Here is a 144,179-nt window from a genome sequence, read left to right as displayed (position 1 = left end):
AGGGGGCTCAGAGAAGAGACTGCTGCCCGCTGACAATGAGAAAGGGTAACTACACTACCACTATACAATACTACTACTATAACAACACTAGACTATAGTACAACCCCAGGCCTGTATACTGGCAGTAGGGGGCTCAGAGAAGAGACTGCTGCCCGCTGACAATGAGAAAGGGTAACTACACTACCACTATACAATACTACTACTATAACAACACTAGACTATAGTACAACCCCAGGCCTGTATACTGGCAGTAGGGGGCTCAGAGAAGAGACTGCTGCCCGCTGACAATGAGAAAGGGTAACTACACTACCACTATACAATACTACTACTATAACAACACTAGACTATAGTACAACCCCAGGCCTGTATACTGGCAGTAGGGGCTCAGAGAAGAGACTGCTGCCCGCTGACAATGAGAAAGGGTAACTACACTACCACTATACAATACTACTACTATAACAACACTAGACTATAGTACAACCCCAGGCCTGTATACTGGCAGTAGGGGGCTCAGAGAAGAGACTGCTGCCCGCTGACAATGAGAAAGGGTAACTACACTACCACTATACAATACTACTACTATAACAACACTAGACTATAGTACAACCCCAGGCCTGTATACTGGCAGTAGGGGGCTCAGAGAAGAGACTGCTGCCCGCTGACAATGAGAAAGGGTAACTACACTACCACTATACAATACTACTACTATAACAACACTAGACTATAGTACAACCCCAGGCCTGTATACTGGCAGTAGGGGGCTCAGAGAAGAGACTGCTGCCCGCTGACAATGAGAAAGGGTAACTACACTACCACTATACAATACTACTACTATAACAACACTAGACTATAGTACAACCCCAGGCCTGTATTCTGGCAGTAGGGGGCTCAGAGAAGAGACTGCTGCCCGCTGACAATGAGAAAGGGTAACTACACTACCACTATACAATACTACTACTATAACAACACTAGACTATAGTACAACCCCAGGCCTGTATACTGGCAGTAGGGGGCTCAGAGAAGAGACTGCTGCCCGCTGACAATGAGAAAGGGTAACTACACTACCACTATACAATACTACTACTATAACAACACTAGACTATAGTACAACCCCAGGCCTGTATACTGGCAGTAGGGGGCTCAGAGAAGAGACTGCTGCCCGCTGACAATGAGAAAGGGTAACTACACTACCGCTATACAATACTACTACTATAACAACACTAGACTATAGTACAACCCCAGGCCTGTATACTGGCAGTAGGGGGCTCAGAGAAGAGACTGCTGCCCGCTGACAATGAGAAAGGGTAACTACACTACCGCTATACAATACTACTACTATAACAACACTAGACTATAGTACAACCCCAGGCCTGTATTCTGGCAGTAGGGGGCTCAGAGAAGAGACTGCTGCCCGCTGACAATGAGAAAGGGTAACTACACTACTACTATAACAACACTAGACTATAGTACAACCCCAGGCCTGTATACTGGCAGTAGGGGGCTCAGAGAAGAGACTGCTGCCCGCTGACAATGAGAAAGGGTAACTACACTACCACTATACAATACTACTACTATAACAACACTAGACTATAGTACAACCCCAGGCCTGTATACTGGCAGTAGGGGGCTCAGAGAAGAGACTGCTGCCCGCTGACAATGAGAAAGGGTAACTACACTACCACTATACAATACTACTACTATAACAACACTAGACTATAGTACAACCCCAGGCCTGTATACTGGCAGTAGGGGGCTCAGAGAAGAGACTGCTGCCCGCTGACAATGAGAAAGGGTAACTACACTACCACTATACAATACTACTACTATAACAACACTAGACTATAGTACAACCCCAGGCCTGTATTCTGGCAGTAGGGGGCTCAGAGAAGAGACTGCTGCCCGCTGACAATGAGAAAGGGTAACTACACTACCACTATACAATACTACTACTATAACAACACTAGACTATAGTACAACCCCAGGCCTGTATACTGGCAGTAGGGGGCTCAGAGAAGAGACTGCTGCCCGCTGACAATGAGAAAGGGTAACTACACTACCACTATACAATACTACTACTATAACAACACTAGACTATAGTACAACCCCAGGCCTGTATACTGGCAGTAGGGGGCTCAGAGAAGAGACTGCTGCCCGCTGACAATGAGAAAGGGTAACTACACTACCACTATACAATACTACTACTATAACAACACTAGACTATAGTACAACCCCAGGCCTGTATACTGGCAGTAGGGGGCTCAGAGAAGAGACTGCTGCCCGCTGACAATGAGAAAGGGTAACTACACTACCACTATACAATACTACCACTATAACAACACTAGACTATAGTACAACCCCAGGCCTGTATACTGGCAGTAGGGGGCTCAGAGAAGAGACTGCTGCCCGCTGACAATGAGAAAGGGTAACTACACTACCGCTATACAATACTACTACTATAACAACACTAGACTATAGTACAACCCCAGGCCTGTATACTGGCAGTAGGGGGCTCAGAGAAGAGACTGCTGCCCGCTGACAATGAGAAAGGGTAACTACACTACCACTATACAATACTACTACAATAACAACACTAGACTATAGTACAACCCCAGGCCTGTATACTGGCAGTAGGGGGCTCAGAGAAGAGACTGCTGCCCGCTGACAATGAGAAAGGGTAACTACACTACCGCTATACAATACTACTACTATAACAACACTAGACTATAGTACAACCCCAGGCCTGTATACTGGCAGTAGGGGGCTCAGAGAAGAGACTGCTGCCCGCTGACAATGAGAAAGGGTAACTACACTACTACTATAACAACACTAGACTATAGTACAACCCCAGGCCTGTATACTGGCAGTAGGGGGCTCAGAGAAGAGACTGCTGCCCGCTGACAATGAGAAAGGGTAACTACACTACCACTATACAATACTACTACTATAACAACACTAGACTATAGTACAACCCCAGGCCTGTATTCTGGCAGTAGGGGGCTCAGAGAAGAGACTGCTGCCCGCTGACAATGAGAAAGGGTAACTACACTACCGCTATACAATACTACTACTATAACAACACTAGACTATAGTACAACCCCAGGCCTGTATACTGGCAGTAGGGGCTCAGAGAAGAGACTGCTGCCCGCTGACAATGAGAAAGGGTAACTACACTACCACTATACAATACTACTACTATAACAACACTAGACTATAGTACAACCCCAGGCCTGTATACTGGCAGTAGGGGGCTCAGAGAAGAGACTGCTGCCCGCTGACAATGAGAAAGGGTAACTACACTACCACTATACAATACTACTACTATAACAACACTAGCCTATAGTACAACCCCAGGCCTGTATACTGGCAGTAGGGGGCTCAGAGAAGAGACTGCTGCCCGCTGACAATGAGAAAGGGTAACTACACTACCACTATACAATACTACTACTATAACAACACTAGACTATAGTACAACCCCAGGCCTGTATACTGGCAGTAGGGGGCTCAGAGAAGAGACTGCTGCCCGCTGACAATGAGAAAGGGTAACTACACTACCACTATACAATACTACTACTATAACAACACTAGACTATAGTACAACCCCAGGCCTGTATACTGGCAGTAGGGGGCTCAGAGAAGAGACTGCTGCCCGCTGACAATGAGAAAGGGTAACTACACTACCACTATACAATACTACCACTATAACAACACTAGACTATAGTACAACCCCAGGCCTGTATACTGGCAGTAGGGGCTCAGAGAAGAGACTGCTGCCCGCTGACAATGAGAAAGGGTAACTACACTACCACTATACAATACTACTACTATAACAACACTAGACTATAGTGGAACCCCAGGCCTGTATTCTGGCAGTAGGGGGCTCAGAGAAGAGACTGCTGCCCGCTGACAATGAGAAAGGGTAACTACACTACCGCTATACAATACTACTACTATAACAACACTAGACTATAGTACAACCCCAGGCCTGTATTCTGGCAGTAGGGGGCTCAGAGAAGAGACTGCTGCCCGCTGACAATGAGAAAGGGTAACTACACTACTACTATAACAACACTAGACTATAGTACAACCCCAGGCCTGTATACTGGCAGTAGGGGGCTCAGAGAAGAGACTGCTGCCCGCTGACAATGAGAAAGGGTAACTACACTACCACTATACAATACTACTACTATAACAACACTAGACTATAGTACAACCCCAGGCCTGTATACTGGCAGTAGGGGGCTCAGAGAAGAGACTGCTGCCCGCTGACAATGAGAAAGGGTAACTACACTACCACTATACAATACTACTACTATAACAACACTAGACTATAGTACAACCCCAGGCCTGTATACTGGCAGTAGGGGGCTCAGAGAAGAGACTGCTGCCCGCTGACAATGAGAAAGGGTAACTACACTACCACTATACAATACTACTACTATAACAACACTAGACTATAGTACAACCCCAGGCCTGTATACTGGCAGTAGGGGCTCAGAGAAGAGACTGCTGCCCGCTGACAATGAGAAAGGGTAACTACACTACCGCTATACAATACTACTACTATAACAACACTAGACTATAGTACAACCCCAGGCCTGTATACTGGCAGTAGGGGGCTCAGAGAAGAGACTGCTGCCCGCTGACAATGAGAAAGGGTAACTACACTACCACTATACAATACTACTACTATAACAACACTAGACTATAGTACAACCCCAGGCCTGTATTCTGGCAGTAGGGGGCTCAGAGAAGATACTGCTGCCCGCTGACAATGAGAAAGGGTAACTACACTACCACTATACAATACTACTACTATAACAACACTAGACTATAGTACAACCCCAGGCCTGTATACTGGCAGTAGGGGGCTCAGAGAAGAGACTGCTGCCCGCTGACAATGAGAAAGGGTAACTACACTACCACTATACAATACTACTACTATAACAACACTAGACTATAGTACAACCCCAGGCCTGTATACTGGCAGTAGGGGGCTCAGAGAAGAGACTGCTGCCCGCTGACAATGAGAAAGGGTAACTACACTACTACTATAACAACACTAGACTATAGTACAACCCCAGGCCTGTATACTGGCAGTAGGGGGCTCAGAGAAGAGACTGCTGCCCGCTGACAATGAGAAAGGGTAACTACACTACTACTATAACAACACTAGACTATAGTACAACCCCAGGCCTGTATACTGGCAGTAGGGGGCTCAGAGAAGAGACTGCTGCCCGCTGACAATGAGAAAGGGTAACTACACTACCACTATACAATACTACTACTATAACAACACTAGACTATAGTACAACCCCAGGCCTGTATACTGGCAGTAGGGGGCTCAGAGAAGAGACTGCTGCCCGCTGACAATGAGAAAGGGTAACTACACTACCAGTATAAAATACTACTACTATAACAACACTAGACTATAGTACAACCCCAGGCCTACTCCATCGACACTATACTACCTCTACATATACAGTGCATTCGGAAAGTATTCAGACCCCTTGACTTCTTCCACATTTTGTTACGTTACAACCTTAGTTTAAATAAATACTAATCCATTTTAGAATATCTACACACAATACCCCAAGTTTATCATTTTAAAAGGTTAATTGATTATTGCGTCTTCCGAAACATGACCCGCCAAACCGCACTTAACACCCAGCCGACATCACAATACCCCATAATGACAAAGCGTAAAAAATATATATATATTTTTTACAAATGTATTAAAATGATACAGAAATACCTTATTTACATAAGTATTCAGACCCTTTGCTATGAGACTCTAAATTGAGCTCAGGAGCATCCTGTTTCCATTGATCGTCCTTGAGATCAAATCAAAAATCGAATTAAATTGTATTTGTCACATGCGCCTAATACAACAGGTGTAGACTTTACAGTGAAATACTTAAGTCCTTAACCAACACGATTTAACAAGGGGGGCAATTACTTTGTCACATAGGGCCATGAAGGTTCGGATAGCTTTTTTCCCTTAATAAATCAAATGATCACTTAACTGCATTTTGTGTTTACTTGGGTTATCTTTGTGTAATATTACAAATAGTTTGATCTGAAACATTTTAAGTGTGACAAATGTGCAAAAAATAAGAAATCACGAAGGGGCAAATAGTTTTTCACAGCACTGTACTTTACTCTGCTAGACTACACTACTATCATACTACAATGGTAAATATAAGGGCTCTCAAACTAACGAGTGGATATTTTCAGCACCACCAGAGATCAAATCAAATGTATTCATAAAGCTCTTCGTACATCAGCTGATATCTCAAAGGGCTGTACAGAAACCCAGCCTAAAACCCCAAACAGCAAGCAATGCAGATGAAGAAGCACGGTGGCTAGGAAAAACTAGAAAGGCCAGAACCTAGGAAGAAACCTAGAGAGGAACCAGGCTATGAGGGGTGGCCAGTCCTCATGCAGTGGGCCTGGTTAGATTGACAGGTGGAAGCGATGGTGATGTCATTGACATGATTTCATGTGATTTCATAATGTGACGTCATCATGATATTGACGGGTTACGGACAGGGCTTTTAAAACTGATGGTGATCATACTGTGCTCTGTCGTGTGTGTAGGTTTGATGTGGCCAGCATGATGTCGGTGACGTTGAGTTGTGACCATCGCGTGGTGGACGGAGCGATCGGAGCTCAGTGGCTCGCAGAGTTCAGGAAGTTCCTGGAGAAGCCTGTCACCATGCTGCTCTGATTGGACAACTCTCTCACCAGGCCAAGCTGTGGTTGGCTGCAGCCGTCGGCAAGCTGATCTGATTGGTGGAAACCTTTTCATCATGCTTCTGTGATTAGCTGGCCCACCACAATGACACTCCCCCTTAAAGGGGTGAGGCAGGACTCACTCCCTTCCCAGAGTATAACACCCCTCCCCATCTCTCTCTTTATTTATTGCGACCAGGTAGTTATTTTAGACCAGAAGCCATAATGTCACTCATGTTCATAAAGGGAACTGTTACAGACCCGCCCCTGTGTGTGTGTACAAAGAGTATTGGAGATTGTGTTTAAAAGCCAAAGTAAGATGTAGAATGCCCCCTAGACTCACTCACATGCCCACTGCAGACCACCGCAGCTCCTCTGAAGAACCATATGCTGTGAACACATTGACAGTTCTGCTGGTTGTATGTTCTCCCTTGTAGTTTGTTCATTGATTGATTGGCCAGAGTTCACTCACCTATATTAAGTCTTCAGAGGGGAAGATCGCCAACCGGCCATGCTGCTTATCTCCAGGTGTGGAGCTGATCTATTGGTACCTTCTATAATGCTGTAGGATTGGTGGAATCTTCATTTACAGAGTAGGAGAGGCTTTATTCATGACATCACTCCTGACTAAGCTCTCTGCCAATCCCCTTCTTCTCCAGGACATGTTCTTGTTTTCTAACCCTTGATAAAGAACATTCTATTTACATGACATCATCTGTAAACAAGTGAAACTGGATATATGGTTTCCATGGAAATTACTGCTGAATAAATTGAAATGAGTCAAAATGAGCTACTATGGTGCTGTTGTGGAGAGTAATTCTGTATACAGATTAACTGGGTGTATCTCCCATAGACAACAATGCATTTGATTTATTTAACCAGGCAAGTCAGTTAAGAACAACTTCTTATTTACAATGACGGCCTACTAAAATGTCTCCTGCGGGGACGGGGGCCAATTAAATATAGGACAAAACACACATCACTACATAAAGAGACCTAAGGTAGCAACACAAAAACATGGTACAAACATTATTGGGCCCAGACAACAGCGCAAAGATCAAGAAGGTAGAGACAACAATACATCACACAAAGCAGCCACAACTGTCAGTAAGAGTGTCCATGATTGAGTCTTTGAATGAAAAGATGGAGGGAAAAGTTTGAGTGTTTGTTGCAGCTCGTTCCAGTCGCTACCTGCAGTGAACTGAAAAGACAAGCAACCCAGGGATGTGTTTGCTTTGGGGACCTTTAACAGAATGTGACTGGCAGAACGGGTGTTGTATGTGGAGAATGAGGGCTGCAGGAGATATCAAATTTTACATACACATGGTTAGCAGATAATGCAAGTGTAGGGGAGTGGGGCCTAAAAGGGTTTTATAAATAAGCATCAACCAGTGGGTCTTGCGACGGGTATACAGAGATGACCAGTTTACAGAGGAGGTTAGAGTGCTGTGATGTGTCCTATAAGGAGCATTGGTGGCAAATCTGATGGCAGAATGGTAAAGAACATCTAGCCACTCGAGAGCAGCCTTACCTGCCGATCTATAAATTATGTCCCCGTAATCTAGCAGGATGGTCATCTGAATCAGGATTAGTTTGGCAGCTGGGGTGAAAGAGGAGCGATTTACGATAGAGGAAACCAAGTCTAGAATTAACTTTAGCCTGCAGCGTTGATATGTGCTGAGAGAAGGACAGTGTACTGTCTAGCCATACTCCCAAGTACTTGTATGCGGTGACTACCTCAAGCTCTAAACCCTCAGAGGTCGTAATCACACCTGTGGGGAGAGGGGCATTCTTCCTACCAAACCACATGACCTTTGTTTTGGAGGTGTTCAGAACAAGGTGAAGGGAAGAGAAAGCTTGTTGGACACTAAGAAAGCTTTCATTAGGGGTGTAGTATATCCTATAGGACACCATATTTGGTCAGAGAGCGACGCATGGCACGCCGATGACGCAGGCGGCCATCATTTGAATGACTATCTTTGTCAAATCAGCACCAAAGGTAAACAAAGCTAGCCAGATAGCCAATGAGCTGGGCTTTACAGGAGTATCCGGAAACAATGTATATTTTGTAAAAATGTAGCTTCTAACCATGTACGACATCATGCCTTTTCATTTTGGAGTTTTATGAAGATATGAAAACTGGTTGTTTTGCAAATACTGAACTTATAATATGACTACTACTTGGAAAGCTAAATCAAAGTCCAAGTATACAGATTTGATGATATTCTTGCAGAAAAATGGAATATGAATGTCTCCATGATTTGCCCAAATCTGTCTGGGGACTTTTTCATTCACTTTTCAAGTTATCCATCTGAAACTTTGCACATACACCGCTGCCATCGTGTGGACACTATCAGAATTACAACCAGAGTGATGGCCAGAACGACGACTGTTCTCTTGCATTTCAAAGATGGTGGTATAAAAAGACCGGTTGGTTTTTTTTCTTTGTATTTTCTTCTACCAGATCTATTGTGTTATATTCTCCTACATTCAATTCACATTTCTACAAACTTCAAAGCGTTTCCTTTCAAATGGTACCAAGGAAATATCCTTGCTACGGGCAGTTAGATTTGGGTCATTTAGGGGAACATTTTTAAAAAGCAGCCTATCCCTAAGAAGTTTAAGCATGTCCCAGTTTAGTGTAAGGGGCCAGGAGAGAGGTTAGGGCAGGTAGGGTACAGGCTGGTGCTGATGGAGGACGATAGCACCCAGCAACAGTCAACAAAACCAGCAAATCAAATTGTTTGGGGACAGACTCAGTTGGGACAACCGAGCAATGAAGGTGATCCTTGGTAAGGATTGACACTCCACCACCTTTGGAAAATCTGTCTTGCTGAAAAAGGTTATAACCAGAAAGGTTAACATCAGTATTCAAAACACTCTTCCTTAACCAAGTCTCAGTAATGACCAACACATCTGTATTGGAGCTGTGAACCCACACTTTAAATTTATCCATTTTAGGTAATAATCTTCTAGTGTTAACGTGCAGAAAACCAGGCTTTTACGAGTGCAGAAATCAGTGAAGCAGATCTCAGAATTGGGGCTAGCAACAGTAGATGGGCCAGAGTGTACATGCACATTTCCAGATATCATCAACAGTAATACAATCAAGGCACGGCAGAGGACAGGGAGCACTCTGCAGTGCTGGTTTATGACATCTGAATACAGAGAGGGAGAAGCGAGAGGGTTTACTCCGCCCAAAATCTGGCCATGTTAAGTATATCATTAGTTATTCTGTTTTTGTACGTGGGGCAATTGAGTACCACAGTATGAGTTATAATACCCATAAAACCAAGCGGTAAAACCCGGAAATGGTTCCAATCGTTTTTCCACCATTCATTTTTCCGTAGAGGATTTTAGTACTACTTCATATAAAGGCTGAGTTTTGTGAAGGCTTACCGTGGCTTGACGTTTTGGTAACCGCGCAAATCTCTCTCAGACAAGGTCACTTTTATCAATATATCCACCTGTAATTACGCCCCAAAGATTACATCCTAATTAGCCTCTAATGTGGACATCATACAGAACCACACATCCTGTCGCACGCTGTGATGTAATCACTCAAGGCCGGGAAAACCTTTCTCCATGCAAACGCTCATTGACAAGTAGCAAGTAACCTAGCGAGTAGATATTATAGACTTTTTACTTAGTTGTGTAAATAATTTATAAAATGAATTAGTTAGCTTAGCATTTTTTAATTGCTATAATGTTTTGAATGACCCTGGCCTTTGTAGAGTTATCCTTTAGCCTTTAGCCTTTAGCTCTCTCCGTCGATCAGAAGCAAGGATGTTTCTGTGCTATGTACCGGATTGGATCCACTACTCCGATAAGCACACATGCATTTAATAGTTTTCCGACGTCTGTAAGCGAGAGGCATCGCTGGAGCTGTGTGATGAGGTAAACCCTGTTTGCTAGCTGCTAACAAGCTATTGTGGTGAAGTCATAGTGTTTAACATGATGACATGCTAGCTAATGTTAGCCCACAAGGGCAGAGATATAGCCAGCTAAATATTGCCTGGTGTGCTAGCAAGTTAGGTACCTTAGTTGGCTACATTAGCTTACGTTAACTAGATAACATTGCGGAGTATCTCACTTTGGTGTAGTCAGACTTTCCCGACAGGCTGTGATATGCCTAACGTTAGCCATATTAGCTTAGGTTCCATCCCTGCATGTCAGTCCCTATCACTGTTGGTCCTCCTCAGTGACCTCACAGCTGAGGGTTTTAATTTTCCTCTTGAGAATTAAAATCAGAAGTACAGTCGTATAGCTCATCGCAATACTTCACCTTTTCAGACAAATAGTACCCTTGACACAATGCTGCTTAACCCAGAAACCAGCCACACCAATATGTCAGAGGAAACACTGTACACCTGGTGACCGTGTCAGGGCGCGATGGGACACCTGGTGACCGCTAGGGCGCGATGGGACAAGGACATCCCTGCCGGCCAAACCCTCCTCTAACCCGGATGACGCTGGGCCAATTGTGCGCTGCCCCATGGGTCTCACAGGAGCAGCCAGCTGCGACAGAGCCTGGACTCGAATCAGGATCTCTAGTGGCACGGCTAGCAACTGCGATGCAGTCAGTGCCTTAGACCACTGCGCCACTCGGGAGTCCTGAATCTAGTTGATGATCCCTATCCTAGACTGTCCTGATCATCTAGTTGATTATCCCTATCTTAGACTGTCCTGATCCAATGGATGAACCCTGTCCTAGACTGTCCTGGTCCAATGGATGAACCCTGTCCTAGACTGTCCTGATCTAATGGATGAAGACTGTCCTAATGGAGACTGTCCTGATCATCTGAACCCTGTTGACTGTCCCTAATGGATGATCCCTGTCCTAGACTGTCCTGATCTAATGGATGATCCCTGTCCTAGACTGTCCTGATCTAATGGATGAACCCTGTCCTAGTTGATGCTCCCTGTCTAGACTGATCTAATGGATGATCCCTGTCCTAGACTGTCCTGTCCTGATCTAATGGATGAACCCTGTCCTAGACTGTCCTGATCATCTAGTTGATGATGTCCTAGACCCTGTCTAATGGATGACTGTCCTGACTGTCATCTAGTTGATTATCCCTGTCCTAGACTGTTCTGATCTAATGGATGATCCCTGTCCTAGACTGTCCTGATCCAATGGATGAACCCTGTCCTAGACTGTCCTGATCCAATGGATGAACCCTGTCCTAGACTGTCCTGATCTAATGGATGAACCCTGTCCTAGACTGTCCTGATCTAATGGATGAACCCTGTCCTAGACTGTCCTGATCTAATGGATGATCCCTGTCCTAGACTGTCCTGATCTAATGGATGATCCCTGTCCTAGACTGTCCTGATCCAATGGATGAACCCTGTCCTAGACTGTCCTGATCATCTAGTTGATGATCCCTGTCCTAGACTGTCCTGATCAATGGATGAACCCTGTCCTAGACTGTCCTGATCATCTAGTTGATTATCCCTGTCCTAGACTGTCCTGATCATCTAGTTGATGCTCCCTGTCCTAGACTGTCCTGATCCAATGGATGAACCCTGTCCTAGACTGTCCTGATCTAATGGATGAACCCTGTCCTAGACTGTCCTGATCTAATGGATGATCCCTGTCCTAGACTGTCCTGATCTAATGGATGATCCCTGTCCTAGACTGTCCTGATCATCTAGTTGATGATCCCTGTCCTAGACTGTCCTGATCCAATGGATGATCCCTGTCCTAGACTGTCCTGATCTAATGGATGAACCCTGTCCTAGACTGTCCTGATCTAATGGATGATCCCTGTCCTAGACTGTCCTGATCTAACGGATGATCCCTGTCCTAGACTGTCCTGATCTAATGGATGATCCCTGTCCTAGACTGTCCTGATCTAATGGATTATCCCTGTCCTAGACTGTTCTGATCTAGTTAAGCATTACAGATAATTCCTCCATTCCAGCAGAAATGTCTCATCCACATAATAGGATTTTAGATGTACAGATAGTAACGTTAACATAGCCTGGACTTTGGTCTTTGGTCTATGGACTTTGGTCTATAGTCAAGTCTATAGTCAAGTCTGTGGGTTATGATGACTCCTTGCTGTCCCCAGTCCACCTGACGGTGCTGCTGCTCCAGTTTCAACTGTTCTGCCTTTATTATTATTCGACCATGCTGGTCATTTATGAACATTTGAACATCTTGGCCATGTTCTGTTATAATCTCCACCCGGCACAGCCAGAAGAGGACTGGCCACCCCTCATAGCCTGGTTCCTCTCTAGGTTTCTTCCTAGGTTTTGGCCTTTCTAGGGAGTTTTAGCCACCGTGCTTCTACACCTGCATTGCTTGCTGTTTGGTGTATTAGGCTGGGTTTCTGTACAGCACTTTGAGATATCAGCTGATGTACGAAGGGCTATATAAATAAATGTGATTTTGATTTGATGTTTTAGTAATCAGCTAGCTAGTAAAAGTTTTAAAAAACAGTCTTTCAGATGGACCGGAAACCCAGTGACAACACTCGGGTCTGCAGCTGCTATTTTCCAGTGGAAAAGAGAAATGCTCCTGTATTTACCAGAAAGGGTAGCTCATCCACCGTGACAGAAGAGGATCCAGACTCATCCACCGTGACAGAAGAGGATCCAGACTCATCCACCGTGACAGAAGAGGATCCAGACTCATCCATCGTGACAGAAGAGGATCCAGACTCATCCATCGTGACAGAAGAGGATCCAGACTCATCCATCGTGACAGAAGAGGATCCAGACTCATCCATCGTGACAGAAGAGGATCCAGACTCATCCATCGTGACAGAAGAGGATCCAGACTCATCCATCGTGACAGAAGAGGATCCAGACTCATCCACCGTGACAGAAGAGGAGGATCCAGACTCATCTACCGTGACAGAAGAAGATCCAGACTCATCCACCGTGACAGAAGAGGATCCAGACTCATCCACCGTGACAGAAGAGGATCCAGACTCATCCACCGTGACAGAAGAGGATCCAGACTCATCCACCGTGACAGAAGAGGAGAACCCAGACTCATCTACCGTGACAGAAGAAGATCCAGACTCATCCACCGTGACAGAAGAGGATCCAGACTCATCCACCGTGACAGAAGAGGATCCAGACTCATCCACCGTGACAGAAGAGGAGAACCCAGACTCCTCCACCATAACAGAAGAGGATCCAGACTCATCCACCGTGACAGAAGAGGATCCAGACTCCTCCACCGTGACAGAAGAGGATCCAGACTCCTCCACTGTGACAGAAGAGGATCCAGACTCCTCCACCGTGACAGAAGAGGATCCAGACTCCTCCACCATAACAGAAGAGGAGGACCCAGACTCCTCCACCGTGACAGAAGAGGAGGACCCAGACTCCTCCACCGTGACAGAAGAGGAGGACCCAGACTCCTCCACCATAACAGAAGAGGAGGACCCAGACTCCTCCACCATAACAGAAGAGGAGGACCCAGACTCCTCCACCATAACAGAAGAGGAGGACCCAGACTCCTCCACCATAACAGAAGAGGATCAAGACTCCTCCACCGTGACAGAAGAGGAGGATCCAGACTCCTCCACCGTGACAGAAGAGGAGGATCCAGACTCCTCCACCATAACAGAAGAGGAGGACCACAGACTCCTCCACCGTAACAGAAGAGGAGGACCCAGACTCCTCCACCATAACAGAAGAGGATCCAGACTCCTCCACCATAACAGAAGAGGAGGATCCAGACTCCTCCACCATAACAGAAGAGGATCCAGACTCCTCCACCATAACAGAAGAGGATCCAGACTCCTCCACCATAACAGAAGAGGAGGATCCAGACTCCTCCACCATAACAGAAGAGGATCCAGACTCCTCCACCATAACAGAAGAGGATCCAGACTCCTCCACCATAACAGAAGAGGAGGATCCAGACTCCTCCACCATAACAGAAGAGGAGGATCCAGACTCCTCCACCATGACAGAAGAGGATCCAGACTCCTCCACCATAACAGAAGAAGAGGATCCAGACTCCTCCACCATAACAGAAGAGGAGGATCCAGACTCCTCCACCATAACAGAAGAAGAGGATCCAGACTCCTCCACCATAACAGAAGAGGATCCAGACTCCTCCACCATAACAGAAGAGGAGGATCCAGACTCCTCCACCATAACAGAAGAGGATCCAGACTCCTCCACCATAACAGAAGAGGATCCAGACTCCTCCACCATGACAGAAGAGGATCCAGACTCCTCCACCATAACAGAAGAGGATCCAGACTCCTCCACCATAACAGAAGAGGATCCAGACTCCTCCACCATAACAGAAGAGGATCCAGACTCCTCCACCGTGACAGAAGAGGATCCAGACTCCTCCACCGTGACAGAAGAGGATCCAGACTCCTCCACCGTAACAGAAGAGGAAGAGGAGGATCAGACTCCTCCACCATAACAGAAGAGGACCCAGACTCCTCCACCATAACAGAAAGAGGATCCAGACTCCTCCACCGTGACAGAAGAGGAGGATCCAGACTCCTCCACCATAACAGAAGAGGATCAGACCATAACAGAAGAGGAGGATCCAGACTCCTCCACCGACAGAAGGAGGATCCAGACTCCTCCAACCATAACAGAACGTGACAGGAGGATCCAGACTCCTCCACCGTGACAGAAGAGGAGGATCCAGACTCCTCCACCATAACAGAAGAGGATCCAGAAGAAGAGGATCCAGACTCCTCCACCATGACAGAAGAGGAGGATCCAGACTCCTCCACCATAACAGAAGAGGATCCAGACTCCTCCACCATGACAGAAGAGGATCCAGACTCCTCCACCGTGACAGAAGAGGATCCAGACTCCTCCACCGTGACAGAAGAGGATCCAGACTCCTCCACCGTGACAGAAGAGGATCCAGACTCCTCCACCATGACAGAAGAGGATCCAGACTCCTCCACCGTGACAGAAGAGGATCCAGACTCCTCCACCGTGACAGAAGAGGATCCAGACTCCTCCACCATGACAGAAGAGGAGGATCCAGACTCCTCCACCATAACAGAAGAGGATCCAGACTCCTCCACCATAACAGAAGAGGATCCAGACTCCTCCACTGTGACAGAAGAGGAGAATACAGACTCCTCCACCATAACAGAAGAGGAGGATCCAGACTCCTCCACCATAACAGAAGAGGATCCAGACTCCTCCACCGTGACAGAAGAGGAGGATCCAGACTCCTCCACCATGACAGAAGAGGATCCAGACTCCTCCACCGTGACAGAAGAGGAGGATCCAGACTCCTCCACCATAACAGAAGAGGAGGATCCAGACTCCTCCACCATAACAGAAGAGGATCCAGACTCCTCCACCATAACAGAAGAGGAGGACCCAGACTCCTCCACCATAACAGAAGAGGAGGATCCAGACTCCTCCACCATAACAGAAGAGGAGGATCCAGACTCCTCCACCATAACAGAAGAGGAGGATCCAGACTCCTCCACCATAACAGAAGAGGATCCAGACTCCTCCACCATAACAGAAGAGAGGATCCAGACTCCTCCACCATAACAGAAGAGGATCCAGACTCCTCCACCATGACAGAAGAGGATCCAGACTCCTCCACCGTGACAGAAGAGGATCCAGACTCCTCCACCGTGACAGAAGAGAGGATCCAGACTCCTCCACCATAACAGAAGAGGATCCAGACTCCTCCACCATAACAGAAGAGGATCCAGACTCCTCCACCATAACAGAAGAGGAGGATCCAGACTCCTCCACCATAACAGAAGAGGATCCAGACTCCTCCACCATAACAGAAGAGAGGATCCAGACTCCTCCACCGTGACAGAAGAGGATCCAGACTCCTCCACCGTGACAGAAGAGGATCCAGACTCCTCCACCGTGACAGAAGAGGATCCAGACTCCTCCACCGTGACAGAAGAGGATCCAGACTCCTCCACCATGACAGAAGAGGAGGATCCAGACTCCTCCACCATAACAGAAGAGGAGGATCCAGACTCCTCCACCATAACAGAAGAGAGGATCCAGACTCCTCCACCATAACAGAAGAGGAGGATCCAGACTCCTCCACCATAACAGAAGAGGAGGATCCAGACTCCTCCACCATAACAGAAGAGGATCCAGACTCCTCCACCGTGACAGAAGAGGAGGATCCAGACTCCTCCACCGTGACAGAAGAGGAGGATCCAGACTCCTCCACCATAACAGAAGAGGAGGATCCAGACTCCTCCACCATAACAGAAGAGGAGGATCCAGACTCCTCCACCGTGACAGAAGAGGATCCAGACTCCTCCACCATAACAGAAGAGGATCCAGACTCCTCCACCATAACAGAAGAGGAGGATCCAGACTCCTCCACCATAACAGAAGAGGATCCAGACTCCTCCACCATAACAGAAGAGGATCCAGACTCCTCCACCATAACAGAAGAGGATCCAGACTCCTCCACCATAACAGAAGAGGATCCAGACTCCTCCACCATAACAGAAGAGGATCCAGACTCCTCCACCATAACAGAAGAGGAGGATCCAGACTCCTCCACCATAACAGAAGAGGATCCAGACTCCTCCACCGTGACAGAAGAGGAGGATCCAGACTCCTCCACCATAACAGAAGAGGAGGATCCAGACTCCTCCACCATAACAGAAGAAGAGGATCCAGACTCCTCCACCATAACAGAAGAGGAGGATCCAGACTCCTCCACCATAACAGAAGAGGATCCAGACTCCTCCACCATAACAGAAGAGGAGGATCCAGACTCCTCCACCATAACAGAAGAGGAGGATCCAGACTCCTCCACCATAACAGAAGAGGATCCAGACTCCTCCACCGTGACAGAAGAGGATCCAGACTCCTCCACCGTGACAGAAGAGGATCCAGACTCCTCCACTGTGACTCCTCCAGACTCATGACTGTGACAGAAGAGGATCCAGACTCCTCCACCGTGACAGAAGAGGATCCAGACTCCTCCACCGTGACAGAAGAGGATCCAGACTCCTCCACCGTGACAGAAGAGGATCCAGACTCCTCCACCATGACAGAAGAGGAGGATCCAGACTCATCCACCGTGACAGAAGAGGATCCAGACTCATCCACCGTGACAGAAGAGGATCCAGACTCCTCCACCGTGACAGAAGAGGAGGATCCAGACTCCTCCACCATAACAGAAGAGGATCCAGACTCCTCCACCATAACAGAAGAGGATCCAGACTCCTCCACCGTAACAGAAGAGGAGGATCCAGACTCCTCCACCGTGACAGAAGAGGATCCAGACTCCTCCACCGTGACAGAAGAGGATCCAGACTCCTCCACTGTGACAGAAGAGGATCCAGACTCCTCCACCGTGACAGAAGAGGATCCAGACTCCTCCACCGTGACAGAAGAGGATCCAGACTCATCCACCGTGACAGAAGAGGATCCAGACTCCTCCACCGTGACAGAAGAGGATCCAGACTCCTCCACCGTGACAGAAGAGGATCCAGACTCCTCCACCGTGACAGAAGAGGATCCAGACTCCTCCACCGTGACAGAAGAGGATCCAGACTCCTCCACCATAACAGCAGAAGAGGATCCAGACTCCTCCACCGTGACAGAAGAGGATCCAGACTCCTCCACCATGACAGAAGAGGAGGATCCAGACTCATCCACCGTGACAGAAGAGGATCCAGACTCATCCACCGTGACAGAAGAGGATCCAGACTCCTCCACCGTGACAGAAGAGGAGGATCCAGACTCCTCCACCATAACAGAAGATGAGGATCCAGACTCCTCCACCATAACAGAAGATGAGGATCCAGACTCCTCCACCATAACAGAAGAGGAGGATCCAGACTCCTCCACCGTGACAGAAAGGAGGACCCAGACTCCTCCACCATAACAGAAGAGGAGGATCCAGAAGAGGAGGACCCAGACCTCCACCATAACAGAAGAGGAGGACCCAGACTCCTCCACCATAACAGAAGAGGAGGACCCAGACTCCTCCACCATGACAGAAGAGGAGGACCCAGACTCCCCTCCAGACTCCTCCACCATAACAGAAGAGGAGGACCCAGACTCCTCCACCATAACAGAAGAGGATCCAGACTCCTCCACCGTGACAGAAGAGGAGGATCAAGACTCCTCCATCATAACAGAAGAGGAGGATCCAGACTCCTCCACCATAACAGAAGAGGAGGATCCAGACTCCTCCACCATAACAGAAGAGGAGGATCCAGACTCCTCCACCATAACAGAAGAGGATCCAGACTCCTCCACCATAACAGAAGAGGAGGATCCAGACTCCTCCACCATAACAGAAGAGGATCCAGACTCCTCCACCATAACAGAAGAGGATCCAGACTCCTCCACCGTGACAGAAGAGGATCCAGACTCCTCCACCGTGACAGAAGAGGATCCAGACTCCTCCACCGTGACAGAAGAGGATCCAGACTCCTCCACCGTGACAGAAGAGGGATCAGAAAGATCCAGACTCCTCCACTGACAGAAGAGGATCCAGACTCCTCCACCATAACAGAAGAGGAGGATCAAGACTCCTCCACCATAACAGAAGATGAGGATCCAGACTCCTCCACCATAACAGAAGAGGATCCAGACTCCTCCACCATAACAGAAGAGGATCCAGACTCCTCCACCGTGACAGAAGAGGATCCAGACTCCTCCACCGTGACAGAAGAGGATCCAGACTCCTCCACCGTGACAGAAGAGGATCCAGACTCCTCCACCGTGACAGAAGAGGATCCAGACTCCTCCACCGTGACAGAAGAGGATCCAGACTCCTCCACCGTGACAGAAGAGGATCCAGACTCCTCCACCGTGACAGAAGAGGATCCAGACTCCTCCACCGTGACAGAAGAGGATCCAGACTCCTCCACCGTGACAGAAGAGGATCCAGACTCATCCACCGTGACAGAAGAGGATCCAGACTCCTCCACCGTGACAGAAGAGGATCCAGACTCCTCCACCGTGACAGAAGAGGAGGATCCAGACTCCTCCACCATGACAGAAGAGGAGGACCCAGACTCCTCCACCATAACAGACTCCTCCACCATATCCAGAAGAGGAGGACCCAGACTCCTCCACCGTGACAGAAGAGGAGGACCCAGACTCCTCCACCGTGACAGAAGAGGAGGACCCAGACTCCTCCACCATAACAGAAGAGGAGGATCCAGACTCCTCCACCATAACAGAAGAGAGGATCCAGACTCCTCCACCATAACAGAAGAGGAGGACCCAGACTCCTCCACCATAACAGAAGAGGATCCAGACTCCTCCACCGTGACAGAAGAGGAGGATCCAGACTCCTCCACCATAACAGAAGAGGAGGATCCAGACTCCTCCACCATAACAGAAGAGGATCCAGACTCCTCCACCGTGACAGAAGAGGAGGATCAAGACTCCTCCATCATAACAGAAGAGGAGGATCCAGACTCCTCCACCATAACAGAAGAGGAGGATCCAGACTCCTCCATCATAACAGAAGAGGAGGATCCAGACTCCTCCACCATAACAGAAAGAGGATCCAGACTCCTCCACCATAACAGAAGAGGAGGATCCAGACTCCTCCACCATAACAGAAGAGGATCCAGACTCCTCCACCGTGACAGAAGAGGAGGATCAAGACTCCTCCATCATAACAGAAGAGGAGGATCCAGACTCCTCCACCATAACAGAAGAGGAGGATCCAGACTCCTCCACCATAACAGAAGAGGAGGATCCAGACTCCTCCACCATAACAGAAGAGGATCCAGACTCCTCCACCATAACAGAAGAGGAGGATCCAGACTCCTCCACCATAACAGAAGAGGAGGATCCAGACTCCTCCACCGTGACAGAAGAGGATCCAGACTCCTCCACCATAACAGAAGAGGATCCAGACTCCTCCACCGTGACAGAAGAGGATCCAGACTCCTCCACCGTGACAGAAGAGGATCCAGACTCCTCCACCATAACAGAAGAGGAGGATCAGAGACCTCCACCGTGACAGAAGAGGATCCAGATCAGACTCCTCCACGTGACAGAAGAGGAGGATCAGACTCCTCCACCATAACAGAAGAGGAGGACCCAGACTCCTCCACCATAACAGAAGAGGATCCAGACTCCTCCACCATAACAGAAGAGGAGGATCCAGACTCCTCCACCATAACAGAAGAGGATCCAGACTCCTCCACCGTGACAGAAGAGGATCCAGACTCCTCCACCGTGACAGAAGAGGATCCAGACTCCTCCACCGTGACAGAAGAGGATCCAGACTCCTCCACCGTGACAGAAGAGGATCCAGACTCCTCCACCGTGACAGAAGAGGATCCAGACTCCTCCACCATAACAGAAGAGGAGGACCCAGACTCCTCCACCATAACAGAAGAGGAGGATCCAGACTCCTCCACCATAACAGAAGAGGAGGATCCAGACTCCTCCACCATAACAGAAGAGGAGGATCCAGACTCCTCCACCATAACAGAAGAGGAGGATCCAGACTCCTCCACCGTGACAGAAGAGGAGGATCCAGACTCCTCCACCATAACAGAAGAGGAGGACCCAGACTCCTCCACCATAACAGAAGAGGAGGACCCAGACTCCTCCACCATAACAGAAGAGGAGGACCCAGACTCCTCCACCATAACAGAAGAGGAGGATCCAGACTCCTCCACCATAACAGAAGAGGAGGATCCAGACTCATCCACCGTGACAGAAGAGGAGGATCCAGACTCATCCACCGTGACAGAAGAGGAGGATCCAGACTCCTCCACCGTGACAGAAGAGGAGGATCCAGACTCCTCCACTGTGACAGAAGAGGAGGATCCAGACTCATCCACCGTGACAGAAGAGGAGGATCCAGACTCATCCACCGTGACAGAAGAGGAGAATACAGACTCATCCACTGTGACAGAAGAGGATCCAGACTCATCCACCGTGACAGAAGAGGATCCAGACTCCTCCACTGTGACAGAAGAGGAGGATCCAGACTCATCCACTGTGACAGAAGAGGAGAATACAGACTCATCCACCGTGACAGAAGAGGAGAATACAGACTCATCCACTGTGACAGAAGAGGATCCAGACTCATCCACCGTGACAGAAGAGGAGAATACAGACTCATCCACCGTGACAGAAGAGGATCAAGACTCATCCACCGTGACAGAAGAGGATCCAGACTCCTCCACTGTGACAGAAGAGGATCCAGACTCATCCACCGTGACAGAAGAGGGGATCCAGTGTTTTCTGTCCTGATAATGATGTTGATAAGGCATTGAAAAATAATTACCGCTGACCAAATGTGTCTGTTTTCCAGTCCAACAGGAGTGAACCCCTCAGGACATCCTGTGCCAGTGGGATCCTGTGCATGGACATCCTGTGCCAGTGGGATCCGAGCGTAAAAAGACCCTGTGGATGGACATCCTGTGGATGGACAGGTCAGTAACTCATGAAATACAATAGTGTAAAACATTGAATTTATAGATGTCCAGTTTCCCCCCATGTTTTAGGCATGATGTATTTATTAGGATGCCAAGGCAGCAGCTACTCTTCCTGGGGTCCAAACATATGAAAGCACTTTCATTACTTATAAAACAGTACATCATACTGTATATTATTACACCACTACAGATCCAAAACCACCATTACAACAATATGCACATGTCTGTACCTTTGTGTTACGTTACATTGAGTTACATTCACGAGAAGCAGTGGTGATCATCTGCTGGAAGGAGATCTGCTGGAAGCTATGTCCTCACTGGGGGTAAGACCTCATGTAGACATCACAGATAGAAATCCCCCCTCCCATCCCCCTGCAAGGAGATCTGTCCTCACTGGGGGTAAGACCTCATGTAGACATCACAGATAGAAATCCCCCCCAGCACAAGGTGCACCTGTGTAATGATCATGCCGTTTAATCATCTTCTTGATCTGCCACACCTGTCAGGTGGATGGATTATCTTGGCGAAGGAGAAATGCTCACTAACAGGGATGTAAACAATTTTGTGAGAAATCAGCTTTTTGTGCCTATGGAACATTTCTGGGATCTTTTATTTCAGCTCATGAAACATGGGACCAACACTTTACATGTTGCGGTTGTATTTTTGCTCAGTATAGTATAACCTATAGTTTACGTATGATCTTTATTCATTGTTCACTTGTTTTGTCAACAAGGACAAATACAGACAGGGATGACTTGGGCCTTCAACAAGTAATAATGAGAACATCACAGATATAAATTCCCACTGTGCCCATGATAACATTAACTACATTACTTTAGTTGGCTGCTTTGAACAACATTTGTATGTAATGTAACATGTTCTGGGAGCCTAGTGTTTGTGTGTGAACTATGTGGAATATTTTTGGACTATTGTCTTCCCTGAAAACAGGTACTGACAGGAGGAGCAATATGAGTCTGTCAGAGGTCGTCACGCTGGATGGAGATGGTGACGGAGGCTTTGGTTGTCCAGTGATGTGGACCTGACCTTGGACCTGGTACCAGTAAGGATGGTCTTTACGGAGGCAGTAAGACCCTCGCTCCTTGATATAGAAATCCTTCGACTTTACTGCCTCTTCAACGGTAAGGTCTGTTGCACCATAGGGACACTTGACCTCCACCAGACCATCCGGTGAAGCACCCAGGATCCCAGACTCAAAGCCCTGACTCCTGCTTGCCCCAGGTGCCCTTGTTTTTTAACATTACCCGGTACAGACAGGGATGACTGGGAGGGTAGGGGATTTTCTGACTCAGGTTCAAGGAGACGGGGCGGCAGGTAGCCTAGTAGTTAGAGCGTTGGACTAGTAACCGAAAGGTTACAAGATCGAATCCCCGAGCTGACAAGGTCAAATCTGTCGTTCTGCCCCTGAACAAGGCAGTTAACCCACTGTTCCTGTTCCACTGACTGCACCTGGTTGGGCACGACTGGCTTCCTCCACATTCCACATCCATATGTCGGATATTATGAACCACCAAAATAGGCTACATGGCACCGCTAATGAGCACCATGGAGGCATTCACATGTGGTAGAGAGAATCCCCTGCCAACAGGAAGTGGTCACCTATAGAGACCTGCCAACAGGAAGGAGGATGACCTACCCCAGTCAAACCCTAACCCGGACGACGCTGGGCCAATTGGGAGCTGCCCTATGGGACTCCCAATCACGGCCGGTTAGGATACATCCTGGAATCAAACCAGGGTCTGTAGTGACGCCTCTGAGATGCAGTGCCCTAGACCACTGCGCCACTCGGGAACTCAGCTGTAGAAGTTTTAAGCACATTTTCACATCAGGACAAGTGCAACTTTTCCATAACTTGTAATTTTATCAATTAAAAGTTTATCACTTAATCCTATAAATTCACTGTATGAATTAATGTACCACTCTGAATAAATAAACATTATGCTTTTGAAGATTTGTCTCTGCTCATGAAACTACAATACAGACTGGATGTCTAAACAAAGGTCATTCTGAATGTCAATAGACTTTTAGATTCATTCTCATTAATGACAACAATCTAGAACTGAGTTATCAGTCATCTAAATCTGGTATCTGGGGTAATCTGGTTCATCATTATATCATTGATTAAGTGACTCTTTCCTTGTAGAATGTTGACAGCTGAAATGAACACATGGTATTGCTGAGATGCTCACACTTGACTTAACAGCTACGCTCACCGACACAGGATAAAAGTTACCCCTCGTGCTGGCACAGACCAAACCCGCTCGATTGCCCCTCACTATAGCTGCACTTCTCCACATGGCCAGACTTCTGGTGGTCTTCTCCACATGGCCAGACTTCTGGTGTTCTTCTCCACATGGCCAGACTTCTGGTGGTCTTCTCCCCTTTTAATGCTCTTATGCTCATCCTTGTCATAAGGTCTGAAATAGACACAAGTCGACATACTGTACAAACATATCCAGACGAAGTCATACAAAAATATATTTTGCTCTCCTATTAGCAAGCTAAAGTGTAGTCAGTGGCTAAGAGAGAGAGAAAAGTGTAGTCCGTGGCTAAAGTGTAGTCAGCTAAGAGAGAGAAAGGGGAAGGAAGAAGTTCAACACTTTATTCAATTCATTTCAATACAGCACATGGATTCATCATGGATTGAGCACATCTCTCTGATTGCGCTGGTGAACAGTAGCTGACTGTCAGCTAGAGATGATGTGCAGCATCTCCCTGCAGGAATTTGTAGTCTTGCTGAGGTCTTCTCTGTTGCTAGTTTGCATTTCAATTGTTTTAGAGTAAATTGAGGCGAATATATATTGACAAAACTCATATTGTCCGAGAGAGAATTACACTGTTATCAAAACATCACGCCAAGGTAAGCCCACACCAGACTCACAACTTTATCTGAGTTGTCCCTGTTGATATTCAAGACTGGCTATGCATATCATGAGGCTAGCATCACATCTCACTCTCCATTGAATACAGGTGGGTGATGTCAGCACCCCTCAAGTATTCAAATAAGATTGAGACCAATCCAAAGAGAAGAATTGGTGGGAGCTTCTGAGTTAGAGGCTTTACAATCGTTTGTGTACAGTGTCTGTGAAAGTACGCAACCTTGAGGGGCTCCCGTATTCACCATTCTAGATGCAGAGTTAGACTTCACTTGTTGAGTACTGTTCACAAGGAAACTATTTATCCACTTGCTCAGTTGAGAGTTCACACCCAAATTCACAAGCTTATCCACAAGTAGGTGGGATGGTTTTAAACGCACTCCTGAAGTCAATGAATACAAGGCTATTTGCCTTTTCTAAATGTTGGTAGATATTGTTCAGCATGACCAGTAACTCATCATCAACACCTCTGGAGGCACGGTATGCGAAATGGTTTGACTCTAACTGGGATGAGAATTTAGAGAGAATTTGTTATTTAAATAATTTTTTCAAAACATTTCATAGGTACAGATGTCAGAGCTACAGGACGTAAATTGTCCTTTTCTTTCGGCCTGTTGTTTTTAGGTATTGGGACAATCAGTGACTTCTAACATAAGTTTGTAATTATCCCTGTGTTCATTGACTGCTGGAACAGCTTCTGGAACGGTAATGCTGAGCATGAAGTGCCTTGCTGCTGACGTCGTCTGGACCATATGGTTGTCCTGGGTTGACACGTTGAAAGTCTTGCTTGACGTCATTCACAGAGATCTGTATATCAACAGCTGTCTAAGGCCAGTTTCTGCTGCGATGTCAAAATACACGTCAAACCTGCAAGGTCATTTTCAATGGTCTCTGCCAGGCTTTCCTACTGTCTTTGTCCTTGAAAAGGTTTTCTGTCTTTGTATGCTGCCTTGCACTACTTCATTTTGCTTATGACATGCCTGTGAATGTGCCCTTTCCTCTTTACTACCACCTGATTTAAACACGCCTTTTCTCTGGTTGAGGAGCTCTTTTAATACCTGAGTTACCCACACTATATTACTGGGGATGATGTTGACTTTCTTTTTGGGAATAACAGAAACGGATGTACCCTTCCAGGTCATTGATGAACCCTTCCAGGTCATTGATGAACCCTTCCAGGTCATTGATGAACCCTTCCAGGTCATTGATGAACCCTTCCAGGTCATTGATGTACCCTTCCAGGTCATTGATGTACCCTTCCAGGTCATTGATGTACCCTTCCAGGTCATTGATGTACCCTTCCAGGTCATTGATGAACCCTTCCAGGTCATTGATGAACCCTTCCAGGTCATTGATGTACCCTTCCAGGTCATTGATGTACCCTTCCAGGTCATTGATGAACCCTTCCAGGTCATTGATGAACCCTTCCAGGTCATTGATGAACCCTTCCAGGTCATTGATGAACCCTTCCAGGTCATTGATGAACCCTTCCAGGTCATTGATGAACCCTTCCAGGTCATTGATGAACCCTTCCAGGTCATTGATGTACCCTTCCAGGTCATTGATGTACCCTTCCAGGTCATTGATGAACCCTTCCAGGTCATTGATGTACCCTTCCAGGTCATTGATGTACCCTTCCAGGTCATTGATGTACCCTTCCAGGTCATTGATGTACCCTTCCAGGTCATTGATGAACCCTTCCAGGTCATTGATGTACCCTTCCAGGTCATTGATGAACCCTTCCAGGTAATTGATGTACCCTTCCAGGTCATTGATGAACCCTTCCAGGTCATTGATGTACCCTTCCAGGTCATTGATGTACCCTTCCAGGTCATTGATGAACCCTTCCAGGTCATTGATGTACCCTTCCAGGTCATTGATGTACCCTTCCAGGTCATTGATGTACCCTTCCAGGTCATTGATGTACCCTTCCAGGTCATTGATGTACCCTTCCAGGTCATTGATGAACCCTTCCAGGTCATTGATGTACCCTTCCAGGTCATTGATGAACCCTTCCAGGTAATTGATGTACCCTTCCAGGTCATTGATGAACCCTTCCAGGTCATTGATGTACCCTTCCAGGTCATTGATGTACCCTTCCAGGTCATTGATGTACCCTTCCAGGTCATTGATGAACCCTTCCAGGTCATTGATGTACCCTTCCAGGTCATTGATGAACCCTTCCAGGTCATTGATGTACCCTTCCAGGTCATTGATGAACCCTTCCAGGTCATTGATGTACCCTTCCAGGTCATTGATGTACCCTTCCAGGTCATTGATGTACCCTTCCAGGTCATTGATGTACCCTTCCAGGTCATTGATGAACCCTTCCAGGTCATTGATGTACCCTTCCAGGTCATTGATGAACCCTTCCAGGTCATTGATGTACCCTTCCAGGTCATTGATGTACCCTTCCAGGTCATTGATGTACCCTTCCAGGTCATTGATGAACCCTTCCAGGTCATTGATGTACCCTTCCAGGTCATTGATGAACCCTTCCAGGTCATTGATGTACCCTTCCATGTCATTGATGAACCCTTCCAGGTCATTGATGTACCCTTCCAGGTCATTGATGTACCCTTCCAGGTCATTGATGAACCCTTCCAGGTAATTGATGAACCCTTCCAGGTCATTGATGTACCCTTCCAGGTCATTGATGTACCCTTCCAGGTCATTGATGTACCCTTCCAGGTCATTGATGAACCCTTCCAGGTCATTGATGTACCCTTCCAGGTCATTGATGAACCCTTCCAGGTCATTGATGTACCCTTCCAGGTCATTGATGAACCCTTCCAGGTCATTGATGTACCCTTCCAGGTCATTGATGAACCCTTCCAGGTCATTGATGAACCCTTCCAGGTCATTGATGTACCCTTCCATGTCATTGATGAACCCTTCCAGGTCATTAATGTACCCTTCCAGGTCATTGATGTACCCTTCCAGGTCATTGATGAACCCTTCCAGGTAATTGATGTACCCTTCCAGGTCATTGATGAACCCTTCCAGGTCATTGATGTACCCTTCCAGGTCATTGATGTACCCTTCCAGGTCATTGATGTACCCTTCCAGGTCATTGATGAACCCTTCCAGGTCATTGATGAACCCTTCCAGGTCATTGATGAACCCTTCCAGGTCATTGATGAACCCTTCCAGGTCATTGATGAACCCTTCCAGGTCATTGATGTACCCTTCCAGGTCATTGATGTACCCTTCCAGGTCATTGATGTACCCTTCCAGGTCATTGATGAACCCTTCCAGGTAATTGATGAACCCTTCCAGGTCATTGATGTACCCTTCCAGGTCATTGATGTACCCTTCCAGGTCATTAATGTACCCTTCCAGGTCATTGATGAACCCTTCCAGGTCATTGATGAACCCTTCCAGGTCATTGATGAACCCTTCCAGGTCATTGATGAACCCTTCCAGGTCATTGATGAACCCTTCCAGGTCATTGATGAACCCTTCCAGGTCATTGATGAACCCTTCCAGGTCATTGATGTACCCTTCCAGGTCATTGATGTACCCTTCCAGGTCATTGATGTACCCTTCCAGGTCATTGATGAACCCTTCCAGGTCATTGATGTACCCTTCCAGGTCATTGATGAACCCTTCCAGGTCATTGATGTACCCTTCCAGGTCATTGATGTACCCTTCCAGGTCATTGATGAACCCTTCCAGGTCATTGATGTACCCTTCCAGGTCATTGATGTACCCTTCCAGGTCATTGATGAACCCTTCCAGGTCATTGATGTACCCTTCCAGGTCATTGATGTACCCTTCCAGGTCATTGATGTACCCTTCCAGGTCATTGATGTACCCTTCCAGTACCCTTCCAGTCATTGATGTACCCTTCCAGGTCATTGATGAACCCTTCCAGGTCATTGATGTACCCTTCCAGGTCATTGATGAACCCTTCCAGGTAATTGATGTACCCTTCCAGGTCATTGATGAACCCTTCCAGGTCATTGATGTACCCTTCCAGGTCATTGATGTACTCTTCCAGGTCATTGATGTACCCTTCCAGGTCATTGATGAACCCTTCCAGGTCATTGATGTACCCTTCCAGGTCATTGATGAACCCTTCCAGGTCATTGATGTACCCTTCCAGGTCATTGATGAACCCTTCCAGGTCATTGATGTACCCTTCCAGGTCATTGATGTACCCTTCCAGGTCATTGATGTACCCTTCCAGGTCATTGATGAACCCTTCCAGGTCATTGATGTACCCTTCCAGGTCATTGATGAACCCTTCCAGGTCATTGATGTACCCTTCCAGGTCATTGATGTACCCTTCCAGGTCATTGATGTACCCTTCCAGGTCATTGATGAACCCTTCCAGGTCATTGATGTACCCTTCCAGGTCATTGATGAACCCTTCCAGGTCATTGATGTACCCTTCCATGTCATTGATGAACCCTTCCAGGTCATTGATGTACCCTTCCAGGTCATTGATGTACCCTTCCAGGTCATTGATGAACCCTTCCAGGTAATTGATGAACCCTTCCAGGTCATTGATGTACCCTTCCAGGTCATTGATGTACCCTTCCAGGTCATTGATGTACCCTTCCAGGTCATTGATGAACCCTTCCAGGTCATTGATGTACCCTTCCAGGTCATTGATGAACCCTTCCAGGTCATTGATGTACCCTTCCAGGTCATTGATGAACCCTTCCAGGTCATTGATGTACCCTTCCAGGTCATTGATGAACCCTTCCAGGTCATTGATGAACCCTTCCAGGTCATTGATGTACCCTTCCATGTCATTGATGAACCCTTCCAGGTCATTGATGTACCCTTCCAGGTCATTGATGTACCCTTCCAGGTCATTGATGAACCCTTCCAGGTAATTGATGTACCCTTCCAGGTCATTGATGAACCCTTCCAGGTCATTGATGTACCCTTCCAGGTCATTGATGTACCCTTCCAGGTCATTGATGTACCCTTCCAGGTCATTGATGAACCCTTCCAGGTCATTGATGTACCCTTCCAGGTCATTGATGAACCCTTCCAGGTCATTGATGTACCCTTCCAGGTCATTGATGAACCCTTCCAGGTCATTGATGTACCCTTCCAGGTCATTGATGTACCCTTCCAGGTCATTGATGTACCCTTCCAGGTCATTGATGTGCCCTTCCAGGTCATTGATGTACCCTTCCAGGTCATTGATGAACCCTTCCAGGTCATTGATGTACCCTTCCAGGTCATTGATGTACCCTTCCAGGTCATTGATGAACCCTTCCAGGTAATTGATGTACCCTTCCAGGTCATTGATGAACCCTTCCAGGTCATTGATGTACCCTTCCAGGTCATTGATGTACCCTTCCAGGTCATTGATGTACCCTTCCAGGTCATTGATGAACCCTTCCAGGTCATTGATGTACCCTTCCAGGTCATTGATGAACCCTTCCAGGTCATTGATGTACCCTTCCAGGTCATTGATGAACCCTTCCAGGTCATTGATGTACCCTTCCAGGTCATTGATGAACCCTTCCAGGTCATTGATGAACCCTTCCAGGTCATTGATGTACCCTTCCAGGTCATTGATGTACCCTTCCAGGTCATTGATGTACCCTTCCAGGTCATTGATGAACCCTTCCAGGTCATTGATGTACCCTTCCAGGTCATTGATGAACCCTTCCAGGTCATTGATGAACCCTTCCAGGTCATTGATGTACCCTTCCAGGTCATTGATGTACCCTTCCAGGTCATTACCTTCCAGGTCATTGATGTACCCTTCCAGGTCATTGATGTACCCTTCCAGGTCATTGATGTACCCTTCCAGGTCATTACCTTCCAGGTCATTGATGTACCCTTCCAGGTCATTGATGAACCCTTCCAGGTCATTGATGTACCCTTCCAAGTCATTGATGTACCCTTCCAGGTCATTGATGTACCCTTCCAGGTCATTACCTTCCAGGTCATTGATGTACCCTTCCAGGTCATTGATGAACCCTTCCAGGTCATTGATGAACCCTTCCAGGTCATTGATGAACCCTTCCAGGTCATTGATGAACCCTTCCAGGTCATTGATGTACCCTTCCAGGTCATTGATGTACCCTTCCAGGTCATTGATGTACCCTTCCAGGTCATTGATGAACCCTTCCAGGTCATTGATGTACCCTTCCAGGTCATTGATGTACCCTTCCAGGTCATTGATGAACCCTTCCAGGTCATTGATGTACCCTTCCAGGTCATTGATGTACCCTTCCAGGTCATTGATGTACCCTTCCAGGTCATTGATGTACCCTTCCAGGTCATTGATGTACCCTTCCAGGTCATTGATGAACCCTTCCAGGTCATTGATGTACCCTTCCAGGTCATTGATGTACCCTTCCAGGTCATTGATGTACCCTTCCAGGTCATTGATGAACCCTTCCAGGTCATTGATGAACCCTTCCAGGTCATTGATGTACCCTTCCAGGTCATTGATGTACCCTTCCAGGTCATTGATGAACCCTTCCAGGTAATTGATGAACCCTTCCAGGTCATTGATGAACCCTTCCAGGTCATTGATGTACCCTTCCAGGTCATTGATGTACCCTTCCAGGTCATTGATGTACCCTTCCAGGTCATTGATGTACCCTTCCAGGTCATTGATGTACCCTTCCAGGTCATTGATGTACCCTTCCAGGTCATTGATGAACCCTTCCAGGTCATTGATGTACCCTTCCAGGTCATTGATGAACCCTTCCAGGTCATTGATGTACCCTTCCAGGTCATTGATGAACCCTTCCAGGTCATTGATGTACCCTTCCAGGTCATTGATGAACCCTTCCAGGTCATTGATGTACCCTTCCAGGTCATTGATGAACCCTTCCAGGTCATTGATGTACCCTTCCAGGTCATTGATGTACCCTTCCAGGTCATTACCTTCCAGGTCATTGATGTACCCTTCCAGGTCATTGATGAACCCTTCCAGGTCATTGATGTACCCTTCCAGGTCATTGATGTACCCTTCCAGGTCATTGATGTACCCTTCCAGGTCATTGATGAACCCTTCCAGGTCATTGATGTACCCTTCCAGGTCATTGATGAACCCTTCCAGGTCATTGATGTACCCTTCCAGGTCATTGATGTACCCTTCCAGGTCATTGATGTACCCTTCCAGGTCATTGATGAACCCTTCCAGGTCATTGATGTACCCTTCCAGGTCATTGATGAACCCTTCCAGGTCATTGATGTACCCTTCCATGTCATTGATGAACCCTTCCAGGTCATTGATGTACCCTTCCAGGTCATTGATGTACCCTTCCAGGTCATTGATGAACCCTTCCAGGTAATTGATGAACCCTTCCAGGTCATTGATGTACCCTTCCAGGTCATTGATGTACCCTTCCAGGTCATTGATGTACCCTTCCAGGTCATTGATGAACCCTTCCAGGTCATTGATGTACCCTTCCAGGTCATTGATGAACCCTTCCAGGTCATTGATGTACCCTTCCAGGTCATTGATGAACCCTTCCAGGTCATTGATGTACCCTTCCAGGTCATTGATGAACCCTTCCAGGTCATTGATGAACCCTTCCAGGTCATTGATGTACCCTTCCATGTCATTGATGAACCCTTCCAGGTCATTGATGTACCCTTCCAGGTCATTGATGTACCCTTCCAGGTCATTGATGAACCCTTCCAGGTAATTGATGTACCCTTCCAGGTCATTGATGTACCCTTCCAGGTCATTGATGTACCCTTCCAGGTCATTGATGTACCCTTCCAGGTCATTGATGTACCCTTCCAGGTCATTGATGAACCCTTCCAGGTCATTGATGTACCCTTCCAGGTCATTGATGAACCCTTCCAGGTCATTGATGTACCCTTCCAGGTCATTGATGTACCCTTCCAGGTCATTGATGTACCCTTCCAGGTCATTGATGTGCCCTTCCAGGTCATTGATGTACCCTTCCAGGTCATTGATGAACCCTTCCAGGTCATTGATGTACCCTTCCAGGTCATTGATGTACCCTTCCAGGTCATTGATGAACCCTTCCAGGTAATTGATGTACCCTTCCAGGTCATTGATGAACCCTTCCAGGTCATTGATGTACCCTTCCAGGTCATTGATGTACCCTTCCAGGTCATTGATGTACCCTTCCAGGTCATTGATGAACCCTTCCAGGTCATTGATGTACCCTTCCAGGTCATTGATGAACCCTTCCAGGTCATTGATGTACCCTTCCAGGTCATTGATGAACCCTTCCAGGTCATTGATGTACCCTTCCAGGTCATTGATGAACCCTTCCAGGTCATTGATGTACCCTTCCAGGTCATTGATGAACCCTTCCAGGTCATTGATGAACCCTTCCAGGTCATTGATGTACCCTTCCAGGTCATTGATGTACCCTTCCAGGTCATTGATGTACCCTTCCAGGTCATTGATGAACCCTTCCAGGTCATTGATGTACCCTTCCAGGTCATTGATGGACCCTTCCAGGTCATTGATGAACCCTTCCAAGTCATTTATGTACCCTTCCAGGTCATTGATGTACCCTTCCAGGTCATTACCTTCCAGGTCATTGATGTACCCTTCCAGGTCATTGATGTACCCTTCCAGGTCATTGATGTACCCTTCCAGGTCATTACCTTCCAGGTCATTGATGTACCCTTCCAGGTCATTGATGAACCCTTCCAGGTCATTGATGTACCCTTCCAAGTCATTGATGTACCCTTCCAGGTCATTGATGTACCCTTCCAGGTCATTACCTTCCAGGTCATTGATGTACCCTTCCAGGTCATTGATGAACCCTTCCAGGTCATTGATGAACCCTTCCAGGTCATTGATGAACCCTTCCAGGTCATTGATGAACCCTTCCAGGTCATTGATGTACCCTTCCAGGTCATTGATGTACCCTTCCAGGTCATTGATGTACCCTTCCAGGTCATTGATGAACCCTTCAGGTCATTGATGTACCCTTCCAGGTCATTGATGTACCCTTCCAGGTCATTGATGAACCCTTCCAGGTCATTGATGTACCCTTCCAGGTCATTGATGTACCCTTCCAGGTCATTGATGTACCCTTCCAGGTCATTGATGTACCCTTCCAGGTCATTGATGTACCCTTCCAGGTCATTGATGAACCCTTCCAGGTCATTGATGTACCCTTCCAGGTCATTGATGTACCCTTCCAGGTCATTGATGTACCCTTCCAGGTCATTGATGAACCCTTCCAGGTCATTGATGAACCCTTCCAGGTCATTGATGTACCCTTCCAGGTCATTGATGTACCCTTCCAGGTCATTGATGAACCCTTCCAGGTAATTGATGAACCCTTCCAGGTCATTGATGAACCCTTCCAGGTCATTGATGTACCCTTCCAGGTCATTGATGTACCCTTCCAGGTCATTGATGTACCCTTCCAGGTCATTGATGAACCCTTCCAGGTCATTGATGTACCCTTCCAGGTCATTGATGTACCCTTCCAGGTCATTGATGTACCCTTCCAGGTCATTGATGTACCCTTCCAGGTCATTGATGAACCCTTCCAGGTCATTGATGTACCCTTCCAGGTCATTGATGAACCCTTCCAGGTCATTGATGTACCCTTCCAGGTCATTGATGAACCCTTCCAGGTCATTGATGTACCCTTCCAGGTCATTACCTTCCAGGTCATTGATGTACCCTTCCAGGTCATTGATGTACCCTTCCAGGTCATTGATGAACCCTTCCAGGTCATTGATGAACCCTTCCAGGTCATTGATGAACCCTTCCAGGTCATTGATGTACCCTTCCAGGTCATTGATGTACCCTTCCAGGTCATTGATGTACCCTTCCAGGTCATTACCCTTCCAGGTCATTGATGTACCCTTCCAGGTCATTGATGTACCCTTCCAGGTCATTGATGTACCCTTCCAGGTCATTGATGTACCCTTCCAGGTCATTGATGAACCCTTCCAGGTCATTGATGTACCCTTCCAGGTCATTACCCTTCCAGGTCATTGATGTACCCTTCCAGGTCATTGATGTACCCTTCCAGGTCATTGATGAACCCTTCCAGGTCATTACCCTTCCAGGTCATTGATGTACCCTTCCAGGTCATTGATGAACCCTTCCAGGTCATTGATGTACCCTTCCAGGTCATTGATGTACCCTTCCAGGTCATTGGTCCAGTCAGACGCTTCAGGAGTCCAGCTTTAAATCTAAACCTTTTTTACCTGGGCTGCACCGCATCCGCCCGATGTCGCACTGCCCATCTGCGGTGAAAGGTGACACAGCCAGAGCGGTTTGTCAGACCATGAGACATCCCATCTGCGGTGAAAGGTGACACAGCCAGAGCGGTTTGTCAGACTATGAGACAGCCCATCTGTGGTGAAAGGTGACACAGCCAGAGCGGTTTGTCAGACCATGAGACATCCCATCTGCGGTGAAAGGTGACACAGCCAGAGCGGTTTGTCAGACTATGAGACAGCCCATCTGTGGTGAAAGGTGACACAGCCAGAGCGGTTTGTCAGACCATGAGACATCCCATCTACGGTGAAAGGTGACACAGCCAGAGCGGTTTGTCAGAACATGAGACATGAGAAAAAAATTCTGTAGCTCCAGAACAGTTTGGCCTAAAAACTAAAGTGTTGATCCAATGTTCCATGAGCTGAAAGAAAATCACAGCAATGTGCCATACGCACAAAACGCTTATTTCTCTCACATGTGTTTACATCCCTGTTAGTGACTTCATTGAAATGGATTGAATAGAGCCTTATGAACACACTATTTCTTACACTTACGCTCCTTGACCTTGTTTTGTATCATTTGTGGAATATAGTTGACTATTTTGGGCATCTTAATGGCGTTTTTAATAACCTCATATTTTAACGGTTGGCCGTTTCATAGGCTACATCAATGTACTAGTGTGGTGACTGGACATGATATTACAGGGATTCAATATAATTAATGTAATGTAACTGTGTGGGAGCAGTCATTTATGGACTAGCATCTAAATGAGTGGCAGGACTTCCAGTATCAAACCCTCCTGTAGAGGGAAGTATGCAGGACAGAAAAAAACTAAACATGATATTTTTAGATAAAAATATTTTATTGACTCCACACTAAGAATAAGAAAGCAATAAAAACACATCATCTAGCTCAGTGGTTCCCAAACTTGTTTTAGTCCTCTACCCCTTCAAACATTCTTTCCTCCAGCTGTACCCCTTCAAACATTCAACCTCCAGCTGTACCCCCTCTAGCACCAGGGTCAGCGCACTCTCAAATGTTGTTTTTTGCCATCATTGTAAGCCTGCCACACACACACTATACAATACATTTATTAAACATAAGAATGAGTGAGAGTTTTTGTCACAACCCGGCTCGTGGGAAGTGACAAAGAGCTGTTATAGGACCAGGGCACAAATAATCATATAATAATAACCAATAATTTTGCTCTTTATTTAACTAACTTACAAATAAAACCTTATTTGTTCACAAAAATTGTGAATAACTCACCACAAGTTAATGAGAAGGGTGTGCTTGAAAGGATGCGCATACCTCTGCAATGTTGAGTTGTATTGGAGAGAGTCTGTCTTAAATCATTTTCCACACAGTCTGTGCCTGTATTTAGTTTTCATGCTAGTGAGGGCCGAGAATCCACTCTCCATAGGTATGTGGTTGCAAAGGGCATCAGAGTCTTAACAGCGCGATTTGCCAATGCAGGATACTCTGAGTGTAGCCCAATCCAGAAATCTGGAAGTGGCTTCTGATGAAATTCTGTTTTCATAGAACCGCTTGTTGCAATTTCGATGAGGCTCTCTTGTTCAGATATCGGTAAGTGGACTGGAGGCAGGGCAGGAAAGGGATAACGAATCCAGTTTGTGTCTTCCATTTTGGGGATGTACTGTACCTGCGTAACTGTGCACCCAACTCACTCAGCTGCTTCGATAAATCACATTGACATTGTCCGTAAGCTTCAGTTCATTTGCACAGAAGAAAATCATACAATAATGGAAATAGAAGAGCTCTAACTTCTTAATCATAGCCTCAATTGTATCCCGCACATTGAATATAGTCTGTATGTTATAAAAGTGTTACATGGTCGCTACCCATATCATTGCATAGTGCAGAAAATACACGAGAGTTCATGGGCCTTGCTTTAACAAAGTTAACCATTTTCACTGTCGTGTCCAAAATGTCTATCAAGCGGTCAGGCATTCCCTTGGCAGCAAGAGCCTCTCGGTGGATGCTGCAGTGTACCCAAGAGCCTCTCGGTGGATGCTGCAGTGTACCCAAGAGCCTCTTGGTGGATGCTGCAGTGTACCCAAGAGCCTCTCGGTGGATGCTGCTCTTGGTGGATGCTGCAGTGTACCCAAGAGCCTCTTGGTGGATGCTGCAGTGTACCCAAGAGCCTCTCGGTGGATGCTGCAGTGTACCCAAGAGCCTCTTGGTGGATGCTGCAGTGTACCCAAGAGCCTCTCGGTGGATGCTGCAGTGTACCCAAGAGCCTCTGGTGGATGCTGCAGTGTACCCAAGAGCCTCTCGGTGGATGCTGCAGTGTACCCAAGAGCCTCTCGGTGGATGCTGCAGTGTGGACCCAAGAGCCTCTCGGTGGATGCTGCAGTGTACCCAAGAGCCTCTCGGTGGATGCTGCAGTGTGGACCCAAGAGCCTCTCGGTGGATGCTGCAGTGTACCCAAGAGCCTCTTGGTGGATGCTGCAGTGTACCCAAGAGCCTCTCGGTGGATGCTGCAGTGTAGCCTCTTGGTGGAAGAGCCTCTCGGTGGATGCTGCAGTGTACCCAAGAGCCTCTCGGTGGATGCTGCAGTGTACCCAAGAGCCTCTCGGTGGATGCTGCAGTGTACCCAAGAGCCTCTCGGTGGATGCTGCAGTGTACCCAAGTGGTGTCAGGAGCAACTGCTTGCACGTGCGTTACCACTCCACTATGTCTCCCTGTCATGACTTTTGCACCATCAGTACAGATGCCAACATGAGCAGCAGAATTCCCACGAGAGAGTAACGGTTAATGTGATTCGATGTTAATTATTTGACTAGGCTACCTGTATTTGACATTGTGTTGTTATTTCGCTGAACACTAGATGGTTTAATTTGATTTTTGGCAGTGAAACGAGGCTACTTAGGCGAGGAGAAAAAAACTCACCCAAATGTATCGCCCCATTGGAAAATAGAAATGGACTGTTTGAAAATGTGGGGGAAAAAAGTGAATCACATTTTTATTTGGCGTACAATGAGTACCCCAGTTAGGGATTAGCTGATCTAAATGATAAGGGCCTGTCTCTTTGACTTGTAGGTGTCATGTCCCCTGGATTACAGCACAATACAACATCCACATTCTGAAAGCATCCTTGTGTTTTTGGCTTAAGTGCAGGACATGTTAAGTTCTTGTCAGTGGCATGTCTACTGCAGAAGTCCCTGTATGTGTTTGCTGGTTCCTTTTCAGTCGGTTCACTTGGTACAACACAGCTATGGGGAGTTTGCACACTAGATCCTTCTACTGAAAAACATGAGAATCACACCTGACAAGGTGAATGAACACCATGCCTCACCAGAAGCCCCGCCTCCACAGGTGAAGAACATTAGAATCACACCTGACAAGGTGAATGAACACCATGCCTCACCAGAAGCCCTGCCTCCACAGGTGAAGAACATTAGAATCACGCCTGACAAGGCCAATGAACACCATGCCTCACCAGAAGCCCCGCCTCCACAGGTGAAGAACATTAGAATCACGCCTGACAAGGCCAATGAACACCATGCCTCACCAGAAGCCCCGCCTCCACAGGTGAAGAACATTAGAATCACGCCTGACAAGGCCAATGAACACCATGCCTCACCAGAAGCCCCGCCTTCCACAGGTGAAGAACATTAGAATCACGCCTGACAAGGCCAATGAACACCATGCCTCACCAGAAGCCCCGCCTCCACAGGTGAAGAACATTAGAATCACGCCTGACCAGGCCAATGAACACCATGCCTCACCAGAAGCCCCGCCTTCCACAGGTGAAAAACATTAGAATCACGCCTGACAAGGCCAATGAACACCATGCCTCACCAGAAGCCCCGCCTTCCACAGGTGAAGAACATTAGAATCACGCCTGACAAGGCCAATGAACACCATGCCTCACCAGAAGCCCCGCCTTCCACAGGTGAAGAACATTAGAATCACGCCTGACAAGGCCAATGAACACCATGCCTCACCAGAAGCCCCGCCTTCCACAGGTGAAGAACATTAGAATCACGCCTGACCAGGCCAATGAACACCATGCCTCTTCCACAGGTGAAGAACATTAGAATCACGCCTGACAAGGCCAATGAACACCATGCCAGGTGAAGAACATTAGAATCACGCCTGACAAGGCCAATGAACACCATGCCTCACCAGAAGCCCCGCCTTCCACAGGTGAAGAACATTAGAATCACGCCTGACAAGGCCAATGAACACCATGCCTCACCAGAAGCCCCGCCTTCCACAGGTGAAGAACATTAGAATCACGCCTGACAAGGCCAATGAACACCATGCCTCACCAGAAGCCCCGCCTTCCACAGGTGAAGAACATTAGAATCACGCCTGACAAGGCCAATGAACACCATGCCTCACCAGAAGCCCCGCCTCCACAGGTGAAAAACCAGAGGAACGGTCTTCACCTCCAGCTGAACAGAAAAATTCACACATGTCTTTCGTGCCAGATGCCTACAATCTCTCTTTCTCTCCCGAGGAGAGGCTTCCTTAGAAGGCTTTGTGGGACTGAATTTGTCTTTCCTCTCCTGGGTGCCTATAATTCGGCGGAGTCTGAGTTGCAGTATACAGGGTTGATCTGGACTCACTTTCGAATGATACTGTTGTGTCTATGGTCTGTTCTAGGGGGGGGGTTCTTAAAAGAAGATTGAGGGTTTGTTTTCCGGGCAGCCACACGTCCTACGGAATCCCTTGCTTCTAGTGAACCGCTAATTTATTTATGTCTCAGAGCGGCTGCTACTGGTGCTATCCACAGTCCTGCTACTGGTGCTATCCACAGTCCTGCTACTGGTGCTATCCACAGTCCTGCAACTGGTGCTATCCACAGTCCTGCTACTGGTGCTATCCACAGTCCTGCTACTGGTGCTATCCACAGTCCTGCTACTGGTGCTATCCACAGTCCTGCTACTGGTGCTATCCACAGTACTGCTACTGGTGCTATCCACAGTACTGCTACTGGTGCTATCCACAGTCCTGCTACTGGTGCTATCCACAGTCCTGTACTGGTGCTCCACAGCTACTGGTGCTATCCACAGTCCTACTATTGGTGCTATCCACAGTCCTGCTACTGGTGCTATCCACAGTCCTGCTACTGGTGCTATATGCTACTGGTGCTATCCACAGTCCTGCTACTGGTGCTATCCACAGTCCTGCTACTGGTGCTATCCACAGTCCTGCTACTGGTGCTATCCACAGTCCTGCTACTGGTGCTATCCACAGTCCTGCTACTGGTGCTATCCACAGTACTGCTACTGGTGCTATCCACAGTCCTGCTACTGGTGCTATCCACAGTCCTGCTACTGGTGCTATCCACAGTCCTGCTACTGGTGCTATCCACAGTACTGCTACTGGTGCTATCCACAGCTATCCACAGTCCTGCTACTGGTGCTATCCACAGTCCTGCTACTGGTGCTATCCACAGTCCTGCTACTGGTGCTATCCACAGTCCTGCTACTGGTGCTATCCACAGTCCTGCTACTGGTGCTATCCACAGTCCTGCTACTGGTGCTATCCACAGTCCTGCTACTGGTGCTATCCACAGTCCTGCTACTGGTGCTATCCACAGTCCTGCTACTGGTGCTATCCACAGTCCTGCTACTGGTGCTATCCACAGTACTGCTACTGGTGCTATCCACAGTCCTGCTACTGGTGCTATCCACAGTCCTGCTACTGGTGCTATCCACAGTCCTGCTACTGGTGCTATCAGCAGTCCTGCAACTGGTGCTATCCACAGTCCTGCACCGCACTGGTGCTATCCACAGTCCTGCTACTGGTGCTATCCACAGTCCTGCTACTGGTGTGCTATCCACAGTCCACTGGTGTCCACAGTCCTGCTACTGGTGCTATCAGCAGCTATCCACAGTCCTGCTACTGGTGCTATCCACAGTCCTGCTACTGGTGCTATCCACAGTCCTGCTACTGGTGCTATCCACAGTCCTGCAACTGGTGCTATCCACAGTACTGCTACTGGTGCTATCCACAGTCCTGCTACTGGTGCTATCCACAGTACTGCTACTGGTGCTATCCACAGTCCTGCTACTGGTGCTATCCACAGTCCTGCTACTGGTGCTATCCACAGTCCTGCTACTGGTGTTATCCACAGTACTGCTACTGGTGCTATCCACAGTACTGCTACTGGTGCTATCCACAGTACTGCTACTGGTGCTATCCACAGTCCTGCTACTGGTGCTATCCACAGTCCTGCTACTGGTGCTATCCACAGTCCTGCTACTGGTGCTATCCACAGTCCTGCTACTGGTGCTATCCACAGTCCTGCTACTGGTGCTATCCACAGTACTGCTACTGGTGCTATCCACAGTCCTGCTACTGGTGCTATCCACAGTACTGCTACTGGTGCTGCTACTGGTGCTATCCACAGTCCTGCTACTGGTTATCCACAGTCCTGACTGGTGCTATCCACAGTCCTGCTACTGGTGCTATCCACAGTCCTGCTACTGGTGCTATCCACAGTCCTGCACCGCCTGGTGCTATCCACAGTCCTGCTACTGGTGCTATCCACAGTCCTGCTACTGGTGCTATCCACAGTCCTGCTACTGGTGCTATCCACAGTCCTGCTACTGGTGCTATCCACAGTCCTGCTACTTGTGCTATCCACAGTACTGCTACTGGTGCTATCCACAGTCCTGTGGTGCTATCCACAGTACTGCTACTGGTGCTATCCACAGTACTGCTACTGGTGCTATCCACAGTACTGCTACTGGTGCTATCCACCCTGCTACTGGTGCTATCCACAGTCCTGGTGCTATCCAGCTACTGCTCCACACTGGTGCTATCCACAGTACTGCTACTGGTGCTATCCACAGTCCTGCTACTGGTGCTATCCACAGTCCTGCTACTGGTGCTATCCACAGTACTGCTACTGGTTTCCACAGTACTGCTACTGGTGCTATCCACAGTCCTGCTACTGGGCTATCCACAGTACTGCTACTGGTGCTATCCACAGTCCTGCTACTGGTGTTATCCACAGTACTGCTACTGGTGATCCACAGTACTGCTACTGGTGCTATCCACAGGGAACTCCCACAGTACTGCTACTGGTGCTATCCACAGTACTGCTACTGGTGCTATCCACAGTACTGCTACTGGTGCTATCAGCAGTCCTGCTACTGGTGCTATCCACAGTACTGCTACTGGTGCTATCCACAGTACTGCTACTGGTGCTATCCACAGTACTGCTACTGGTGCTATCCACAGTCCTGCTACTGGAAGGACTATCCACAGTCCTGCTACTGGTGCTATCCACACCAGCTACTGGTCTTCCACAGTCCTGCTACTGGTGCTATCACAGTTGCTACTGGTGCTATCACAGTCCTGCTACTGGTGCTATCCACAGTCCTGCTACTGGTGTCCACAGTACTGCTACTGGTGTGCTACTGGTGTATCCACAGTACTGCTACTGGTGCTATCCACAGTCCTGCTACTGGTGTTATCCATAGTACTGCTACTGGTGCTATCCACAGTACTGCTACTGGTGCTATCCACAGTACTGGTACTGGTGCTATCCACAGTCCTGCTACTGGTGCTATCAGCAGTCCTGCACCGCTACTGGTGCTATCCACAGTCCTGCTACTGGTGCTATCCACAGTCCTGCTACTGGTGCTATCCACAGTCCTGCTACTGGTGCTATCCACAGTCCTGCTACTGGTGCTATCCACAGTCCTGCTACTGGTGCTATCCACAGTCCTGCTACTGGTGCTATCCACAGTCCTGCACCGCTACTGGTGTTATCCACAGTCCTGCACCGCTACTGGTGTTATCCACAGTCCTGCTACTGGTGCTATCCACAGTCCTGCTACTGGTGCTATCAGCAGTCCTGCACCGCTTGCCTCTTTTTCCAGACTCTTTCGATGAGCTTAAGACAACCTGTGCCCAGCCACAGTCTGACAAGCTGATGTTGCATGGATAATTCCCACTTCACGGATATGGAGGGGCAGGGATTTTCCACATGCTTCCGGTGGGTGAGAAGCTAGCTGGCTACCTAGACCCGTTGGCTAACAAAGGGATGACTAACTCCAACATGTCGCTCCCTAATAAGCACTGTCATTTTTTTTAGGACGCAGCTGGACAAGGTGTACTGGGCCCAGGGGGTGGCGTACTGATCAGTAGAGGACGGGAACTCCCCATAGCTGTGTTGTACCTGGTTTCCCTCTCTCAGGGAACAGAAGATACAGTAATGAGTATATGTTCTGCTGAGTCCAGGTGGTACTTGGAAAGAAGGCAGGAAGGACATCAATGCAGCAGCTGAAACCAGTTTCTTAAAACTCGTGTGTTATTGTGTGTGTTCCTCTGTGTGGTGTGTGTGTTATTGTGTGTGTTCCTCTGTGTGGTGCGTGTGTTATTGTGTGTGTTCCTCTGTGTGGTGTGTGTGTAATTGTGTGTGTTCCTCTGTGTGGTGTGTGTGTGTGGTGTGTGTGTTGTTTGTGTGTGTTCCTCTGTGTGGTGTGTGTGTGTTATTGTGTGTGTTCCTCTGTGTGTGTGTGTTATTGTGTGTGTTCCTCTGTGTGTGTGTGTGTGTAATTGTGTGTGTTCCTCTGTGTGGTGTGTGTGTTATTGTGTGTGTTCCTCTGTGTGGTGTGTGTGTTATTGTGTGTGTTCCTCTGTGTGGTGTGTGTGTTATTGTGTGTGTTCCTCTGTGTGTGTGTGTGTGTAATTGTGTGTGTTCTCTCTGTGTGGTGTGTGTGTTCCTCTGTGTGGTGTGTGTGTGTAATTGTGTGTGTTCCTCTGTGTGGTGTGTGTGTTATTGTGTGTGTTCCTCTGTGTGGTGTGTGTGTTATTGTGTGTGTTCCTCTGTGTGGTGTTCCTCTGTGTGGTGTGTGTGTAATTGTGTGTGTTCCTCTGTGTGGTGCGTGTGTGTGGTGTGTGTGTTCCTCTGTGTGGTGCGTGTGTGTAATTGTGTGTGTTCCTCTGTGTGGTGTGTGTGTTATTGTGTGTGTTCCTCTGTGTGGTGTGTGTGTTATTGTGTGTGTTCCTCTGTGTGGTGTGTGTGTGTAATTGTGTGTGTTCCTCTGTGTGGTGTGTGTGTTATTGTGTGTGTTCCTCTGTGTGGTGTGTGTGTTATTGTGTGTGTTCCTCTGTGTGGTGTGTGTGTAATTGTGTGTGTTCCTCTGTGTGGTGTGTGTGTTCCTCTGTGTGGTGCGTGTGTGTAATTGTGTGTGTTCCTCTGTGTGGTGTGTGTGTTATTGTGTGTGTTCCTCTGTGTGGTGTGTGTGTAATTGTGTGTGTTCCTCTGTGTGGTGTGTGTGTTATTGTGTGTGTTCCTCTGTGTGGTGTGTGTGTTATTGTGTGTGGTGTGTGTGTTCCTCTGTGTGGTGTGTGTGTTATTGTGTGTGTTCCTCTGTGTGGTGTGTGTGTTATTGTGTGTGGTGTGTGTAATTGTGTGTGTTCCTCTGTGTGGTGTGTGTGTTCCTCTGTGTGGTGTGTGTGTTATTGTGTGTGTTCCTCTGTGTGGTGTGTGTGTTCCTCTGTGTGGTGTGTGTGTTATTGTGTGTGTTCCTCTGTGTGGTGTGTGTGTAATTGTGTGTGTTCCTCTGTGTGGTGTGTGTGTAATTGTGTGTGTTCCTCTGTGTGGTGTGTGTGTTCCTCTGTGTGGTGTGTGTGTTATTGTGTGTGTTCCTCTGTGTGGTGTGTGTGTTCCTCTGTGTGTGTGTTATTGTGTGTGTTCCTCTGTGTGGTGTGTGTGTTATTGTGTGTGTTCCTCTGTGTGGTGTGTGTGTTATTGTGTGTGTTCCTCTGTGTGGTGTGTGTGTTCCTCTGTGTGGTGTGTGTGTAATTGTGTGTGTTCCTCTGTGTGGTGTGTGGTGTAAGTCTCTCTCAGCCTCCCCAGAAGCTCCTGCAGCTCCTCCATGTTGTGATTCTTGTCCTCCAGCAGCTCATAACGCAGACTGGAGATATCCTGCTTAATCTCTTTCAGCTCACCTACACACACACAGACCACACAGTTCGCGTTGAGTAAAGTTTCAAAACTACTCTGCATTTCTTATGACTGAAGTGTGTGTGTGTGTCAGTCACCTTCGTTGATCTCGTCATTTTCTTTGTCCGTCTGGGCTTTGATGATGTAACGTTTTATAAGGCGCTTCATGATCTTCTGCAACATACACACACACAAACTGAACAGATAAACATACAAAATATACATTCATTATTGTAACCTGTAAGTGAGTGAGTGGCGATTCCTCAGAGGAGGAAGGGGAGGACCATCCTCTTCACTGATTTTCATAAAAATGTAAATAGTGAAACATATATATATAATATACTAAATACTGCATATTCACGTCACCAAATAATTGATTAAAACACACTGTTTTGCAAAGAAGGTCTACAGTAGCCTCAACAGCACTCTGTCGGGTAGCACCATGGTGTAGCCAGAGGACAGCTAGCTTCCATCCTCCTCTGGGTACATTGACTACAATACAAAACCTAGGAGGCTCATTGTTATCACCCCCCTTCCATAATTATGACAACTTCCGGAAGACGTCCTCTAACTTGTCAGAGCTTTTGCAGCATGAACTGACATGTTGTCCACCCAATCAAAGGATCAGAGAAGGAATCTCGTACTGAAAGCACAAGCTACAGATAACTAGCACTGCAGTGCATAAAATGTGGTGAGTAGTTGACTCAAAGCGAGAGAATGGAAATAGTTTTACAGTTTTGAACAAATATATTTCTTTCAAAATTATTGAGAGGCAAGAGAAAGGGAGAGAGAGAGCTAGCTATATTTCGTAGTTTTTTTTTCTCACTTTTACTTAGTTAGCTACTTTATCTAGCTAGCTTGTTTAGCCTAATCAAAAACCCAGCTCAAAACAGAGAGGAATGTTACGTTAGCTAACTGGCTATGTCTATCCAACACTGGAACTCTTAAGTCAAGGTAAGCTTTTGGTTGTATTCATTTATTGCCACCAGGGCACTCCGGTGTAACTGCTAAAATGCTTGCTGACTGTACTGCATGATTTTAGCAAGTTTACTGGTGCATTAGTTATGTTAGCTATGTTGACTATGATGTTAGATAATATGGTGACACAATGTAGGCTGTGTGTGGCATTTAGAGGGTATGATATGAAGCTTTGGCTTGGAAAGGTTTTTTCACCTGGTCAAATACAGCTGATGTGTTGTGCACTGAAGTCCTACAAGCGAAGGGAAAAGGTGAGAGGACGAGAGCAAGTAGATCAGAGAAGGATTTACAACGTGAAAAGTGATAATGCTGTTTGTATGTGGCTGCTACAAAATGAACTGTGTTTGTGTGTGATTAGGGGTGTATTCATTCTGTATATTCTGTTGAAAAATGTTTCTTAAATGTTTCTTCTTTCTTAAACGGAATGAAACGGGGATAAACATAGCTGAATTGGTCCAATAGAAACTCTCGTTTGCAACTGTTGTACTAATGCTAGCATCTTAGATGGGGCGGCAGGTAGCCTAGTGGTTAGAGAGTTGGGCCAGTAACTGAAAGGTGGCTAGATTGAATTCCCGAGCTGTCGTTCTGCCCCTGAACAAGGCAGTTAACCCACTGTTCCTAGGCCAGTTAACCCACTGTTCCTAGGCCAGTTAACCCACTGTTCCTAGGCCAGTTAACCCACTGTTACTAGGCCGTCATTGTAAAAAAGAATTTGTTCTTAACTGACTTGCCTAGTTAAATAAAGGTTAAATAAATTAAAAGATCAGCTAGATGCAGACAAGATGATATTGAATATGTTACTGTCTGTGACCTTGATTGTTAAGAATTCTCTTGACCTGTGAACCTACATTGTAAACTTTCATTCATAGGTTAGGTTCTATCAACGTCATGATAGGTTTAGGGAAAATTACAGTATCATGTAGTAGCCTAAACCTATCGTTGTTACATTGAGCTTTGTCCATGGAATATGAATGACAGTCATCCAATATGCTGTAATATAAATAAGGCCATGCTCATTAAAATAATAAAATAATCCTGGTGTATGTTACCTGGTATCTGGTGGGTCTCGGAGAGTTGCTGTATCCTGAAGCTTTACTGTCTCCCAGCTGGAACACACAGAGACACAGTAGTAAATACTTATTACGATTGCTATATTAATACTGTTTACATACCTATATAAATACGGATTACCGTTAACATCTTACAGTAAGTTTTATAATTACGTTATTAATGGTTATTTAATCATTTGTAAATGCATTATAAACCAGTGAAAAACAGTTTTTTAAATTTTTTTATTTTTTTTATTTTACCTTTATTTAACCAGGCAAGTCAGTTAAGAACATATTCTTATTTTCAATGACGGCCTGGGAACAGTGGGTTAACTGCCTGTTCAGGGGCAGAACGACAGATTTGTACCATGTCAGCTCGGGGGTTTGAACTCACAACCTTCCGGTTACTAGTCCAACGCTCTAACCACTAGGCTACGCTGCCCTCCCGCATTGGTCAAAATAAATGCACTAATATGAACCCTTATGTATCATCATGCAACCTTATTTTCTATAGTTGCACAGTTGGACGTTATCTTTTCACATTTGGGTGTGGCGCATTGTTGCTCTGCCCCAGGAAAATAAATGATTGGTTTTTAGGCCAGTGGTCAACTCCTATGATGTGTTTTGCCCCACGTTTGAAACCCTGATGATGATGATGAATTGGTGCGCTTTATCCCAGGCTAATACCCTCATAAAACCATGTATTATAAACATTACCCTTTACTACAGCCTTTGTTGATGAGCATATGGTGTTTTCTATTGCATCAAACACTTGTTACTTTCATGTGCAAACGTAGAAGAAACAACATTTCAGGGTCAATGTTAAATTTTCTATTGTACCATTCACTTAAATATTTTGACCTTTTATGCTGTAGTCAACTAAAGTAAACTATTTTGTTTTAGCCAATTAGAAGCCTTGCTAAGCCATCATTGCATCAATAATTAGCCTAGCTTCTTCAAAGGAAGAGTTGGAGAGGACAGCTTTGTTCCAAGATGACCTGAGGACTTTTTTTGTGACCTGGACTTCTCTTCTGTTACACGCAGGTCATTTTCCTCCATGGATTACAGCACGCAGGTCATTTTCCTCCATGGATTACAGCACGCAGGGCATTCTGAGCATGTTGAGGACGCGGATAGGGATGCCGTCTGGGCCAACAGCCTTGCGAGGGTTAATACATTTAAATGTTTTTCTCACATTGTCTCACATGGAGAAGGAAGGAGCGGGGGGGGTGCAGTCCTTGTTAGGAAGCGTGGCTTCCGATTGGTCAGACCAGCGGGGCGCGACGGAGGCACTGTATCCTCAAAGTGGGCAAAGAAGGTCGTTTGTCTGGAGGCGTGACGTTGGTGTCTGTGATGTGGCTTTTTTTTTGTAGTCCATTATTTCCTGTAGACTCTGCCACATACGTCTTGTGTCTGAGCCGTTGAATTGCGTCTCCACTTTGTCCCTGTACTGGCATTTCGCTTGTTTGATTGCCTTGCGGAGGGAATAACTACACTGTTTATATTCAGCCTTTCCATGGTTAAATGCGGTGGTTCATGCTTTCAGTTTTGCACAAATTCCGCCACCCGTTCACGGTTTCTGGTTAGGGTAGGTTTTAATAGTCACAGTACAACATCTCCAATGTACTTATTTCTAAAATCACTCACCGAGTCAGCGTATAGGTCAATGTTGTTCTCTGAGGATGACCGCAACATATTCCAGTACGCGTGATCAAAACAATCTTGAAGCGTGGCTTCCGATTGGTCAGACCAGTGTTGAATGGGTTCTCATCACTGGTACATCCTGTTTGAGTTTCTGCCTATAAGACGGTAGGAGCAAGATGGTGTTGTATTCGGATTTGCTGAAGGGAGGGTGGGGGAGGGATTTGTATGCATCGCAGAAGTTAGAGTAGCAGTGGTCGAGTGTATTACCCCTGCGCGTAGTGCAGTAAAGAAGCTGATAGAATTTAGGTAGCCTTGTTCTCAAATTTTCTTGTTAAAATCCCCAGCTACGAGTCCAGTGAAGTTCCTTGAAGGCCGTCTTGGTGTCTGCTTGAGGGGGAATGTACACCGCTGTGACAACAACTGATGAGAATTATCTTGGTAGGTAAAATGGCCTGCATTTGATTGTAAGGAATTCTAGGTCGGGTGAGCAAAAATACTTGAGTTCCTGTATGTTATGATTACACCATGAGTCGTTAATCATGAGGCATACACCCCCGCCCTTCCTCTTTCAAGAGAAGTGTTTATCTCTGTCGGCGCGATGCATGGAGAAGCCCGGTGGCTGAAACGATTCCAACTACGCACCCCGAGACAGTTTCCATGAAACAGAGAATGCTACAATCTCTGAGTTCTCTCTGGAAGGCAACCCTTTGCTCGAATTTCGTACTGTATACAGCTGTGGCCAAACGTTTTGAGAATGACACAAGTATTAATTTCCACAAAGTTTGCTGCTTCAGTGTCTTTAGATATTTTTGTCAGATGTTACTATGGAATACTGAAGTATAAGCATTTCATAAGTGTCAAAGGCTCTTATTGACAATTGTCTTATTGACAATTTCAATCAATGAAATTGATGCAAAGAGTCAATATTTGCAGTGTTGACCCTTCTTTTTCAAGACCTCTGCAATCTGCCCTGGCATGCTGTCAATTAACTTCTGGGTCACATCCTGACTGATGGCAGCCCATTTTTGCATAATCAATGCTTGGAGTTTGTCAGAATTTGTGGGTTTTTGTTTGTCCACCCGCCCCTTGAGGATTGACCACAAGTTCTCAGTGGGATTAAGGTCTGGGGAGTTTCCTGGCCATGGACCCAAAATATCGATGTTTTGTTCCCTGAGCCACATAGTTATCACTTTTGCCTTATGGCAAGGTGCTCCATCATGCTGAAAAAGGCATTGTTCGTCACCAAACTGTTCCTGGATGGTTGGGAGAAGTTGCTCTCAGAGGATGTGTTGGTACCATTCTTTATTCATGGCTGTGTTCTTAGGCAAAATTGTCAGTGAGTCCACTCCCTTGGCTGAGAAGCAACCCCACACAAGAATGGTCTCAGGATGCTTTACTGTTGGCATGACACAGGACTGATGGCAGCGCTCACCTTGTCTTCTCTGGACAAGCTTTTTTCTGGATGCCCCAAACAATCAGAAAGGGGATTCATCAGAGAAAATTACTTTACCCCAGTCCTCAGCAGTCTAATCCCTGTACCTTTTGCAGAATATCAGTCTGTCCCTGATGTTTTTCCCTGGAGTGAAGTGGCTTCTTTGCTGCCCTTCTTGACACCAGGTCATCCTCCAAAAGTCTTCGCCTCACTGTGCATGCAGATGCACTCACACCTGCCTGCTGCATTCCTGAGCAAGCTCTGAGCAGCTAAATCAACCTTAGGAGACGGTCCTGGCACTTGCTGGACTTTCTTGGGCGTCCTTAAGCCTTCTTCACAACAATTGAACCGCTCTCCTTGAAGATCTTGATGATCCGATAAATGGTTGATCTAGGTGCAATCTTACTGGCAGCAATATCTTTGCCCGTGAAGCCCTTTTTGTGCAAAGCAATGATGACGGCACGTGCTTCCTTGCAGGTAACCATGGTTGACAGAGGAAGAACAATTATTCCAAGCACCACCCTCCTTTTGAAGCTTCCAGTCTGTTATTCGAACTCAATCAGCATGACAGAGTGATCTCCAGCCTTGTCCTCGTCAACACTCACACCTGTGTTAATGAGAGAATAACTGACATGATGTCAGCTGGTCCTTTTGTGGTCGGGCTGAAATGCAGTGGACATGTTTTTGGGGGTTTCAGTTCATTTGCATGGCAAAGAGGGACTTTGCAATTAATTGCAATTCATCTGATCACTCTTCATAACATTCTGGAGTATATGCAAATTGCCATCATACAAACTGAGGCAGCAGACTTTGTGAAAATGTATATTTGTGTAATTCTCAAAACTTTTGGCCACGACTGCAGTTTCCTAAGAATTCGAAGCAAGGCGACAGTCTCTGTCGGCGTCATCTTACACTACGTCTACCATAACTAGAGGCAGATACAGGACCAAGGTCTACCATAACTAGAGGCAGATACAGGACCAAGGTCTACCATAATTACAGGCTGATACAGGACCAAGGTCTACCATGGTTCATAACTACAGACAGATACAGGACCAAGGTCTACCATAACTAGAGACAGATACAGAACCAAGGTCTACCATAATTACAGGCTGATACAGGACCAAGGTCTACCATAACTAGAGGCAGATACAGGACCAAGGTCTACCATAACTAGAGGCAGATACAGGACCAAGGTCCACCATCATGGTTCATTACTAGAGGCAGATACAGATCCAAGGTCTACCATGGTTCATTACTAGAGGCAGATACAGGACCAAGGTCTACCATAACTAGAGGCAGATACAGAACCAAGGTCTACCATGGTTCATTACTAGAGACAGATACAGGACCAAGGTCTACCATAACTAGAGGCAGATACAGGACCAAGGTCTACCATGGTTCATTACTAGAGGCAGATACAGGACCAAGGTCTACCATGGTTCATTACTAGAGGCAGATACAGCACCAAGGTCTACCATAACTAGAGGCAGATACAGATCCAAGGTCTACCATGGTTCATTACTAGAGGCAGATACAGGACCAAGGTCTACCATAACTAGAGGCAGATACAGGACCAAGGTCCACCATGGTTCATTACTAGAGGCAGGTACAGCACCAAGGTCTACCATAACTAGAGGCAGATACAGATCCAAGGTCTACCATGGTTCATTACTAGAGGCAGGTACAGCACCAAGGTCTACCATGGTTCATAACTAGAGGCAGATACAGGACCAAGGTCTACCATGGTTCATAACTAGAGGCAGATACAGGACCAAGGTCTACCATAACTAGAGACAGATACAGGACCAAGGTCTACCATAACTAGAGGCAGATACAGATCCAAGGTCTACCATGGTTCATAACTAGAGGCAGATACAGATCCAAGGTCTACCATGGTTCATTACTAGAGGCAGGTACAGCACCAAGGTCTACCATAACTAGAGGCAGATACAGATCCAAGGTCTACCATGGTTCATAACTAGAGGCAGATACAGATCCAAGGTCTACCATGGTTCATAACTAGAGGCAGATACAGATCCAAGGTCTACCATGGTTCATTACTAGAGGCAGATACAGAACCAAGGTCTACCATGGTTCATAACTAGAGGCAGATACAGGACCAAGGTCGACCATGGTTCATAACTAGAGGCAGATACAGGACCAAGGTCTACCATAACTAGAGGCAGATACAGGACCAAGGTCTACCATAACTAGAGGCAGATACAGGACCAAGGTCTACCATGGTACATTACTAGAGGCAGATACAGAACCAAGGTCTACCATGGTTCATAACTAGAGGCTGATACAGGACCAAGGTCTACCATGGTTCATTACTAGAGGCAGATACAGGACCAAGGTCCACCATAACTAGAGGCAGATACAGGACCAAGGTCTACCATGGTTCATAACTAGAGGCAGATACAGGACCAAGGTCTACCATAACTAGAGGCAGATACAGGACCAAGGTCTACCATAACTAGAGGCTGATACAGGACCAAGGTCTACCATAACTAGAGGCAGATACAGGACCAAGGTCTACCATGGTTCATAACTAGAGGCAGATACAGGACCAAGGTCTACCATAACTAGAGACAGATACAGGACCAAGGTCTACCATAACTAGAGGCAGATACAGATCCAAGGTCTACCATGGTTCATAACTAGAGGCAGATACAGATCCAAGGTCTACCATGGTTCATTACTAGAGGCAGGTACAGCACCAAGGTCTACCATAACTAGAGGCAGATACAGATCCAAGGTCTACCATGGTTCATAACTAGAGGCAGATACAGAACCAAGGTCTACCATGGTTCATAACTAGAGGCAGATACAGGACCAAGGTCTACCATGGTTCATAACTAGAGGCAGATACAGGACCAAGGTCTACCATAACTAGAGGCAGATACAGGACCAAGGTCTACCATAACTAGAGGCAGATACAGGACCAAGGTCTACCATGGTTCATAACTAGAGGCAGATACAGGACCAAGGTCTACCATGGTTCATAACTAGAGGCAGATACAGGACGAAGGTCTACCATGGTTCATTACTAGAGGCAGATACAGGACCAAGGTCCACCATAACTAGAGGCAGATACAGGACCAAGGTCTACCATGGTTCATAACTAGAGGCAGATACAGGACCAAGGTCTACCATAACTAGAGGCAGATACAGGACCAAGGTCTACCATAACTAGAGGCTGATACAGGACCAAGGTCTACCATGGTTCATTACTAGAGGCTGATACAGGACCAAGGTCTACCATAACTAGAGACAGATACAGAACCAAGGTCTACCATAACTAGAGGCTGATACAGGACCATGGTCTACCATAACTAGAGGCAGATACAGGACCAAGGTCTGCCATAACTAGAGGCTGATACAGTGGATGAACAGAGAGGTGTGTTTGTATGTGTACCTGGTTGAGCTGCGCCCCGTCAGGTGGCTGTGTGTGGCTGTGTAGCAGCAGCTCTCTAACAGCAGTGGCCAGGCCCAGCATTGCTTTAGGACTAGGAACCAGGTTAAATGGGACGGGCAGGGTCCTGCCTTCCTCAAAGTAGGAGAACCACAGCTTGGCACGGGCAAACTTCCACTCCACATCAGCATCATCCTGTAAGCAGGTAGAGAGAGAAAGAGAGAAGGAAGGAGAGAGAGAGCGAGAAGGAAGGTAAGAGAATGAAAGAGAGAGCGAGAGGAGAGAACGGGGAGAGAGAGAGAGAGAGAGAAGGAAGGTAAGAGAATGAAAGAAAGAGCGAGAGGAGAGAACGGGGAGAGGGAGAGAAGGAAGGAGAGAGAGAGAGAGAGCGAGAAGGAAGGTAAGAGAATGAAAGAGAGAGCGAGAGGAGAGAACGGAGAGAGAGAGAGAGAGAAGGAAGGAGAGAGAGAGCGAGAAGGAAGGTAAGAGAATGAAAGAGAGAGCGAGAGGAGAGAACGGGGAGAGAGAGAGAGAAGAAGAGAGGCCAGAGAGAGGGAGAGAAGAACAGAAGAGAGAGAGAGAAGAACAGAGAAGAAGGAAGGAGAGAGTATTAAACAGGTTTAGGAGAGTCTGACTGACGAGACCTTACAATGCCAGGGCCTCGATCCTGTGTGTGTGTCAGGCATGTATTTAAGTATGCGTATGTGTGTGCTTGCATGGGTGTGTTTCAAGTTTTATTTATCGTACGGGATACACATGGTATACATCGTCCAATGAAATGCTTACTTCCGCGTTCCTTCTCAACAATAAGAAATAACAAAAGATAAGAATATGAACACAAAGTAAATGGCTCGGTAGAATAGAATAAACATTTTAACATCAGTATAATACAGGAAGGCACAATTTATAGTCCAATGTTTACACGTTTTGGACAGGGGGATAGGGGGGCAAGTTCTTAAATGTTACAGTATTTACCAATCATATTAAGAGTCTGGTAGCATCAGTAGTGGGGTGTGTACCTCTATTTCCTGGAAAGAGCTGTTTATCATCGCGATCAGCATGTTGAGCAGAACGATCACCATGGTAACATTGTAAACACCATACAGCACGTAGCCGATGTTCTCAATGAACTTGTGATCGTTGTTAATGACGACCGACTTCACCTCCGACAGGCCGAAGATCGCCCAAAACAGAGTCTTAAAGCTCTCCTCGAGACTGGAGGGAGGGAAGGGGGGAGAGGAAATAGAAGGGAGGATGGTGGAGTTATTTGAAGCACCACTGGAAATAAAATATCATTAGAATGAAAATAAAGCCCTATGTAATGGACTGGGTTGAAACCATCTGAGTTAGCCTGCTGAGCTAAAGGCTGCACGGAAGTTGTTAATGTAATGTGTGATAAAGGAGTCATTCTGCTTGGCCCCCAGGTAGTAGGACTGTGTGTGTGTGAATGTTTTACGTGGTAAAGGAGTCATTCTGCTTGGCCCCCAGGTAGTAGGACTGTGTGTGTGTGAATGTTTTACGTGGTAAAGGCATCGTTCTGCTTGGCCCCCAGGTAGTAGGACTGTGTGTGTGTGAATGTTTTACGTGGTAAAGGCATCGTTCTGCTTGGCCCCCAGGTAGTAGGACTGTGTGTGTGTGAATGTTTTACGTGGTAAAGGCATCGTTCTGCTTGGCCCCCAGGTAGTAGGACTGTGTGTGTGTGAATGTTTTACGTGGTAAAGGCAGTCATTCTGCTTGGCCCCCAGGTAGTAGGACTGTGTGTGTGTGAATGTTTTACGTGGTAAAGGCATCGTTCTGCTTGGCCCCCAGGTAGTAGGACTGTGTGTGTGTGAATGTTTTACATGGTAAAGGCATCGTTATGCTTGGCCCCCAGGTAGTAGGACTGTGTGTGTGTGAATGTTTTACGTGGTAAAGGCATCGTTCTGCTTGGCCCCCAGGTAGTAGGACTGTGTGTGTGTGAATGTTTTACGTGGTAAAGGCATCGTTCTGCTTGGCCCCCAGGTAGTAGGACTGTGTGTGTGTGAATGTTTTACGTGGTAAAGGCATCGTTCTGCTTGGCCCCCAGGTAGTAGGACTGTGTGTGTGTGAATGTTTTACGTGGTAAAGGCATCGTTCTGCTTGGCCCCCAGGTAGTAGGACTGTGTGTGTGTGAATGTTTTACGTGGTAAAGGAGTCATTCTGCTTGGCCCCAGGTAGTAGGACTGTGTGTGTGTGAATGTTTTACGTGGTAAAGGCATCGTTCTGCTTGGCCCCCAGGTAGTAGGACTGTGTGTGTGTGAATGTTTTACGTGGTAAAGGCATCGTTATGCTTGGCCCCCAGGTAGTAGGACTGTGTGTGTGTGAATGTTTTACGTGGTAAAGGCATCGTTCTGCTTGGCCCCCAGGTAGTAGGACTGTGTGTGTGTGAATGTTTTACGTGGTAAAGGCATCGTTCTGCTTGGCCCCCAGGTAGTAGGACTGTGTGTGTGTGAATGTTTTACGTGGTAAAGGCATCATTCTGCTTGGCCCCCAGGTAGTAGGACTGTGTGTGTGTGAATGTTTTACGTGGTAAAGGATCATTCTGCTTGGCCCCCAGGTAGTAGGACTGTGTGTGTGTGAATGTTTTACGTGGTAAAGGCATCGTTCTGCTTGGCCCCCAGGTAGTAGGACTGTGTGTGTGTGAATGTTTTACGTGGTAAAGGCATCGTTCTGCTTGGCCCCCAGGTAGTAGGACTGTGTGTGTGTGAATGTTTTACGTGGTAAAGGCATCGTTCTGCTTGGCCCCCAGGTAGTAGGACTGTGTGTGTGTGAATGTTTTACGTGGTAAAGGCATCGTTCTGCTTGGCCCCCAGGTAGTAGGACTGTGTGTGTGTGAATGTTTTACGTGGTAAAGGCATCGTTCTGCTTGGCCCCCAGGTAGTAGGACTGTGTGTGTGTGAATGTTTTACGTGGTAAAGGCATCGTTCTGCTTGGCCCCCAGGTAGTAGGACTGTGTGTGTGTGAATGTTTTACGTGGTAAAGGAGTCATTCTGCTTGGCCCCCAGGTAGTAGGACTGTGTGTGTGTGAATGTTTTACGTGGTAAAGGCATCGTTCTGCTTGGCCCCCAGGTAGTAGGACTGTGTGTGTGTGAATGTTTTACGTGATAAAGGAGTCATTCTGCTTGGCCCCCAGGTAGTAGGACTGTGTGTGTGTGAATGTTTTACGTGGTAAAGGCATCGTTCTGCTTGGCCCCCAGGTAGTAGGACTGTGTGTGTGTGAATGTTTTACGTGGTAAAGGCATCGTTCTGCTTGGCCCCCAGGTAGTAGGACTGTGTGTGTGTGAATGTAATGTGTGATAAAGGAGTCATTCTGCTTGGCCCCCAGGTAGTAGGACTGTGTGTGTGTGAATGTTTTACGTGGTAAAGGCATCGTTCTGCTTGGCCCCCAGGTAGTAGGACTGTGTGTGTGTGAATGTTTTACGTGGTAAAGGCATCGTTCTGCTTGGCCCCCAGGTAGTAGGACTGTGTGTGTGTGAATGTAATGTGTGATAAAGGAGTCATTCTGCTTGGCCCCCAGGTAGTAGGACTGTGTGTGTGTGAATGTAATGTGTGGTAAAGGAGTCATTCTGCTTGGCCCCCAGGTAGTAGGACTGTGTGTGTGTGAATGTTTTACGTGGTAAAGGCATCGTTCTGCTTGGCCCCCAGGTAGTAGGACTGTGTGTGTGTGAATGTTTTACGTGGTAAAGGCATCGTTCTGCTTGGCCCCCAGGTAGTAGGACTGTGTGTGTGTGAATGTTTTACGTGGTAAAGGCATCGTTCTGCTTGGCCCCCAGGTAGTAGGACTGTGTGTGTGTGAATGTTTTACGTGGTAAAGGCATCGTTCTGCTTGGCCCCCAGGTAGTAGGACTGTGTGTGTGTGAATGTTTTACGTGGTAAAGGCATCGTTCTGCTTGGCCCCCAGGTAGTAGGACTGTGTGTGTGTGAATGTTTTACGTGGTAAAGGCATCGTTCTGCTTGGCCCCCAGGTAGTAGGACTGTGTGTGTGTGTGAATGTTTTACGTGGTAAAGGCATCGTTCTGCTTGGCCCCCAGGTAGTAGGACTGTGTGTGTGTGAATGTTTTACGTGGTAAAGGCATCGTTCTGCTTGGCCCCCAGGTAGTAGGACTGTGTGTGTGTGAATGTTTTACGTGGTAAAGGCATCGTTCTGCTTGGCCCCCAGGTAGTAGGACTGTGTGTGTGTGAATGTTTTACGTGGTAAAGGCATCGTTCTGCTTGGCCCCCAGGTAGTAGGACTGTGTGTGTGTGAATGTTTTACGTGGTAAAGGAGTCATTCTGCTTGGCCCCCAGGTAGTAGGACTGTGTGTGTGTGAATGTTTTACGTGGTAAAGGCATCGTTCTGCTTGGCCCCAGGTAGTAGGACTGTGTGTGTGTGAATGTTTTACGTGGTAAAGGCATCGTTCTGCTTGGCCCCCAGGTAGTAGGACTGTGTGTGTGTGAATGTTTTACGTGGTAAAGGCATCGTTCTGCTTGGCCCCCAGGTAGTAGGACTGTGTGTGTGTGAATGTTTTACGTGGTAAAGGCATCGTTCTGCTTGGCCCCCAGGTAGTAGGACTGTGTGTGTGTGAATGTTTTACGTGGTAAAGGCATCGTTCTGCTTGGCCCCCAGGTAGTAGGACTGTGTGTGTGTGAATGTTTTACGTGATAAAGGAGTCATTCTGCTTGGCCCCCAGGTAGTAGGACTGTGTGTGTGTGAATGTTTTACGTGGTAAAGGCATCGTTCTGCTTGGCCCCCAGGTAGTAGGACTGTGTGTGTGTGAATGTTTTACGTGGTAAAGGCATCGTTCTGCTTGGCCCCCAGGTAGTAGGACTGTGTGTGTGTGAATGTTTTACGTGGTAAAGGCATCGTTCTGCTTGGCCCCCAGGTAGTAGGACTGTGTGTGTGTGAATGTTTTACGTGGTAAAGGCATCGTTCTGCTTGGCCCCCAGGTAGTAGGACTGTGTGTGTGTGAATGTTTTACGTGGTAAAGGAGTCATTCTGCTTGGCCCCCAGGTAGTAGGACTGTGTGTGTGTGAATGTTTTACGTGGTAAAGGCATCGTTCTGCTTGGCCCCCAGGTAGTAGGACTGTGTGTGTGTGAATGTTTTACGTGGTAAAGGCATCGTTCTGCTTGGCCCCCAGGTAGTAGGACTGTGTGTGTGTGAATGTTTTACGTGGTAAAGGCATCGTTCTGCTTGGCCCCCAGGTAGTAGGACTTTGTGTGTGTCAATGTTTTAAGTGGTAAAGGAGTCATTCTGCTTGGCCCCCAGGTAGTAGGACTGTGTGTGTGTGAATGTTTTACGTGGTAAAGGCATCGTTCTGCTTGGCCCCCAGGTAGTAGGACTGTGTGTGTGTGAATGTTTTACGTGGTAAAGGCATCGTTCTGCTTGGCCCCCAGGTAGTAGGACTGTGTGTGTGTGAATGTTTTACGTGGTAAAGGAGTCATTCTGCTTGGCCCCCAGGTAGTAGGACTGTGTGTGTGTGAATGTTTTACGTGGTAAAGGCATCGTTCTGCTTGGCCCCCAGGTAGTAGGACTGTGTGTGTGTGAATGTTTTACGTGGTAAAGGAGTCATTCTGCTTGGCCCCCAGGTAGTAGGACTGTGTGTGTGTGAATGTTTTACGTGGTAAAGGCATCGTTCTGCTTGGCCCCCAGGTAGTAGGACTGTGTGTGTGTGAATGTTTTACGTGGTAAAGGCATCGTTCTGCTTGGCCCCCAGGTAGTAGGACTGTGTGTGTGTGAATGTTTTACGTGGTAAAGGCATCGTTCTGCTTGGCCCCCAGGTAGTAGGACTGTGTGTGTGTGAATGTTTTACGTGGTAAAGGCATCGTTCTGCTTGGCCCCCAGGTAGTAGGACTGTGTGTGTGTGAATGTTTTACGTGGTAAAGGCATCGTTCTGCTTGGCCCCCAGGTAGTAGGACTGTGTGTGTGTGAATGTTTTACGTGGTAAAGGCATCGTTCTGCTTGGCCCCCAGGTAGTAGGACTGTGTGTGTGTGAATGTTTTACGTGGTAAAGGCATCGTTCTGCTTGGCCCCCAGGTAGTAGGACTGTGTGTGTGTGAATGTTTTACGTGGTAAAGGCATCGTTCTGCTTGGCCCCCAGGTAGTAGGAGTAGAGGTTGAACATTCCGATCATAAACGCCAGGAACACCAGGATAAAGATCACCATGAACTTGAAGATGTCTGCAACACACACACACACACACACACACACACACACACACACACACACAAGGGAGGGGTGAGAAAGTGATATAATCAGGTATATTAACAGAGTGGTTATTGTTGTGTTTGGGTTATGAGATTATCAGGTAGAGTAACAGAGAGGTTTTTGTGGTGTTGGGGTTATATAAGAGATAATCAGGTAGGGTATCAGAGAGGTTATTGTGGTGTTGGGGTTTCACAGTGGGGTAAAAAAGTATTTAGTCAGCCACCAATTGTGCAAGTTCTCCCACTTAAAAATATGAGAGAGGCCTATAATTTTCATCATAGGTACAAAATGAGTTTATTTGCAAATTATGGTGGAAAATAAGTATTTGGTCAATAACAAAAGTTTATCTCAATACTTTGTTATATACCCTTTTTTGGCAATGACAGAGGTCAAACGTTTTCTGTAAGTCTTCACAAGGTTTTCACACACTGTTGCTGGTATTTTGGCCCATTCCTCCATGTAGATCTCCTCTAGAGCAGTGATGTTTTGGGGCTGTTGCTGGGCAACACGGACTTTCAACTCCCTCCAAAGATTTTCTATGTGGTTGAGATCTGGAGACTGGCTAGGCCATTCCAGGACATTGAAATGCTTCTTACGAAGCCACTCCTTCGTTGCCCGGGCGGTGTGTTTGGGATCATTGTCATGCTGAAAGACCCAGCCACGTTTCATCTTCAATGCCCTTGCTGATGGAAGGAGGTTTTCACTCAAAATCTCACGATACATGGCCCCATTCATTCTTTCCTTTACACGGATCAGTTGTCCTGGTCCCTTTGTAGAAAAACAGCCCCAAAGCATGATGTTTCCACCCCCATGCTTCACAGTAGGTATGGTGTTCTTTGGATGCAACTCAGCATTCTTTATCCTCCAAAAACACGACGAGTTGAGTTTTTACCAAAAAGTTATTTTTTGGTTTTATCTGACCATATGACATTCTACCAATCTTCTTCTGGATCATCCAAATGCTCCCTAGCAAACTTCAGACGGGCCTGGACATGTACTGGCTTAAGCAGGGGGACACGTCTGACACGGCAAGACTTCAGACGGGCCTGGACATGTACTGGCTTAAGCAGGGGGACACGTCTGGCACTGCAAGACTTCAGACGGCCTGGACATGTACTGGCTTAAGCAGGGGGACACGTCTGGCACTGCAAGACTTCAGACGGCCTGGACATGTACTGGCTTAAGCAGGGGGACACGTCTGGCACTGCAAGACTTCAGACGGCCTGGACATGTACTGGCTTAAGCAGGGGGACACGTCTGGCACTGCAAGACTTCAGACGGCCTGGACATGTACTGGCTTAAGCAGGGGGACACGTCTGGCACGGCAAGACTTCAGACGGCCTGGACATGTACTGGCTTAAGCAGGGGGACACGTCTGGCACGGCAAGACTTCAGACGGGCTGGGTGTAACGCTCCGGGTGTCGTGGGTGTGGAGTCAGACGCAGGAAACAGAGAGTGCGAGGCTGTGCTATTTAATGTCCAAAAAACGCAACACAGCTCACAACCAAAATATACGACTAGGAACAAACACGCTGCTCTACATACAAAACAGAAGGTCACAATGATCAATCCCGCACAAAGAACCAGGCGGGCCGGCTGACTAATAAAGCCTCACTAATTATAGCCAACTCAAAACAGGTGTACTCAATAAACACATAAGGAGGGGGAGGAAAGAATCAGTAGCAGCTAGTAGGCCGGCGACGACGACCGCCGAGCGCCACCTGAACGGTCGGAGTCGTGACACTGGACATCTACTGGCTTAAGCAGGGGGACACGTCTGGCACTGCAGGATTTGAGTCCCTAGTGGCGTAGTGTGTTACTGATGGTAGGCTTTGTTACTTTGGTCCCAGCTCTCTGCAGGTCATTCACTAGGTCCCCCCGTGTGGTTCTGGGATTTTTGCTCACCGTTCTTGTGATCATTTTGAACCCACGGGGTGAGATCTTGCATGGAGCCCCAGATCGAGGGAGATTATCAGTGGTCTTGTATGTCTTCCATTTCCTAATAATTGCTCCCACAGTTGATTTCTTCAAACCAAGCTGCTTACCTATTGCAGATTCAGTCTTCCCAGCCTGGTTCAGGTCTACAATTTTGTTTCTGGTGTCCTTTGATAGCTCTTTGGTCTTGGCCATAGTGGAGTTTGGAGTGTGACTGTTTGAGGTTGTGGACAGTTGTCTTTTATACTGATAACAAGTTCAAACAGGTACCATTAATACAGGTAACAAGTGGAGGACAGAGGAGCCTCTTAAAGAAGAAGTTACAGGTCTACGAGAGCCAGAAATCTTGCTTGTTTGTAGGTGACCAAATAATTATTGTCCACCATAATTTGCAAATAAATGCATTAAAAGTCCTACAATGTGATTTTCTGGAGAAAAAAAATCTAATGTTGTCTGTCATAGTTGAAGTATACCTATGATGAAAATTACAGGCCTCTCTCATCTTTTTAAGTGGGAGAACTTGCACAATTGGTGGCTGACTAAATACGTTTTTGCCCTACAGTATATGAGATAATCAGGTAGGGTATCAGAGAGGTTATTGTGGTGTTGGGATATGAGATAATCAGGTAGAGTAACAGAGAGGTTATTGTGGTGTTGGGTTATATATGAGATAATCAGGTAGAGTAACAGAGAGGTTATTGTGGTTTTATCAGGTAGAGTAACAGAGAGGTTATTGTGGTGTTGGGGTTATATATGAGATAATCCGGTAGAGTATCAGAGAGGTTATTGTGGTGTTGGGGTTATATATGAGATAATCAGGTAGAGTAACAGAGGTTTTTGTGGAGTTGGGGTTATATATGAGATAATCAGGTAGAGTATCAGAGAGGTTATTGTGGTTTTATCAGGTAGAGTAACAGAGAAGTTATTGTGATTTTATCAGGTAGAGTAACAGAGAGTTTATTGTGGTGTTGGAGTTATATATGAGATAATCAGGTAGAGTAACAGAGAGGTTATTGTGGTGTTGGGGTCATATATGAGATAATCAGGTAGAGTATCCGAGAGGTTATTGTGGTGTTGGGGTTATATATGAGATAATCAGGTAGAGTAACAGAGGTTATTGTGGTGTTGGTGTTATATATGAGATAATCAGGTAGAGTATCAGAGAGGTTATTGTGGTGTTGGTGTTATATGTGAGATAATCAGGTAGAGTATCAGAGAGGTTATTGTGGTGTTGGGGTTATATATGAGATAATCAGGTAGAGTAACAGAGGTTATTGTGGTGTTGGGGTTATATATGAGATAATCAGGTAGAGTATCAGAGAGGTTATTGTGGTGTTGGGGTTATATATGAGATAATCAGGTAGAGTATCAGAGAGGTTATTGTGGTTTTATCAGGTAGAGTAACAGAGAGGTTATTGTGGTGTTGGGGTTATATATGAGATAATCAGGTAGAGTAACAGAGAGGTTATTGTGGTGTTGGGGTTATATATGAGATAATCAGGTAGAGTATCAGAGAGGTTATTGTGGTTTTATCAGGTAGAGTATCAGAGAGGTTATTGTGGTGTTGTGGTTATATATGAGATAATCAGGTAGAGTATCAGAGAGGTTATTGTGGTGTTGGGGTTATATATGAGATAATCAGGTAGAGTAACAGAGGTTATTGTGGTGTTGGGGTTATATATGAGATAATCAGGTAGAGTAACAGAGAGGTTATTGTGGTGTTGGAGTTATATATGAGATAATCAGGTACAGTATCAGAGAGTTTATTGTGGTTTTATCAGGTAGAGTAACAGAGAGGGTATTGTGGTGTTGGGGTTATATATGAGATAATCAGGTACAGTAACAGAGAAGTTATTGTGGTGTTGTGGTTATATATGAGATAATCATGTAGAGTATCAGAGAGGTTATTGTGGTGTTGGGGTTATATATGAGATAATCAGGTAGAGTATCAGAGAGGTTATTGTGGTTTTATCAGGTAGAGTAACAGAGAGGTTATTGTGGTGTTGGGGTTATATATGAGATAATCAGGTAGAGTAACAGAGAGGTTATTGTGGTGTTGGGGTTATATATGAGATAATCCGGTAGAGTAACATAGGTTTTTGTGGAGTTGGGGTTATATATGAGATAATCAGGTACAGTATCAGAGAGGTTATTGTGGTTTTATCAGGTAGAGTAACAGAGAGGTTATTGTGGTTTTATCAGGTAGAGTAACAGAGAGGTTATTGTGGTGTTGGGGTTATATATGAGATAATCAGGTAGAGTAACAGAGAGGTTATTGTGGTGTTGGGGTTATATATGAGATAATCAGGTAGAGTATCAGAGAGGTTATTGTGGTGTTGGGGTTATATATGAGATAATCAGGTAGAGTAACAGAGGTTATTGTGGTGTTGGGGTTATATATGAGATAATCAGGTACAGTATCAGAGAGGTTATTGTGGTTTTATCAGGTAGAGTAACAGAGAGGTTATTGTGGTGTTGGGGTTATATATGAGATAATCCGGTCTGAATGTTAATACACTAGGCAAATAATTAGTAGTAAATAAATTTGCCATGTAGTGGCTTCCTTTCGTCTTTACCATAGCCACTGCCCAAGCCTGAAGTGGGGTTGTTTTGGTACGCATACAGTCCACACTCAAGGTTTCCAAACGGCCAAACATTCCATGACATCCAGGGATATGGTGCAACAAAAATGTTTATTCTTCTTATATCTAACAAATAAATGATTCTCCAATCAACTTAAAGCATAGATGACTTTATATGGAAAATACCTGTCTGTATGTCTGTATGTCTGTATGGTCAAAAAACTATACCGCTCCCGCATCTAGCAAGGACTCCCTCTCCCGAAGGCCCAACTTCCTGCCTTTATCCTAACACACTTACCACAATACAATGAACAGGCAAGAGGGGGGGGCAAATGGCTGAGTTACACTAACAACAAATGAATATATCTCAATCAGGTAAATATAAATCATAAAGGTACGTACCTAATATTTCATCATTTTACATTCATATTTAATATATTTACACAGATATACATGGAGCTCCATATGTTCGGTCTTTTATACAAATATGTCCAAATCGGCTCTAACATACCGGCCCCTAATTGTTGACTGCACTGAATGCACAACAATTACTTTAAATTAAAACGTAGAGCCAATACACAAAACATTCTATACCAGAGCACTATTACAGTTCATAGCTATATACAAATATACAAGGTACCATATAGGAAAATAGTCCATAGATCTCAGCCTGAGTTGAAGTGTAAAGGTGTTCAACTTCGAAAAATGTCAAGAGTTTGACGTCCAAAAATGTATGACATCAAAGAATGAAAGAGTACGACATCAACGAATCAGAGGTGCACGTGATTCTAAGATGGAGCACTGTGTGTGTGTGTGTGTGTGTGTGTGTGTGTGTGTGTGTGTGTGTGTGTGTGTGTGTGTGTGTGTGTGTGGTGTGTGTCACTCCGTCGCCTCAAGGAGCAAGCAGAGTTTATTGATAGGTCTCTGTAAGATATTGGTCTTAGTCTTAACCATGACGCTCCGGACATGACCTTTGGCCCCTGGCAAAGCCTCCACCACACGCCCCATTAGCCAAGAGTTCCTTGGGGCGTTGTCATCGACGATGACCACGAGGTCACCAGGACTGAAGTTTCTCTTAGTTTTGTTCCACTTGTTCCGCTCCTGCATAAGTGGAAGATACTCCCTGATCCATCGCTTCCAGAAGAGGTCAGTGATATATTGTACTTGCTTCCATCTCCTTCGTGAGTATAGGTCGCTTCTCTGGAATAGTCCTGATGGCAGGACTGGCTTAGCTTTCAGATGAAGCAGATGGTTCGGAGTCAGGGGTTCTAGATCATTAGGGTCATTTTTTACAGTAGTGATTGGTCTTTCGTTCATAATCGCCTCAACTTCACACAAGGCTGTCTGCAAAGCCTCATCATCCAGTACTTGCTCTTTAAGGACTGAATAGAGGATCTTTTTCACCAGTCGGATCAACCTCTCCCATACCCCCCCATGGTGGGCTCCAGAGGGAGGGTTGAATGACCATGTCACTCCTTCCTTCAGTAATTCTTTTTGAATCTTGTTGTGATCCAGCTCTTTCATAGCTTCTCCTAGCTCTCTGTGTGTTCCAACAAAGTTGGTGCCATTGTCTGTTCTGATACTTGTTACTGGGCCCCTTCGACAGATGAACCTGCGCAGGGCATTGATGCAGGAATCAGTATCCAGATAACTAGCAACTTCTAGATGGACAGCTCGACTCACGAGGCAAGTAAAGATCACACCATACCGCTTCACATGAACGCGGCCTCGCTTCACCTCTACGGGGCCGAAGTAATCTATGCCCACATGGGTGAAAGGCGGCAAATCAGGCGACACCCGATCTTGTGGAAGGTCGGCCATTTTCTGTTCTCCAGCTCTAGCTTGCATCCGCCTGCAAAAGACACAGCTCTTAAGGATCTTCCTTGCTAAAGAGTTGGCACAGGGTATCCAATATCGCTGCCGAAGTCTAGAAAGCATGTGACCTCTCCCAGAGTGGCCAACCTGCTCATGGATGTGGAGTAAGATCAGTCTAGAGATGTAGGAGTCTTTGGGCAGGATCATAGGATTATTTAGTTCCGTAGGCATAGCAGCTTTGCTTAACCTTCCTCCTACTCTCAGAATGCCATTGTCAACAATTGGATCAAGCTTACAGATTGAGCCACTTCTCTTGGCACATTGTTTTCCTTTCACAACTAGTGCAATGTCTTGTTTAAAGTGCTGTCGTTGTTCAAATCGAATGATGACCTTTTCTGCTTCATCTAGGTCATCCACAGACAGACTTTCTTTTCCAAACGTCAGTTTGAACTTGTCAATTTGTTCCTTCAGTGAGTTTGTCAGACTCTGATCTGATCTTGGATCAGTTTGAGAGATATTTTTCCTTTTCTGGCTTAACTGTAGAAGACGTTTCTTCAGTTTCAGCATCCAGGCAACTGCTTTCTTCAAGCTGTTCCATGTTGAATAGTACTCAATCAGTTTGCTGGTTGGACTCTTTTCTTCCACACTTGTATGGTTTACGATTACGTCTTTTCTCACCTCTGGATCATCCGGAGGGATGGAGCCAAGCTCCTCGGGGAATTTCGGCCATTGAGTTTCTGGTTTCTCCAGGAATTCTGGTCCTTTGCACCATCTCTTTGAGTTCAGGAACATTTCAACATGTAATCCTCTTGAGGCATCATCGGCTGGGTTGTGTTTTGAGTTCAAATACCTCCACTGTTTTGCTTTCGATAGGTCACGGATCATAGCAACCCTATTAGCCACAAAGGTATGGAATCTCTTGGTATCATTGCGGATGTATTTTAGCACAGACTGGCTGTCCGTCCAAAAAGTTGACTCCTCAAGTTCAATCTGGAGCTCCAACTTTAACATCCTGTCCACTCGCACTGCCGATGTTGCTGCAGCAAGTTCCAGTCTGGGGATTGTCATCTGCTTGAGTGGAGTCACCCTTGATTTCCCCAGTATGAATGCAATGTGAACCTTTTCCATACCGTTTGTGAACCTAAGGTAACTTGCCGTGCCATAACCTTGTTCACTTGCATCACCGAAGTGATGCAGCTGTGCCGTCTTGACTTGACCAAAGTCCTCAGGCATCATACACCTGTCTATCTGGAATCTGGAGAGCTGGTCCAGCTCTGAGAGCCATCTCTGCCATGAAATAGAGTGTTCTTCAGGGATGATTTCGTCCCATCCACACTTTAGCTTGCAGAGCACTTGAAGGATTTGCTTTGCCTTTAATACAAATGGGGCGAGGAAACCTAATGGATCATAAATAGAGCTGACAGTTGAAAGAATACCTCTTCTTGTAAGGGGTCTGTTCTTGACAGTGACTCTGAAGGTAAATGCATCACTTTCAATGTTCCATCGGATTCCAAGTGCTCTTTCAACAGGCAGCTTTCCTCTGTCCAGGTCCAGTTCTTTTATCTGCTTGGCTTTGTGTTCATCGGGGATAGAAGCCAGCACAGTGCGGCTGTTGCTGACCCACTTGGTCAATTTGAACCCACCCTGAGAGCACACATCCCTGAGGTTTTTCGTGAGAGCTATGGCTTGTTCTTCTGTGGCCACTTCTGTGGCCACTTCTGTGGCAACTTGTTCTTCTGTGGCCACTTGACTTGAGGCAGTCATCAACATAGAAGTTGGACTTGACTGTTTGAATTACCTCTTCATCGTACCTCTCACAGTTGTCTTCTGCAGTCATTCGCAGTGCAAATTTTGCACAACTTGGAGAGGATATAGCACCAAAAAGATGTACCGTCATTCTGTACTCATCCAATCTTTTGTTAGTATCACCATCCGGCCACCATAGGAATCGCAGGAAGTCTAAGTAATCTTCATGGACACGTACTTGATGGAACATTCCTTCGATGTCTGCCATCATGGCAATGTCCTCTTGCCGAAATCTTAGCAAGACTCCTATAAGCGTGTTTGCCAGGTCAGGGCCTTGAAGGAGTTCACTGTTAAGAGATGTACCTTTATAGATAGGATGATGAACAGTCAAACACTACTCGTATCGTTCCTTTGCGCTTATGGTGAACGCCATGGTGTGGTATGTACCATACCTTGCCTTCCTCTCTGATGAGCTGTTCTTGTGGTACCTTCTCGGCGTAACCTTTTGTTATCATCTCTTCCATGAAGCCTTTGTACTCTGCAGCGTAACCTTTGTCCTTCTTGAATTTCCTGATAATATTTAGAGCCCGCTGCTTTGCCATGTCACGATTGTTTGGCAGGACTACATCTGTTTTGCGAAAGGGCAACGGTAAGTAGTAGTGATGGTCTTTGAGGGTTATGGAGCTTGATACGATCTCCATAAACCTACGATCCTCAGCTGACATCTCACTTTTCTCTTCATACCCTCTCTCAGGGAAGTCATGGTTGTACTGATTTACAAGAAGAACCCCCAGGTCGGCAATTGAGATACGATTGGCCATCACCGTAGGATGCCCAGATTCTTCTGCCATGGTACAATTGTTAAAAGGACCGTTCATCACCCATCCAAAGAGGGTTTTCACTGCATACGGTCCATTGCCTTGACTATTTATGATTTTCCAGGGTTCCATTGCCTTTGGAGCATTTACGCCAATCAGGAGTTCGACGTCGGCGTCAATTTCCTTCAACTGAACTTCTTTCAGGTATGGCCACCTTTTGAGATCTTTCTGAGTGGGAATGTTCTCTCTTGTCACTGGGATCTTATTTTGGGTGTAGACCTTTGGTAATGCAAGAAATGTGTCACCTTCCACATTGCCAATCTCTAATCCAGATATCTCAAAGCTCTTGGTAGGACTCTCCTGCCCCATTGTGCGTAGCAGAATTTCAGTCTCACTGCCTTTAGCTTGCAACTGCCTCATGAGTCTCTCCGTACAAAATGTTGCTGAGCTACCAGAACCGAGAAATGCATAGGTTAACGTAGACTTGCTTCCATTTGCCATCTTTACTTGAACTGGCACAATCGCAAGTGCACAATCTGTACCGGCCCCGGTATCTTCACCAGCTTCCAGTGAAACAAGAGCACTGCTGACAGTCTCCTCCCGCTTTACTGCTACACCACTCGTATCTGCCTTCAGAGATCTAAATCTCTCTCTTCCTTCAATGTGCAGGATAGTGGGGTGCCTTCTTTGACATTTCTGACAGGTCATCCTTCTTTTACATTCTTTGCTTAAGTGTCCTCTCATCAAACAGCCAAAACAAAGGCCTTTGGATCTCAGAAACTCAACCTTGGCTTTGTGTGGCTGTGCCTTCACCTGTTGGCAGTCGACCAGGAAATGCTCACCAGCGCAAAATACACATGAGATACTGGGAGCATCAGAAGGGTAGGCGCCTGGTTTCTTGACTTTGACTGTTTGTTCTTTTAGAGGTTTTTCCGAGTCACAATCTGCCAGTACATCTACTGCAGTGGCAAAGCTGCTTCCCCTACTCTTGGACTTGAACTGCTGTTTAAAGTCAGCTTCTGTTTTGGTTTTAAAAAACTTTTTGTTGGTCAGGGGATCTTGGATATCTCCATACAACGGATCCTGCAGTATTTTTGCCTGTTTTTCCATGAACGTCACAAGGTCACTGAACTGGGCCCTCAGGTGGCTTCTCTCTAAAATATCACATGCCGTAGACCTCCATTTTTCCCTTAGTTTGTAGGGAAGTTGACATGATCAACTTTATGTTGGAGGGAAGATTAAGCTCTTCCATGTTCTGTAGGTCTTGCATAGCGTTACAGCAACCTCTAAGATAGAGTGCATAGCCACCCAGTCCCTTTCCATCATCCGGTTTGATGTGTATCCAGTTCCAAGCTTTTTCCATGTAAGCAGTGGTGACTTTGATTTCATTGCCAAAGTGTTCCTTTACAACCTCTTAGCCTCTGCATAGCCTCTTCTGGCTTACATTTACATTACATTTAAGTCATTTAGCAGACGCTCTTATCCAGAGCGACTTACAAATTGGTGCATTCACCTTATGACATCCAGTGGAACAGCCACTTTACAATAGTGCATCTAAATCTTTTAAGGGGGGTGAGAAGGATTACTTTATCCTATCCTAGGTATTCCTTAAAGAGGTGGGGTTTCAGGTGTCTCCGGAAGGTGGTGATTGACTCCGCTGTCCTGGCGTCGTGAGGGAGTTTGTTCCACCATTGGGGGGCCAGAGCAGCGAACAGTTTTGACTGGGCTGAGCGGGAACTGTACTTCCTCAGTGGTAGGGAGCCGAGCAGGCCAGAGGTGGATGAACGCAGTGCCCTTGTTTGGGTGTAGGGCCTGATCAGAGCCTGGAGGTACTGAGGTGCCGTTCCCCTCACAGCTCCGTAGGCAAGCACCATGGCTTCCATATGCAGACAACTACGGACCAGATCCTTGGGCTGACCAGAGGTGTACTGTTCCAGGTAATAGAGCCTATCCTGGTGGCTGCTTGTCTTATCTTCTATTCCATGCTCAAATGCACGCATAAATGGCCTAAAGTTTAGAGGATCACCGTCAAACATAGGTATCTCCCTAACAGGGAGTGTGGCCTGTTTGTGCTGTAGTACAAGGAGGTCAGCAATTTCATTCTGCCTTTGCATGACAGTAGTGAGGTTATCATGGCTGGTATTATGGCTGATAGTGTTGATTCTGTGTTGATTGCTAGACCTTGATGTTGGCTGCTGAAGGGTGTGATTTATGACTGTTTTCTGAATAGGTTTTGATGGCTTTGTGGTCGGTTCTTGTAAAACTCTTTGTAGTGGGGTCTTTGGAACTGCACCTAATGCAGCAAATGCAACAGGTGATGGTTCAGGTTCCTTATAGACCTCGGGTTCCTGATTCTCAAAATAAGAGTTCATTCCATCTTCTTGGCTTAGAAAATGGGCTGCCACAGTATGGGATTGAGAAGTTGACTCAACACTCTCCAGAACCTTCAGTTTGGCATTATATGCTGCTATGTCCGTTTCCAGTGCCATTTTTTTCCATCCTAACATTCAGTTGAGCTTTCTGTTGTTCCAGTTGAGCTTTCTGTTGTTCCAGTTGAGCTTTCTGTTGTTCCAGTTGAGCTTTCTCCAGTTCCAATGCATGCTTGTCCTGTAATGATGCTTGGCGAGCTAGTTGAGCTGCTCGTTCTGCCTCAGCTTTTAGGCGTGCAGAGGACACTGAGGAAGCAGTTTTAGAAGACTTCGTTTTACTTGATGTTTTTGACACATTGGAAATGCTGTCGTGTGGTTCAATGAGCGTTTGTGGCTCGATTTCAGCTTTTTTCCATATTTCCACCTCTTTCAGGAAATGTTCATAAGTTCTCTTTCTTGGTTGATAATAGTTAATGCTCTCCTGTTGGTGTTCCTCCTCTGTGACCAGCTCTAGCACAGAATTATGAGCATTCTTAAAGTCATTGAGAACAGCATGGAATGCTTCAAGACTCATCCACAGTGTCAATGTTTCCTCCATCAACAAGAAGGGCTTTTATTTCATTCATTTTGCGTGTACATACTCCAAGTTTGCTTCTCCGGGCTGCATAGAGTGAATTTAGATGCTCCTCTGCCCTCTCCAGTGGAGTCTTATTTGGGATTTCATCCTCCATCATTCACATTTAGTTCACTCAATTTACAATGACACAGTTGTTGGTTTTTGATTGTTAAACGTAATGCCCCTTTAGACCTCCTTTAATGCTTTAAAACACAGTCCTCCATTTCAGCATATTGACCCATTTTGAATTGAACATGTGCAAGTTCGGCATTTTAGATGCGTTTTAAACATTTCATCCCATTATAAGTTGTCCCTTTAATGAAGTTTAAACACGCAGTATCTTTAGATCCTTAGATTGCATTCGTTGCGTTGATGCATTGCATTTCCACGTTAGGCCAAATATTAGACATAAGATTAGGCTACATTGTGCGTAGGATCTCAGTGTTTCCCAAACTTAAACTTCTTAATTCTTAACACAACGCTGTGTTTTGAATTCCATTCCCAAGTTTATCAAACATTCAATTTAAAAGCACATTTGCGCTTCCATAATATGCATGATCAAACGATCGCATTGAACAGGGCAGCTCATTCATTCGCAGTGGTTACTCACGGCTGGCGAATTCTAGGAGTTCAAATCCTTCCAAGCGAGCTGTCCTTACGATCCGAATGCAATTACAAATAGAACAATATCCAGCGTGTGTCCGAACCGGAGATTTCCTTCCGATAGTAATCCTTCGTGGAGTTTTTTGACTTGATTGTAGTAAGCCTGAAGCGGGGTTGTTTGGTACGCATACAGTCCACACTCAAGGTTTCCAAACGGCCAAACATTCAATGACATCCAGAGATATGGTGCAACAAAAATGTTTATTCTTCTTATATCTAACAAATAAATGATTCTCCAATCAACTTAAAGTATAGAATACTTTATATGGAAAATGCATATTATGACCTGTCTGTATGGTCAAAAAACTATACCGCTCCCGCATCTAGCAAGGACTCCCTCTCCCGAAGGCCCAACTTCCTGCCTTTATCCTAACACACTTACCACAATACAATGAACAGGCAAGAGGGGGGGCCAAATGGCTGAGTTACACTAACAACAAATGAATATATCTCAATCAGGTAAATATAAATCATAAAGGTACGTACCTAATATTTAATCATTTACATTAATATTTAATATATTTACACAGATATACATGGAGCTCCATATGTTCGGTCTTTTATACAAATATGTCCAAATCGGCTCTAACAATTATGATGTCGGCAATTTTACTTTAGACAGATGGCAATGTTGTTATTAGCTATCAAGGTTTGTCAAAAGTACTTAGCAATGCTTAAGTTAGCTAGCTAAAATCCGGTGCTCTCCCCTCAGTCTTGGCTAAATAGTTAACGCTAAACTACGTCTAAAGACATTTTGTCGACATCACAATGATGACAAGGTTTTCCTACTAATGATTTGCCTCCGTTAGAAATGTTGTTGTTTTTCCAAGCCACTACAATGCACTTTAGACTAATTCTTTATCAACTCCAATTGAGAAGGCATTGAGTTGAACATTTTGTCTGGAGTCAGTCTTCAAAACAATATTGTGACGAAACATGCAACCCATTAACCTACCAGGTCTTACAGTCTCACGTCAGAATTAGACGTTCATCCATGTTTCTCAAATTTCAATTTTTCTTCCAAGAATAACACTTAGAAGTGTTTAAGGCTAAGTTTAGGCATTAAATCTGCATTTTTAATGTTGGAGTTCAGTTCAGGCATTAACTCAAAAGTCTTAAGGTTAGGCATTAACTCCGATTGGTTGGTTAAGGTAAGAGAAGGTTTGGGATAGGCTTAAAACAAAAATACCAAAAACAACTTTATATCACTGGACTCAAACTTGCAAACTTCGGAATAAGAGGCAGATGCTTACGCCCATCTGCAATCCCTGTCCACAACACCCTAGCAAAACCGAAAACCTTGAAGGTAACACTGCTCACTGTTGCCTCTAGCAGCCATTTTCCACGTCATCTCCCGACATCCTTAGACATGGATGGACGTCAAATATTGACTTGTGTCACTGGGGACCTGCCTGCATAAGTAGCAGTTAGTTATGTGTGTGTGTGTGTGTACCTTTAACAGTGCGTCCCAGTGATATCTGCAGCGGTCCGAAGCTTTCATTGGCTGGCAGGATGTAGGCGATGCGGCTGAAACTGAGCACCACGGCAACCGCATACAGGCCCTCAGATATCAGCTGGGGGTCAGAGGGCAACCAGGAGAGACGAGCTGGGGGGGATTGATTGATTGGTTGGTTGGTTGATTGATTAAGTGAATGATTGACTCAAGTCCAAGCTCTGTGTATGTGTGTGGTGTGGTGTGTGTATACTCACCCAGTGTGTAGTAGTGTACGTGTGGTGGAAGGGTGATGTTGTCCAGGGTAGAGAGGTGGGTGTAGTGTGTGTGGACGTATAGCTGGGCTGAGTGGGTGTGGTTATAGGCAGAGAAGCGGGAACTGAAGGACGCCAGGAAGATGGCCAACATTCCGAAGTCCAGGAAGTTCCATGGTTCTAAGAGGTATTCTCCCGCTCCCTGGGACCAGATCTCCTTTACCTCTGCCCAAATCATACCTGAAGGAGGGAGTTAGTAGTTCATAGATGCTCCTTTCACCCCAGTTCAGATCATTCCGCTGGACTTACTTTACATTTAGTTGTGTTACAGCCTGAATTAAATTTAGATTAAAGAGATTACAGTACACCATAATGACAAAGTGAAAACATGTTTTTAGAAATGTTTGCTAATTTATTGAAAATTAAATGAAGAAATGTGTCATTTACGTAAGTATTCACACCCCCGAGTCAATAGATGTTAGAATCACCTTTGCCAGCGATTACAGCTGTAAATCTTTCTGGGTAAGTCTTTAAGAGCTTTTCACACCTGGATTGTACAATATTTGCAGATATTTATTTGTAAAATTCTTCAAGCTCTGTCAAGTTGGTTGTTGATCATTACTAGACAGCCATTTTCAAGTCTTGCCATAGATTTTCAAGACGATTTAAGTAAACTGTAACTAGGTCACTCAGGAGCATTCAATGTCATCTTGGTAAGCAACTCATATATATTTGGCCTTGTGTTTTAGGTTATTGTCCTGCTGAAAGGTGAATTTTCCTCCCAGTGACTGTTGGAAAGCAGACTGAAACAAGTTTACCTGTAGGATTTTGCCTGTGCTTAGCTCTATTCTGTTTTTTTTGTCCCAAAAAACTCCCTAGTCCTTGCCTATGACAAGCATACCCCTAACATGATGCAGCCACCACCATGCTTGAAAATATGAAGAGTGGTACTCAGTGATGTTGGATTTGCCCTAAACAGTTAATTTCTTTACCACATTTTTTGCAGTTTTACTTTAGTGCCTTTTTGCAAACAGGATGCATATTTTGGAATAGTTTTATTCTGTACGAGTTTCCTTCTTTTCACTTTGTCATTTCAGTTAGTATTGTGTAGTAATGGTAGACTTCCGGTCAGGCGATGTAAGAAGACGTGTTTGAGGAATGTACCCAATTAAACATTTATTTATACGTTTTTACACTCCGCTGTCAGTTTTTATGTTGATGTATCAGTTTGTTATATTCTTTTGATCACTTTTTATGGTAGCTTGAGCAAGACCAGCCCAAAGAGAACTGCTACAACCAACACACCGAACCAACTACTGTAAATGGCTGCCAGCCCTGCTGCAGAGTTGGAGGCCTTGTATATGACCACGCTTGTAGCTGAGGTAGTTAAACAAATAAGTAGCCTAAAAGAGGATATGGCTTGTCTCCTCAGCACTTGGCTTGCACCTCTCCAAACTTCTATTGACGCCTTTTGCGAAACAGTCAACACGTTCGGGCGATGCTTCACTACACTAGCAGGTTTCTCCATTGACAACACCGAGCGGATTGCTGAGCTGTATCTCATATGGAAACAGCCAACACAGCTCTACTTTCCAAGGTAGATTCGCTGGTGAATTATGCCAGAAGGGAAAACATCCGATTGTTGGCGTCATGGAGAGAATTAAGACTGGAGTCAACTCTGTGAAATTTGTCTCCAACATGCTGGTGGAAGTGATGGGTAAAGGTGTCTTTGACAAGCCATCAGAGCTCGACCGAGTGCACAGATCCCTCTCCCCTAAATCAGGGGAGCAACCTAGGTTAATCATAGCCCGCTTTCATTATTACCAAGACAAGGAATGTGCAATGTGCTGGGCAAGGTAACATGAACCAAAATTCTGTGGCCAAGATATATGATTCTACCTGGACCCGAGTGCCAACCTGAGTGCCAAATTAGTTGAATTCAAGGACATCAAAACCGGTCTCAACAAGAAGGGGATCAAGTTTCAGCTCCGACACCCTCCCCGTCTTCTATGCGCATAGAGTAAAGTTGATCGAGGAAGGCTAGCAGTCAGGCTGGAGGAATATATGGCTGGCTAATTTGCTAGCTGACAACGGACTGATTTTCATGACATCGACTTGGATATTACTTATCACATGTTGTTTTATCTTCTCATTCCAGGAGCACAGACTTATTTTTTTGTTATATTTGACTGAGACGAATGGCAACTAATACATCACACTCAAGCGGGAGCTGGCTGGAGACACTTGACTGTTGACTATCTAGCTAGCTACGTTTATTTTGAGATGTGTTTCTACATGGCTCAACTCCAGGAGCACCGAGGGATATCTTCACTACGTCTATACTTGGCTGAGAAGATTTCAGACAACAGGGACATTCGTCTGACTTGCTAGTATGGCTAGCTATGCACAGCAAAAACAGGAGTGCTCAAGCACTGACTGGGCTATTTGAATGTGGCGGTGGATTTAGTTAAGCACTTCTCCTCCATTTCTAGCGGTTAGCTAGCTGAGATATAGCTTGACATATGGACAACTACCTAGCTAGCTACATTGAGAATCAACTGAACATGACCTGTATCCATGTACGATGCTGGCACTAGTAACACATGTTAAATATCCAACGTGGGTTTTTTATGTTTAAGGGATACTTAAATCCTAATTTCTACCAGCATGGTAAATGTGCAACCAGAGGGAAAAAAACTCTAGACCACCTTTACTCCACAAACAGAGACACGTACAAAGCTCTCCCACGCCCACCATTTGGCAAATCCTGATTCCTGCTTACGAGAAAAAACTAAACCAGGGACCAGGGACTCCAATAAGGAAGTGATCAGATGACGCAGATGCTAAGCTACAGGCCTGTTAAGCTAGCACAGACTGGAATATGTTCTGGGATTCTTCCGATGGCATTGAGGAATACAACACATTAGTCACTGGCTTCATCAATAAGTGTATCGATGACGTCATCCCCACAGTGACCGTACATACATACCCCAATCAGAAGCCATAGATTACAGGCAAAATCCGCACTGAGATAAAAGGTAGAGCTGCCGCTTTCAACGAGCGGGACTCTAACCCAGACTCTTATAAGAAATCCCGCTATGCCCTCCGACGAACCATCAAACAGGCAAAGCGTCAATACAGGAATAAGATTGAATAGTACTAAACCAGCTCCGATGCTTGTCGGATGTGGCAGGGCATGCAAACTATTATGGACTACAAAGGTAAGCACAGCTGCCAGCTGCCCAGTGACACGGGCCTACCAGATGAGCAAAATGGCTTCTATGCTTGCTTTGAGGCAAGCAACACTGAAACATACATGAGAGCATGTTCCGGATGACTGTGTGATCACGCTCTCCGTAGCCTTTAAACAGGTCAACATTCACAAGGCTGTAGGGCCAGACGGATTACAAGGACTTGTAGTCCGAGCATGCGCTGGCAAGTATCTTCACTGACATTTTCAACCTCTCCCTGACCAAGTCTGTAATAAGTCTGTAATACTAACATGTTTCAAGCAGAAGCAAAGGTAACCTGCCTAAATGACTACCGCCACGTAGCACTCACGTCTGAGGTCATGAAGTGCTTTGAAAGGCTGTTCATGGCTCACATCAACACCATTATCCCAGAAACCCTAGACCCACTCCAATTTACATACCGCCCCAACAGATCCGCAGATGATGCAATCTAGTATTGCACTCCTCACTGCTCTTTCTCACCTGGACAAAAATAACACCTATGTGAGAATGCTATTCATTGACTAGAGCTCAGCGTTCAACACCATAGTGCCTTCAAAGCTCATCGCTAAGCTAAGGACCCTAGGACAAAACACCTCCCTCTGCAACTGGATCCTGGACTTCCTAACGGGCCAGCCCCAGGTGGTAAGGGTAGCAACACATCTGCCACACTGATCCTCAACAAGGGGGGCCCTTCAAGAGTGCGTGCTCAGTCCACTCCTGTACAATACAACACTCCTGTACAATTACAATTCAAGCACAATTCCAAAACCATCATTAAGTTTCCCGACGACACAACAGTGATTGTCCTGATCACCTACAACGATGAGACAGCCTATAGGGAGGAGGTCAAAGACCTGGCCGTGTGGTGCCAGGATAACAACCTCTCCCTCAACGTGAGCAAGACAAAAATATGATCGTGGACTACAGAAAAAGGTGGACTGAGCACGCCCTCATTCTCATTGACGGGGCTTTAGTGTAGCAGGTTTTAAGAGCTTCAAGTTCCTTGGTGTCCACACCACCAACAAACTATCATGGTCCAAACACATCAAGACATTTGTGAAGAGGGCACGATAATGCCTATTCCCCCTCAGGAGACTGAAAGTATTTTGTATGGGTCCTCAGATCCTCAAAAGGTTCTACGGCTGCACCATCGAGAGCATCCTGACTGGTTACATTGACTTTACATTGACTTTACAGTGGCCCAGAACTTTATGGTGTTTGTGCTGCAGGATGCAAAATTTGTGTTAGGAAAGCCAAGGCTAGCTTTTTCAAACTGCCTGTGTATATTGATTCCTAACTTCCCTGAAAGTTGCATATCGCGGGGGCTATTTGAATGTAAAATGCCGCAGGATGTTTTTGTGCTGGTCAACAGCAGTCAGGTCTGGAGTGAATCACGGGCTATATCTATTCCTGGTTCTACATTTTTTGAGTGGGGCATGCTTATTTAAGATTGTGAGAAAGCACTTCTAAAGAATAACCAGGCATCTTCTACTGACGGCATGAGGTCAATATCCTTCCAGGATACCCGGGCCAGGTCGATTAGAAAGGCCTGCTCGCTGAAGTGTTTTAGGGAGCGTTTGACAGTGATGAGGGGTGGTCGTTTGACCACAGACCCATTACGGACGCAAGCAATGTGGCAGTGATCTCTGAGATCCTGGTTGAAGACAGCAGAGGTGTATTTGTAGGGCAGGTTGGTTAGGATGATATCTATGAGGGTGCCGGTGTTTACGGATTTGGGGTTGTTCCGGGTAGGTTCATTGATAATTTGTGTGAGGTTGAGGGCATCAAGCTTAGATTGTAGGAAGGCCGGGGTGTTAAGCATGTCCCAGTTTAGGTCACCTAACAGCCCAAGCTCTGAAGATAGATGGGGGGCAATCAATTCACATATGGGGTCCAGGGCACAGCTGGAGGCAGAAGGTGGTCTTTAGCAAGCGGCAACGGTGAGAGACTTGTTTAATAAACAATGAAAAATGAAACAACATTCTGGGATTAGGACAACAGTACTACACCTCTCCATCACCAGAAATGTATAAATAAAGGCTTAGTCTTCAAACGTGGCTTTGCCTTCCTGTTGGCCCGCAGAAGGATTTTATTGGATTGGAAATCTATCTATCCTCCCTTAACCTCTCTTTGGCTCAAAGATATGATGCTGTTCCTAAAATGAGAAGATATTAAGTATAATATCTGAGCGTCAAGCAACTCATTTTATTCCAACAGGGACACGATAATATCCTATTTTGAACAGCTCCAAACACTTCCTTCAGATTAGTACTCTTGGCCTCACCCCCCCCCCCACCAATTAAGATTATTGCTATATAGGCCTATAAAATCACCTAATCATCTGAAATTGTTAGGCTATTATGTTTTCGCTTGTTTTGAAGTAGCGTTGTATCATTTTGTTTTCTGACATGTAACTCAATGACTTCCCTTTCTTTTTAAATGTGTTTGGAGGGGGGTCGAAGGGGGCCAAAAAGGGAAGAATGTGTCTTTACATTTTATCTTTCATTCAGTGTGAACAAAAATATTATACAAATATTTGGAGTAACGACACTGTTGTTTATCCAGCCTCAGTTCTCTTTTATTACAGCCATTGGCTGAAATCCTTGAGAGGTTTTCTTCATTATTGAGACAAATAAAACAGATGCTGCAACTGAGTTGCCACCTGTAACAAAGGGGTTGAATCCTTATTGACTGAAGACATTTCAGCTTTTAATTTTTTATAAATTAGTTTAAAAAATGTAAAAGCATAATTTCACTTTGACATGATGGCGTATTGTGACACAAAATCTACATTTAATATTTTTTTATTTAGGCTGTAACGACGAAATGTGGAAAAAGTCAATGGATGAGATTACTTTCTGAAGGCACTGTACTTATAGCAGGGAGAGAGAGGGAGCGAAGGATAGAGGGAGCGAAGGATAGAGGGAGCGAAGGATAGAGGGAGGGAGTTAGTAGCCAGGAAATTATGTTATAGCAGCAGGATATGATGTCAGACTGACCAATGACCCAGGATATGATGAGAATCTCCATCCAGGTGAAGGGGGTGGTGGTCATACGGTACAGCATGGTGGAGTCTTCCTCTGGAGAGGAGAAGGAGGAGGAGATGAAGAACAATTAAAGTTGCAAGCAGTAATGCTGGGATTCAAGCTGTGGGCCCACTGTTCCACCATCAGGTGTAATTGGACACATCGCCCTAGAATGGGGTCTGTCTGTTATATCTGGTGTAAATCTCCTGCCTTATCTGGTGTGAATTTAAATATGCTTCCTCTAATTCTCTCTCTCCTGGAAGAACTGAGCACTAGGACCTGGCCTGATGACTCCTGGCTGTCACAAATCCATCTGGTCGTGTGGCTGCTTCAGTTTCAACCCTGTTCACTGGATGTGTTACCTTGTCCCGGACCTGCTGTTTTTGACTTTGTCTCTCTCTCTCTCACTCACGCACCTGCACCTGCTGTCTCAACCTCTGAATGCTCGGCTTTGAAAAGCAAACTGACATTTACTCCCGAGGTGCTGATCTGTTGCACCCTATACAACCACTGTGATTAATATTTGCTGGTCATCTATGAACGTTTGAACATCTTGAATAAGAATCTGGCCTTAATGGACATGTACTGTTATAATCTCCACCCGGCACAGCCAGAAGAGGACTGGCCAACCCTCAGAGACTGGTTCCTCTCTAGGTTTCTTCCTAGGTTCTTGCCTTTCTAGGGAGTTTTTCCTAGCTACCGTGCTTCTACACAAAATCAAATCAAATGTATTTGTCACATACACATGGTTAGCAGATGTTAATGCGAGTGTAGCGAAATGCTTGTGCTTCTAGTTCCGACAATGCAGTAATAACCAACAAGTAATCTAGCTAACAATTCCAAAACTACTACCTTATACACACAAGTGTAAGGAGATAAAGAATATGTACATAAAGATATATGAATGAGTGATGGTACAGAGCGGCATAGGCAAGATACAGTAGATACTCGATACGAGTACAGTATATACATATGAGATGAGTATGTAAACAAAGTGGCATAGTTAAAGTGGCTAGTGATACATGTATTACATAGAGATGCAGTAGATGATATAGAGTACAGTATATACGTATACATATGAGATGAATGATGTAGGGTATGTAAACATTATATTAGGTAGCATTGTTTAAAGTGGCTAGTGATATATTTTACATCATTTCCCATCAATTCCCATTATTAAAGTGGCTGGAGTTGAGTCAGTGTGTTGGCAGCAGCCACTCAATGTTAGTGGTGGCTGTTTAACAGGGTGATGGCCTTGAGATAGAAGCTGTTTTTCATTCTCTCGGTCCCAGCTTTGATGCACCTGTACTGACCTCGCCTTCTGGATGATAGCGGGGTGAACAGGCAGTGGCTCGGGTGGTTGTTGTGCTTGATGATCTTAATGGCCTTCCTGTGACATCGGGTGGTGTAGGTGTCCTGGAGGGCTGGTAGTTTGCCCCCGGTGATGCGTTGTGCAGACCTCACTACCCTCTGGAGAGCCTTACGGTTGTGGGCGGAGCAGTTGCCGTACCAGGCGGTGATACAGCCCGCCAGGATGCTCTCGATTGTGAATCTGTAGAAGTTTGTGAGGTTATTTTCCTGACACCACACTCCGAGGGCCCTCACTTCCTCCCTGAAGGCCGTCTCGTCGTTGTTGGTAATCAAGCCTACCACTGTTGTGTCATCCGCAAACTTGATGATTGAGTTGGAGGCGTGCGTGGCCACGCAGTCGTGGGTGAACAGGGAGTACAGGAGAGGGCTCAGAACGCATCCTTGTGGTGCCCCAGTGTTGAGGATCAGCGGGATGGAGGTGTTGTTGCCTACCCTTACCACCTGGGGGCGGCCCGTCAGGAAGTCCAGTACCCAGTTGCACAGGGCGGGGTCGAGACCCGGGGTCTCGAGCTTGATGACGAGCTTGGATGGTACTATGGTGTTAAATGCCGAGCTGTAGTCGATGAACAGCATTCTCACATAGGTATTCCTCTTGTCCAGATGGGTTAGGGCAGTGTGGTTGAGATTGCATCGTCTGTGGACCTATTTGGGCGGTAAGCAAATTGGAGTGGGTCTAGGGTGTCAGGTAGGGTGGAGGTGATATGGTCCTTGACTTGTCTCTCAAAGCACTTCATGATGACGGAAGTGAGTGCTACGGGGCGGTAGTCGTTTAGCTCAGTTACCTTAGCTTTCTTGGGAACAGGAACAATGGTGGCCCTCTTGAAGCATGTGGGAACAACAGTGGGATAGGGATTGATTGAATATGTCCATAAACACACCAGCCAGCTGGTCTGCGCATGCTCTGAGGGCGCGGCTGGGGATGCCGTCTGGGCCTGCAGCCTTGCGAGGGTTAACACGTTTAAATGTTTTCCTCATGTCGGCTGCAGTGAAGGAGAGTCCGCATGTTTTGGTTGCGGGCCGTGTCAGTGGCACTGTATTGTCCTCAAAGCGGGCAAAAACGTTATTTAGTCTGCCTGGGAGCAAGACATCCTGGTCCGTGATGGGGCTGGTTTTCTTTTTGTAATCCGTGATTGACTGTAGACCCTGCCACATACCTCTTGTGTCTGAGCCGTTGAATTGAGATTCTACTTTGTCTCTATACTGACGCTTAGCTTGTTTGATTGCCTTGCGGAGGGAATAGCTACACTGTTTGTATTCGGTCATGTTTCCGGTCACCTTGCCCTGATTAAAAGCAGTGGTTCGTGCTTTCAGTTTCACGTGAATGCTGCCATCAATCCACGGTTTCTGGTTTGGGAATGTTTTAATCGTTGCTTTGGGAACGACATCTTCAACGCACGTTCTAATGAACTCGCTCACCGAATCAGCGTATTCGTCAATGTTGTTGTTTGGCGCAATACGAAACATATCCCAGTCCACGTGATGGAAGCAGTCTTGGCGTGTGGAATCAGATTGGTCGGACCAGCGTTGAACAGACCTCAGCGCGGGAGCTTCTTGTTTTAGTTTCTGTCTGTACGCAGGGAGCAACATTGCATTGCTTGCTGTTTGGGGTTTTAGGCTGGGTTTCTGTACAGCACTTTGAGATATCAGCTGATGTAAGAAGGGCTTAATAAAAACATTTGATTTGATCTAATCCTTACTTGGCCAAACATCAAAAGTCAAACTAATCAATATGCCTTTGACATGTTATTTTCCACTGGGCTGATCGGCTTAATGTTTAAATGAAACATTTTCCATTGGTCGATCTGAATGTATATGTCGAGTCTTGGCAGTGTTTGGAACCAAGTTTTGTTACAATACAAAAATATCTGTGTCTGATTTATGTATTCTGATTTACGACAGAATAATAATGAACCCAAAGAAATAGAATAGATTTCACCAGCTTCGCTGCTGATCCCCTAATAATGGTAATAATTACAAGCTGTGTTGCCGGGGTCTACGGTACTGTTGTTGTTATTCATTGTTGGTAAATGTTGAAGTGAGCTGAGCAGTTGTAATAAGATGGCAAGAGTTAGTGGTACCTGAAGAGGGGCATTAGGAGTATTGATAATGTTTCGCAAAGCAAACATTTCACATAGTCAAACACACCAACATTATATTACAGTATTCCAATGTTAGGATTATTTGGCTGAAATATGGCACGATTCCACAATTGAAATCAATTAGCATCAGTTTCACTGAGGGACATTTATTTTGAAGGCAAACCGCAAAATTAACTATTATGGCTGACTAGTGGTTATTGTGGTTAGCATCACATAGCTCAGTTCTGTTTAACAACAGTCTCTTTTAACCCACTGTAAATGTTGTGTAATCTGAACCTTAGTGAAAACTGTACCCTCGTGTCTAATCTTCAATTTCAATTAGCGCCCTATGCCCACATGAAGTTTGGTGTTCTGTTACAAATACATTTAAAACAGACTGTAGGCCTGAGCAACGTGAAGTAACGTTAGGCAGCTAACGTTACTACCTATGTAGAAACTGATGAGGGGAAGCGGGAGTAGACGTGACACAATCACGTGTCTATGAACCAAAATTATGCTGTTAGCACTGAGGCGGTGTGCCCTAGCAGGAAGTCCACTGTTAGCACTGAGGCGGTGTGCCCTAGCAGGAAGTCCACTGTTAGCACTGAGGCGGTGTGCCCTAGTAGGAAGTCCACTGTTAGCACTGAGGCGGTGTGCCCTAGTAGGAAGTCCACTGTTCGCACTGAGGAGGTGTGCCCTAGTAGGAAGTCCACTGTTAGCACTGAGGCGGTGTGCCCTAGTAGGAAGTCCACTGTTAGCACTGAGGCGGTGTGCCCTAGCAGGAAGTCCACTGTTAGCACTGAGGCGGTGTGCCCTAGTAGGAAGTCCACTGTTAGCACTGAGGCGGTGTGCCCTAGTAGGAAGTCCACTGTTCGCACTGAGGCGGTGTGCCCTAGCAGGAAGTCCCCTGTTAGCACTGAGGCGGTGTGCCCTAGTAGGAAGTCCACTGTTAGCACTGAGGCGGTGTGCCCTAGTAGGAAGTCCACTGTTCGCACTGAGGAGGTGTGCCCTAGTAGGAAGTCCACTGTTAGCACTGAGGCGGTGTGCCCTAGTAGGAAGTCCACTGTTAACACTGAGGAGGTGTGCCCTAGTAGGAAGACCACTGTTAGCACTGAGGCGGTGTGCCCTAGTAGGAAGTCCACTGTTAGCACTGAGGCGGTGTGCCCTAGTAGGAAGTCCACTGTTAACACTGAGGTGGTGTGCCCTAGTAGGAAGTCCACTGTTAACACTGAGGCGGTGTGCCCTAGTAGGAAGTCAACTGTTAGCACTGAGGCGGTGTGCCCTAGTAGGAAGTCCACTGTGTGCAGCTCAGCCTGCACTAACATAAAAAACATGAACATATCTACTTCTGCTAAGCTTCCCAGTAAAGCAATGAAAACAAACAAACAAACATTTCAGAAGTGCTCAAAATAGCCTAAGCTAACATATGTAGCTTAAGAAACAAGGTTCATGAAATTAATAACTTAATAGTAAGAGATGACATTCATATTCTGACTCTCTCTGATACTCACTTAGACAATACCTTTGATGATACATTGGTAGCAATACAAGGTTATAACATCTACAGAAAAGACAGAAATGCCAATGGTGGAGGTGTTGCTGTTTATATTCAGAACCACATTCCTGTAAAGCTTAGAGACAATCTAATGTTAAACACTGTTGAAATGTAACAGCTTTCTTCCTGGGAAGGAGAGGAGGACCAAAACGCAGCGTTGTTGAAGTTCATGGTTCTTTAATAAGAGACACTTAACATTAATAAACGTGGCAAAACCGAAACAGCCCTATCTGGTGCAGAAAACACAAAGACAGGGAACAACCACCCACAAATCCCAACACAAAACAGGCTACCTAAATATGGTTCCCAATCAGAGACAATGACTAACACCTGCCTCTGATTGAGAACCATACCAGGCCAAACATAGAAATATACAAACTAGACACACAAAATAGAATGCCCACCCAGCTCACGTCCTGACCAACACTAAAATAAGGAAAACACAAAAGAACTATGGTCAGAACGTGACATGAAGTAATATGGCTACAGGTTCATCTGCCTCACCTAAAGCCCATTCTGGTGGGAAGCTGCTATAGACCACCAAGTGCTAACAGTCAGTATCTGGATAACATGTGTGAAATGCTTGATAATGTTTGTGATATCAACAAAGAGGTATATTTTCTTGGTGATTTAAATATTAACTGGCTTTCATCAAGCTGCCCACTCAAGAAAAATCTTTAAACTGTAACCAGTGCCTGCAACCTGGTTCAGGTTATCAGTCAACATACCAGGGTAGTTACAAACAGCAGAGGAATGAAATCAACATGAATTAGTAAACATGAATCTTTACTAACGCTGCAGAAATTTGCTTTAAAGCAGTAGTCAGATCCATTGGATGTAGTGATCACAATATAGTAGCCATATCTAGGAAAACCAACGTACCAAAGGCTGGGCCTAATATAGCGCATGAGAGGTCATACAATACGTTTTGTACTGATTCCTATGTTGTTGATGTAAATAATATTTGTTGGTTCGTGGTGTGTAATGAGGAGCAATCTGATGTTACACTTATGAAATTGCTTATCCCAGTTACTAATAAGCATGAACCCATTTAGAATATTACAAAACTGTTAAATCCCCGTGGATTAATGAGGAATTGAAAAATTGTAAGTTTGAGACGGATGAGGCAAAAGGAATGGCAAAAAAGTCTGACTGCACAACCAATTGGCATCGGTACTGCAAATTGAGAAATCATGTGACTAAACTGAATAAAAAGAAGAAGAAACTATACTATGAAACAAAGATAAATGACAAAGATTGATAGTAAAAAACATTGGAGCACCTTCAAAAAGCAAGCAGCTCCATCATTGAACCAGATGGATCATTCATTACAAAGCCAACTACATTAAGGTTTTTTTCGTTGGTAAGATTAGAACGTACGTAGAATGTATGCACACATGACTGTAAGTCGCTTTGGATAAAAGCGTCAGCTAAATGGCATATATTATTATTATTATTATTATTATTATTTATATTATTAGAAAACGTAGGCATGAAATGCCAGAAACAAACGCTAACGCCACACATTATATCAGTATATCTAACCTATGAAAGACAAGCATTGTAATTTTTGAATTCTGTAAAGTGAGTGTGGAAGAGGTGAAAAAAATCATTGTTGTCTATCAACAATGACAAGGCACCAGGGTCTGACAACTTGGATGGAAAATTACTAAGGATAATTAGCGGACGATATTGCCACTTCTATTTGCCATATCTTTAATTTAAGCCTACTAGAAAGTGTGTGCCCTCTGGCCTGGAGGGAAGCTAAAGTCATTCCGCTACCTGAGAATAGTAAAGCCCCCTTTACTGGCTCAAATAGCCGACCAGTCAACTTGTTACCAACCCTTAGTAAACATCTGGGAAAAAATTGTGTTTGACCAGATACAATGCTATTTTACAGTAAACAAATTGACAACAGACTTTCAGCATGCTGATAGGGAAGGACATTCAACAAGCACTGCACTTACACAAATTAATGATGATTGACTGAGAGAAATTGATGATAAGATTGTGGGGGCTGTTAGATTTCAGTGCGGCTTTTGACATTATCGATCATAGTTTGCTGCTGGAAAAATGTGTTGTGAATAAATAGTTAACTGTCAAATAGAACACAGAGGGTGTTCTTTAATGGAAGCCTCTACAACATAATCCAGGTAGAATCAGGAATTCCCCAGGGCAGCTGTCTAGGCCCCTTAATTTTTAAAATCTTTACTAACTACATGCCAGTGTATCTATGTATGTGGATGACTCAACACCATACACAGTATTCCACAGTACTACATAGAGATATGACTACATGGAACTCTATTCCACAGTACTACATAGAGCCATGACTACATGGAACTCTATTCCACAGTACTACATAGAGCCATGACTACATGGAACTCTATTCCACAGTACTACATAGAGCCATGACTACATGGAACTCTATTCCACAGTACTACATAGAGACATGACTACATGGAACTCTGTTCCACAGTACTACATAGAGCCATGACTACATGGAACTCTATTCCACAGTACTACATAGAGCCATGACTACATGGAACTCTATTCCACAGTACTACATAGAGACATGACTACATGGAACTCTATTCCACAGTACTACATAGAGACATGACTACATGGAACTCTATTCCACAGTACTACATAGAGCCATGACTACATGGAACTCTATTCCACAGTACTACATAGAGACATGACTACATAGAACTCTATTCCACAGTACTACATAGAGACATGACTACATGGAACTCTATTCCACAGTACTACATAGAGACATGACTACATGGAACTCTATTCCACAGTACTACATAGAGCCATGACTACATGGAACTCTATTCCACAGTACTACATAGAGCCATGACTACATGGAACTCTATTCCACAGTACTACATAGAGCCATGACTACATGGAACTCTATTCCACAGTACTACATAGAGCCATGACTACATGGAACTCTATTCCACAGTACTACATAGAGCCATGACTACATGGAACTCTGTTCCACAGTACTACATAGAGCCATAACTACATGGAACTCTATTCCACAGTACTACATAGAGCCATGACTACATGGAACTCTGTTCCACATCAGGTAACTGATGCATCAGAATCAGATTTTTTAAAAACAGGTAAAAATACACCTTATGGAAAGCGGGGACTGTGAAGCAAGACAAACAGGCTCAGACACATGCATACACACACATGATAACATACGAGCTATACACACGTACACATGGATTTTGTGTTGTAGATATGTGGGTGTGGAGTATGGGCCTGAGGGCCCACAATGTGTTGTGGATTCTGTAATGAATGTATTGTTATGTTTAAAAAAATGTATAACTGCCTTAATTTGAGCCTTGTTAGCATCTAATGGGGATCCATAATAAATAGAAATACAAAACACTATGGCTGCCATATTGGACACATTGCTGTAGTGTAATCCTTACCAGACCTTGTTGTTGGTTGTGATCGGGTCGGGGTTATGTGGGGAGAATTAAGGTAAAGGTTAAACAGACCTTGTTGTTGGTTCTGTTGCGGTCGTGTGGGGAGATGTGTGGTCATGTTGGGTAGCAGTGTGGTCCCAGCGAAGCGGTCGGCAGCGTTCAAGACCAGCAGACACAGAAAGATGGAGAAAGAGGAAGCGTGGGCCACGAACTTCATGAAGGGACTTCTCATCACCTTCCCTACCTGTGGGAGACAGGTGACCACAAGTAGTTTAACAGCTGTAGGGTGGAGGGGTTAGGCTGTAGTGTGCGTAGTGGAGTGTGTAGGGTACCTACCCTACTGCAGGGGGCCACCAGGTAAGCCACAGCTAGTCCAGGTAGTCCAACAGCCACTCCCAGGACCACTAGTAGTTTAACAGCTGTAGTCTGCTGTCTCAGACCTGGTAGGTTCTCATACCAGATAGACAACAACTGCTGTTGACAGTTAGGATGGGCTACAAACTGGAGAGATGAAGGGAGTTAAATTAGACTGATATCCATACGCACATGCAAGTGTGTGTGTGTGTGTGTGTGTGTGTGTGTACTGACCTTCTTGAGTTCATATTTGATGGCCAGTTTGAGTCGCATGAGTGAGGGTCGACCAGGTGGATGGTACTTCTCCTCTGAGTCAGTATCTCCACTCAGTATAGCCTCCACCTCCTCAGTGCTGCGACAGAGATCCAACAGACCTACCACATAGTCTTTACACTGCCCAGACAGACGCCGGTAGTCATTCTACAGGGAGGGAGGGAGGGAGGGAGGGAGGGAGGGAGGGAGGGAGGGAGGGAGGGAGGGAGGGAGGTGCGGAAGTAGAGTGGGAGATAGTGAGAGAGTTGGGGTAGGGAGAGTGGGAGAGAGACAGAAAGGGGGAGAGCAAGTTCGTTTATGCAAGTTCTTTCACTTGTCTGTGCATAATTATATGTGTGTGTGTGCATGTGCATGTGTGTGTGGTATGTACATTTTTACCTTCATAAATGCATGGTTGTGTGTATAGAGCACAGGTGTGTATAGTACCCGTGTGTGTGTGTTAGTTAGAGCCTGTGAGTGCTCCTCTGTGTGCACCTTAAACTCCTTCTCGATGTTGGCCAGGACAGCTAACTCGTTACTGAGCTCCAGGGCGGCTAATACTGGATCCTCATTGGACAGCGAGAGGTAGGCGGGGCTAGCCAGGCCACGGTAAGCGTTAATCCTGGACCGTGAGTGGCTGAAGGAGTCAAATTGCTGCTGGTAGTTGCACGAATCACAGCAACAAAAGTAGTCGTGGGGCGGGTCTATACGAGCTCCTTTAACCAATAGGTTGTGGACAATCTCATATTCATGACAATGAGCAGCAAGAATCACTGGAGTCACATCATGGGAGAAACTATAGAGAGAGACAAAGAGAGAGACAGTATCAATGAATTGGCGAGGGCACTAGAACAGTCTGCAGCACCCGGCCTCCCCCTACTAGCATCTGAAGTCAAATGACTCCTGTTTGCTGATGATCTGGTGCTTCTGTCCCCAACCAAGGAGGGCCTACAGCAGCACCTAGATCTTCTACACATATTCTGTCAGACCTGGGCCCTGACAGTATATCTCAGTAAGACAAAAAAAATGCTGGTCCTGTTATGCGGATGAATGAGGACCCAAAAGCGACTTGGCGAAAACAGAGTCTTTATTCCAGTAAAGGATATAAGCAATACTCCTGGACAATCAGAGCAGAAAACAAAACATAAAAAACTTAAATCCACTCGTAGTGACGAGGACAGACTGGAGACTCGACCATTAACTGTAGGTTGCCTCGGGAAGGCACCGACCGTAGCGGACTCAGACACCTGCTCACACGCAGCATCTGAAGGAGACAAGACACGACAGGGCGAGACAAAGACACAGCACAGCGAACATCATACAAGGATCCGACAAGGACAGAAGCGGAAAACAAGGGGAGAAATAGGGACTCTAATCAGAGGACAAAATAGGGGACAGGTGTGAAAAGACTAAATGAGTGAGTTAGGAGAATGAGGAACAGCTGGGAGCAGGAACGGAACATAGAGAGAGGAGAGAGAGGGAGGGGGAGAGAGAGGGATAGAAAAAGGGAACGAACCTAATAAGACCAGCAGGGGGAAACGAACAGAAGGGAAAGCATAATGACAAGACAATATAAGACAAAACATGACAGTACCCCCCCACTCACCGAGCGCCTCCAGGCGCACTCGAGGAGGAATCCTGGCGGCAACGGAGGAAATCATCAATCAGCGAACGGTCCAGCACGTCCCGAGATGGAACCCAACTCCTCTCCTCAGGACCGTAACCCTCCCAATCCACTAAGTACTGGTGACCACGTCCCCGAGAACGCATGTCCATGATCCTACGTACCTTGTAAATAGGTGCGCCCTCGACAAGGACGGGGGGGGGGAGGGAAGACGAACGGGGGTGCGAAGAAAGGGCTTGACACAGGAGACATGGAAGACAGGATGGACGCGACGAAGATGTCGCGGAAGAAGCAGTCGCACAGCGACAGGATTGACGACCTGGGAGACACGGAACAGACCAATGAACCGCGGAGTCAACTTGCGAGAAGCTGTCGTAAGGGGAAGGTTACGAGTGGAAAGCCACACTCTCTGGCCGCGACAATACCTAGGACTCTTAATCCTATGTTTATTGGCGGCTCTCACAGTCTGCGCCCTGTAACGGCAAAGTGCAGACCTCACCCTCCTCCAGGTGCGCTCACAACGTTGGACAAACGCCTGAGCGGAGGGAACGCTGGACTCGGCGAGCTGGGACGAGAACAGAGGAGGCTGGTAACCCAGACTACTCTGAAACGGAGATAGCCCGGTAGCAGACGAAGGAAGCGAGTTGTGAGCGTATTCTGCCCAGGGGAGCTGTTCTGCCCAAGACGCAGGGTTTCTAAAAGAAAGGCTGCGTAGTATGCGACCAATCGTCTGATTGGCCCTTTCTGCTTGACCGTTAGACTGGGGATGAAAACCGGAAGAGAGACTGACGGAAGCACCAATCAAACGACAGAACTCCCTCCAAAACTGTGACGTGAATTGCGGACCTCTGTCTGAAACGGCGTCTAACGGGAGGCCATGAATTCTGAACACATTCTCGATGATGATTTGTGCCGTCTCCTTAGCGGAAGGAAGCTTAGCGAGGGGAATGAAATGTGCCGCCTTAGAGAACCTATCGACAACCGTAAGAATCACAGTCTTCCCCGCAGACGAAGGCAGACCGGTAATGAAGTCTAAGGCGATGTGAGACCATGGTCGAGAAGGAATGGGAAGCGGTCTGAGACGACCGGCAGGAGGAGAGTTACCTGACTTAGTCTGCGCGCAGTCCGAACAAGCAGCCACGAAACGGCGCGTGTCACGCTCCTGAGTAGGCCACCAAAAGCGCTGGCGAATAGAAGCAAGAGTACCTCGAACGCCGGGATGGCCAGCTAACTTGGCAGAGTGAGCCCACTGAAGAACAGCCAGACGAGTAGAAACAGGAACGAAAAGAAGGTTACTAGGACAAGCGGCGACGCAGTGTGAGTGAGTGCTTGCTTAACCTGTCTCTCAATTCCCCAGACTGTCAACCCGACAACACGCCCATAAGGAAGAATCCCCTCGGGATCAGTAGAAGCCACAGAAGAACTAAAGAGACGGGATAAGGCATCAGGCTTGGTGTTCTTATTACCCGGGCGATAAGAAATCACAAACTCGAAACGAGCGAAAAACAACGCCCAACGAGCTTGACGTGCATTAAGTCGTTTGGCAGAACGGATGTACTCAAGGTTCTTATGGTCAGTCCAAACGACAAAAGGAACGGTCGCCCCCTCCAACCACTGTCGCCATTCGCCTAGGGCTAAGCGGATGGCGAGCAGTTCGCGGTTACCCACATCATAGTTGCGTTCCGATGGCGACAGGCGATGAGAAAAATAAGCGCAAGGATGAACCTTATCGTCAGACTGGAAGCGCTGGGATAGAATGGCTCCCACGCCCACCTCTGAAGCGTCAACCTCGACAATGAATTGTTTAGTGACGTCAGGAGTAACGAGGATAGGAGCAGACGTAAAACGCTTCTTGAGGAGATCAAAAGCTCCCTGGGCGGAACCGGACCACTTAAAGCAAGTCTTGACAGAAGTAAGAGCTGTGAGAGGGGCAGCAACTTGACCGAAATTACGAATGAAACGCCGATAGAAATTAGCGAAACCTAGAAAGCGCTGCAACTCGACACGTGACCTTGGAACGGGCCAATCACTGACAGCCTGGACCTTAGCGGGATCCATCTGAATGCCTTCAGCGGAAATAACAGAACCGAGAAAAGTGACGGAGGAGACATGAAAGGCGCACTTCTCAGCCTTCACGTAGAGACAATTCTCTAAAAGGCGCTGGAGTACACGTCGAACGTGCTGAACATGAATCTCGAGTGACGGTGAAAAAATCAGGATGTCGTCAAGGTAGACAAAAACAAAGATGTTCAGCATGTCTCTCAGTACATCATTAACTAATGCCTGAAAAACAGCTGGAGCATTAGCGAGACCAAACGGCAGAACCCGGTACTCAAAATGCCCTAACGGAGTGTTAAACGCCGTTTTCCACTCGTCTCCCTCTCTGATGCGCACGAGATGGTAAGCATTACGAAGGTCCAACTTAGTAAAGAACCTGGCTCCCTGCAGAATCTCGAAGGCTGATGACATAAGGGAAAGCGGATAACGATTCTTAACCGTTATGTCATTCAGCCCTCGATAATCCACGCAGGGGCGCAGAGTACCGTCCTTCTTCTTAACAAAAAAAAACCCCGCCCCGGCAGGAGAGGAAGAAGGCACTACGGTACCGGCGTCAAGAGAAACAGACAAATAATCCTTGAGAGCCTTACGTTCGGGAGCCGACAGAGAGTATAGTCTACCCCGAGGGGGAGTGGTCCCCGGAAGGAGATCAATACTACAATCATACGACCGGTGAGGAGGAAGGGAGTTGGCTCTGGACCGACTGAAGACCGTGCGCAGATCATGATATTCCTCCGGCACTCCTGTCAAATCACCAGGTTCCTCCTGAGAAGAGGGGACAGAAGAAACAGGAGGGATAGCAGACATTAAACACTTCACATGACAAGAAACGTTCCAGGATAGGATAGAATTACTAGACCAATTAATAGAAGGATTATGACATACTAGCCAGGGATGACCCAAAACAACAGGTGTAAAAGGTGAACGAAAAATCAAAAAGGAAATAGTCTCACTGTGGTTACCAGATACTGTGAGGGTTAAAGGTAGTGTCTCATATCTGATACTGGGGAGATGACTACCATCTAAGGCGAACATAGGCGTGGGCTTCCCTAACTGTCTGAGAGGAATGTCATGTTTCCGAGCCCATGCTTCGTCCATAAAACAACCCTCAGCCCCAGAGTCTATCAAGGCACTGCATGAAGCAGCCGAACCGGTCCAGCGTAGATGGACCGACATAGTAGTACAGGATCTTGATGGAGAGACCTGAGTAGTAGCGCTCACCAGTAGCCCTCCGCTTACTGATGAGCTCTCTCTTTACTGGACATGAATTGACAAAATGTCCAGCAATACCGCAATAGAGGCACAGGCGGTTGGTGATCCTCCGTTCCCTCTCCTTAGTCGAGATGCGAATACCTCCCAGCTGCATGGGCTCAGTCTCTGAGCCGGAGGAAGGAGATGGTTGCGATGCGGAGAGGGGAAACACCGTTAACGCGAGCTCTCTTCCACGAGCTCGGTGACGAAGATCTACCCGTCGTTCTATGCGGATGGCGAGTGCAATCAAAGAGTCCACACTGGAAGGAACCTCCCGGGAGAGAATCTCATCCTTAACCTCTGCGTGGAGTCCCTCCAGAAAACGAGCGAGCAGCGCCGGCTCGTTCCAGTCACTTGAGGCAGCAAGAGTGCGAAACTCTATAGAGTAATCCGTTATGGATCGATCACCTTGACATAGGGAAGCCAGGGCCCTAGAAGCCTCCCTACCAAAAACTGAACGATCAAAAACCCGTATCATCTCCTCTTTAAAGCTCAGGTAATTGTTAGAACAATCAGCCCTTGCCTCCCAGATAGCTGTGCCCCACTCTCGAGCCCGGCCAGTAAGGAGTGATATGACGTAAGCAACCCGAGCTCTCTCTCTTGAGTATGTGTTGGGTTGGAGAGAGAACACAATATCACACTGGGTGAGAAAAGAGCGGCACTCAGTGGGCTGCCCGGAGTAACAAGGTGGGTTATTAACCCTAGGTTCCGGAGACTCGGCAGACCAGGAAGTAGCAGGTGGCACGAGACGAAGACTCTGGAACAGTCCAGAGAGGTCGGAAACCTGAGCGGCCAGGATCTCAACGGCATGACGAGCAGCAGACAATTCCTGCTCGTGTCTGCCGAGCATGGCTCCCTGGATCTCGACGGCAGTGTTACGAGAATCCGTAGTCGCTGGGTCCATTCTTGGTCGGATCCTTCTGTTATGCGGATGAATGAGGACCCAAAAGCGACTTGGCGAAAACAGAGTCTTTATTCCAGTAAAGGATATAAGCAATACTCCTGGACAATCAGAGCAGAAAACAAAACATAAAAAACTTAAATCCACTCGTAGTGACGAGGACAGACTGGAGACTCGACCATTAACTGTAGGTTGCCTCGGGAAGGCACCGACCGTAGCGGACTCAGACACCTGCTCACACGCAGCATCTGAAGGAGACAAGACACGACAGGGCGAGACAAAGACACAGCACAGCGAACATCATACAAGGATCCGACAAGGACAGAAGCGGAAAACAAGGGGAGAAATAGGGACTCTAATCAGAGGACAAAATAGGGGACAGGTGTGAAAAGACTAAATGAGTGAGTTAGGAGAATGAGGAACAGCTGGGAGCAGGAACGGAACATAGAGAGAGGAGAGAGAGGGAGGGGGAGAGAGAGGGATAGAAAAAGGGAACGAACCTAATAAGACCAGCAGGGGGAAACGAACAGAAGGGAAAGCATAATGACAAGACAATATAAGACAAAACATGACAGGTCCAGTTGCCAGAACCACAAATACAAATTTCATCTAGACATCTCTACCCTAGAGCACACAAACTATACATACCTTGGCATAAACATCAGCGTCAGAGGTAACATCCACAAAGCTGTGAACGATGTGAGAGACAAGATAAGAAGGGCCTAATATACCATCAAAAGGAACATAAAATTCAACATACCAATTAGGACCTGACTAGAAAATACTTGAATTAGTTATAAAAACCCATGGCTCTTTCCGGTTGTGAGGTCTGGGGTCCGCTCATCAACCAAGAATTCACAAAATGGGACAAACACCAAATTGAGAATTCTGCTGAAATATCCTCCGTGTACAATGTAAAACACCAAATAATGCATGCAGAGCAGAATTAGGCCGATACCTATTAATTGTCAAAATCCAGAAAAGAGACATTATATTCTACAACCACCTAAAACAAAGTGATTCATAAACCTTCCATAACAAAGCCATCACCCACAGAGAGATGAACCTGGAGAAGAATCCCCTAAGCAAGCTGGTCCTGGGGCTCTGTTCATAAACACACCCTACAGAGAGATGAACATGGAGAAGAATCCCCTAAGCAAGCTGGTCCTGGGGCTCTGTTCATAAACACACCCTACAGAGAGATGAACATGGAGAAGAATCCCCTAAGCAAGCTGGTCCTGTGGCTCTGTTCACAAACACACCCTACAGAGAGATGAACATGGAGAAGAATCCCCTAAGCAAGCTGGTCCTGGGGCTCTGTTCATAAACACACCCTACAGAGAGATGAACATGGAGAAGAATCCCCTAAGCAAGCTGGTCCTGGGGCTCTGTTCATAAACACACCCTACAGAGAGATGAACATGGAGAAGAATCCCCTAAGCAAGCTGGTCCTGGGGCTCTGTTCATAAACACACCCTACAGAGAGATGAACATGGAGAAGAATCCCCTAAGCAAGCTGGTCCTGGGGCTCTGTTCACAAACACACCCTACAGAGAGATGAACATGGAGAAGAATCCCCTAAGCAAGCTGGTCCTGTGGCTCTGTTCACAAACACACCCTACAGAGAGATGAACATGGAAAAGAATCCCCTAAGCAAGCTGGTCCTGGGGCTCTGTTCATAAACACACCCTACAGAGAGATGAACATGGAGAAGAATCCCCTAAGCAAGCTGGTCCTGTGGCTCTGTTAATAACACAACAGACCCCACAGAGCAACACAATTAGAACTAACAAAATCATTAGAAAACCAAAAGATAATTACTTGACACATTTGAAAGAATTAATAAAAAAACAGAGCAAACTAAAATGCTATTCGGCCCTAAACAGAGTACACAGTGGCAGAATATCTGACCGCTGTTAGTGACCCAAACTTAAGGAAAGCTTTGACTACAGTTGAAGTCAGAAGTTTACATACACCTTAGCCAAATACATTTATAAACTCAGTTTTTCACAATTCCTGACGTTTAATCCCAGTTAGGATCACCACTTTATTTTAAGAATGTGAAATGTCAGAATAATAGTAGAGAGAATTATTTATTTCAGCTTTAACTTCTTTCATCACATTCCCAGTGGGTCAGAAGTTTACATACACTCAATTAGTATTTGGTAGCTTTGCCTTTAAATTGTTTATCTTGGGTCAAACTTTTTGGGTAGCCTTCCATAAGCTTCCCACAATAAGTTGGGTGAATTTTGGACCCTTCCTCCTGACAGAGTTGGTGTAACTGAATCAGGTTTGTAGGCCTTTAACTCCATTACTGATGTCTTGAGATGTTGCTTCAATATATCCACATCATTTTCCTACCTCATGATGCCATCTATTTTGTGAAGTGCACCAGTCCCTCCTGCAGCAAAGCACCCCCACAACATGATGCTGCCAACCCCGTGCTTCACGTTTGGGATGGTGTTCTACGGCATGCAAGCCTCCCCCTTTTTCCTCCAAACATAACGATGGTCATGATGGCCAAACAGTTCTATTTTTGTTTCATCAGACCAGAGGACATTTCTCCAAAAAGTACAATCTTTGTGCCCATGTGGAGTTGCAAACCGTAGTATGGCATTTTTATGGCGGTTTTGGAGCAGTGACTTCTTCCTTGCTGAGCGGACTTTCAGGTTATGTCGATATACGACTTGTTTTACTGTGGATATACAGTGAGGGGAAAAAGTATTTGATCCCCTGCTGATTTTGTACGTTTGCCCACTGACAAAGAAATGATCAGTCTATAATTTTAATGGTAGGTTTATTTGAACAGTGAGAGACAGAATAACAACAAAAAAATCCTGAAAAAACGCATGTGAAAAATGTTATAAATTGATTTGCAATTTAATGAGGGTATTTGACCCCCTCTCAATCAGAAAGATTTCTGGCTCCCAGGTGTCTTTTATACAGGTAACGAGCTGAGCTTAGGAGCATGTCTCCATGAAGCAGAGTATGTCACAATGCCTGAACATTAGCGAGTAATATACTCGGAGGTGGTGGGTGGTGTTTTCGCCTCCTAAATCAGACTAGAACCCCACTCCTTCGCCAGCGTTGTTTAGGGTCAGCTTCTGGAATCCTTTCAATTGCCCTGGTGGTTACAAACAAAGGATCTTCTTCAGAAAAGTCATCCCTGCTCGTGATGCTGGTAGTTCTGGTAGTGCTGGTGAGTTACCAGCGCTCTGATATACAATAGTTCTCCCCGGTTGTATGTAATAACACAAAAATATTCTGGGCCAATAACGTAAGATATAATACATTGTCTAGTTTATGTCTAGGTAATCCTGTTTAATGCAGTTGTTTAAATGTATCATGTAGTAAAACTGCATAAGTGTTGCTCTCCACTTTCTTGAGGACCAACAGGTCAATATTAGGAAAGTTGTCTTAATGTTTTGTACACTCAGTGTTAGCTGCTAGAATTTTTTATTTTATTTTTTATTTAACTAGGCAAGTTAGTTAAGATCAAATTCTTATTTACAATGATGGCCTAGGAACGGTGTGTGAACTGCCTTGTTCAGGGGCAGATTGATAGATTTTTACCTTGTCAGCTCGGGGATCAAGCTAGCAACCTTTAGGTTACTGGCCCAATGCTAGGCCTAGAATCCCTTGGGTCACGTCACTGGAGAAACTAGAGAGAGAGAGACATACACGTACATAGACACACATACAAAAACACACAGACAGACAAGCATCACACACACACATACACGCACACCCCCCTCTCACCGTGTCCCATCCTCATCATAAGCGTAGAAGTCATCCAATATGTCCACCTGGGCAGGGCTTGCTGTCAGGCGCTGCGCGTCACTGAACGAACGGTGGCCTAGCAACACCTCCGTTATACGCACATAACCTTTACCTAGGAGACACACAGAGAGTAATGGAGTAAGTGTATCTCTCTCTCTCTTTCTCTCTCTCTATCAATCAATCAATCACTCACTGATGGCCAGTAGCAGAGCGTCTCCCACCCTGGATAGCTCCACTCTCCCAAGCAGCAGCTCAGTCACCTCTAGATGCTCATTGGCCACTGCCAGCTGCAATGCATTCTGGCCCATGTAGTCTACTGCGTTCACGTTGAGACTGGGCATGTGTAGGACCATGCGTCGCACCTCGTGGGAGAAGTAAATGCTGGTTAAAAAACAGCGATATAACGCACTGTGGTGAATTTAAGCCTGGTCCCAATGTCTGAAACAGATACACAACGCACTGTGGTGACATTAAACTAAAGTCCCCTGTATAATTTGGCCTTATAAAGAGTTTTATGGTAAAGGTCTGTAATATCATGTAAAGGTCAATGTCCGAGCACCCATGGAAAATCTATTTGGCAAAATAAAAAATTCCCCATACAAATTTAAACGAGAGATATCGCTTGTTTTGCATTGGAATGCGTCTCAATCCACTGCATCTGCCAATGTAGTAACACTTCCGCATCTGCAGTGAAACGTGAGTTACAGCTGTGTTTGTGAGACCATGAGACATCCCGAAAATCAGTCTTCTCACAAAATCGTCTGTAGCTTCCGAACTGCCTTCAAACTATTATGACCTGTCATGACGTGACTATCATTAATGTGATGACATGCTATTTATCGAATAATTAACTATGTTGAATTATTATGTGATCAAATTAATCATATAACAATCAACCCATTAGTATCTTGGGGCACCATGGAAAAAGTTTGTTTAACTTCTTGCGGCGAGCCATCCCGGATCCGGGATCGTGAATACAGCCTCAAGCTCATTACCATAACGCAATGTTAACTATTCATGAAAATCGCAAATGAAATGAAATCAATATGCTAGCTTTCAAGCTTAGCCTTTTGTTAACAACACTGTCATCTCAGATTTTCAAAAATATGCTTCTCAACCATAGAAAAACTAGCATTTGTGTAACAGTATTGATCGCTATTGATAGCTAGCATTAGCATTTAGCGTTAGCATTCAGCAGGCAACATTTTCACAAAAACCAGAAAACCATTCAAATAAAATAATTTACCTTTGAAGAACTTCGGATGTTTTCAGGAGACTCTCAGTTAGATAGCAAATGTTCAGTTTTTCCTGAAAGATTATTTGTGCAGGAGAAATCGGTCCGTTTTCTGCATCATGTTTGGCTACCAAAAAAACCTGAAAATTCATTCGTCAAAACGCCAAACTTTTTTCCAAATTAACTCCATAATATCGACCGAAACATGGTAAACGTTGTTTAGAATCAATCCTCAACGTGTTTTTCACATATCTCTTCGATGATATATGGTTCGTAGAAGTGTGCTTTCCCCTCTGAATCCCATGGCAAAATGCCTGCAGCTGAAGTTTACGCACCAATTTAGACAAAGGACACTGGGCGGACCCCTGGCAAATGTAGTCTCTTATGGCCAATCTTTCAATGATATGCCTACAAATACATCACAATGCTGCAGACACCTTGGGCGAATGGCAGAGAGCTTATGCTCGTTCATGGCACATTCACAGCCATATAAGGAGACAATGGAAAACAGAGCCTCAAAAATTCTGCTCATTTCCTGTTTGAGGTTTCATCTTGGTTTCGCCTGTAGCATGAGTTCTGTGGCACTCACAGATAATATATTTGCAGTTCTGGAAACGTCAGAGTGTTTTCTTTCCAAAGCTGCCAATTATATGCATAGTCAAGCATCTTTTCGTGACAAAATATTGCGCTTAAAACGGGGCACGTTTTTTATCCAATAATGACATAGCGCCCCCATAGGTTGAAGAGGTTAATGAGTTACCGTTTCCCGAATTAACTCAAGACTATAGTGGGGCAAAAAAGTATTGTCAGCCACCAATTGTGCAAGTTCTCCCACTTAAAAAGATGAGAGATGCCTGTAATTTTCATCATAGGTACACTTCAACTATGACAGACAAAATTTGAAAAAAAAAATCCAGAAAATCACATTGTAGGATTTTTTATGAATTTATTTGTAAATTATGGTGGAAAAAAGTATTTGGTCAATAACAAAAGTTTATCTCAATACTTTGTTATATATCCTTTTTTGGCAATGACAAAGGTCAAACGTTTTCTGTACGTCAATCAGTCAACCAATTTCTAAAGACTGTTGACATCTAGTGGAAGCCATAGAAACTGCAACCAGATACCTCAGAAATCTAGATTCCCATGGAAAACCAATTGAAAACAGTCACCTCAAAAAATAAAATTCCTGGACAGTTTGTCCTCTGGGTTTCGCCTGCCAAATAAGTTATGTTAAACTCACAGACATAATTTTAACAGTTGTATAAACTTTAGAGTGTTTTCTATCCAAATCGACCAATTACGTTCATATCCTAGCTGCTGGGCCTGAGTAGCAGGCAGCTTACTTTGGGCACGCTTTTCATCCGGACGTGAAAATAGTGCCCCCTAGCCCGAAGAGGTTTTAAAACATGTTGGCATTACAGACTCAGACAGAGAGAGGTTGAAAATGTCAGTGAAGACACTTGCCACTTTGTCAACGCGTGTTCGCAGTAACACGTCCTGGTAATCCATCTGGCCCTGCGGCCTTGTGAATGTTGACCTGTTTAAAGGTCTTACTCACATCGACTGCAGAGAGTGTGATCACCCAGTCTTTCCCGAAACAGCTGATTCTCTCATGCATGTTTCAGCGAAGGTTTACCTTCTAACAGGACAACGACCCTAAGCACACAGCCAAACCTACACAGGAGTGGCTTTGGGACACGTCTCTGAATGTCCTTTAGTGGCCCAGCCAGAGATTGGACTTGAACCCGATCGAACATCTCCGGAGAGACTTGAAAATAGCTGTGCAGGGACGCTCCCCATCCGACCTGACAGAGCTTGAGAGGATCTGCAGAGAAGAATGGTAGAAACTCCCCAAATACAGGTGTGCCAAGCTTGTAGCGCCACACCCAAGAAGACTCAAGGCTTTAATCACTGTCAAAGGTGCTTCAACAAAGTACTGAGTAAAAGGTTTCAATATCTCTTTTTTATTTTGAATATATTAGCTACATTTTCTAAAAACCTGTTTTTGCTTACGGGGTATTGTGTGTAGATTGATGAGGGAAAAACACAATTTAATACATTTTAGAATAAGTCTGTAACGTAGCAAAATGTAGAAAAAGTCAAGAGGACTGAATACCTTCCGATTAACTGTATATGACCCCTCTGTGGAAATGTGAGACTCTACTGTACATTTTGGTGTTTTGCTCGAGAATGCCCACAGGACTCACAAGACTCATCTGAATGTCCCCCGTGCCAGTTGAAAATATTTAATGTTTCCTGATCTTTCTTATCTGTCAGATATAGTACAGACACTTCATAACAAACTTCCTTTAGATTGTTTTTGGGGGGGACTGTATCTGTTGTTCCATGTGGTGAATCTGTTATTCAATGAGTTTGTATGGGCTAATTCGGGATACTCTAAGGAGTCTTCTGAATCAAAATGATCCTTGGTATGACCTTCTTAAAACAATTCCATATAGCTTAGTAGAACCCCTCCCCAGCTTAGACAGGGCTTACAAGTTAACTGACAGGGGTGTAACATTGTCATGGTAACAGTTCCTTATTGTTGATCCTTATTCTTGAACTGCATTGTTGAGTAGATTTAGCAAGTAAACATTTTACTGTACCCTTTACACCTGTATTTTGTGCACATGACCAATAAACGTGTATTTTATTTGACAGGGCTGTAATGTTGTCATGGTAACTGACCTCTGGGATATTGCCATACTCTGCCGCCTCCAGGAAGCGCTGTTCTGCATCCGAGAGGCTGATGGGCGGATCCGAGAACATGTAGGCGGGGCCTCGCAGGGCCTGTCGTCGCTTAGTAACCGCCTGACGTGCCAGGAGCTGTCGCTCTGCACTGCTGCGACTGACAATTGAAACACAAATATACAAATGTAAATACACACATACACACACACGTCAACACACACACACACACACACATATACAAACTGAAACCCCTACCTACATGTACAAATTACCTCGATTAACCTGTACCCCTGCACATTGACTCAGTGCCGGTACCCCCTTTATATAGTCTCCACACTGACTCGGTGCCGGTACCCCCTGTATATAGTCACCACACCAGGGCTGGAAAAACCTTGGATCACTGCTATTCTAACTTCCGCGACGCATATAAGGCCCTGCCCCGCCCTCCTTTCGGAAAAGCTGACCACGACTCCATTTTGTTGATCCCTGCCTACAGACAGAAACTAAAACAAGAAGCTCCTGCGCTGAGGTCTGTTCAACACTGGTCCGACCAATCTGATTCCACACTCCAAGACTGCTTCCATCACGTGGACTGGGATATGTTTCGTATTGCGTCAGACAACAACATTGACGAATACGCTGATTCGGTGAGCGAGTTCATTAGAACGTGCGTTGAAGATGTCGTTCCCATAGCAATGATTAAAACATTCCCAAACCAGAAACCGATGGCAGCATTCGCGTGAAACTGAAAGCCCGAACCACTGCTTTTAATCAGGGCAAGGTGACCGGAAACATGACCGAATACAAACAGTGTAACTATTCCCTCCGCAAGGCAATCAAACAAGCTAAGCATCAGTATAGAGACAAAGTAGAATCTCAATTCAACGGCTCAGACACAAGAGGTATGTGGCAGGGTCTACAGTCAATCACGGATTACAAAAAGAAAACCAGCCCCGTCACGGACCAGGATGTCTTGCTCCCAGGCAGACTAAATAACTTTTTGCCCGCTTTGAGGACAATACAGTGCCACTGACACGGCCCGCAACTAAAACATGCGGACTCTCCTTCACTGCAGCCGACGTGAGGAAAACATTTAAACGTGTCAACCCTCGCAAGGCTGCAGGCCCAGACGGCATCCCCAGCCGCGCCCTCAGAGCATGCGCAGACCAGCTGGCTGGTGTGTTTACGGACATATTCAATCGATCCCTATCCCAGTCTGTTGTTCCCACATGCTTCAAGAGGGCCACCATTGTTCCTGTTCCCAAGAAAGGTAAGGTAACTGAGCTAAATGACTACCGCCCCGTAGCACTCACTTCCGTCATCATGAAGTGCTTTGAGAGACTAGTCAAGGACCATATCACCTCCACCCTACCTGACACCCTAGACCCACTCCAATTTGCTTCCCGCCCAAATAGGTCCACAGACGATGCAATCTCAACCACACTGCACACTGCCCTAACCCATCTGGACAAGAGGAATACCTATGTGAGAATGCTGTTCATCGACTACAGCTCGGCATTTAACACCATAGTGCCCTCCAAGCTCGTCATCAAGCTCGAGACCCTGGGTCTCGACCCTGCCCTGTGCAACTGGGTACTGGACTTCCTGACGGGCCGCCCCCAGGTGGTGAGGGTAGGCAACAACATTTCCACCCCTCTGATCCTCAACACTGGTGCCCCACAAGGGTGCGTTCTGAGCCCTCTCCTGTACTCCCTGTTCACCCACGACTGCGTGGCCACGCACGCCTCCAACTCAATCATTAAGTTTGCGGACGACACAACAGTGGTAGGCTTGATTACCAACAACGACGAGACGGCCTACAGGGAGGAGGTGAGGGCCCTCGGAGTGTGGTGTCAGGAAAATAACCTCACACTCAACGTCAACAAAACTAAGGAGATGATTGTGGACTTCAGGAAACAGCAGAGGGAACACCCCCCTATCCACATCGATGGAACAGTAGTGGAGAGGGTAGTAAGTTTTAAGTTCCTCGGCATACACTTCACAGACAAACTGATTTGGTCCACTCACACAGACAGCATCGTGAAGAAGGCGCAGCAGCGCCTCTTCAACCTCAGGAGGCTGAAGAAATTCGGCTTGTCACCAAAAGCACTCACAAACTTCTACAGATGCACAATCGAGAGCATCCTGTCGGGCTGTATCACCGCCTGGTACGGCAACTGCTTCGCCCACAACCGTAAGGCTCTCCAGAGGGTAGTGAGGTCTGCACAACGCATCACCGGGGGCAAACTACCTGCCCTCCAGGACACCTACACCACCCGATGTCACAGGAAGGCCATAATGATCATCAAGGACAACAACCACCCGAGCCACTGCCAGTTCACCCCGCTATCATCCAGAAGGCGAGGTCAGTACAGGTGCATCAAAGCTGGGACCGAGAGACTGAAAAACAGCTTCTATCTCAAGGCCATCAGACTGTTAAACAGCCACCACTAACATTGAGTGGCTGCTGCCGACACACTGACTCAACTCCAGCCACTTTAATAATGGGAATTGATGGGAAATTATGTAAAATATATCACTAGCCACTTTAAACAATGCTACCTAATATAATGTTTACATACCCTACATTATTCATCTCATATATATATGTATATACTGTACTCTCTATCATCGACTGCATCTTTATGTAATACATGTATCACTAGCCACTTTAACTATGCCACTTTGTTTACATACTCATCTCATATGTATATACTGCACTCAATACCATCTACTGGTATGCCGCTCTGTACCATCACTCACTCATATATCTTTATGTACATATTCTTATCCCCTTACACTTGTGTCTATAAGGTAGTAGTTTTGGAATTGTCAGCTAGATTACTTGTTGGTTATCACTGCATTGTCTGAATTAGAAGCACAAGCATTTCGCTACACTCGCATTAACATCTGCTAACCATGTGTATGTGACAAATAAAATTGGATTTGATTTGACACTGACTTGGTGCCGGTACCCCCTGTATATAGCCTCCACATTGACTCTGTACCGGTAACCCCTGCATATAGCCTCCATATTGACTCGGTGCCGGTACCTCCTGTATATAGCCTCCACATTGACTCTGTACTGGTACCCCCTGTATATAACCTCCACATCGACTCTGTACCGGTACCCCCTGTATATAGCCTCCATATTGACTCGGTGCCGGTACCCCCTGTATATAGCCTCCACATTGACTCGGTGCGGGTACCCCCTGTATATAACCTCCACATCAACTCTATACCGGTAACCCCTGTATATAGTCTCCACATTGACTCTGTACCGGTACCCCCTGTATATAGTTTCCATATTGACTCGGTGCCGGTACCCCCTGTATATAGTCTCCACATTGACTCTGTACCGGTACCCCCTGTATATAGTCTCCACATTGACTCTGTACTGGTACCCCCTGTATATAGTCTCCACATTGACTCGGTGCCGGTACCCCCTGTATATAGTCTCCACATTGACTCTGTACCGGTACCCCTGTATATAGTCTCCATATTGACTCGGTGCCGGTACCCCCTGTTTATAGCCTCGTTATTATTATTTTAGTGTTACTTCTTTCTTTTTTTAAACTTTAATTTATTTAGTAAATATTTTTGAACTGCATTGTTGGTTAATACGTGCTTGTAATTAAGCATTCACGGTAAGGTCTACTACACCTGTTGTATTCGGCGCATGTGACAAATAAAATGTGATATGACAAACACACACACAATTTTTTTTTTTTTTTTTTTTTATTTCACCTTTATTTAACCAGGTAGGCTAGTTGAGAACAAGTTCTCATTTGCAACTGCGACCTGGCCAAGATAAAGCATAGCAGTGTGAACAGACAACACAGAGTTACACATGGAGTAAACAATTAGCAAGTCAATAACACAGTAGAAAAAAAAAATGGGCAGTCTATATACAATGTGTGCAAAAGGCATGAGGAGGTAGGCGAATAATACAATTTTGCAGATTAACACTGGAGTGATAAATGATCAGATGGGCATGTACAGGTAGAGATATTGGTGTGCAAAAGAGCAGAAAAGTAAATAAATAAAAACAGTATAAAAACAGTATGGGAATGAGGTAGGTGAAAAGGGTGAGCTATTTACCAATAGACTATGTACAGCTGCAGCGATCGGTTAGCTGCTCGGATAGCTGATGTTTGAAGTTGGTGAGGGAGATAAAAGTCTCCAACTTCAGCGATTTTTGCAATTCGTTCCAGTCACAGGCAGCAGAGTACTGGAACGAAAGGCGGCCAAATGAGGTGTTGGCTTTAGGGATGATCAGTGAGATACACCTGCTGGAGCGCGTGCTACGGATGGGTGTTGCCATCGTGACCAGTGAACTGAGATAAGGCGGAGCTTTACCTAGCATGGACTTGTAGATGACCTGGAGCCAGTGGGTCTGGCGACGAATATGTAGTGAGGGCCAGCCGACTAGAGCATACAAGTCGCAGTGGTGGGTGGTATAAGGTGCTTTAGTGACAAAACGGATGGCACTGTGATAGACTGCATCCAGTTTGCTGAGTAGAGTGTTGGAAGCCATTTTGTAGATGACATCGCCGAAGTCGAGGATCGGTAGGATAGTCAGTTTTACTAGGGTAAGCTTGGCAGCGTGGGTGAAGGAGGCTTTGTTGCGGAATAGAAAGCCGACTCTGGATTTGATTTTTGATTGGAGATGTTTGATGTGAGTCTGGAAGGAGAGTTTGCAGTCTAGCCAGACACCTAGGTACTTATAGATGTCCACATATTCAAGGTTGGAACCATCCAGGGTGGTGATGCTAGTCGGGCATGCGGGTGCAGGCAGCGATCGGTTGAAAAGCATGCATTTGGTTTTACTCGCGTTTAAGAGCAGTTGGAGGCCACGGAAGGAGTGCTGTATGGCATTGAAGCTCGTTTGGAGGTTGGATAGCACAGTGTGCTCATTTTAAAGGATGGATCCCTATATTTTAAAGGTCATAGGATCCATGTGTACAGGGATGGTCAGCCAGTCACTGGGAGGACAACCCAACTTGGGATGTTTTAGCGGGTGGAATATTGGAGGACAAATAGTTTTACTTAGTTGCAGCTACAGCGTAGCAGTGCAACCAGCTCGATTCGGGTTCATGTACCAACATTTGAAACTTTTTTACATTGGAAAAAAGTAGAGACTCAAAGCAAAAAAATGGTATATCACACAACTACAGTTGAGGAACAATGGGAAAGTAATTCTGCTTTGAAAGTTGATAAACAAACACAAACAAACATGGGTCGATCTATGGCTGGGATAGAGGGAATAGGTGTTTGTTTGGGAGTGGTAGGGTGAGTGAGTGTATGCATCCCACATCTGTTGACAAAAATGTAGAATTCCTACTGCCGGTCCTTGTTATCGACAACAATCCTTCATAGAAGTGCTTATATTATTACGCATATTATTCGTCAACTGTGGGAATAAATTAAGATATGCAAGATTTTTTTGTCTTTTTTTAAAGGTCCTAGGATCTATCTGCTCTTTTAAAGGATGGGCCCCCATCCCGTAAAGGCCCTAGGATCTATCTGCTCTCTTAAAGGATGGGCCCCCATCCCTTAAAGGCCCTAGGATCTATCTGCTCTCTTAAAGGATGGGCCCCTATCCCTTAAAGGCCCTAGGATCTATCTGCTCTTTTAAAGGATGGGCCCCCATCCCTTAAAGGCCCTAGGATCTATCTGCTCTTTTAAAGGATGGGCCCCCATCCCTTAAGGGCCCTAGGACCCATCTGCTCTTCTAAAGGATGGGCCCCTATCCCTTAAAGGCCCTAGGATCTATCTGCTCTTTTAAAGATTGGGCCACCATCCCTTAAAGGCCCTAGGATCTATCTGCTCTCTTAAAGGATGGGCCCCTATCCCTTAAAGGCCCTAGGATCTATCTGCTCTTTTAAAGGATGGGCCCCCATCCCTTAAAGGCCCTAGGATCTATCTGCTCTCTTAAAGGATGGGCCCCTATCCCTTAAAGGCCCTAGGACCCATCTGCTATTTTAAAGGATGGGCCCCTATCCCTTAAAGGTCCGAAGACCCATCTGCTCTCTTAAAGGATGGGCCCCTATCCCTTAAAGGCCCTAGGACCCATCTGCTCTTTAAAGGATGGGCCCCTATCCCTTAAAGGTCCGAAGACCCATCTGCTCTCTTAAAGGATGGGCCCCTATCCCTTAAAGGCCCTAGGATCTATCTGCTCTTTTAAAGGATGGGCCACCATCCCTTAAAGGTCCGAAGACCCATCTGCTCTTTTAAAGGATGGGCCCCCATCCCTTAAGGGTCCTAGGACCCATCTGCTATTTTAAAGGATGGGCCCCTATCCCTTAAGGGCCCTAGGATCCATGTGCTCATTTTAAAGGATGGATCCCTATATTTTAAAGGTCATAGGATCCATGTGTACAGGGATGGTCAGCCAGTCACTGGGAGGACAACCCAACTTGGGATGAGGGGATGTTTTAGCGGGTGGAATATTGGAGGACAAATAGTTTTACTTAGTTGCAGCTACAGCGTAGCAGTGCAACCAGCTCGATTCGGGTTCATGTACCAACATTTGAAACTTTTTTACATTGGAAAAAAGTAGAGACTCAAAGCAAAAAAATGGTATATCACACAACTACAGTTGAGGAACAATGGGAAAGTAATTCTGCTTTGAAAGTTGATAAACCTGTAACTTCACTTTTGAGAAAATGGCCTTGAATGTTTAGGTACACCTACTGGAGAGCTCTTCTTTGTCTAACCCCATTCAGCATTGTTCTCAACCTCTAAAGCCATCTCTTTAAGGATTCACCTGTGAGGCCAAGTACTAAATAACCAAAGATTTCAAGACTGAAGACTGGTTTATACTACGGGTGTATTCAGAAATTTAATCTGGAGTGGCAGAGTGTGTTCAGAGTGTACTCAGTATGGATGTAAACTCAGAGCGTTGTCAGATTGTCCATTTGTAAATTCAGAGCGTTTCACTCTGGAGCATTCAAAGCCACACTGGACGCTCTGGCCGAGGAGTAGAGTTGATGAGCGTTCTGACCTAACAACAGCAGTCAAGCTAACTGGCTAACGTTGGCTAGATTGCTAACTACTTCCAGACACAAATGAGAGAACTGCTCACTGACCGTTTTACTCATCCTCCGGGAGCTGGTTACGCTGTTTTTATGTTATCGAGAGCATTGGTGACTGCAACTGTGCTGCTGGCAACAAATTATTTACACTTTTTTGCCCATGTTTACTGACACCGGCCATATTCAACGGGTGTTGATAAATGCATCAGTTATTATGCGCTCTGACACACTTAGACAAGAATGCTCTGAAATCAGAGTAGATAGCCAGAGCGAATTCACCAGCCCATCGACACAGTGATATCATGAAATGGTTACTTTTTAATTTTTATTTTTTATTTCACCTTTATTTAACCAGGTAGGCTAGTTGAGAACACCTTTATTTAACCAGGTAGGCTAGTTGAAAACACCTTTATTTAACCAGGTAGGCCAGTTGAGAACACCTTTATTTAACCAGGTAGGCCAGTTGAGAACACCTTTATTTAACCAGGTAGGCTAGTTGAGAACACCTTTATTTAACCAGGTAGGCTAGTTGAGAACACCTTTATTTAACCAGGTAGGCTAGTTGAGAACACCTTTATTTAACCAGGTAGGCTAGTTGAGAACACCTTTATTTAACCAGGTAGGCTAGTTGAGAACACCTTTATTTAACCGGGTAGGCTAGTTGAGAACACCTTTATTTAACCAGGTAGGCTAGTTGAGAACACCTTTATTTAACCAGGTAGGCTAGTTGAGAACACCTTTATTGAACCAGGTAGGCCAGTTGAGAACACCTTTATTTAACCAGGTAGGCTAGTTGAGAACACCTTTATTTAACCAGGTAGGCTAGTTGAGAACACCTTTATTTAACCAGGTAGGCTAGTTGAGAACTCCTTTATTTAACCAGGTAGGCTAGTTGAGAACACCTTTATTTAACCAGGTAGGCTAGTTGAAAACACCTTTATTTAACCAGGTAGGCTAGTTGAAAACACCTTTATTTAACCAGGTAGGCTAGTTGAGAACACCTTTATTTAACCAGGTAGGCTAGTTGAGAACACCTTTATTTAACCAGGTAGGCTAGTTGAAAACACCTTTATTTAACCAGGTAGGCTAGTTGAGAACACCTTTATTTAACCAGGTAGGCTAGTTGAAAACACCTTTATTTAACCAGGTAGGCTAGTTGAGAACACCTTTATTTAACCAGGTAGGCTAGTTGAGAACACCTTTATTTAACCAGGTAGGCTAGTTGAGAACACCTTTATTTAACCAGGTAGGCTAGTTGAAAACACCTTTATTTAACCAGGTAGGCTAGTTGAAAACACCTTTATTTAACCAGGTAGGCTAGTTGAGAACACCTTTATTTAACCAGGTAGGCTAGTTGAGAACACCTTTATTTAACCAGGTAGGCTAGTTGAGAACTCCTTTATTTAACCAGGTAGGCTAGTTGAGAACACCTTTATTTAACCAGGTAGGCTAGTTGAAAACACCTTTATTTAACCAGGTAGGCTAGTTGAAAACACCTTTATTTAACCAGGTAGGCTAGTTCAGAACACCTTTATTTAACCAGGTAGGCTAGTTGAAAACACCTTTATTTAACCAGGTAGGCTAGTTGAAAACACCTTTATTTAACCAGGTAGGCTAGTTGAGAACACCTTTATTTAACCAGGTAGGCTAGTTGAGAACACCTTTATTTAACCAGGTAGGCTAGTTGAAAACACCTTTATTTAACCAGGTAGGCTAGTTGAGAACACCTTTATTTAACCAGGTAGGCTAGTTGAAAACACCTTTATTTAACCAGGTAGGCTAGTTGAGAACACCTTTATTTAACCAGGTAGGCTAGTTGAGAACACCTTTATTTAACCAGGTAGGCTAGTTGAGAACACCTTTATTTAACCAGGTAGGCTAGTTGAAAACACCTTTATTTAACCAGGTAGGCTAGTTGAAAACACCTTTATTTAACCAGGTAGGCTAGTTGAGAACACCTTTATTTAACCAGGTAGGCTAGTTGAAAACACCTTTATTTAACCAGGTAGGCCAGTTGAGAACACCTTTATTTAACCAGGTAGGCCAGTTGAGAACACCTGTATTTAACCAGGTAGGCTAGTTGAGAACACCTTTATTTAACCAGGTAGGCTAGTTGAAAACACCTTTATTTAACCAGGTAGGCCAGTTGAGAACACCTTTATTTAACCAGGTAGGCTAGTTGAGAACACCTTTATTTAACCAGGTAGGCTAGTTGAGAACACCTTTATTTAACCAGGTAGGCTAGTTGAAAACACCTTTATTTAACCAGGTAGGCCAGTTGAGAACACCTTTCTTTAACCAGGTAGGCTAGTTGAGAACACCTTTATTTAACCAGGTAGGCTAGTTGAGAACACCTTTATTTAACCAGGTAGGCTAGTTGAGAACACCTTTATTTAACCAGGTAGGCTAGTTGAGAACACCTTTATTTAACCAGGTAGGCTAGTTGAGAACACCTTTATTTAACCAGGTAGGCTAGTTGAGAACACCTTTATTTAACCAGGTAGGCTAGTTGAGAACACCTTTATTTAACCAGGTAGGCTAGTTGAGAACACCTTTATTGAACCAGGTAGGCCAGTTGAGAACACCTTTATTTAACCAGGTAGGCTAGTTGAGAACACCTTTATTTAACCAGGTAGGCTAGTTGAGAACACCTTTATTTAACCAGGTAGGCTAGTTGAGAACTCCTTTATTTAACCAGGTAGGCTAGTTGAGAACACCTTTATTTAACCAGGTAGGCTAGTTGAAAACACCTTTATTTAACCAGGTAGGCTAGTTGAAAACACCTTTATTTAACCAGGTAGGCTAGTTGAGAACACCTTTATTTAACCAGGTAGGCTAGTTGAGAACACCTTTATTTAACCAGGTAGGCTAGTTGAAAACACCTTTATTTAACCAGGTAGGCTAGTTGAGAACACCTTTATTTAACCAGGTAGGCTAGTTGAAAACACCTTTATTTAACCAGGTAGGCTAGTTGAGAACACCTTTATTTAACCAGGTAGGCTAGTTGAGAACACCTTTATTTAACCAGGTAGGCTAGTTGAGAACACCTTTATTTAACCAGGTAGGCTAGTTGAAAACACCTTTATTTAACCAGGTAGGCTAGTTGAAAACACCTTTATTTAACCAGGTAGGCTAGTTGAGAACACCTTTATTTAACCAGGTAGGCTAGTTGAGAACACCTTTATTTAACCAGGTAGGCTAGTTGAGAACTCCTTTTTTAACCAGGTAGGCTAGTTGAGAACACCTTTATTTAACCAGGTAGGCTAGTTGAAAACACCTTTATTTAACCAGGTAGGCTAGTTGAAAACACCTTTATTTAACCAGGTAGGCTAGTTCAGAACACCTTTATTTAACCAGGTAGGCTAGTTGAAAACACCTTTATTTAACCAGGTAGGCTAGTTGAAAACACCTTTATTTAACCAGGTAGGCTAGTTGAGAACACCTTTATTTAACCAGGTAGGCTAGTTGAAAACACCTTTATTTAACCAGGTAGGCTAGTTGAAAACACCTTTATTTAACCAGGTAGGCTAGTTGAGAACACCTTTATTTAACCAGGTAGGCTAGTTGAAAACACCTTTATTTAACCAGGTAGGCTAGTTGAGAACACCTTTATTTAACCAGGTAGGCTAGTTGAGAACACCTTTATTTAACCAGGTAGGCTAGTTGAGAACACCTTTATTTAACCAGGTAGGCTAGTTGAAAACACCTTTATTTAACCAGGTAGGCTAGTTGAAAACACCTTTATTTAACCAGGTAGGCTAGTTGAGAACACCTTTATTTAACCAGGTAGGCTAGTTGAAAACACCTTTATTTAACCAGGTAGGCCAGTTGAGAACACCTTTATTTAACCAGGTAGGCCAGTTGAGAACACCTGTATTTAACCAGGTAGGCTAGTTGAGAACACCTTTATTTAACCAGGTAGGCTAGTTGAAAACACCTTTATTTAACCAGGTAGGCCAGTTGAGAACACCTTTATTTAACCAGGTAGGCTAGTTGAGAACACCTTTATTTAACCAGGTAGGCTAGTTGAGAACACCTTTATTTAACCAGGTAGGCTAGTTGAAAACACCTTTATTTAACCAGGTAGGCCAGTTGAGAACACCTTTATTTAACCAGGTAGGCTAGTTGAGAACACCTTTATTTAACCAGGTAGGCTAGTTGAGAACACCTTTATTTAACCAGGTAGGCTAGTTGAGAACACCTTTATTTAACCAGGTAGGCTAGTTGAGAACACCTTTATTTAACCAGGTAGGCTAGTTGAGAACACCTTTATTTAACCAGGTAGGCTAGTTGAGAACACCTTTATTGAACCAGGTAGGCCAGTTGAGAACACCTTTATTTAACCAGGTAGGCTAGTTGAGAACACCTTTATTTAACCAGGTAGGCTAGTTGAGAACACCTTTATTTAACCAGGTAGGCTAGTTGAGAACTCCTTTATTTAACCAGGTAGGCTAGTTGAGAACACCTTTATTTAACCAGGTAGGCTAGTTGAAAACACCTTTATTTAACCAGGTAGGCTAGTTGAAAACACCTTTATTTAACCAGGTAGGCTAGTTGAGAACACCTTTATTTAACCAGGTAGGCTAGTTGAGAACACCTTTATTTAACCAGGTAGGCTAGTTGAAAACACCTTTATTTAACCAGGTAGGCTAGTTGAGAACACCTTTATTTACCAGGTAGGCTAGTTGAAAACACCTTTATTTAACCAGGTAGGCTAGTTGAGAACACCTTTATTTAACCAGGTAGGCTAGTTGAGAACACCTTTATTTAACCAGGTAGGCTAGTTGAGAACACCTTTATTTAACCAGGTAGGCTAGTTGAAAACACCTTTATTTAACCAGGTAGGCTAGTTGAAAACACCTTTATTTAACCAGGTAGGCTAGTTGAGAACACCTTTATTTAACCAGGTAGGCTAGTTGAGAACACCTTTATTTAACCAGGTAGGCTAGTTGAGAACTCCTTTATTTAACCAGGTAGGCTAGTTGAGAACACCTTTATTTAACCAGGTAGGCTAGTTGAAAACACCTTTATTTAACCAGGTAGGCTAGTTGAGAACACCTTTATTTAACCAGGTAGGCTAGTTGAAAACACCTTTATTTAACCAGGTAGGCTAGTTGAAAACACCTTTATTTAACCAGGTAGGCTAGTTGAGAACACCTTTATTTAACCAGGTAGGCTAGTTGAGAACACCTTTATTTAACCAGGTAGGCTAGTTGAGAACACCTTTATTTAACCAGGTAGGCTAGTTGAAAACACCTTTATTTAACCAGGTAGGCTAGTTGAGAACACCTTTATTTAACCAGGTAGGCTAGTTGAAAACACCTTTATTTAACCAGGTACGCCAGTTGAGAACACCTTTATTTAACCAGGTAGGCCAGTTGAGAACACCTTTATTTAACCAGGTAGGCTAGTTGAGAACACCTTTATTTAACCAGGTAGGCTAGTTGAAAACACCTTTATTTAACCAGGTAGGCCAGTTGAGAACACCTTTATTTAACCAGGTAGGCCAGTTGAAAACACCTTTATTTAACCAGGTAGGCTAGTTGAAAACACCTTTATTTAACCAGGTAGGCTAGTTCAGAACACCTTTATTTAACCAGGTAGGCTAGTTGAAAACACCTTTATTTAACCAGGTAGGCTAGTTGAAAACACCTTTATTTAACCAGGTAGGCTAGTTCAGAACACCTTTATTTAACCAGGTAGGCTAGTTGAAAACACCTTTATTTAACCAGGTAGGCTAGTTGAAAACACCTTTATTTAACCAGGTAGGCTAGTTGAGAACACCTTTATTTAACCAGGTAGGCTAGTTGAGAACACCTTTATTTAACCAGGTAGGCTAGTTGAAAACACCTTTATTTAACCAGGTAGGCTAGTTGAAAACACCTTTATTTAACCAGGTAGGCTAGTTGAGAACACCTTTATTTAACCAGGTAGGCTAGTTGAGAACACCTTTATTTAACCAGGTAGGCTAGTTGAGAACACCTTTATTTAACCAGGTAGGCTAGTTGAAAACACCTTTATTTAACCAGGTAGGCTAGTTGAAAATACCTTTATTTAACCAGGTAGGCTAGTTGAGAACACCTTTATTTAACCAGGTAGGCTAGTTGAAAACACCTTTATTTAACCAGGTAGGCCAGTTGAGAACACCTTTATTTAACCAGGTAGGCCAGTTGAGAACACCTTTATTTAACCAGGTAGGCTAGTTGAGAACACCTTTATTTAACCAGGTAGGCTAGTTGAGAACACCTTTATTTAACCAGGTAGGCTAGTTGAGAACACCTTTATTTAACCAGGTAGGCTAGTTGAGAACACCTTTATTTAACCAGGTAGGCTAGTTGAGAACACCTTTATTTAACCAGGTAGGCTAGTTGAGAACACCTTTATTTAACCAGGTAGGCTAGTTGAGAACACCTTTATTGAACCAGGTAGGCCAGTTGAGAACACCTTTATTTAACCAGGTAGGCTAGTTGAGAACACCTTTATTTAACCAGGTAGGCTAGTTGAGAACACCTTTATTTAACCAGGTAGGCTAGTTGAGAACTCCTTTATTTAACCAGGTAGGCTAGTTGAGAACACCTTTATTTAACCAGGTAGGCTAGTTGAAAACACCTTTATTTAACCAGGTAGGCTAGTTGAAAACACCTTTATTTAACCAGGTAGGCTAGTTGAGAACACCTTTATTTAACCAGGTAGGCTAGTTGAGAACACCTTTATTTAACCAGGTAGGCTAGTTGAAAACACCTTTATTTAACCAGGTAGGCTAGTTGAGAACACCTTTATTTAACCAGGTAGGCTAGTTGAAAACACCTTTATTTAACCAGGTAGGCTAGTTGAGAACACCTTTATTTAACCAGGTAGGCTAGTTGAGAACACCTTTATTTAACCAGGTAGGCTAGTTGAAAACACCTTTATTTAACCAGGTAGGCTAGTTGAAAACACCTTTATTTAACCAGGTAGGCTAGTTGAGAACACCTTTATTTAACCAGGTAGGCTAGTTGAGAACACCTTTATTTAACCAGGTAGGCTAGTTGAGAACTCCTTTATTTAACCAGGTAGGCTAGTTGAGAACACCTTTATTTAACCAGGTAGGCTAGTTGAAAACACCTTTATTTAACCAGGTAGGCTAGTTGAAAACACCTTTATTTAACCAGGTAGGCTAGTTCAGAACACCTTTATTTAACCAGGTAGGCTAGTTGAAAACACCTTTATTTAACCAGGTAGGCTAGTTGAAAACACCTTTATTTAACCAGGTAGGCTAGTTGAGAACACCTTTATTTAACCAGGTAGGCTAGTTGAAAACACCTTTATTTAACCAGGTAGGCTAGTTGAAAACACCTTTATTTAACCAGGTAGGCTAGTTGAGAACACCTTTATTTAACCAGGTAGGCTAGTTGAAAACACCTTTATTTAACCAGGTAGGCTAGTTGAGAACACCTTTATTTAACCAGGTAGGCTAGTTGAAAACAACTTTATTTAACCAGGTAGGCTAGTTGAGAACACCTTTATTTAACCAGGTAGGCTAGTTGAGAACACCTTTATTTAACCAGGTAGGCTAGTTGAAAACACCTTTATTTAACCAGGTAGGCTAGTTGAGAACACCTTTATTTAACCAGGTAGGCTAGTTGAGAACACCTTTATTTAACCAGGTAGGCTAGTTGAGAACACCTTTATTTAACCAGGTAGGCTAGTTGAGAACACCTTTATTTAACCAGGTAGGCTAGTTGAAAACACCTTTATTTAACCAGGTAGGCTAGTTGAGAACACCTTTATTTAACCAGGTAGGCTAGTTGAGAACACCTTTATTTAACCAGGTAGGCTAGTTGAAAACACCTTTATTTAACCAGGTAGGCTAGTTGAGAACACCTTTATTTAACCAGGTAGGCTAGTTGAAAACACCTTTATTTAACCAGGTAGGCTAGTTGAAAACACCTTTATTTAACCAGGTAGGCTAATTGAGAACACCTTTATTTAACCAGGTAGGCTAGTTGAGAACACCTTTATTTAACCAGGTAGGCTAGTTGAGAACACCTTTATTTAACCAGGTAGGCTAGTTGAAAACACCTTTATTTAACCAGGTAGGCTAGTTGAGAACACCTTTATTTAACCAGGTAGGCTAGTTGAGAACACCTTTATTTAACCAGGTAGGCTAGTTGAGAACACCTTTATTTAACCAGGTAGGCTAGTTGAGAACACCTTTATTTAACCAGGTAGGCTAGTTGAAAACACCTTTATTTAACCAGGTAGGCTAGTTGAGAACACCTTTATTTAACCAGGTAGGCTAGTTGAGAACACCTTTATTTAACCAGGTAGGCTAGTTGAGAACACCTTTATTTAACCAGGTAGGCTAGTTGAGAACACCTTTATTTAACCAGGTAGGCTAGTTGAGAACACCTTTATTTAACCAGGTAGGCTAGTTGAGAACACCTTTATTTAACCAGGTAGGCTAGTTGAGAACACCTTTATTTAACCAGGTAGGCTAGTTGAAAACACCTTTATTTAACCAGGTAGGCTAGTTGAAAACAAGTTCTCATTTGAGACTGCGACCTGGCCAAGATAAAGCATAGCAATTCCACACATACAACAACACAGAGTTACACATGGAATAAACAAAACATAGCCAATAATACAGTAGAGCAAAAGAAAACAAAAAGTATATATACAGTGAGTGCAAATGAGGTAAGATAAGGAGTTAAGACAATAAATAGGCCATGGTGGCAAAGTAATTACAATATAGCAATTAAACACTGGAATGGTAGATGTGCAGAAGGGGAATGTGTAAGTAGAGATACTGGGGAGCAAAGGAGCAAGATAAATAAATAAATACAGTATGGGGATGAGGTAGGTAGATAGATGGGATGTTTACAGATGGGCTATGGGCAAACTCCCTCACGACGCCAGGACAGCGGAGTCAATCACCACCTTCCGGAGACACCTGAAACCCCACCTCTTTAAGGAATACCTAGGATAGGATAAGTAATCCTTCTCACCCCCCTTTAAGATTTAAAGTGACTATTCTACTGGATGTCATAAGGTGAATGCACCAATTTGTAAGTCGCTCTGGATAAGAGCGTCTGCTAAATGACTTAAATGTAATGTAATGTCTATGTACAGGTGCAGTGATCTGTGAGCTGCTCTGACAACTGGTGCTTAAAGCTAGTGAGGGAGATATGAGTCTCCAACTTCAGTGATTATTGCAGTTCGTTCCAGTCATTGGCAGCAGAGAACTGGAAGGAAAGACGACCAAAGGAGGAATTGGCTTTGGGGTTGACCAGTGAGATCTACCTGCTGGAGTGTGTGCTACGAGTGGGTGCTGCTATGGTGACCAGTGAGCTGAAATAAGGCATGGCTTTACCTAGCAGGGACTTGTAGATAACCTGTAGCCAGTGGGTTTGGCATGAGTATGAAGCGAAGGCCAAACAACAAGAGCGTACAGGTCGCAATGGTGAGTAGTGTTTGGGGCTTTGGTGACAAAACGGATGGCACTGTGATAGACTGAATCCAGATTGTTGAGTAGAGTGTTGGAGGCTATTTTATAGATGACATCACCGAAGTCGAGGATCGGTAGGATGGTCAGTTTTACGAGGGTATGTTTGGCAACATGAGTGAAGGATGCTTTGTTGCGAAATAGGAAGCCGATTCTAGATTTAATTTTGGATTGGAGATGCTTAATGTGAGTCTGGAAGGAGAGTTTACAGTCTAACCAGACACCTAGGTATTTGTAGTTGTCCACGTATTCTAAGTCAGAGCCGTCCAGAGTAGTGATGCTGGATGGGCGAGCAGGTGCGGGCAGTGATCAGTTGAATAGCATGCATTTAGTTTTACTTGCATTTAAGAGCAGTTGGAGGCCACGGAAGGAGAGTAGTATGGTATTGAAGCTCGTCTGGAGGTTAGTTAACACAGTGTCCAAAGAGGGGCCAGAAGTATACAGAATGGTGTAGTCTGCGTAGAGGTGTATCAGAGAATCACCAGCAGCAAGAGCAACATCATTGATGTATACAGAGAAGAGAGTCGGCCCGAGGATTGAACCCTGTGGCACCCCCATAGAGACTGCCAGAGGTCTGGACAATAGGCCCTCCGATTCGACACACTGAACTCGATCAGAGAAGTAGTTGGTAAACCAGGCGAGGCAATCATTTGAGAAACCAAGGCTGTCGAGTCTGCCAATAAGAATGTGGTGATTGACTAAGTCGAAAGCCTTGGCCAGGTCGATGAATACGGCTGCATAGTAATGTCTCTTATCGATTGCGGTTATGATGTCGTTTAGAACCTTGAGCGTGGCTGAGGTGCACCAATGACCAACTCTGAAACCAGATTGCATAGCGGAGAAGGTACGGTGGGATTCAAAATGGTCAGTAATCTGTTTGTTAACTTGGCTTTCCAAAACCTTAGAAAGACAGGGTAGGATAGATATAAGTCTGTAGCAGTTTGGGTCTAGAGTGTCACCCCCTTTGAAGAGGGCTATGAAGCGAAGGCCAGAGGGGGTGACCACAGCAGCTTTCCAATCTTTGGGAATCTCAGACGATATGAAAGAGAGGTTGAACAGGATAGTAATAGGGGTTGCAACAATTTCGGCAGATAATTTTAGAGAGGGTCCAGATTGTCTAGCCCGGCTGATTTGTAGGGGTCCAGGTTTTTGCAGCTCTTTCAGAACATCTGCTATCTGGATTTTGGGTGAAGGAGGAATGGGAGAGGCTTTGGCAAGTTTGCTGTGGAGGGTGCTGGGCAGGACCTGGGTAGGGGTAGCCAGGTGGAAAGCATGGCCTGCCGTAGAGAAATGCTTATTGAAATTCTCAATTATAGTGGATGTATCGGTGGTGACATTGTTTCCTAGCCTCAGAGCACTGTGCAACTGGTAGGAGGTGCTCTAATTCTCCATGGACTTTACAGTGTCCCAGAACTTTTTGGAGTTAGTACTACAGGATGCAAATATCTGTTTGAAAAAGCTAGCCTTAGCTTTCCTAACTGCATGTGTATATTTGTTCCTAACTTCCCTGAAAAGTTGCATATCACTGGGGCTTTTCGATGCTAATGCAGTACGCCACAAGATGTTTTTGTGCTGATCAAGGGCAGACAGGTCTGGAATAAACCAAGGACTATATCTATTCCTGGTTCTACATTTTTTTAATGGAGCATGCTTATTTAAGATGGTGAGGAAGGCACTTATAAAGAATAGCCTGGCATCATCTACTGATGTGATGAGGTCAATGTCATTCCAGGATATCCCGGCCAGGTCGATTCTGCTCGCAGAAGTGTTTTAGGGAGCGTTTGACAGTGATGAGGGGTGGTCGTTTGTTCGCAGACCCATTACGGACACAGGCAATGAGGCAGTGATTGATGAGATCTTGATTGAAAACAGCGGAAGTGTATTTGTAGGGCAGGTTGGTTAGGATGATATCTATGAGGGTGCCTGTGTTTACGGATTTGGGGTTGTTCCGGGTAGGTTCATTGATAATTTGTGTGAGATTGAGGGCATCAAGCTTAGATTGTAGGATGGCCGGGGTGTTAAGCATGTCCCAGTTTAGGTCACCTAGTAGCACGAGCTCAGAAGATAGATGGGGGGCAATCAATTCACATATGGTATCGAGTGCACAGCTGGGGGCAGAGGGTGGTCTATAGCAAGCGGCAACAGTGAGAGACTTGTTTCTGGAAAGGTGCATTTTTAGAAGTAGAAGCTCAAATAGTTTGGATACAGACTTGGATAGTAATACAGAACTTTGCAGGCTATCTTTGCAGTAGATTGCAACTCCGTCCCCTTTGGCAGTTCTATCTTGGCGGAAATGTTATTGTTAACAATGGAGATTTCAGACACGACTAAGACATCTGGGTTGGCAGAGTGTGCTAAAGCAGTGAGTAAAACAAACTTAGGGAGTAGGCTTCTAATGTAAACATGCATGAAACCAAGGCTTTTATGGTTACAGAAGTCAACAAATGAGAGCACCTGGGGAGTGGGAGTGGAGCTAGGCACTGCAGGACCTGGATTAACCTCTACATCACCAGAGGAACAGAGGAGAAGTAGGATAAGGGTACGGCTAACGGCTATACGAACTGGCCGTCTAGCACGTTCGGAACAGAGAGTAAAAGGAGCAGGTTTCTGGGCACGATAGTATAGATTCAAGGTATAGTATACAGACAAAGGTAAGGTAGGATGTGAGTACATTGGAGGTAAACCTAGGCATTGAGTAATGAAGAGAGAGATATAGTCTCTAGAGATGTTAAAACCAGGTAATGTCATCGCATATGTAGGAGGTGGAACAACATGGTTGGTTAAGGCATATTGAGCAGGGCTAGAGGCTCTACAGTGAAATAAGACAGTAATCACTAACCAGGACAGTAATGGACAAGGCATATTGATATTAGAGAGAGGCATGCGTAGCCAAGTGAACATATGGGTCCAGTGAGTGGTTGGGCTGACTGGGGACACGGCGATTCAGACCGTTAGCAGGCCAATGCTAACAGTTAGTAGGCTGGGGCTAAACAAGCTAGCAGTTAGCAGACCGGGTTAGCAAGCAAGCATAGTGGAATCTTCTGTTTTGACATGTATCTAGCTAGCTAAACTAAGAACCATAATCCCAACTCATGGTTACTAGCCTGCATGAAGCTACAGTTAGCTAACCAACCAGGTTCAATGTTAGCTAGCTAACATTAGGCTATAACTATCAATTTAAATGGCTCTGAGATACAAAAAATATAACTACACAGATCTCACACGTGTAACGTCAGCTAGCTAGCAACCAGAACACTAACTTGAAATGAAAATGACTTTTACAAAATTAGAAATGTGTAATATCTTAAAATGGTAGCTAGCTAGACTATCTTACTAATGTACATGGATGAACGCTTCTCCCTCTCTGTCACAGATGCCATGGTTGCCCTTTGTTTGAAGATGTAATCCGGAGACAGGTGTTTTGTGTGTTCCCTTTTCGACTCCGTCGGCATGTTTGCAATCAAACGCCAGACGTTTCTCCATCTCCTTAGCTATCATACTCTAATTCCACTGATTTCCAAACTCGGTCCTCCAGAAAGTGGAGAGCAACACATGCAGTTTTACTACATGATATCTTTCAAAAAAGCCACGTTGGAAAGGAGTACCTACACATACTGACCAGCTCATGTTATAGACAGAAGCATGTTACATGGCAGACCAATCCGAACTCATCTCTCGGCATGTCTAGCCCACTCATTATCTCAGCCAATCATGGTTTAGAGGGAAGGTTGCTTACTTTTTCTGTGACTAAACCAACCAGGCTCATAATTTTACAATTGTATTAGTATTTACAGATGGCATACACGTCTGTTATTAAGGCTTATGAAAGTTCACATTTTCCAGAATGCATTTCTTCCCAAAAAACAACACGCAACATATGCCTAGTTTCCTGAAACGAGACACAAATGGACACTCAATTATCATGGTACTTCTTAATGGTAAGTTTACAAACATATATTATGTTAAGTATAATAAAAACATGCATCTCATTATGTTATGTAGCATCAGAACTTGTATCTCATTATGGTAAGTGGTGAAATCAATATAGCTAGTTATAATTGTAATGGCTTAGCAGATAATAAGAAAAGACGATCAGTATTTATCAGTATTCAGACCCCTTGACATTCCACATTTTGTTACCTTACAGCCTTATTCTAAAATGGATTACATTTTTAAATTATTTTTTTCCTCTCAATCTACACACAATATCCCATAATGACAAAGCATAAACAGGTTTTGTAAATGTATATATTTTTTAAATATCACATTTACATAAGAATTCAGACCCTTTACTCAGTACTTTGTTGAAGCACCTTTGGCAGCGATTACAGCTTGGAGTCTTCTTAGGTATGATACAAGCGTGGCACACCTGTATTTGGGTTGTTTCTCCCATTCTCTCTGCAGATCATGTCTAGCTCTGTCAGATTGGATGGGGAGCATCGCTACATAGCTATTTTCAAGTCTCTCCAGAGATGTTCGATCAGGTTCAAGTCTGCCTTCTGGCTGGGCCACTCAAAGACATTCAGAGAAGCCACTCCTGTGTTGTCTTGGCTGTGTTCTTAGGGTTGTTGTCCTGTTGGATGGTAAACCTTCTCCCCAGTCTGAGATCCTGAGCAGGTTTTCGTCAAGGATCTCTGTACTTTGCTCTGTTCATCTTTCCCTCGATCCTGACAAGTCTCCTAGTCCCTCCCGCTGATAAACATCCCCACAGCACGATGCTGCCACCACCATGCTTTACTGTAGGGATGGTGCCAGGTTTCCTCCAGATGTGACACTTGGTATTCAGGCCAAAGAGTTCAATCTTGGTTTCATCAGCAATCTTGTTGTTTATGTGACTTTAGGTGAACTCCAAGCGGGCTGTCATGTGCCTTTTATTGAGGACTGGCTTCCGTCTGTCCACTCTACCATAAAGGCCTGATTGGTGGAGTACTGCAGAGATGGTTTTACTTCTGGAAGGTTATTCCATTACCATAGGGGAAGTTGAGAGCTCTGTCAGAGTGACCATTGGGTTCTTGGTCACCTCCCTGACCAAGGCCCTTCTCCCCTGATTGCTCAGTTTGGCCAGGCAGCCAGCTGTAGGAAACGTCTTGGTGGTTCCAAACTTCTTCCATATAAGAATAATGGAGGCCACTGTGATCTTGGGGACCTTCAATGTTACTCAAATGCTTTGGTACTCTTCCCCAGATCCGTGCCTCGGCACAATCCTGTCTTGGAGCTCTACGGACAATTCATTCAACCTCAATGCTTAGTTTTTGCACTGAGATGCACTGTCAACTGTGGGACCTTATATGGACAAGTGTGTGCCTTTCCAAATCATGTCCAATCAATTGAATTTACTACAGATGGACTCCAATTAAGTTGTAGAAACATCTCAAGGATGCTCAATGGAAACAGGATGCACCTGAGCTCAATTTCGAGGCTCATAGCAAAGGGTCAGCGTAGAGTGGAAAGCTTTCCCAGAAGAGTGGAGGCTGTTACAGCAGTAGAGGTTTGACCAACTCCCCATTAATGCCCGTGATTTTGGAATGAGATGTTCTTTTGTTCATACTTTTGTTCATGTGGTGTATATTTACAGGAACAACTATATGGGGGTTTGGAAATGATGCAGACATTTAAATTGATAGAAACCACAAACTTCCTGCAAGATTAAAGCTGATCTACCCCCAAAAGATAAACAAAAACATCTATAATGGGTCTTTGCCGGTATAAGGAAAAGTACTGAGCTGTTACTGTAATTTTCAACAGCTGTTACTGTAAGCTGCAACAGCTGTTACTGTAAGCATCAACAGTTGTTACTATAACCTTCAACAGCTGTTACTGTAACCTTCAACAACTATTACTGTAACCTTCAACAGCTGTTACTATAACCTTCAACAACTATTATTGTAACCTTCAACAGCTGTTACTATAACTGTTACGAGAGGTGCTCTCATCTTATCTATAAACATAGACAGGGCTCGAACTCCTCTAGCTCCACAATGAGATAGGGTGCAGGCCAAGCAGCTGTTAGCCAGCCTGCCAGCATAGTGGAGTCTGCCACTGGCACAGTCAGTGTAGTCAGCTCAGCTATCCCCATGGAGACCGTGTCTGTGCCTCGATCGAGGTTGGGAAAACTAAACATGGCAGTGTTTGCCTTAGCAATCTCACAGGAATAAAGACCTATATTCCTGTCATGATTGAAAGAGATTGTGATATTGCACATCTCAAAATAGGGCTAATTAATGTTACATCCCTCACTTCAAAGGCAGTTATAGTCAATGAACTAATCACTGATCATAATCTTGATGTGATTGGCCTGACTGACACATGGCTTAAGCCTGATGAATTTACTGTGTTAAATGAGGCCTCTCCTCCTGGTTACTAGTGACCATATCCCCTGTGCATCCCGCAAATGCGGAGGTGTTGCTAACATTTACGATTGCAAATTTCAATTTACAAAAAAAAGACTGTTTTTGTCTTTTGAGCTTCTAGTCATGAAATCTATGCAGCCTACTCAGTAACTTTTTATAGCTACTGTTTACAGGCCTCCTGGGCCAAATACAGAGTTCCCTGAATTCCTATAGGACCTTGTAGTTATGGCAGATAATATTCAAATTTTTTGTGACTTTAATATTCACATGGAAAAGTACACAGACCCCCTCCAAAAGGCTTTCAGAGCCATCATCGACTCAGTGGGTTTTGTCCAACATGTCTCTGGACCTACTCACTGCCACGGTCATACTCTGGACATAGTTTTGTCCCTTGGAATAAATGTTGTGGATCTTAATGTTTTTCCTCATAATCCTGGACTATCAGACCACCATTTTATTATGTTTGCAATCACAACAAATAATATTTTTAGACCCCAACCAAGGATCATCAAAAGCTGTGCCATAAATTCTCAGACAACCCAAAGATTCATAGATGCCCTTTCAGACTCCCTCCACCTACCCAAGGACGTCAGAGTACAAACATCGGTTAACCACCTAACTGAGGAACTACATTTACTGTAACCTTGTGCAATACCCTAGATGCAGTCGCACCCCTAAAAACTAAAAACATTTGTCATAAGAAACTAGCTCCCTGATATATAGAAAATACCCGAGCCCTGAAGCAAGCATACAGAAAATTGGAACAGAATTGGCACTACACCAAACTGGATATCGTCTGACTCTCTTGGAAAGACAGCACCGTGCAATATCGAAGAGCCCTCACTGCCTCTGACCCTGTTACAGGGGCTGAGTCACTGGCTTACTGGTGCGTCACTTGAGTGGGTTGAGTCACTGACGTAATCTTCCTGGCTGGGTTGGTGCCCCCCTCGGGTTTGTACCGTGAGAGAGATCTTCGTGGCCTATACTCTGCCTTGTCTAAGTAAGTTGGTGGTTGAAGATATCCCTCTAGTGGTGTGGGGGCTATACTCTGCCTTGTCTCAGGATGGTAAGTTGGTGGTTGAAGATATCCCTCTAGTGGTGTGGGGGCTGTGCTTTGGCAAAGTGGGTACCGTCGCACATGGCCACAGTGTCTCCCGACCCCTCCTGTCTCAGCTTCCAGTATTTATGCTGCAATAGTTTGTGTCGGGGGCTCCTGTCTAATCCGGTGTCCTGTGTGAATTTAAGAATGCTCCCTCTAATTCTCTCTCTCTCCCCTCCAGGTGGACCTGAGCTCTGGGACCACGCCTCAGGACTACCTAGCCTGATGACTCCTCTCTGTCCCCAGTCCACCTGGTCGTGCTGCTGCTCCAGTTTCAACTGTTCTGCCTGCAGCTATGGAACCCTGACCTGTTCACCGGACATGCTACCTGCTGTTATTGATTCTCTCCCTCTACCGCACCTACTGTCTGGAACTCTGAATGCTCGCCTATGAAAAGCCAACTGACATTTTATTTATCATTTATTTATTTTTTATCTAAACTTGATTTAACTAGGCAAGTCAGTTAAGAACAAATTTTATTTACAATGTCGGCCTAGGAACAGAACATTTACTACTGAGGTGCTGACCTGTTGCACCCTCTACAATCACTGTGATCATTATTAAATCAAATGTATTTATATAGCCCTTCGTACATCAGCTGATATCTCAAAGTGCTGTACAGAAACCCAGCCTAAAACCCCAAACAGCAGTGCAGGTGTAGAAGCACGTTTTTATTATTTAGTATTATTACTATTTGACCCTGCTGGTCATCTATGAACATTTGAACATCTTGGCCATGTACAGTTATAATCTCCACCCGGCACAACCAGAAGAGGACTGGCCACCCCTCAGAGCTTGGTTCCTCTCTAGGTTTCTTCCTAGGTTCCTGCCTTTTAGGGAGTTTTTCCTAGCCACCGTGCTTCTACATCTGCATTGCTTGCTGTTTGAGGTTTTAGGCTGGGTTTCTGTACAGCACTTTGAGATATCAGCTGATGTACGAAGGGCTTTATAAATACAGTTGATTCATTGATTGATTGACCGACTATAACCTTCAACAGCTGTTATTATAACCTTCAACAGCTGTTACTATAACCTTCAACAGCTGTTACTATAACCTTCAACAGCTGTTACTATAACCTTCAACAGCTGTTACTATAACCTTCAACAGCTGTTACTATAACCTTCAACAGCTGTTACTATAACCTTCAACAGCTGTTACTATAACCTTCAACAGCTGTTACTATAACCTTCAACAGCTGTTACTATAACCTTCAACAGCTGTTACTATAACCTTCAACAGCTGTTACTATAACCTTCAACAGCTGTTACTATAAACTTCAACAGCTGTTACTATAAACATCAACAGCTGTTACTATAACCTTCAACAGCTGTTACTATAACCTTCAACAGCTGTTACTATAAACTTCAACAGCTGTTACTGTAACCTTCAACAGCTGTTACTATAACCTTCAACAGCTGTTACTATAAACTTCAACAGCTGTTACTATAACCTTCAACAGCTGTTACTATAACCTTCAACAGCTGTTACTATAAACTTCAACAGCTGTTACTATAAACATCAACAGCTGTTACTATAACCTTCAACAGCTGTTACTGTAACCTTCAACAGCTGTTACTATAAACTTCAACAGCTGTTACTATAACCTTCAACAGCTGTTACTATAACCTTCAACAGCTGTTACTATAAACTTCAACAGCTGTTACTATAACCTTCAACAGCTGCTTAAAGACACAATCAGTCATTCACTTCTCAGCCAAATATCAGCCCAGCCACTTGGTTTACTATAAAGGTGAAGGATGGGGCTGGAGCTTTAGCCTAGGTGCAAGATACCCAGGTGTCACGCTCTGACCTTTAATATCTCTGTTTTCTTTATATTTTGATTAGGTTGGGGTGTGACTTGGGTGGTTATGCTAGTTTTGTATTGTCTAGGGTTTTTGTTTATCTAGGGGTTTTGTAGGTCTAGGTATTTATATGTCTATGGTGGCCTGATATGGTTCCCAATCAGAGGCAGATGTTTATCGTTGTCTCTGATTGGGGATTATATTTAGGTGGCCATTTACCCTTTTGTGTTTGTGGCTTCTTGTTCTATGTTTAGTTGCCTGTCTGCACTACTCATATCAGCTTCACGGTTAGTTTTGTTATTTTGTTCAATTGTTCAGTGTTCATTCGTAAATAAAGAAGAATGTATGCATACCACGCTGCACCTTGGTCTGATTCATGCGACGAACGTGACACCAGGTTAGGACAAGAGGATTCCAATATCCCATAACTCTGTATAAATTCATTAGAATTCTAAACAATGGTGCTAGTCCCATGAATTCTAAACAATGGTGCTAGTCCCATGAATTCTAAACAATGGTGCTATTCCCATGAATTCTAAACAATGGTGCTAGTCCCATGAATTCTAAACAATGGTGCTAGTCCCAGGAATTCTAAACAATGGTGCTAGTCCCAGGAATTCTAAACAATGGTGCTAGTCCCAGGAATTCTAAACAATGGTGCTAGTCCCAGGAATTCTAAACAATGGTGCTAGTCCCATGAATTCTAAACAATGGTGCTAGTCCCATGAATTCTAAACAATGGTGCTAGTCCCAGGAATTCTAAACAATGGTGCTAGTCCCATGAATTCTAAACAATGGTGCTAGTCCCAGGAATTCTAAACAATGGTGCTAGTCCCATGAATTCTAAACAATGGTGCTAGTCCCAGGAATTCTAAACAATGGTGCTAGTCCCAGGAATTCTAAACAATGGTGCTAGTCCCAGGAATTCTAAACAATGGTGCTAGTCCCATTCATCTGTTTGTTTTTCAAATGTTCTGTACGTGAATACAACTTGTCCTAACCTTTATTATCTTCATCTTAGGGGTTAGTCCCATCATCTCTGCCAACTCAGTTTGTTGTCGTATCAAGTGCCATGTCATGATATGAAACCATAATCAGAGTGGGCTACAACACCTTATCCCCTATCTAAATCAATCTGTTTTTGTCTACAACCTGCAATTTAGCTCTTAATTGCTAATGTGTACAAGATCAAAATAAACCTCACTATAATACACCTTTCTCTACACAGACAGGTTAAAAGCATAAAGACTACACTAAAGTGTAATCCAGACCTACAGAAAGTCTGTTCCATTTGTCTATTTTTCTTGCCTTGTATTCTGTTGTTCTGAACATAAAGGGTGCTTAGTAAATCTATTACGTATTACTCAGGAAATCAGATTAGTTTAGGCCTACGTTATCAGACACTATTTGAAACAACTTAAAAATGCAAGTCAGAAGGATAACGTGTTATTTTAGGTTGAATCAGAGCCATGTCACTCACCCTGGGTAGTATCCATGGTAACTGGAACAGTTGTCATCTCCAAAGTCTGCATTGATGAGCAGGTTGTCACGACTCCTGGCCCTCCGCTCGATCACATGGTTCTGTTCCGACACAGACCGGCGCTGGTTCATCTTCTGACCGCTCCACAACTGCTAAACAACCGCTTCAGACCACTAAAGACTAATGCAGAATACTATGGATAACTACAGACCAGGACAGATAACTACTGACATCTACAGACTACTACAGACCACTAGACTACTACAGACCACTACAGACCACTACAGAGAACTACAGACCACAATCCACAACAGCCGCTCTTGCTGCTGGTTGCCGATCTAGGGTTCTGACATCTCACACACACAGAGTAGCCAATACAACAACGTGTGGCCTCTGCCATTCGTTCTCACTCTCTCTTTCTCTACTTTCTCTCCCGCTCTCTCTCTCCAACTGCCTCTCCTCCCTTCTCTCTCTCTCACCTCTTTCTCCCCCCCCCCTCTCAATTAATTTATATTCAAATTGGCTTTATTGGCATATAAACATATGATTAAATTGCCAAAACAAATTAAATAAACAATAAACACAAGTGAGAAGAAACACATGTAACAGCAGTAAAACATTGCACTGCAAAAGGTTTTTAAAAAGACATTTCAAGTGTTAACGTATCAGCTATGTACAGTTTATCTCTCTCTCTCAACCCCTTCTCTCTCTCTCTCTCTCTCTCTCTCTCTCTCTCTCTCTCTCTCTCTCCACCCCCTTCTCTCTCTACCCCCCTCTCTCTCAACCCCCTTCTCTCTCTCTCCACCCCCTTCTCTCTCTACCCCCCTCTCTCTCTCTCTCTCTCTCTCTCTCTCTCTCTCTCTCTCAACCCCTCTCTCAACCCCCTCTCTCTCTCTCTCTCTCTCTCTCTCCAACCCCTTCTCTCTCTCTACCCCCCTCTCTCTCTACCCCTCTCTCTCAACCCCCTTCTCTCTCTCTCCACCCCTTCTCTCTCTCAACCCCCTCTCTCTCTACCCTCCCCTCTCTCTCCACCCCTTCTCTCTCTCTCTCTCTCTCTCTCTCTCTCTCTCTCTCCACCCCCTTCTCTCTCTACCCCCTCTCTCTCTACCCCCCCTCTCTCAACCCCTTTCTCTCTCTCTCCACCCCTTCTCTCTCTTTACCCCCTCTCTCAACCCCCCTCTCTCCACCCCCTCTCTCTCTCTCTCTCCACCCCCTTCTTTCTCCACCTCCCTCTCTCTCCACCCCCTTCTCTCCCCCAACCCCCTCTCTCTCCACCCTTCTCTCTCTCCACCCCCTCTATCTACCCCCTCTCCCTCTACTCTCCCTCTACCCCCCTCTCTCTAACCCCTCTCTCTCCACCCCTTCTCTATTTAACCTCCTCTCTCCACCCCCACCCCCCTCTACCTACCCCCTCTATCTCAATTAATTTTTCCATTTAAGGGGCTTTATTGGCATGGTTAACATATGTTAACGTTGCCAAAGCAAGTGAAATAGATATATAGATATATTTCACTATATATGAAATAAACAATCAAAAATGAACAGTAAACATTACACTCACAGAAGTTCCAAAATATTAAAGACATTTCAAATGTCATATTATGTCTATATACAGTGTTGTAACGATGTGCAAATACTTACTTAAATAAATAATCATAAATATGGGTTGTATTTACAATGTTGTTTGTTCTTCACTGGTTGACCTTTTCTTGTGGCAACAGGTCACAAATCTTGCTTCTGTGATGGAACACTGTGGTATTTCACCCTGTAGATATGGGAGATTATCAAAATTGGATTTGATTTCACAGATCAGGGACCAGGCTGTAGGAGACCACAGATCTGGGACCAGGCTGTAGGAGACCACAGATCTGGGACCAGGCTGTAGGAGACCACAGATCAGGGACCAGGCTGTAGGAGACCACAGATCAGGGACCAGGCTGTAGGAGACCACAGATCTGGGACCAGGCTGTAGGAGACCACAGATCAGGGACCAGGCTGTAGGAGACCACAGATCAGGGACCAGGCTGTAGGAGACCACAGATCAGGGACCAGGCTGTAGGAGACCACAGATCTGGGACCAGGCTGTAGGAGACCACAGATCTGGGACCAGGCTGTAGGAGACCACAGATCAGGGACCAGGCTGTAGGAGACCACAGATCTGGGACCAGGCTGTAGGAGACCACAGATCTGGGACCAGGCTGTAGGAGACCACAGATCTGGGACCAGGCTGTAGGAGACCACAGATCAGGGACCAGGCTGTAGGAGACCACAGATCTGGGACCAGGCTGTAGGAGACCACAGATCAGGGACCAGGCTGTAGGAGACCACAGATCTGGGACCAGGCTGTAGGAGACCACAGATCTGGGAAGATATCCCTCTAGTGGTGTGGGGGATGTGCTTTGGCAAAGTGGGTGGGGTTATATCCTTCCTGTTTGGCCCTGTCCGGGGGTGTCCTCGGATGGGGCCACAGTGTCTCCTGACCCCTCCTGTCTCAGCCTCCAGTATTTATGCTGCAGTAGTTTGTGTCGGGGGGCTAGGGTCAGTTTGTTATATCTGGAGTACTTCTCCTGTCCTATTCGGTGTCCTGTGTGAATCTAAGTGTGCGTTCTCTAATTCTCTCCTTCTCTCTTTCTTTCTTCTCTCGGAGGACCTGAGCCCTAGGACCATGTCCCAGGACTACCTGACATGAGGACTCCTTGCTGTCCCCAGTCCACCTGGCCATGCTCCTGCTCCAGTTTCAACTGACCTGAGCCCTAGGACCGTGCCCCAGGACTACCTGACATGAAGGCTCCTTGCTGTCCCCAGTCCACCTGGCCATGCTCCTGCTCCAGTTTCAACTGTTCTGCCTTACTATTATTCAACCATGCTGGTCATTTATGAACATTTGAACATCTTGGCCACGTTCTGTTATAATCTCCACCCGGCACAGCCAAAAGAGGACTGGCCACCCCACATATGCTCTCTCTAATTCTCTCTTTCTTTCTCTCTCTCTCTCGGAGGACCTGAGCCCTAGGACAGTGCCCCAGGACTACCTGACATGATGGCTCCTTGCTGTCCCCATTCCACCTGACTGCTGCTGCTCCAGTTTCAACTGTTCTGCCTTATTATTATTCGACCATGCTGGTCATTTATGAACATTTGAACATCTTGGTCATGTTCTGTTATAATCTCTACCCGGCACAGCCAGAAGAGGACTGGCCACCCCACATAGCCCGGTTCAGGAGCTGTGGAGACCTCTCTCTAGGTTTCTTCCTAGGTTTTGGCCTTTCTAGGGAGTTTTTCCTAGCCACCGTGCTTTTACACCTGCATTGTTTGCTGTTTGGGGTTTTAGGCTGGGTTTCTGTACAGCACTTTGAGATATCAGCTGATGTACGAAGGGCTATATAAATAAATTTGATTTGATTTGATTTGATTTGGGACCAGGCTGTAGGAGACCACAGATCTGGGACCAGGCTGTAGGAGACCACAGATCAGGGACCAGGCTGTAGGAGACCACAGATCAGGGACCAGGCTGTAGGAGACCACAGATCTGGGACCAGGCTGTAGGAGACCACAGATCTGGGACCAGGCTGTAGGAGACCACAGATCAGGGACCAGGCTGTAGGAGACCACAGATCTGGGACCAGGCTGTAGGAGACCACAGATCTGGGACCAGGCTGTAGGAGACCACAGATCAGGGACCAGGCTGTAGGAGACCACAGATCAGGGACCAGGCTGTAGGAGACCACAGATCTGGGACCAGGCTGTAGGAGACCACAGATCTGGGACCAGTCTGTAGGAGACCACAGATCAGGGACCAGGCTGTAGGAGACCACAGATCTGGCACCAGGCTGTAGGAGACCACAGATCAGGGACCAGGCTGTAGGAGACCACAGATCTGGGACCAGGCTGTAGGAGACCACAGATCTGGGACCAGGCTGTAGGAGACCACAGATCTGGGACCAGGCTGTAGGAGACCACAGATCAGGGACCAGGCTGTAGGAGACCACAGATCTGGGACCAGGCTGTAGGAGACCACAGATCTGGGACCAGGCTGTAGGAGACCACAGATCATCTGGGACCAGGCTGTAGGAGACCACAGATCTGGGACCAGGCTGTAGGAGACCACAGATCTGGGACCAGGCTGTAGGAGACCACAGATCAGGGACCAGGCTGTAGGAGACCACAGATCTGGGACCAGGCTGTAGGAGACCACAGATCTGGGACCAGGCTGTAGGAGACCACAGATCAGGGACCAGGCTGTAGGAGACCACAGATCAGGGACCAGGCTGTAGGAGACCACAGATCTGGGACCAGGCTGTAGGAGACCACAGATCAGGGACCAGGCTGTAGGAGACCACAGATCTGGGACCAGGCTGTAGGAGACCACAGATCAGGGACCAGGCTGTAGGAGACCACAGATCTGGGACCAGGCTGTAGGAGACCACAGATCAGGGACCAGGCTGTAGGAGACCACAGATCTGGGACCAGGCTGTAGGAGACCACAGATCAGGGACCAGGCTGTAGGAGACCACAGATCAGGGACCAGGCTGTAGGAGACCACAGATCTGGGACCAGGCTGTAGGAGACCACAGATCTGGGACCAGGCTGTAGGAGACCACAGATCTGGGACCAGGCTGTAGGAGACCACAGATCAGGGACCAGGCTGTAGGAGACCACAGATCTGGGACCAGGCTGTAGGAGACCACAGATCTGGGACCAGGCTGTAGGAGACCACAGATCTGGGACCAGGCTGTAGGAGACCACAGATCAGGGACCAGGCTGTAGGAGACCACAGATCTGGGACCAGGCTGCAGGAGACCACAGATCTGGGACCAGGCTGTAGGAGACCACAGATCAGGGACCAGGCTGTAGGAGACCACAGATCTGGGACCAGGCTGTAGGAGACCACAGATCTGGGACCAGGCTGTAGGAGACCACAGATCTGGGACCAGGCTGTAGGAGACCACAGATCAGGGACCAGGCTGTAGGAGACCACAGATCTGGGACCAGGCTGTAGGAGACCACAGATCTGGGACCAGGCTGTAGGAGACCACAGATCAGGGACCAGGCTGTAGGAGACCACAGATCTGGGACCAGGCTGTAGGAGACCACAGATCAGGGACCAGGCTGTAGGAGACCACAGATCTGGGACCAGGCTGTAGGAGACCACAGATCTGGGACCAGGCTGTAGGAGACCACAGATCAGGGACCAGGCTGTAGGAGACCACAGATCAGGGACCAGGCTGTAGGAGACCACAGATCAGGGACCAGGCTGTAGGAGACCACAGATCAGGGACCAGGCTGTAGGAGACCACAGATCTGGGACCAGGCTGTAGGAGACCACAGATCTGGGACCAGGCTGTAGGAGACCACAGATCAGGGACCAGGCTGTAGGAGACCACAGATCAGGGACCAGGCTGTAGGAGACCACAGATCTGGGACCAGGCTGTAGAAGACCACAGATCAGGGACCAGGCTGTAGGAGACCACAGATCTGGGACCAGTCTGTAGGAGACCACAGATCAGGGACCAGGCTGTAGGAGACCACAGATCTGGCACCAGGCTGTAGGAGACCACAGATCAGGGACCAGGCTGTAGGAGACCACAGATCTGGGACCAGGCTGTAGGAGACCACAGATCTGGGACCAGGCTGTAGGAGACCACAGATCAGGGACCAGGCTGTAGGAGACCACAGATCAGGGACCAGGCTGTAGGAGACCACAGATCTGGGACCAGGCTGTAGGAGACCACAGATCTGGGACCAGGCTGTAGGAGACCACAGATCTGGGACCAGGCTGTAGGAGACCACAGATCAGGGACCAGGCTGTAGGAGACCACAGATCAGGGACCAGGCTGTAGGAGACCACAGATCTGGGACCAGGCTGTAGGAGACCACAGATCTGGGACCAGGCTGTAGGAGACCACAGATCAGGGACCAGGCTGTAGGAGACCACAGATCTGGGACCAGGCTGTAGGAGACCACAGATCTGGGACCAGGCTGTAGGAGACCACAGATCTGGGACCAGGCTGTAGGAGACCACAGATCAGGGACCAGGCTGTAGGAGACCACAGATCTGGGACCAGGCTGTAGGAGACCACAGATCTGGGACCAGGCTGTAGGAGACCACAGATCAGGGACCAGGCTGTAGGAGACCACAGATCTGGGACCAGGCTGTAGGAGACCACAGATCTGGGACCAGGCTGTAGGAGACCACAGATCAGGGACCAGGCTGTAGGAGACCACAGATCTGGGACCAGGCTGTAGGAGACCACAGATCTGGGACCAGGCTGTAGGAGACCACAGATCAGGGACCAGGCTGTAGGAGACCACAGATCAGGGACCAGGCTGTAGGAGACCACAGATCTGGGACCAGTCTGTAGGAGACCACAGATCAGGGACCAGGCTGTAGGAGGAGACCACAGATCTGGGACCAGGCTGTAGGAGACCACAGATCAGGGACCAGGCTGTAGGAGACCACAGATCTGGGACCAGGCTGACCAGGAGACCACAGATCAGGGACCAGGCTGTAGGAGACCACAGATCTGGGACCAGGCTGTAGGAGACCACAGATCAGGGACCAGGCTGTAGGAGACCACAGATCAGGGACCAGGCTGTAGGAGACCACAGATCTGGGACCAGGCTGTAGGAGACCACAGATCTGGGACCAGGCTGTAGGAGACCACAGATCTGGGACCAGGCTGTAGGAGACCACAGATCAGGGACCAGGCTGTAGGAGACCACAGATCTGGGACCAGGCTGTAGGAGACCACAGATCTGGGACCAGGCTGTAGGAGACCACAGATCTGGGACCAGGCTGTAGGAGACCACAGATCAGGGACCAGGCTGTAGGAGACCACAGATCTGGGACCAGGCTGCAGGAGACCACAGATCTGGGACCAGGCTGTAGGAGACCACAGATCAGGGACCAGGCTGTAGGAGACCACAGATCTGGGACCAGGCTGTAGGAGACCACAGATCTGGGACCAGGCTGTAGGAGACCACAGATCTGGGACCAGGCTGTAGGAGACCACAGATCAGGGACCAGGCTGTAGGAGACCACAGATCTGGGACCAGGCTGTAGGAGACCACAGATCTGGGACCAGGCTGTAGGAGACCACAGATCAGGGACCAGGCTGTAGGAGGAGACCACAGATCTGGGACCAGGCTGTAGGAGACCACAGATCAGGGACCAGGCTGTAGGAGACCACAGATCTGGGACCAGGCTGTAGGAGACCACAGATCTGGGACCAGGCTGTAGGAGACCACAGATCAGGGACCAGGCTGTAGGAGACCACAGATCAGGGACCAGGCTGTAGGAGACCACAGATCAGGGACCAGGCTGTAGGAGACCACAGATCAGGGACCAGGCTGTAGGAGACCACAGATCTGGGACCAGGCTGTAGGAGACCACAGATCTGGGACCAGGCTGTAGGAGACCACAGATCAGGGACCAGGCTGTAGGAGGCCACAGATCAGGGACCAGGCTGTAGGAGACCACAGATCTGGGACCAGGCTGTAGAAGACCACAGATCAGGGACCAGGCTGTAGGAGACCACAGATCTGGGACCAGGCTGTAGGAGACCACAGATCAGGGACCAGGCTGTAGGAGACCACAGATCTGGCACCAGGCTGTAGGAGACCACAGATCAGGGACCAGGCTGTAGGAGACCACAGATCTGGGACCAGGCTGTAGGAGACCACAGATCTGGGACCAGGCTGTAGGAGACCACAGATCAGGGACCAGGCTGTAGGAGACCACAGATCTGGGACCAGGCTGTAGGAGACCACAGATCAGGGACCAGGCTGTAGGAGACCACAGATCTGGGCCCAGGCTGTAGGAGACCACAGATCAGGGACCAGGCTGTAGGAGACCACAGATCTGGGACCAGGCTGTAGGAGACCACAGATCTGGGACCAGGCTGTAGGAGACCACAGATCAGGGACCAGGCTGTAGGAGACCACAGATCTGGGACCAGGCTGTAGGAGACAACAGATCAGGGACCAGGCTGTAGGAGACCACAGATCAGGGACCAGGCTGTAGGAGACCACAGATCTGGGACCAGGCTGTAGAGACCACAGATCAGGGACCAGGCTGTAGGAGACCACAGATCTGGGACCAGTCTGTAGGAGACCACAGATCAGGGACCAGGCTGTAGGAGACCACAGATCAGGGACCAGGCTGTAGGAGACCACAGATCTGGGACCAGGCTGTAGGAGACCACAGATCTGGGACCAGGCTGTAGGAGACCACAGATCTGGGACCAGGCTGTAGGAGACCACAGATCAGGGACCAGGCTGTAGGAGACCACAGATCTGGGACCAGGCTGCAGGAGACCACAGATCTGGGACCAGGCTGTAGGAGACCACAGATCAGGGACCAGGCTGTAGGAGACCACAGATCTGGGACCAGGCTTTAGGAGACCACAGATCAGGGACCAGGCTGTAGGAGACCACAGATCTGGGACCAGGCTGTAGGAGACCACAGATTAGGGACCAGGCTGTAGGAGACCACAGATCTGGGACCAGGCTGTAGGAGACCACAGATCTGGGACCAGGCTGTAGGAGACCACAGATCAGGGACCAGGCTGTAGGAGACCACAGATCAGGGACCAGGCTGTAGGAGACCACAGATCTGGGACCAGGCTGTAGGAGACCACAGATCAGGGACCAGGCTGTAGGAGACCACAGATCTGGGACCAGGCTGTAGGAGACCACAGATCTGGGACCAGGCTGTAGGAGACCACAGATCAGGGACCAGGCTGTAGGAGACCACACATCTGGGACCAGGCTGTAGGAGACCACAGATCTGGGACCAGGCTGTAGGAGACCACAGATCAGGGACCAGGCTGTAGGAGACCACAGATCTGGGACCAGGCTGTAGGAGACCACAGATCAGGGACCAGGCTGTAGGAGACCACAGATCTGGGACCAGGCTGTAGGAGACCACAGATCTGGGACCAGGCTGTAGGAGACCACAGATCAGGGACCAGGCTGTAGGAGACCACAGATCAGGGACCAGGCTGTAGGAGACCACAGATCTGGGACCAGGCTGTAGGAGACCACAGATCAGGGACCAGGCTGTAGGAGACCACAGATCTGGGACCAGGCTGTAGGAGACCACAGATCAGGGACCAGGCTGTAGGAGACCACAGATCTGGGACCAGGCTGTAGGAGACCACAGATCTGGGACCAGGCTGTAGGAGACCACAGATCAGGGACCAGGCTGTAGGAGACCACAGATCTGGGACCAGGCTGTAGGAGACCACAGATCAGGGACCAGGCTGTAGGAGACCACAGATCTGGGACCAGGCTGTAGGAGACCACAGATCTGGGACCAGGCTGTAGGAGACCACAGATCAGGGACCAGGCTGTAGGAGACCACAGATCTGGGACCAGGCTGTAGGAGACCACAGATCAGGGACCAGGCTGTAGGAGACCACAGATCTGGGACCAGGCTGTAGGAGACCACAGATCTGGGACCAGGCTGTAGGAGACCACAGATCAGGGACCAGGCTGTAGGAGACCACAGATCTGGGACCAGGCTGTAGGAGACCACAGATCAGGGACCAGGCTGTAGGAGACCACAGATCAGGGACCAGGCTGTAGGAGACCACAGATCTGGGACCAGGCTGTAGGAGACCACAGATCTGGGACCAGGCTGTAGGAGACCACAGATCAGGGACCAGGCTGTAGGAGGCCACAGATCAGGGACCAGGCTGTAGGAGACCACAGATCTGGGACCAGGCTGTAGAAGACCACAGATCAGGGACCAGGCTGTAGGAGACCACAGATCTGGGACCAGTCTGTAGGAGACCACAGATCAGGGACCAGGCTGTAGGAGACCACAGATCTGGCACCAGGCTGTAGGAGACCACAGATCAGGGACCAGGCTGTAGGAGACCACAGATCTGGGACCAGGCTGTAGGAGACCACAGATCTGGGACCAGGCTGTAGGAGACCACAGATCTGGGACCAGGCTGTAGGAGACCACAGATTAGGGACCAGGCTGTAGGAGACCACAGATCTGGGACCAGGCTGTAGGAGACCACAGATCTGGGACCAGGCTGTAGGAGACCACAGATCAGGGACCAGGCTGTAGGAGACCACAGATCAGGGACCAGGCTGTAGGAGACCACAGATCTGGGACCAGGCTGTAGGAGACCACAGATCAGGGACCAGGCTGTAGGAATCAAATCAAATCAAATCAAATTTATTTATATAGCCCTTCGTACATCAGCTGATATCTCAAAGTGCTGTACAGAAACCCAGCCTAAAACCCCAAACAGCAAACAATGCAGGTGTAAAAGCACGGTGGCTAGGAAAAACTCCCTAGAAAGGCCAAAACCTAGGAAGAAACCTAGAGAGGAACCGGGCTATGTGGGGTGGCCAGTCCTCTTCTGGCTGTGCCGGGTAGAGATTATAACAGAACATGACCAAGATGTTCAAATGTTCATAAATGACCAGCATGGTCGAATAATAATAAGGCAGAACAGTTGAAACTGGAGCAGCAGCACAGTCAGGTGGACTGGGGACAGCAAGGAGCCTTCATGTCAGGTAGTCCTGGGGCACGGTCCTAGGGCTCAGGTCAGTTGAAACTGGAGCAGGAGCATGGCCAGGTGGACTGGGGACAGCAAGGAGTCCTCATGTCAGGTAGTCCTGGGACATGGTCCTAGGGCTCAGGTCCTCCGAGAGAGAGAAAGAAAGAGAGAAGGAGAGAATTAGAGAACGCACACTTAGATTCACACAGGACACCGAATAGGACAGGAGAAGTACTCCAGATATAACAAACTGACCCTAGCCCCCCGACACATAAACTACTGCAGCATAAATACTGGAGGCTGAGACAGGAGGGGTCAGGAGACACTGTGGCCCCATCCGAGGACACCCCGGACAGGGCCAAACAGGAAGGATATAACCCCACCCACTTTGCCAAAGCACATCCCCCACACCACTAGAGGATATCTTCAACCACCAACTTACCATCCTGGACCAGGCTGTAGGAGACCACAGATCTGGGACCAGGCTGTAGGAGACCACAGATCAGGGACCAGGCTGTAGGAGACCACAGATCAGGGACCAGGCTGTAGGAGACCACAGATCTGGGACCAGGCTGTAGAAGACCACAGATCAGGGACCAGGCTGTAGGAGACCACAGATCTGGGACCAGTCTGTAGGAGACCACAGATCAGGGACCAGGCTGTAGGAGACCACAGATCAGGGACCAGGCTGTAGGAGACCACAGATCTGGGACCAGGCTGTAGGAGACCACAGATCTGGGACCAGGCTGTAGGAGACCACAGATCTGGGACCAGGCTGTAGGAGACCACAGATCAGGGACCAGGCTGTAGGAGACCACAGATCTGGGACCAGGCTGCAGGAGACCACAGATCTGGGACCAGGCTGTAGGAGACCACAGATCAGGGACCAGGCTGTAGGAGACCACAGATCTGGGACATGGCTTTAGGAGACCACAGATCAGGGACCAGGCTGTAGGAGACCACAGATCTGGGACCAGGCTGTAGGAGACCACAGATCAGGGACCAGGCTGTAGGAGACCACAGATCTGGGACCAGGCTGTAGGAGACCACAGATCTGGGACCAGGCTGTAGGAGACCACAGATCAGGGACCAGGCTGTAGGAGACCACAGATCAGGGACCAGGCTGTAGGAGACCACAGATCTGGGACCAGGCTGTAGGAGACCACAGATCTGGGACCAGGCTGTAGGAGACCACAGATCAGGGACCAGGCTGTAGGAGACCACAGATCTGGGACCAGGCTGTAGGAGACCACAGATCTGGGACCAGGCTGTAGGAGACCACAGATCTGGGACCAGGCTGTAGGAGACCACAGATCAGGGACCAGGCTGTAGGAGACCACAGATCTGGGACCAGGCTGTAGGAGACCACAGATCAGGGACCAGGCTGTAGGAGACCACAGATCAGGGACCAGGCTGTAGGAGGCCACAGATCAGGGACCAGGCTGTAGGAGACCACAGATCTGGGACCAGGCTGTAGAAGACCACAGATCAGGGACCAGGCTGTAGGAGACCACAGATCTGGGACCAGGCTGTAGGAGACCACAGATCAGGGACCAGGCTGTAGGAGACCACAGATCAGGGACCAGGCTGTAGGAGACCACAGATCTGGGACCAGGCTGTAGAAGACCACAGATCAGGGACCAGGCTGTAGGAGACCACAGATCTGGGACCAGTCTGTAGGAGACCACAGATCAGGGACCAGGCTGTAGGAGACCACAGATCAGGGACCAGGCTGTAGGAGACCACAGATCTGGGACCAGGCTGTAGGAGACCACAGATCTGGGACCAGGCTGTAGGAGACCACAGATCTGGGACCAGGCTGTAGGAGACCACAGATCAGGGACCAGGCTGTAGGAGACCACAGATCTGGGACCAGGCTGCAGGAGACCACAGATCTGGGACCAGGCTGTAGGAGACCACAGATCAGGGACCAGGCTGTAGGAGACCACAGATCTGGGACATGGCTTTAGGAGACCACAGATCAGGGACCAGGCTGTAGGAGACCACAGATCTGGGACCAGGCTGTAGGAGACCACAGATTAGGGACCAGGCTGTAGGAGACCACAGATCTGGGACCAGGCTGTAGGAGACCACAGATCTGGGACCAGGCTGTAGGAGACCACAGATCAGGGACCAGGCTGTAGGAGACCACAGATCAGGGACCAGGCTGTAGGAGACCACAGATCTGGGACCAGGCTGCAGGAGACCACAGATCTGGGACCAGGCTGTAGGAGACCACAGATCAGGGACCAGGCTGTAGGAGACCACAGATCTGGGACCAGGCTGTAGGAGACCACAGATCTGGGACCAGGCTGTAGGAGACCACAGATCTGGGACCAGGCTGTAGGAGACCACAGATCAGGGACCAGGCTGTAGGAGACCACAGATCTGGGACCAGGCTGTAGGAGACCACAGATCATCTGGGACCAGGCTGTAGGAGACCACAGATCAGGGACCAGGCTGTAGGAGGCCACAGATCAGGGACCAGGCTGTAGGAGACCACAGATCTGGGACCAGGCTGTAGAAGACCACAGATCAGGGACCAGGCTGTAGGAGACCACAGATCTGGGACCAGTCTGTAGGAGACCACAGATCAGGGACCAGGCTGTAGGAGACCACAGATCTGGCACCAGGCTGTAGGAGACCACAGATCAGGGACCAGGCTGTAGGAGACCACAGATCTGGGACCAGGCTGTAGGAGACCACAGATCTGGGACCAGGCTGTAGGAGACCACAGATCAGGGACCAGGCTGTAGGAGACCACAGATCTGGGACCAGGCTGTAGGAGACCACAGATCAGGGACCAGGCTGTAGGAGACCACAGATCTGGGACCAGGCTGTAGGAGACCACAGATCAGGGACCAGGCTGTAGGAGACCACAGATCTGGGACCAGGCTGTAGGAGACCACAGATCTGGGACCAGGCTGTAGGAGACCACAGATCAGGGACCAGGCTGTAGGAGACCACAGATCTGGGACCAGGCTGTAGGAGACCACAGATCAGGGACCAGGCTGTAGGAGACCACAGATCAGGGACCAGGCTGTAGGAGACCACAGATCTGGGACCAGGCTGTAGAAGACCACAGATCAGGGACCAGGCTGTAGGAGACCACAGATCTGGGACCAGTCTGTAGGAGACCACAGATCAGGGACCAGGCTGTAGGAGACCACAGATCAGGGACCAGGCTGTAGGAGACCACAGATCTGGGACCAGGCTGTAGGAGACCACAGATCTGGGACCAGGCTGTAGGAGACCACAGATCTGGGACCAGGCTGTAGGAGACCACAGATCAGGGACCAGGCTGTAGGAGACCACAGATCTGGGACCAGGCTGCAGGAGACCACAGATCTGGGACCAGGCTGTAGGAGACCACAGATCAGGGACCAGGCTGTAGGAGACCACAGATCTGGGACCAGGCTTTAGGAGACCACAGATCAGGGACCAGGCTGTAGGAGACCACAGATC

At 46.2% G+C, this 144,179-nt stretch overlaps 2 protein-coding genes and 2 long non-coding RNA genes across 4 annotated transcripts in view; 3 read left to right on the top strand and 1 right to left on the bottom strand.

Annotated features, from left to right (window-relative positions):
* Positions 1-7,521, top strand: part of LOC118389736 (dihydrolipoyllysine-residue acetyltransferase component of pyruvate dehydrogenase complex, mitochondrial) — a 30,999-nt gene extending 23,478 nt beyond the window's left edge. The window contains exon 14 of the mRNA XM_052529168.1: positions 6,598-7,521. Within this exon, the coding sequence (XP_052385128.1) occupies positions 6,598-6,727 (130 nt within the window). The 3' untranslated portion in view covers positions 6,728-7,521. The remainder of the gene's footprint in view (positions 1-6,597) is intronic.
* Positions 7,522-38,413: 30,892 nt separating this feature from the next.
* Positions 38,414-39,414, top strand: LOC127933009 (uncharacterized). Its single transcript, XR_008146746.1, has 4 exons — positions 38,414-38,534; positions 38,751-38,865; positions 39,012-39,157; positions 39,266-39,414. It is a non-coding gene; the product is annotated as an uncharacterized LOC127933009 (long non-coding RNA).
* A 5,144-nt stretch (positions 39,415-44,558) lies between these two features.
* Positions 44,559-130,648, bottom strand: LOC118379925 (short transient receptor potential channel 6-like). Its single transcript, XM_052529167.1, has 17 exons — positions 130,195-130,648; positions 102,939-103,098; positions 99,207-99,375; positions 98,993-99,125; positions 89,895-90,195; positions 89,382-89,567; positions 89,130-89,294; positions 88,866-89,037; positions 80,314-80,394; positions 74,085-74,321; positions 73,828-73,980; positions 59,691-59,802; positions 54,646-54,841; positions 53,630-53,821; positions 47,133-47,189; positions 45,204-45,279; positions 44,559-45,110 (listed from the first exon to the last, which is right to left on the bottom strand). The coding sequence occupies exons 1-17, from the start codon at positions 130,323-130,325 to the stop codon at positions 44,908-44,910; spliced, it is 2,724 nt and encodes a 907-aa protein (XP_052385127.1). The 5' UTR covers positions 130,326-130,648; the 3' UTR covers positions 44,559-44,907.
* LOC127933008 (uncharacterized) lies at positions 62,603-63,158 on the top strand. Its single transcript, XR_008146745.1, has 3 exons — positions 62,603-62,651; positions 62,879-62,931; positions 63,142-63,158. It is a non-coding gene; the product is annotated as an uncharacterized LOC127933008 (long non-coding RNA).
* Positions 130,649-144,179: the final 13,531 nt, after the last annotated feature.

This window comes from Oncorhynchus keta, chromosome 11 (assembly GCF_023373465.1).
Source record: "Oncorhynchus keta strain PuntledgeMale-10-30-2019 chromosome 11, Oket_V2, whole genome shotgun sequence".
NCBI classification, from domain to species: domain Eukaryota; kingdom Metazoa; phylum Chordata; class Actinopteri; order Salmoniformes; family Salmonidae; genus Oncorhynchus; species Oncorhynchus keta.
The sequence above is the reverse complement of the archived record's forward strand: the minus strand, read 5'-3'. Positions and strand labels throughout refer to the sequence as shown.

Excerpts from the sequence above, each read along its gene's own strand:
- LOC118379925 (XM_052529167.1), bottom strand. The coding sequence starts at position 130,325 with ATGAACCAGCGCCGGTCTGTGTCGGAACAGAACCATGTGATCGAGCGG. Across the intron at positions 103,099-130,194 it reads TACCATGGATACTACCCAGG|TCGCAGCAGTGCAGAGCGAC; the intron begins GTGAGTGACATG and ends TTCAATTGTCAG. Across the intron at positions 73,981-74,084 it reads CGTACACTACTACACACTGG|CTCGTCTCTCCTGGTTGCCC; the intron begins GTGAGTATACAC and ends AATCCCCCCCAG.